The following is a 144,179-nucleotide window of genomic DNA, read 5'->3' as shown; positions in this document are numbered from 1 at the left end:
TAACAACTTGTAAAAGCAAAAAACAAGACCACTGTAGTCTGTTTGGAAGCTTCTAGAACTTCAGCAGGATACAGGGCTAAGAATAGACTTTTTCTTTTTTTTTCCAAAAAAATCCCCCTCAAAAAATCATATTCTGAATTCTTAAAAACTGACATTGACTATCACAATGGCAGTGATGAGTTGTGAAAGTTTAGCTTCATTTAAATGTTAAAGCTGGAACTGAGGGATTTTCCTCTCAATCCTTTCCAGCTGTTATGCATGAACATAGGTGTAAGCAATTTTGAAAATCTGGACACTTCTGAAAAACTAGAATCAAGACAGGATTTGGGGGCTGCATTAGATGCCTCTCTGAAATTAATTTTCTAAGGAAGGACTATTGATAAGGAAAAAATGACCATATCTGAATCTACAAATCTATTTCCATCTTCAGCCCAACTGATTTGTCAAAGGCTCTTTGACATTGGCTCTGTGGTTCTCAAGGTTTCCCCAGTTACAGTTTTGTGCAGTGTAAAGCAGTAACTGCTTGTTTACAGCTCTTTTGGAGGGAATTTACATTTTGAATAGTGGAACGATAGCTCTCGATCTACACTTAATTAACACTGACATTGCTCACATTTATTCAAATGGAGTTAACACAGAGATGTGTAATTTTTGTGCCAATTATTCTGGTCAAGTGAGGTTAGTGAATGAAAGACTGTAACTCATAAAGGAATGGGTGTTTGTTTATTTGTAAAAGAAAAAGCTTCACACAGTTCCAGCCCCTTTGTATTTGTAATACAATACTGATTACAAACACAGAGCTCAAACAGTAGTTGATTTTTACATATCTGGGATCTTGGGAGAATCGGGGATAAGGCAACAAACCTGCCTTAAAAATTAATTGGAGCAGGTTTTTTAATGGCTTGTGGCTAGCCAGCTTTGTATTACTGGGAATATGGAACAGGTGAAGTTGTCCATTTTGACTGTAAGCTGAGGAAAACAAAAGAACACTGAACGGTGGGAGAGGCTTGGATGTTCAGAGTGGCTATGTCAGTGTTTTGTTGTGAGACATTGCCTGAGATATAGCTGTTCAGAATCTCTGCCCCCAGGAATTGCTTAGAATCTGAAATGTGGAGACTCATCATCCATGGGAAAGCAAAGGACTTCGCATTCTGGATATTTGAAGTTGGAGTCAAATAAGTTTGGCCTGTGCTATTTGTCAAATTCTATACATACGTAAACGAAGGCAGAGAACTGGTCCAGCTGTTGTTACATAAATTGCTAGAGAAATCCATCTCTGTGTGAGTGGGACTCAAGCCCATGAATGGCAAGTCCTGTCAGTAATATTTTACAGATTATCTGTGTGCAGTCTGGTCTCTTCAGTCTATATACAGGCAGCAGGAGAATTTATGTTCACATTTTTTGAGCTTTGATTTTTAATTGAGGAATATTCATTTTGTTGAAGTTGGACTTTTCTTTCATATCTGCATTAAAACAATACTTCTGGCTTTTGAGATTTAGAAGGTACATTGGACACCTAAAAGGATTGCCTCCACGGCCTTACTATAGTTCAGAGACAAAATTAGAAAATACTAAATCTTAAATAAAAATAGAATAAAAATCTCTGTTCCTTGCACACCACCTGCTGCTCAGTATCCAGAAACACAAACTTGCTCTGAGGGTGTCTGTACCAGGCTGGAAATGGTGCTGCTAAGTGAGCAAACGGAGCCACTGGCTGTTGCCTGGAGCTGGCTGCACCGAGCAGCGTTTGCCAACCGACGCCACTGTTTTGGGCTGAAGTATTAAATGTCAGAAGATTTCAGCTTTTCAGTGGAAGACGCCTCCCTGATCCTCTTTCAGCTGTCTGCTCAGGCTCAAAACTTGAAAAGGGTCTGAGTAGGCCTGAGGGAGGATAAGCAAAAGTCAGGAGAAGAAGTGTAATAATGGTTCTGTTTGCACGGAGTTTAAAGGCTGCACAGCTGCACAAAGGGAGGGTAGTTGGAGGCTTTGCTGATCTGTGTGTGCCAGTTTGGTTAAACAAATGTCCTGCGAATAAATGAGAAACCCTAGAGAGCCTTTGCTAAACTTGGTCCTCCTGTGAACTCTCTTGGTAGCTGCTCAGAGCATAACTATCACTGTCTGTGCAGCTGATGGGGCTTGGCTGATAATCCATGGATTCCTACCATAAAGGAAAGTGGGCAAATATTGGCATCTGGAAGCAATAATTGAATTTTGAGCTATCAGCAGTGACTTTCACTTTGATTAAATAATTTCTGTATTTAAGTAGCTTGTGCTGTATAATTTTGATCCTACTTAATTAATGCAGTTTAAGAAAAATACTATACATGAGGTATGACCAGTAATGTAACACACTTCACACCTCTTAGTGTCATTAAACTGTGGAATTATATGCAACATTGATTTGGAATTTGATTTGAAGTTTCAGATAATTACAGTGGTCAAATTTCTTACTCAACTACATTAATTTCAATTAGTTCTGAATTTTGAGGCAGTGCTCTTGCCATGCAGAGTAGTTGCTGTGCCACTCCATTTTCACTAGCTTCATATAGGTTTTCTGGCAGTTTTAACATATGGAGGGTGGCTAAAAAGCTAAAAAGCAATACTTTTCTTTTTTTCTTTATACTGACTTTGCTCCACTGTGCATTTGATTTTACAGTTGTGTCAGGTATCTCCAGCTGTATTGTACCACACACAAAAATGAGAGGAGGCAGGCACGTTTTAGTTATAGCACACTGGCACTAGTGAGAGTAGTCATTTAGTATTGCTGTGATAGGCTTCATGAATAATTACATGCCATAATTCATTTTAGTACTTTTATCAGAAAACAAACTGAAACCTCAAAGTACATCCTGTGTCTTTCATTAAAGTTGTTTCAAGTGCTTGCCAGATCTGATTGTCTCTACAGCTGCTGAAATGAAAGGATATAAATTGTAGCTGAGAGACAAAGAGGTAACCTTTAAAAAGGCGAAAATGCAAGGTAGTAAAGTCAGATTAGTACCAATTATTTTTAAATAACCATAACCATGCACTTTAACTTCTGTAATACAGTATTTTCATTAACATTTTCCTACTTTTCTGCACCCAAATACTTAGAGAACCTACTGGGGGAAAAAAGGACCTGCTCTTCCAGTGTCTAAGTATTAACATTTTGGGAATCATTACAATTCTAAAGAAAAACCTTTATTTTTATATGTATACTAGAAGAATCCTAGAACTGTTTTCTCTGTATTTCATTTGATGTTCTTTAAATATATTTTCTACTTGACTTGGACAGCCTTTAGGAGAGTTCAGTGACTCAGTGTTTTGGGGTGTCAGGAATATGTCTCAGAAATCGTGGGGAAAAGTCTGTTATAGGGAAAAGTAATGCATGCACAGTGCCTTTAATACTACTATCACTTTTTAATAGAATTTGAAGTGTCTGTATAAACTGGAGTCTTGCTGCCATATTTACAGGTAGGTCTTAACAAGGCATAACCCATTATCTTTTCAAGTGAAGTAAATTTTGTTTGTTTCAGTTCCTGTTTTCTCACACACCTGGAGAAGACAACTCAGCTATAATTTAAGGAGAAAAAACCTCTGATATAATTATTGGAAAATCACCTTTTGTTCATTTTAACTGTAATAGCTCTGTTGAGGAAAGAAAAGTGACTAATCTAAGTAAAAGGCTGCTTAAGATGAAGCAATACAAAAGCTTATCAACAACAGAATTTAACAATAGACCCCAGGGCATTTTCCAGGCTATTAGAACTGCCTGTGGAGACTACTGAGCTGCAGTAGCTAGAAAAACATTTTTCACAGTTTGATGTGAAGTCTTGTGTTTTCCTGGCCTCCCTTCTTGCTTTAAGGACATACCATGTAGTTATTAAAAGGCAATAAACAGTGCATTTAATGTGAATTTAAAAACTAAATATATGTAGTAGCAACACTAACAATCAAATAGTGATGCTACTAAAGTGAATTTGTTTCTCTGATTTCATTTTTAGTAGATATTTGAATTTTAAACATGAATAGAAGTAAGACTGAGTTGAAGAAGGCTAAGATGGAAAAAATGATTATTACATGTTAGGGTCTTACTATGATTTGAATTTTTTGCAGTCTGAAACAGTATTTAAGAACAAAAATCCCCCAAAACTGAACACACACACCCCCAGCTGAGGCACTAACCTGAGATTGTACAATGATGATAAGACAATAGTAACACACTTCTACTTATTATGAAGAAAACCATTCTAATTCCTTTTATGAAATGAAGCACACTGAGATTCATTTTTTCTCATGCATTCCAAAAAATTGTTATGGTTATGCATCCTAAACACCCAGAGTTTGTTTTTCTTAATTTTTGTTGAATTTTTTACCAGCACACAAAGAAAGTAATCAGATTTGATATATGCTATGTTTAAAAATTGGCAAAATGAGATTGAATTTCATGGTGTTAAATTCTTTTGAAGGTCTGTGGTGGAAATCAGTAGCATTCCTGTGACTAAATATAAAAAGCCCCAGGATTGTTGCAGCTTGTGTAGCATGGTAACACTGATGGAAAAACTGTTTTATCACTGTGTTGAGTGGGTTATCAGCCTAGAGTATCTGCAATCAGCAAAATTTTAAGGCAGCATTGCCTATCAAAATTAGGGCAAAAATGAAATAAAGAATGTTCAACTGTATTTGTCTTGCTGATTGATAGAGTTGTCTTTTTTTCATAAGCATGAATTACAGTGACACCTTGCACAGAGGAGTCTGCATGAGACAGCAGTGGAGATCTGCTGGTTTTCATTCCCCTTAGCTCTTGGATAGCTTTCAGAAAAGAGCCTGAAACAATAGAAAGGCAATGTACTAACTATCTGCCAGTAAAACCCCTGGCTGTAAACCACAGCTGATAATTTGTTAATGACACTGTCTCATGCAGGTGATTTGAACTGAAATGTGATGTGTGCACAGTGACAGCTCTCTGCTTATTTGTGCTGTATAATTTTGTCTGAATGTCGCAAGAATGCAGAACTCTGTATGTTTTGGCTTCTGCTTTGATTTTCCTTATCAGATGAGTTCTGCTTTCAATTTAGAGAAAATTTAAGTTTTAAAATACCCTGTACCCTCAGAAACCTACAAGAAGTTCGTCCCTGTATTTCCTGAGCAGAGTGACAATTTTATGTAGGTTTGGCATGTAGAGAGTTAGGACAGCCTTACGACTTACAGTTTTAACACATCTATCTTAGGATGCCTTCAAAAACCTGTTTGAGGGAGTAGCTACTAGCACTTGAATTGGTTCCCTTCAGGTTATCTCAGGTCAGTTGAAAACTCTGTCTGCACTTGCTACTTCTGTGTCTCCTTTGTCCCCACATCCCCCTGAAGCTTTTAGCATAGAAAAATGTTACTAATGCCTTTTTTGTACTCATAATCTCCTGTCATGTTTCAATACTCATAATGCACTAACACCAAAATAATGCAAGATTTTTACCCTTGCAAAATCTCTCTTAGATTATTTTGTGTCTTTTCATTAGTGCTGTTTTGAGAATATTGAAGTGTGGTAAAACATACAAGAAAAACAATGAAAATGCTTTAATAGGTATTGTCAGAAGGGGAGAGACACTTGAAGAATAGCAGCACACCTAATCAAGAATACACTCTTCAAAACAGGACACCTGTGTTCTCTGGAGTGATGATGGAATGGGAGAAAATATCTTTGAATTTTCTAAATTCTTGCATTGCTGGGTGCTCTCTACCATTTGCCACAGCAGTGAATTTCCAGCCACTTCAGTCTGCCACCTCTTCTAACCCGGCCTATTTCTGGATCTTTGTGGATGGCTGCAGGACTCCAGGTGAACAGGCAGTAGTGCTGGACACCAACCTCTGTAATCACATTCTGCACACATGAAGAGACTTAACTACCTTCAGAAAAAAATGGTTTAACCAGAGCCCTTTATACAAAAAGCAGAGAATAATTGACAGCTTGCCAGGCTGAATGTGCTCACTATATAAGATGATTCTACAGGTCTCAGCTTCTGATAAGCCTTTACAAAAGAATTGAAGATTCAGGCTAAAAATCAAAAGCATGCACAGTAAATTTCTGAAGGTCAAAGAAAAAGGACAATTCAAACCCCTAAAAATATCTTGAAGGAATAGTACATCAACTTACTTAAACAGAATAAAAAAAACCCCAAACCAGTATCTGTGATAGCAACTGCAATTAGCAGAAAAAGAAAAACAAGAGCTATTTTGACTAGAATAAAAAAGATTTCACAGTGCTGCAAAAAAATCTCAGATTGAGATGGAAGGCTCACATCCAATTCATGTGTATTATTAGCAGAAATGGTTCATTAGGCTGCCAGTGGGAATTGTATCAGAGAAACTCATTGGATTCTGTAAAATCTGTGGATAATGGGAAAGAACAGAATCAGATGGTAGAGTTTGAAAAATTACAGGAGAAGCAAACAATTTTATTACAGCTTTTACAATATCAGCATTTATAAAGCACCATATGTAAGTAATGCTTTTGAAAGGAAAATAAATTTCTTTAAGTCTGAAAGTCTTCCTGTTGTTTTCATAAGTAAGGAAAAAAAAAAGAAAAGCATGAGTCAGGATATCAAGGATTTGATGATTTCATAGCAAAATCTACTACTCCACTTAGCTCTATGCCTTGTACACAAATAGCAGCAACATAAGGGAAAGCAGATTAGAGAGGCTGTTACAGACTTAGGTTACACAGAGTGATAGCTTCACTGAGATACCTTGTTAGAGACTTTTAGACATTTTATGAAGATTAGCTTCATAAAATGAGTAACTGAGTAAGAGCTTTTATAGGTAGTACTTTTTGTATTATAATAGAAAACCTGATGTAAAAGGCTGAAATTCTTATAACTGCTTCAGGTATCTATAATGTAGATGTCTGCAGCCAAGCCTGTTCTCTAAGCTGTCTTTACAGTCAGTAGTTCCATGTTTCAGGCATTTCATCTCAGGGTGGGACAAATCTCAGGTTGCTGGTTTTCTCCTTCAATTGTTAAGGAAGTCTGGATAAACATTAAATAGATATTTTCTACTAACTGTAAAGAACAACGTAGCTGCTTTACCTCCTAAAATAAATTATCGAGTAACATAAAAGGAATCTTTAATGTTGCCTTTAGAAAAAATAAACCCTTTAATGATACTTAGTATGATCATACTAAGTAAGTTCATATAATGACCCTTTAATGATACTTAGTATGATCATACTAAGTATCACCATACTCCTTCCATAGACTAGGAGAAAAAAGTACTTCCCAGCACAACAGTTTTTGTTATCCAAAATGCTGTAGTTTTCCTTTAAAGAACACAGAAACAGAACATGATTTCAGTCTTCACTGACACAATGATAGACAATAGTGGACATAGATTGGGGGGGCTGAAATAGAAGACACCTTTTTTACACTGCTTTTATTTTCTTTAAATTGGAAGATGGGTCTGAGGAAGACTGGTATATAAAGCAATTTTAGGACGTCTTTCATAGTAGATCCTTCTACTCTATGTTGTAAATGCATTGGATCTATAGGTTTTATACAAGTCTCTCATGTCACACAGATACCATATTTTTATTGCACTGAGTTATGAGACATTTCTAATAATTTTGATAGTGCTTAGTTTCACCATATAAAACCTGCATTTTGACCCAAATCACACTCTTTTCTTTAAATATCTAACTTTTCATTTGATGTAACTGTTATTTTTTCTTCAGACTTTTAGTTTAGGTTTCTGGATAGCTTTGAAATTTCTAGCGTTTCCTCCCCTAAACAGGGTGAAGTTTTTTCACACGCCACATACATTTAAGTTACAGAGGATATTTCTCTTGAGTTTTTAAAGGTATATTTCAGTTCTATGTTATTGCAACCAGGTTCAGATGGCTGTGATGTATGTCTTGTTGCTACACCTCTTCCTCTAGAAATAATATCTTTAGTTTCATGTGCCCCCTATGCATTTGTCAAGTTACATAGAATCGTGGAATAGTTTAGGGTTGGAAGGGATCTTTAAAGCTCATCTAGTCCAGCCCTTCTGGAATGAGTAGGGACATCTTCAACTAGGTCAGATTGCTCAGAGCTCCACCCAACTTGACCTTGAATGTTTCAAGGGATGAGGCATCTACCACCTCCCTGGACAACCTGTGCCAGTGTTCTACAATCCTCATTATAAAAAAAAAATCTTCCTTACATTTATTCTCCTTTAGTTTGATACCATTGCCCCATGTCCTGTGGCAACAGGTAATGCTAAAATGTCTGTTCCCATCTTTCTTATAGGCCCCCTTCAAGTCCTGCAAGACCAGGGTAAAGTCTCCCTGGAGCCTTCTCTTCTCCAGGCCCTAGTTTTCTCAATTCTTCCCCATAGGAGAGGTGTTCCATCCCTCAGAACTTTTTTTGACCCTGTTCTGGACCAGTTCCAACAGGCCCATGACTCCCTTGTGCTAAGGAGCCAGGAGCTGGATGAAGTGCTCCAGGTGGTTTACAGGAGCTGCAATACAAAATCCTTGTAGAACTAGATGTGGTTGTTTTTGTGCTAATGTCAGCCAATATTAAACGTATTTTAGCACAATAACCACGTAAAAGTGCCTTTGTATTAGTTATTACACAGGAACTTTTTGTCAAATGTACTTACTCATACAGAGAGTCTTTGCTAAATGCTGCTGTATGGTAAGTACTCCTTCCATTTGGTAGCAGTCATTGACTGACTAACAAATTATAATAAATTATATGTACTTACTTAGAATGATGAGGAGGTCTGCATACAGAACTGCATTGATACTCCATTTTCCCCCTTCTCATCCTTGACAAAACAAAATGTCAATAGGAAGAAATGCAAAAGCCAAATTTTGTTTCATGGAAAAATAGTTATAAATCCATTTCCCCCTATGCCTCCCCCTTTTCTATTTTTCTGAATTGAACTGGCAGGACAGAATTTTTATAGATTAAAAAGTGATTTGTCATCTTGAAATGAACCTTCAAGCTATAAAGAAAATTGCTATGGGATGATGTAATTGAGATCTGTAAAGATGAGAGCAAACTCAAGAAGATGGGTAGGAATTAGATGATCAGTGATAATTGGGATGCCCAAAAGAAAGCGTTCTGAGCCAACGGTGATGGGTTCTTTATAGCATAGGCAGTAAATCTCTAGAATTTACTGTCTGTGCTCTACATAGTTGCAAAGGCAGATTGGACAAGTTCAGGAGGAAGAAATCTAGAGATTTCATGGATTACTAAATACTCCATAAACTACAGCTAGTCAAGGAATTGCATAATATGGCCTTTAAATAGCTAAACTGAATCCCACAGCCTGCATCATTAATTGAATATTAAAATTATTTTGATCTCATAAAGACCTGTAAGGATTTTTTTTGCCATGGGAGGAGATGAAGTGGAAGTATGCTTCTGCCTTTTTATTGAAACTGTAGGAATATCAGAATCCAGGATTGTGTTGGGGCAAAAACAGGAGTCAGGTCAAGCTAGTGTACAAGTTCAAAGAAATCAGTTGTCAGCGGAGACAGACAGATTAAGCTTTTGTTTAAACTGTTCTGGAATGATCTGTGGGCAGAACACACACAGGTGATGTAGCTGCTAAATATTTGCTCTTGTTTAGAGTCCTTATGTTACCTTGCTGATCCAAGATAATTAGTTAGCTTGCCAAAAAAAAAAAAAAAAAGTTATCTTTATTTAATGATTTACCTCTCAAAACAGTTGGGCACTTGGACATTTGTACATCAGCTAATTGTTTTTTATGGACAATTCTTTTACTTTCTGAAAGACGCTTGCTCTTTGCAAACAAAGGCCATGAAAAATACTCAGAATCAAAACAAACAAAGGTGAAGCCATGTAGGTTGGTCTTTTCTTGAGATGAGACTGACAGAACTCATAAGCTCTGTTCATTTCAACAGGTGCTAAATGTGAAGTTAAAATGAGGTTTTCATGTTAATATTACCTTGTTACTGATCTTCATATAGTGGATTTGTCACAAAAATCTCTCTTCCCTTGAAAACTTAAATACTTTGTATTTACCTGCTACTCCCTCTTCTTCACTACAACAATCTGTATGTATTGTTTCTTTTCTGCTCTATTTCTAAAAGAAAAGTGGTGTCCCTCCTATACTTAGTGGCATATATTGTTTGAGGAATTGTTACTATTTTGTAAAAATATCTATATTTTATACCACAGCATTCATAAGTGAAAGAAAAAGACCACTATTTACCTCCTGTAGTTGATGCATTGCCAATTGTATTGTTTTTATTTAATTTTAATTTTTATTTAAGGGCTGCTTTTATGCCTTGTTCCAAAATAAGCTTTCCAACATGTGGCCAGGAATGGGGGGGCCTTGGAGTGCCAAACGCCACCTCCAAACTGACATCAGGAAACTGGGAGGCTGAGTTTTGTTTCCTATGGAAAAGGGCCAGCATATCCTTCTGGCAGCTACATTTCCAGCCAAGGAAGAGATAAGACCTTTCTCAGCACAGGTCAGGTCAGGGAATAACTGATCTATTATAACCTGGCATATAGATGTCTATTCTTGTGCAGTTTGGAAGTGGGTCATTCTCATTCCAAGTTTTTTGCAAGAGAAGGATGATATCTTAAGGGGAACAAAGTAGCTGTGTACCAGGGTGCTCTGATTGTATCACTTTTGTGACTGATCACATTAGCATTTGCTCTGATTATTAGGAACAGCTATATAATTTGCAATGCATGCCTCTAGAGTATCTGGATTAGTTTAATCAGTCATAGTATAATTTGTCATTTGCATTTTGAATCCCGTAATGCAGATCAGGGATTAGTCACTTTAAAAAAAATTATGCCTAATTTCAAAACATTTGGGAATGTTTGCTCTTAAATGCATGATGAGAGAAAAAAAGGCAATATTCTGTACTTAATTCACCATTTGGAAATAACTGACTGTAACATTCAGTAACAGATGCTTAGCAGCTATAATATCATATTGCTTCATTCACTTCAGTCCACCCCAGCTGAGACACTGGCCCTTGTTAATGGACTATAAATGACTCTCAGGCAGTCACCACACTGAAATGGCAGAAGGGAATACAATCATTCTCCTGAGCCTGTTAACGAGAGTTTTCTTTATGAAAATCCTCAGTGAACCTCTCTCTATTTCATTGTTTTACCAGCTTGATTTCCTAATCTGACAGGATGTGATGTAACTTTATTAGCAGGAGTAGAAGAAAAATAATAAAAGAGTAAAGTAAAACATAGAGCTCTTTAAAAGCAGTAGTACCTCGAAAAGGTGTAGATGCTGCATAGTTTATTTGAGGTTATTAGAGGCAAATCCACCACTATAAGGAAAGTATATCCCAAAGACGATTGAGCTTAGGAGAGCGCATGGGTACAACAAAGGGCATGTTGAGTCCTTAGGCCTCCTGCCATGGAAGGACTCTGACAGGCTACACACCATCATGTCCAAAACAGACTTGGGTGCAACTGAATATGTGCTGCTCTGCAGAATTTTTAAAGAAACTTTAAGTGTATAAAAGAAATCCTGAGACACAAAGTAGGTGACTGTATTTAAAGCCTTTTCTTCTTAGGGTTAATTTTATTAATAAATTTGCTACAATAAGATTGCTCCTACAATACAATTTTGGGTTCTCTTCACTTAAAAAGTTATAAGCAATTTAAAACCTAGTCTTTTTTATTCTTTCTCCCTTTTTCTTAATACCACTATAATTGCTTGCATTTTGGTATGAATTGTAATACTTATTTCATTTGTAGCTCCATGAGGAAGAATTTCCGTACTTAACTCCAGGCTGCATATAGACCACATAATTGTATCTGAAAGTAAGAGTTCAGTATTTCTTATTTTTCACCATCTGTAAAATTTCATGCATTTTTGTTAATTGTAGTATGTGTGCTCTGAACCATACAGATACATGACTAAAATTCAGTCCTGCATCTTGCTTTTATGTGTTCTTTGTAAAATTGCAGCTGTTTCCTACTGTGAGACCTGTGGTATTCTCTATAGTTTTAAAATTATAGATTTGTATGAGAAGAAATAAATTGTTACACTTTCTAGCTTACATTTTAGACAAGAAGCACTCTTTGAAATTTTGAGCACTTAAAAACCAACAAGTTACTGACTTGACATTAGCTTTTGCTTAGTATATACAATGCACAGGATTTGATTCCTGTAATAGGCCAGTTTACCTTGACAATGGGGTTACAGATTTATCAAGTGAATTATTTGCCCTTTTCATCCCATTTTCAAACACTGTTACCCTTGCAAGTTATCTTAAGCCAACCTGGGCATGGTAGCCAGTTCTACATTTCCAGTAAGACTGTTTCTCCTTATCTATCAGCATTTCAAGATTGATGGTTATTAGGGAAATTGGAGTGAGTTTAGAAAACTGCATGAAAAGTTACTTGGAGAGTAAGGGACTAATTTATGAGAAAAGATTGAGTTAAATATGTGTGACTTAAAGAAACACTTGAGTTTTTCCTAAAGGTCTAGATATCTTTAACAGCAAAGAGGTTGTGAGTAGAATTAGTAAGGGACTGTCAGTCACTTGACTAGAATAAGGAAAAGAAGCAGGTCTGGGGTTTTTGCAAGTGTCTGAAAATCAGAGAGAAAATAATGGTACAAAAATTTAAATGTTCGGCCAGCACGTGTGACATTTAGCATGCTCCAAGATCAGAGTCACAAAATTAAAAGTCTCTGAAGAATCATGTGATCTTGAGACTGTTTATCATTTCATTGTCTGTCATGGTTGTTAAAACAGAGTCTGGATTTTAAAATGGTTGGAACTATGAGTATGATGAGTTTGGAACATTTGAACTGGATGTAAATCAAGTACTAGATAACAGGGAAAAACATGAAAAAGCATTAGCAAAACTGAGATCGATGTTTTGGCTTGATTTTCTTTTTAGGTTTTGTTTGGTTTCATTTTTGTTAGGAACAAAACTGTAACACGATTGTAAAAAGCACCCAGTGATTTAGGAAAACAAAATTCAGAGGAATGGAACTGTGAAAAGAAATCTGTAGTGCCTGAATCTCCAGATCTATTACAGAGGACTTTTGTTCCACTGGGATGGAGCAAAAAATACTACTCTCTTGAGATAATTTCTGATGTTTTGTTCTCTTTGCCTTTTATCATGAGAGAGACCTCAGAAGAAGAATGTATAAAGATCCTTCTTTATAAAATATTTCAGAAAATACATTAATTCATCTTGTTTCTGTGAACTGATATTGGAAAAAACCCCAAAATTACAATTGTGTTCACTATTTGAATCACAATTCTATGTCTTAGGTGGTTGTTTCAAAAGCTGTTTCCCAATAGTACATTGTAATCAATTTAATGTATGTTAAAATCTCATTCTTTATTTGGGTACACTTATCAGTTAATGAAATTCCTGCTCATTGAAATTCAATTGTGAATTTAGCCATCTTCATCTGTAATCAAGCTGTAAAAGTCTTGTTAAAATATTTCCTTAATACTAAAATATCTGACAAATAATGAACATAAACAAAGATAATTGAACATGAGTGTTACAAAGTAGAAATGTTACAAACCGCGTGCCACACTTTTAAAAGTGGTATTTGTGATACCTCTTTTTATGCTTATTTTTCCAAGAATATACACTCCCAGTTTAATTCCTGAATATTCATTTGTTCCTGTGACTTCTATTACATTTTACTTTCTTACATTACACTGTTGCTCACTAAGAAACAGTCGAGCTTCCCTTTTTATAATCATTGCTGTATGCAAGTGAAGGTACGTGAGGAAAAAGCTTTAAAAATAAAAAAAGTTTGTTTATTTTAAGAGCTGCATGCTAATAACTGCTTGATTGGGAATATGCATATATATTTATATATTTATAAAATATATTACATATTCCTAAGAGATATGTGTGCATATACATATATATATATGCTTCTAAAACCTACAGAAGTAGAACTACTGCAATATGAAGTGATTTTTTTCACAATAAGTTCTGCTGTATGTTCTGGAATTTTCTTGGGATTTTATCCTGCATCTTAGGAGTTGTTAGAGACAGCAGTAATAGGAGCACTAAAAGGTGCTTCCAAGACTCTCACGGTAGGTGGATGGCTGATTTCATGTGCTCTGTGCCTTGCCTGCTGTGGGGGTGCAGAGTCAGGTACAACGGCCATGGCCAGGGCTCTGCCGTTGGGCTCCATGGCCAGTGACATCACGGAGGGCAAACCATGGAACGCTGTCACCGGGCACCCCAGGAGCACAGGGCCGGTAGGGTTGACACCTCAGTGCGTCTCGAGGCAGCAGCGAGTGCAGCAGGTAGGAGGAAGGCTCTGCTGGACAAGGGCTGGGGCAGAAGGACCGGCTGCTGTGGGGGGTTGGGGCTGGGGTGAGGGTGCAGGGGCTGTGGGCCCACCTAGGGCAGAGCAGGTGCCACCCCAGGGCTGCAGGCATGTGGCCTCATTCCTGCAGTGCTCACTGACCTGCACCTTGAGCTCCCTCTCCCACCCGTTCCCAGGGCCCTGCATGTCCTGCCCCACTACCCCAGGAGCCATCTCCCACCCAGCCCTGCTGAGCCCCTTCTGTCTCTCCTCTTCCAGACCATGGGTGGAACTTTCACCCAAATCCTGGTGGTGCTGGGTGTTCTCCAGTTTGCACTGCGGGCGGATGACCAGACCGCAGAGGTCCCCAAGGAGCTCCTGCACCAGCACAAGGAGCAGCACAGCCAGGAGATGGCCTGGCTGCTGGAGATGGAGCAGAGGAGCCAGGAGTTGCCTGGAATCACCCAGGGGAGCCTGTTGTTCTCGGCCTGCCAGCACTGGTGGTTCTGGGCCTTTGCAGAGATGCTGCTTGTGTGCTTTGGCTTCTACTGGCTGCCCAGGCAGGGCAGCTCCAGCTATGACAGCTCAGCCTGTGGAGAAACTGCAGAGCCTAGTAGGAAGAGGAGGAGGAGGAGGAGGAGGAGGAGGAGGAAGAGGATGCATGGCATAGCAGACTACTGTGACAAGCTGGATCAAATCAAGCCTCTGGATCAATGTCATGAGTGGAAGGACATGCAGAATTTAGAGGAGGACGGGATGAAAGGCATGATCAATGCATCTGCCGAGCCCTTCCCACAAAAAACTTCTGGACAGAGCTGCATCCAGGGAATACATTAGTATTCGTTCTTAGACTGTATGTTTTTACCTTCCTAAAAGTTGATTGTATTTTAGATATTTAAGAATTTTTCATTTTAAGTATAGAGTATAATAATATTTATAAAATTTTTCATAAATAGGAAGTAGAGCTATTAAAGCAACAAATGTAATGCTAACTAAATATACGCAGGGCCGCATCTAGGGAATAGAGTAGTATTCATTCTTAGACTGTATATTTTACCTTTCCAAAACCAGATTGTATTTCAGATGTTTAAGAATTTTTCATTTTAAGTATAGAATATAAGAATGTTAGTAAAATTGTTCATAAATAGAAAGTAGAGCTGTTAAAGTAGCAGAAGTAATGCTAACTAAATGTGCTATGAAATCCACTAAAAGTCTTGTTCTTTGTAATGTCCATACTACTTTGCTCAATTAAACCTTTGTTTTGGTTCAGTGTTTGCAAGCTGTACTTTTCAAATATGTTAGAATCTGTAAGTAAACACATTTCCCTTGTTTCAAAAGTGAAATACGTGATGGATTTTTTTTCCAATACCCAAATGGTATTTATTTCCTCCACTTCTGTAGGAAACAAATTAAGAAATAAAATTCATTTCTTGTACTGTCAACCAGTTTATTTGAAGACATCTTTAGAAGTAACATACAGAGCAGATTTTCACAGAGCCACATATCACAAAATGAATTTATTATGCTCTTTAAGGCCCTGAGGGTGCGCTCTCCCACTTTTCCCTTGTGCCGGCAGAGCTGGGGCAGCACAAGGCACACACTTCTCCTGCTTCTCTCTCAGAGGGGCTTGGTTTGGACAGGTTTTGAGTGGCAACAGCAGCAACCCGAGAAGCTGCATTTCCCAATCCAAGCTGTTTCAGGGGGAATTTCACAAGGCCTGTAGCCAGTGTGGGGCCATAACCAGCTGGGGCTGTTTTCAGTGCTTGGGGAGACCATTTCTTCCCCCCTCAACACCCCAGTGGCTCAGGAACGTCCGCACCAACAGCAGTGGAGTCAGTGCATGGCAGAAGGAGGCAGCAAGTGTCAGCTCTGACCCCACGCACTCTGACTCCACCATGGGCACTGAGGGGATGCAGGGAGGCTCACACCGAGGGGCCGCAGCTCCCAGGCAATACCAGCAATTCCCATCTGCTGCCAGAGCTGCTTCACAAGTGCCTGCCTTCCCGGTTTTGTGTTCCAGGGAAAGGTTGAGCCCAGTGGGGTTTGTCCGCCATTTTCCCTCTCTCTCCCCACACATGGGCGCCATCTTGGGGAGGACTTTTCCCGCCATTTTTGTTCCTCCTTGATTCTGGGGAGTCCAGCAGATTTCAGAAACTTTATAACTACTTATTATGAGTTATTTCTTGCCTGTTGCTGTTCTGTTTCGTTTTTTTTTTTTTTTTTTTAGTTAACAGTTATTTTTCACTTATATCTACTCACATTCATCTCTCCGTATTGGTGAAAAGGGAGTGGATAAGACTAAAAGGGGATCTAGCCTATTCTGGAGTGTCTGCCTCTTAAATTGTCTTAACCCAAGACGGTAGGTGAAATAATTTATTTTTTTTCCCCAAGCCTGAGAGTGAAGTCACAGAGTGCTAATACTGAAATGAATGTCTGCTTCTAGCGCTAGAAACAGCTTTGGACTTGATACTATAAAATTCTGAGCATCTGACCCTGCAGTGCTACGAACATGAATTTAAGGTTATAAATAAATATTACAGTATTCCTAAGTATTCATGCCAATCATGAGCAGGACTTTTGGATCAGATTCAGGTTGCACAAAAAACATTTGCAGCTTCTGATGGATTTTAGTTAGGACCATATGCTATTTGGCTGGTGAGACATGCAAATTGATGAGTGTGGAGTGGAATTTTTCAGAGCCTTTTTCATTATAGGTAGAGACTAGATCTTATTGTATAGTATTTGAGGAGGATTGAAGCAAACCTTTTTTACTTTTATGTTTGTTTCTCTTTTTCTGTACAATATTATACACAACTTCTACTTATCCTTTATGTGTTAAATACATTATGTTCTTCCCATCTCTTTTTTATTTTCTAAGAATAAGTTAGACAATGGGACCAACACAAAACTCTTGCAGCTAACAGCTATGACTATATCCTCTCATCACTAAAGGTGAAAGCCAATAATATGTAGCAGATGAGATTAATCCATTGGATTAACAGCTAACTCAAGGGAAAACAGAAGATATTATTCAGCATTCACCAAGTTCCTTTTATGGTTGTCAGACTGACCTTAAAAATGTTAACTGTAGAAATGTGTGTGTTCTGAAGCATATAAAGATATTTTGACACGTCCAGACAGGGATTAATATGCATTTTTTAGGAGCATGACAAACAGCCTGAACACACCACTGACTAATTAATGGTAAGGTAAGGTCACACTCAGGGGCTATGAACAAAGCCCTTCCTTCCAGTGGATGCTGCCTGCTCTGTTTCTGAGCCAACAGAAACTCCCCTTTTTGAAGAAAACTGGCATTTGCTACACATAACCTGTGTCCTCCTCATACTGCTGCAGAACATGGGCAGGGCATTATGACATCTGCTCCTGTTACCTTTCAACAAGGCAGAAATGCCATATTCTGTGAGTTTAACTCAGCTCAGGTTGGGACTAAACATTATCTTGGAAACACACTGATCCACTTAGAAAAAAAGCAAACTGAAGTAAGACACTATTTCATAATATTGTAGCTAATGACATTTCATCTGTTCTGTGTGTTTCTGCATTTGATTCTTCAGTTACATATGCAACTTAGTTTGCTATGGTGGGGATGGAAATCATAATTTTAAAACTAGGATCATATTTCTGATGAACAGAGCTCTTACTTACTTGTCCATCTGCCTTACATGGTGCTGAATTAGTCATTTTGTCAATATTCCATTTTCAGAGTTTCTTGTCCTTGTTCAGATTATTCTTTGGAGCAAAAATTGAAAAAACTTTATAATTAGCTTTAAAAACTTTCCAGTAACTATTTAAACCTGGTGACAAACTCCCTGGGATTTTTTCCAGTCATGACAAAATGTTATCTTTGGAGATAAATATGTAAAATGTTCCAACATAATATATACATGTGTGTGTGTATATGTTGCATCTTTGCATGTATTAGGCAATTAGAAGCCACAGTAATGGGAATGTTTATAGAGAGCCAATAAATAAGACCAATTTCAAAGCAACATTTTATTACATTGATATCCACTAACAATAGAATACACAGGGCCAGTGGTTAGTCCTTAATTGCTGTCAGTCGTTATCAACACATGTTCAAAGTATGACTCCTTAAGTTTCCTATAAAATACCAGTGTAAGAAAGCCCATGGCCCGATCCCATATGGTCAGCACTGATAGTCCTCAGTGCTCTCACTTGCAGAAATCAGGGTGCTCAGAGGTGAGAGCTCTTCAGCAAGAAAAGCTGGAACTGAAGGCTGCTGTTTTCCCCCCCTACTGTTCCTCTTTCCTTAGTGCTTTATGCTTCCCACACCATCTTGTCATAGTTCTTTTTACTTTGTTGTCTTCGAATTCTGTTTTTTTGCCAGGCATATTTCTTGCTTATTCTGCAGGATCGCTTCGGTTTTATGAGACACTTTCTGCTTTTTCTGCAGGATAAATTTGGTTTCCCTGGACATCTTTCCTGCCTGCTCTACATGCTTTGTCTTTTGTGCAGATTTTACTGCTTACAGATGTTTTCCTCTACACCATTTGTGCAGTTGTACCATAAATCTCTATATGCCCATTTTGCAGTACATGTGTACATACTTACATACATATATATGTATGTATATATATGTATATTAGCTGTGTTACATAAATGGTTGCTTGCTTGGTATTGTTATTCCTATTGTTACTGTGTTACAAGATCCTTATTCACTCCCAGTGGTTAGGTTGTTTTAGTTTTCTGAGGTCTAGGTTGAGAACAAACAAGTATTACTTATATTTTAGTCTGGTTTTGTTCTAGGCACTCATCAGGCCTCTGCCTGAAGTCTGAAAATTCTGAGAAGTCTGGTTTTTGTTTCTTCCATGTTTAGTCAATCTTTACATTTTGTTATTTGATACTTAATGGGCAAAAAAAAAAAAGTTACATCCTTTTTTGTCTTACTGCTCAGTTAGGATGTCCTTATTTCTTGTCTCTCTTATCTTTCTGTGTTTTGCACCACCCATACCATGCCTAAAAGCATCCCTTCAGTATCTGGATTGTGTAGATTCTAACTGGAATCAGTGAGATTTTTTTCCCAGTAGTGCTTTGGAATTAAGCCCCCAGTCTTTTTATTTGGCTTATATTACCTCATTTAATAAGGCAGAATTCTCTGCTCAAGAGTCTCTAAACTGTAATTAGGGCCAGCTTGTGCCACAGCTGTATTTCAACAGTTAAATTGAGTATGCATATAGGTATGTAGGTGTGTGTATATGTATACAAACAGGGAGTTCATAATGATCTACGTGTACACACACCTAGATTTACAAACACTGCAGAAATCCCACTGTTCCATAACTGGTTCCTGGTGCTTCCCTGTCACCATAATTCTGTTGCATCAAGTGCCATATCCTTTTCCTCCACAGAGTTTTAGATCACCTGCATATTTGATCAAGGCACAATACAACTCTTTCCAGTCTTCATAAATATTAATTATGTTAATTAAATATTAAATCAAATAGTAAATCATAACTAAAATTAAAATATTAAATATTTATTGAAGGAGATCTAGTGTTGGTGACTCAGAGCACATATCCAGACATTACCTCCTAGTTAATATTGTGCCATTTATAATTGTTATGGTAATGGTCTAGCAGCCAATTGTGTGTGTCAGACTGCTGTATTCATGTTCAAGTCACATCATTCTTTCTCCTTGAAAGAGATTTGTTGAGCTATATTGAAACCACTGATAACATTTCTGCAGCAAATTTCTGGTTTGGAGATGGCGATTATAGCACAAGACCTGAGAATTATTCTGCTCAAAGCTCAGCTTACTGCCCAGTGCAAAGGCTGCTGGCCCTGGAACTTGGTCCTTGAGTAGTTTAGAGCATATTGAAGGAATGTTATACTTTAAACCTTATCATCACTGGGAAGGGAAAAAACCCCTACCTGATTATACTTTCTACTCTTGGAATTCTCACAATGGAAGGGACAATTTGTGCTGGACATTCATCATTTTACTCGACTAGTGGATATTTTCTGAGCTTTACAACTCTTACTCTAAACCGCATTTAGTGTTGTAAAAAGGACTGATGGTCTTTGTTTCCTACTGAAAAAATCCTGAAGGAGTATCACCTGGCCTTGTATGTTCAGTTAAATTGCCAGTATCCTCACAGTTCTGTTTTCTTATTAAATCATTAAAGCTAAACTTGTAGCATGGATTAACATGAATTTAAAATACAACTTCACAACTTTAAAAAAAAATCAGTGAAATGCTACAGCTAGCAGCATTCCTTGCATTTGCTCTGTGTTTTCTGTAACAGTATTTTCTGTCTCTTTTCTGTGAAATGCTGAGTGCTGGGGGAATTTGAGCTGTAAACAAGCAGGGACAGAAGAAATTCCGGTTTCCAAGTCGTTTCTGACTTCCAGCCTTCCACCCTCTCATAACTGTGAGTCTGTTTTTTCTGCAGGGATATTTTGTTCATCATTTCAGGGAGGAAAAATAGCTGCTAACTGGGAGATGGGAGAGCATTCAATACGCCACAGATTTTTATCTTGCTCACCTTGATTTCATGTCACAGGAAGGTTTTATTAGGAAGATTGGCTCTGATAGGAGAGCTCCTATTGGCTCAAGGGAAGTGACCCTTCCCCTCTACTCGGCACTGGTGGGAGCACATCTGGAGTTCTGTGTCCTAGTTCTGGAGTCAGTGGTACAAGGCAGGCATGGACATATGGACTGAGTCTGGCAAAGGGACTCAAGGTTGTTAAAGGGTTTGGAGCACCTCACACAAGAGGAGAGGCACTGGAAAAGAGAAGGCTTGGGGAGATGTTATTAATATGTATAACACTTTATACGACAATACAAGGAAGAAGATATGTGAAAGGAGGAGAGGCAGCAGGCAAAACTGAAAAAAGCAGACATTCTTTTTAAGCAGAAGGAAAAAAGAAAAAACCAACTGTGGGTTGATCAAACACTGGACTAGTTTGTACAGAGAGGTTGCAGAGTCTCCATCCTTGGAGATATTCAAACCCCAAATGGATGCTGCATCCTCCTCTATCTGACCCTGCTTTGAGCTGGAGGTTTGGACTAGATGGTTCCAGGAAGCCCTTCCAAACTCAGCTATTCTGTGGTTATATGTTTCATACCACCTATGGCACTGGAGTTGGTATTTTTATTGCAAAATTGACTTTAATTTACATTAGAACATGTAAATGATGGTAGGATAGGAAAAAGGTTATTAATGCCTGTATTGTTTACTTTTTCTCTATTTATGCTGTTTATTTTGAAGTGTTATAATTTTCACATAATTAACAGATTTTCAAATATTCAAGAAACCTGTCTTAGATTATTGTCACTAAATCACCATTCCAAAGAAAAGTGTAAAGAACTCTCACAATTCTAGCATTAGAAACATAACGACAGACAAGAAATTCTGCCTCTTATCTTTTTCTTCCAAGTTTTATGTGATAAAGTGCACCTGAAACCTAGAAATCCAGCATTTCTGAAACCATTTATTTTTCATGGGACATCAGAAGCACATTTGAGCAAAGCCCTTGATGCAACAGGTGGAATACTGAGTATGCAATAAATAAATGTGAGGTCTTTATTGGTGAGACAGGTTCTGATGCCAAAAGATATTTGAATACCCTAAGACCTCAATTTCCCAAATAAAACAGGAAAAGTCTGGTTTCTTTTTCTTTTTCTTTCTTTCTTTTTTTCTTTTTCTTTCTTTTTTTTTTTTTTTTTTCTGTTCATGTTCATAGGACCTGGTTTTATTAGTTTTTATTTCTGGCCTCATTTTTGTTGCCATGTGAAGATTCTATTCCACTTGAAATCATGGAGGCTGAGATTATAATCATCAGCCTAGCACAGCTACCTATTTGAAATAGCTGATCTAACAAAAAATGAGGCTAGAAAGAATCAAAACATGTAGGTTCTGTTAATTTTTAAATTATGCATTTGTAATGTATCTACTGTCACCATGTTTTGCCAGATAATTGTATATAACCTAGTATTTCCTGAAAAGCTTGCTTGCTGTTTCTTCTGTTCTTCTTAAATGTGGCAATTTAGAACTAAAAATAATTATCCCCTTAAATTATGTCAAGTATTTGCTTTTCACCAATTGTGCTGTAAATGTTTTTAAACCCACTGTGGGATTAAATGAGAAAGAAAGATGGTGAAATACTCACACTGCACATAATACATGTGCCACCTACTGTTGGACATTTTGATTCATATTAGAACTATATTTATTAATCTAGTACAGGTATTATTTATAAATATTTATGTTGAAACAGATGAGGCTAAAGAGAATACTCCCTGCATTTGCAATAAAGCAGTCAGGCTTTCCATCTGTTTCTATGTGGAAACTACTTCTAAAATATTCAAATATAAATTCTAAACATTTTGTAAAAAAACCCCCAACCAACAAACAAGAGTTAGTTAGCAAAAAGAGATATTAATCTGTGTCTAAGTTAAAAGAAAGATAACCAGAAGTCCATTATTAGACATTTTTATTTAGCAATGGAGTCTTGGTTATCAGTAGCCAGTCAGTGTGTGGCAGCTGCAGAGCAGGCAGTGCTGGGTGAGAGTTTTCACTGCTCTTCCTCTTGCAGCTGTGGCACAGATTCCTCTGGAATGTGCATGGCACAGCCATTTAACCTGCTCTGGGCTTTCTAGAATGCAACTGACAGAAAATGTGCTCCTGCCTTCCTAAATAGCACATAAACAAACATGAAAAACCCAGCATTTTTATTTCTCCTGTTCTGCATTTCCATAATTTAGGGAAAAATTCCTTATGTGAAAAGGAATGCTTGACATGTTTTCACACTCTCAGTATTAATGTTTTCCAGAGGTGACTACCTAAATCAGTAGAGATTGTTTCTCTCTGGTGAAAGAGGCCATGAAAGTAAATGACTGTGAGAACGAAGTGGAGTAAAATGTTAAGATTTATGCAGAGGTGTGGGGAAATGAAGGTTGTTTCTTCATCTCTTAATTTGTAGTCCATTTTGACATGCATTCAGGATTGTGTTTTTTTCTTCATATCCTGGAGAAATAATCCCAAAATGAGTGATTGAATGATAGACAGCAGTAATTTTGGTAACATGTCTTGTTGTCTTGGATGGTACCAGAGAAACTGCTAATTAAATGGAAGGCTCTTTACCAAGCCCAGTTCTGAAGTGTCCTGTACTCTTCATGCTTCATCATGAAGCTGCAATGTCTGTCCATCTTAAGAAGATTATGCACGACAGTGACTTAGTAAATCTCATATTTTATAAATCACAAAACATTCTCAGCTATTTAATATCTACTTTATAATGTCTAAGAGTCCTGTCTTTCTTTTCTGTGTGTTTCTATTCACAGCAGATTTTTGGCAAGACTCCCAGGAATTTTTGAAACTGATATTCATTTTTGTTTTTATAAAGCATACTGAAAATAAGTTTGTACACATGAAAGTTTTACAAAGAGTCAATAGGTAAAAATAAGTGTACCTATATCTGCCATGTTTTGTATTTTCTCTATCACGATATTCTACCACAGGGCCAACGGGGAAAAGATGTAAAATTGTGGATGCTGTTGTGCTTAGCTAATACAATAATTTCTATGAAAAATAAGGTGGGTTTAACTCATGTACATTAGAGGAATCAGCATGAAGTAGCAGTGTTGTTGCCATGTACACATGATATGTTTCTGCTGTGGAGATTTCAGAATTTCAGACAATGAGGTGAGTGGCTACATGACCTGAATTTCCACAACAATATTAGAGAGGAAATTGGTTCTAGTATATAATTTCCTGGAACATCCTCAGGGAGTACACAGTTATGATTACTCCGTGGCTTTAGATCAATGCAGTGGCAAGAACAATATTTGGCAACTTAAAAATATTTTCAAAGATTAAATTATGGACAGCATTTTGGCCAATGACTCCATTCAGTTTATATTGTGGTCAAAACTGGCACTGAAGGGTTGGGTGTCTGTGTAGCACAGCCAAATGGCAAAGTGCAGATACAACAGCAAAGAATGAGAAGGATTATTTTGCTAATTCAGAGATAGGTAACTGCTCCTATTAACTTTAATTTTTAAGGGATTTGCTTCTGAACAATTGAATAAAGTTGATAAAATTTGGTTGAATAACTGAAAGCAGAATAGGTCATGCTTCATATAAGGAATCATTATCCTGCAGATTTGAAAGGGATCAGGTAGAAAAACATTCTTGAGTTGATTGACCTACAGTGTGCAGTTAATATCCTCTCAAACTGCTGAAAACAGAGAAGAGTGACTAAATGCAGACCAGGCAGTCTATCCAGCTGCTAAGAATAAAAAGCAAAACCCCTGTTCATTCCCAAATTTTACTGCACTTATGTCTGTGTAATAATTCTGGGCTCTGTCCCATGGTCTGTGTGGACTTTCTGTAAGGTCAAACCCTAAAATTACTCCAGAACATTTGCATGCAATTTTTAGGTGGCAGTCAGCAAATTTCATTTGAACAATGGGAAAGAAAATGCTCACTTGGGTAAAGGAACATAAAAATGTGATTCTGAAACTCCTTCAAACTGTTGCTTCACTAAAATATTGACTACAAATATGACTGAGTTTGACTTGAAAGAGTATTTATTTCAGTAAGCTGTGGCAATAACTCCGCTATTTTCCACATCTCTCTTCTTTGGTGGCAATGTTCTTGTTTTCAGGAGAAAATCTACTTCCCTTAGTTACAATCCAAATTTCTTCCACTTTATGAGGTTAAATAAAATAGGTTAAGCTTACAAAACTTTACCAAAAATATATTAACCTCAAATGCAGCCTTTTCAGCTCTTTCATTCAGTTGCCTTATACTAAGGAAACATATTTTTATCTCTTACAAGCAGTTCTCTAAAAAGGCTGATTTGGCACTATGTAGATTAAAGAAAAAAAAGAGAAAAAAATTATTCCAGATAGGATGCTGCACACAGGTATTGGGTGCAGCAAAACTAAGTTTGAGTGAAATTCTCTTTCAATTCCTTCAGCAGCAAAGCTTGACTGACGGCATTTCTTTAATTTCCCCTGGATATTTCCTGTCCTGCAGAAGTTCCTCTGAATCCTTATTTTTTTGTGTATGGATGCATCTGGTGTGAAAGTCCTGTCTGGTTAGGCAAGGCAGGTGAGAACTCTCTCTGGTCCATGCTATTCTAGCTCAAATTTCAAATTTTAACAGTAAATTTGAATTTCTTTTCCTGTGTACCTCTTCCTGTCCCTTCCTTGGAGTTCACTCACACTTTTGAATAAAAGATTAAGCCTTTAAATTCAGCTGCTCTGGTGAAGTCTGTTAGCACTTACTCCTAAAATGCATTTTACAGTTCCCATAAGGAATCCTACACAGAGCTTCAGAAATGTCTGAAAGGTCTCTCACTCTGTTAGTCAGTAATGTGCTGCCAGCAGCTCCTGGCATGTGTTCCATGTGCTGTTCTTACATAACCAACTGGGAGCTTTTTAATCAATCAGGATCTGATAAAAACCAAATTCTTTGTGTGAAGAAAGAATGACTGAGGATACAAATGATAACAAAACTACATTAAAAACCAGATTTTTAAATTTCCACTTCAACCTTACAGTGAGTAGAAAAAGTGGACATTAAAATAAATGCACTTTAAAATGCAGTTCAGTTATATTATGACATCCTTTCAATAGCTTTACATAAACCTTCTTCCAAATGGTGGTATTTTAAAGATTTTTGAGGTATTTGTGATGCATGCCAAGATGGTAGGGAGCATCTGGGTTGGAAGAAGTATTATTGAGGAAAATAATCGAATGAACAGACAAGTTATGAAGTCCATCTGTGCACAGACAATGCATACATATAATCTCTCACCTCAGAAGACACAAAATGTATGTTTTATCATCACATGCATTGCAAAATCCTGACAGTTCATTCTTTATATTGCACCAGGCTTGTATATTCCTTATTGGATGTCTCATATTAACTGATGTGTAGAAACAGAGTCAATTCAAAGCATCTTTTCAAAGCATCTTTAAGAATAAGTGATTTTTTGGATTTGGAGCCAGATTATGTAATTGTTAAGAGAAGCTCTTAAATTTTCACACAGTAGAGAGAGAATTTGAAAAGAAAATGGCAGAACTTTTTTCTCTTTCATTTATAGACATAGCAATTGAGACTGGAGAGAAACAGTTCCTAAAGAACATCACTGCATCAAACAATCTGTAAGTACAAAACAGGATCGGTATGAGAAAGTCTGATTGAGAGTCTTGTTTTATAAAATAGCTGCAGAGGGCTTGAGAGCTTTAGAGAGTGCCAGTGAGGGTGCAGAAGAGAAGTAGGTGCACATCTTAGGGGAAAATTACTGAGCTTTAATCTCAAACATATTAACCTCAAGTCTTCATTGTGATGTAGCTTGGTCTCGGTTTTTGGAAATACTGAACTCTCTCACGTTTGTGTAAACAGAAGAAATAGTGCAAAGGTGAGGGGAGAGGAAAAAGTTACGAGTTTTACAGGAATAAAATACAGATATCTGTGAATTGCAATACTTTTTAAAGAAATAGGTCTTGAGAAGATCATTACTGCAAAATCATTAGTACGATCTTCCAAGGAGCTCAGAAAGAGCCTGGCTATTCTGTCAGTCTCTGAAGCACATGAAATGAATAGCATTCATTACATGCTTAACTGGGACCTAAAACATTCTATCAATGAAAATTCTGTGAGGTCCAGTTGTTGTGTTGGTCCAGCTTCAGAGAGTGGAAGCAGGGGACTGTGCAGGGCACAGATTTACCAAATGGGGAGCACAGGTGCACTACAGCATCTGGTAGAATGTTCCCTGTCTTTACCACATTGTGCTGACACCCATCTCCTTCAGCCAGGCTTGTGCTACACCCAGACCAAAGCAGGAGTACCTGAGCTGTGTGAAGTGATGCTGTACCCAAACAAACTTCACACTCGATTTCATAGGAAGGTGGAAACACAAAGAGGGTATTAGTCTCTTTATATGACATTTGGAAGACGAGTACTGGAGTTATAGGCTACCCACATTTAAGAAGGATGAGATTTTATTTAAAAAATTAGAAAGATGGCTAACAGAGAAGCTCAAAGTTAAGCTGTGACTCAATCATGGAGCACTGGTCATGTTCACTGAGGAATAATTTTTATTCTAGTAGGCAACTCTTCAGTCTGTTGGATACAACAGAAGCCAGTCTCTGGAAGCTGAGAGTACAAGTAAGCAAGGTGTAAATTTTAACCATGTAATCAACTACTGAACAGCACACCCATAGAGATGGTAGATGCTCTCTTGCAGTCACTTCAAACCAAGGTTGAATGCCTTTGAGATACAGTGTAAGTCAAAAACTGCGGACTTGATGCAGAAGTTGCTGGTGAGAGGTAGAGGAGGTCAGACCATGTGGCAATTGTCCCTTTTCATCTTAAATTCTGTGTGCTGGAGGCACATCTTAATACTAACTGCTAGACAGCTTCTCTGGGTGTCAAGAAATATTCAGCTAGTCTAGAAAAACATTCTGAAAGGCTGTTGCTCAAATGTGATCTGTTTGTATTTAAGCAAAATACAATTTGGGGGATCACCTACTACCTAGCCATCATAATCAGGATGTGATCCTGTTGTATGGCTTAGTGCACACAGTTAAATACTGTGGTTTTAAGAGTTGTTCAAGAGGAACTGAAAGGAATTTTAAAACAATCATTGAGATTTTTTCGTACAGCTCCAGAATTAATTAAGAAAGTATTGTTAATGACCACAGGTACTAGTCACGCCTGAAGGAAGTAGAAATAGTAGTCTGCAAAATAAACATTATACCATTCATAGATTCTTTTTAATCAAAATACTCAAACTGAGAAAATTAATCAATAGACATGATGAGCAAATATTTAACCTTTAGGTTTGGTTTGTGTTCACATTCCAAACAAATATAGTTGGAGATGCCTACGCATTTTTAAGTGTTGAACATATGTTTACAAAGTAATTATATTTAACATTGGGAAATTCACAAAACACTTTCTACATGTATTATGTGCCCTTTTATATTAATGTTTTCTAAATGTCATGTTGAATAGTATATTAAATTCCAGCTTCTTTCTAAGGTACCTGAAGTGGTAGCTTTAAGAGATACTTTTCTCAGGTGTAATAACTTCTTGCATTTAAATATATTGTTGGTATTTCCATATATCCTATTACCTAGCATTTTCCAGTAAACCAACAGATTAGGGTTTTCATAAACCAGATGATTAAGCAAGGTTTTTACTGCAGCTATCCTTTTGCATTTCAAATTGTCAGTTTGTTGCTACTGTGATTTCCCCTCTGTACAAAGGATTACCTTTGTTCAACAGGAATCGTGCAAGTCAGTGATTAACAAGAGATTGGCTAACACAGTTCACTGCATTATGCAATTTTGATATTGCACTAATTTCACCAATGGGAAAAAAAGAAATAAAACCGAAAGTTTCTAAAAGCCACTTTTTCATCTGAGCTCTCCACTTTTTCATCTGAACTCTCCATAGGGCCTCGGTGCTTGGAGCCCTTTCACCTGGGCAGGCTGTTTTGGCTCATTGCCCTAGTGAGCTGTGCCCTGGCTGGTGCCTCTAGGGCTGCTGAACATCACTATGGAAGTGGAATTCCCATGCTGTGAGCGAGGCCTCCCCAGGCAGCCAGGCTGGGAATGGGCTGGGAATGGGGAGCACCAGCCGGGCTTTTCTCCTCCCTGCCTTTCGGGGCCACGCAGAGAGATGTCTGGTTCTCCATCTCCTCCCTCCGCTTTGGGGCTGCCAGGAGCACGTGGAACGACACCTGTGCTCACCCGCGCTTCCTCAACAGGAGGAACAACTGCTTCCCATGGTGGGTGGCAGAGCCCTGGAGCAGCTGCCCAGGGAGGCCGCGGAGTCTCCCTCTCTGGAGACATCCCAAACCCACCTGGGCGCGTGCTTGTGTCACCTGCGCCAGGTGTCCGTCCCTGCCTTGGCAGCGGGTGGGACTGGGTGATCTCCAGAGCTCCTTCCAACCCGAACGATTCTGTGATTCTGTGAAACAGGATGCTGAGCCCTTTGACCCGGAGCACGGATGCAGGAGAGCGGATTTGTGTAAAAACCAACAAAAAATTTGATTTCATTTCGTAACCGTCCCATTTAACAAACGATAAGATTTGTTACGCTCTCCCTCTCCAATGTCGGAGCACTCGTTCAACAGCTCATAGCACGCACCCATTGCCAGTGCCAGCCTGACACCTGCCGGCGGCCGAGCGGCCTCCGGGGGACTGAAGAGGAACCGGCCCGGGCTCGGTGTTTGCAAGGAGACCGGACCCGAGAGGCCCCGGGAGCGGCGGCGGTAGCGATTCGGGAGCGGCGGTGGCGATTCGGGAGCGGCGGCGGTGGCGATTCGGGAGCGGCGGTGGCGATTCGGGAGCGGTGGCGGCGGCGATTCCTGGCCGGGGGCGGCGATTCGGGAGCGGCGGTGGCGATTCGGGAGCGGCGGCGGTGGCGATTCGGGAGCGGCGGCGGTGGCGATTCGGGAGCGGCGGCGGCGGCGATTCGTGGCCGGGGGCGGGCCCCGGCCCGGGTCGGGGGCAGCGCTGCGGCCGCCGCCAGGGGGCGCGGCGGGGCGCGCGCGGCCGGTCCCTGTCGGGCGCCCGTAGGGGGCGGGGCCGTCGCGCGTGAGGGCCGGGCTGCCGTGGCGGCGGGGCCGTCGTGAGGGGCGCGGGGCAGTGCGAGGGTCACGGGCAGCCATGGCGGCGGGCAGCGCTATCCAGATCCCCAGCCGGCTGCCGCTGCTGCTCACACACGAGAGCGTGCTGCTGCCCGGCTCCACCATGCGCACCAGCGTGGACTCTCCGCGCAACATGCAGCTGGTGCGCAGCCGGCTGCTGAAGGGCACCTCGCTGCGGAGCACCATCATCGGCGTCATCCCCAACACCAGCGACCCCACCTCCGACTGCGACGACCTGCCCAACCTGCACAGGTGCGGCCCGGTCCGGCTCTCCCTGCCGCTCTCGCGGCCTGCTGGCCCCCCGGAACCCGGCCCGGCCTCCCCGGCCAGGGCTTCCCGTGGGGTCAGACGCGGGGCCGTCGGGCTCCGCTGCCCTCGGGAAACGCCTCTGCCCTCCGGGAACCCTGGTTGCGCCACCGGCCCAGCGGGCGAGGTGCCGGGGACGGGCTGGCCGGCGGCCGGAGGGGAAGTTTGAAAAGAGACCAAGGTGGACGAGCAAGATAAGACGAAAGAACGCAGCTCTAGGGCTGCGTTAGCTGTTAACCATAGCATTTTCCACCTAATAGGTAACACGGATATTGGCTTAGTTCACATAAAACAAATTGTACTTCTGTGTGGTGAAACTAATATGCTGTAACCCTTACTCTCCGAACTTTATCATATCAGTGGACTTAGTAAGATGTTGCAAGAAAATAACTTCTGTTGTAAATCTGCTTAAGTAGGTACAGTAATCTAAAACGTTGGTTCAGCACAAGACTGGGAATTTCAGTGAAAGACCGTAATTTATAAACACTCGCATTTCCCAGGCCATATTGTTTAAGCAGAAATGTCAGTGTGCCTGTCCACAGCGAGATCCATTATTATGAAGAAAGTACATGTGTTTCTAAATTGAATGATTGTATTACAGTATCTTAGTTGATTTTTCAGTTAACTCATTCGTGTTCAGGTTTTAGGGTTTGGCTTTGTAATATGTGTTACAAAGGAAATTGGGTAATTTGATTTCATTTCACGATAGGAACTATGACCCAGCAGGGTCTTGCAACCTATACCTTGATTGCTTCTGATAAGGAGCACACAAAATGTTCTGTGGAAGGTGACAAATAATACAGGGATTTGATCTGTTTTTAGGATTGGCACTGCTGCCTTGGCAGTTCAGGTGGTTGGTAGCAACTGGCCCAAGCCCCATTACACGTTGCTGGTGACAGGCCTCTGCCGATTCCAGATCCTGCAGCTGCTGAAGGAGAAGCCGTATCCCGTTGCTGAGGTGCAGCAGTTAGATCGACTTGAGCAGTTCACTAATGGCCATAAATCTGAGGAGGAGCTTGGAGAGCTGTCAGAACAATTCTACAAGTACGCAGTACAGGTAATTTGTTTTATTCCTGTGTGTCATATAACCTGTGTGTACAGTTAGGCTCTTTATTTGTTTCCTATCTGCTCTTTCTCCAGGTCCTGTATTTTTCAGCAACTAGTAGAGTTTCAGTATTTCTGTTACAAAATAAATGTTATTGTTACAGCTTAAGGTTTCTGTGCCAAGTTCCAGGGTGTCTATACAGCTCGTTGCGGCCGAGTCTAACTGCTTGTGTTAGTGCTATGATAAGTTGGTGTTTCATATATAGTAATACTGTAAATACATTCGAGTAAAATAATTGATTAATTTTTCTGGAATTTTATAGCTGTGTAAGAAAATGCATACATTGGAAGTATAATGAATTGGAATTTAAAGGATGTATAGAAAAGAGTCATGGGGAAGTTTTTAATCTGGGCCTGTGAGGGAAATAAGAGATGTATGTGTTGAAAAAAATGCTGCAAATAATAATGATATTTTTGAACTTCTCAAACAAGCAGGAAGCTCAAAGTCTTGGTGCTCTATGCTGAGTTAGTGTCTCATCTGTGAACTTTTTGTGAACTTATTTCAGTGGCTTTATGGCAAACTACCTAGACATGTTTCACACTGAAAGATACAATCCTGTTTAGGTCAGAGAGCCACTGAGATAATTCCAAAAGAAAACCAGCAGCCATTAATGTTGTTCCTTGTGTGTTGTAGCTGGTTGAGATGCTGGATATGTCAGTGCCTGCAGTCGCAAAGCTCCGGCGTCTCCTGGACAATCTGCCAAGAGAAGCTCTGCCAGATATACTGACCTCTATCATCAGAACAACCAACCAAGAGAAGCTGCAGGTATCGTGTTCTTCAGCTTTTTCAGTGGTAGTTAGGTGTTGCTATCTTTTAAGAGTAAAGCACTTTTCGATAATTTTGGGATTGCTTACATTTGTGACTGTACAGTGGTAACATTATGCCAGCAGGGATTTGTGTTACAACTGAGCATAAATGCTTGTAAAATAGTTTTACAGTGTTGTTTAAAGTGTTTATATATGCATATGTCAGAACTCACCTTAGGTAAATAGATCTAGTTGGGAAATCTTGGAAATGGTTCATTTTATTAAAAAGTAAGTAGAGCATGGACTTCCCATAGTAAAGACAATAAATCTTTCTTCAGACTGTGTTGAAACTTTGCTTACTTATCACAACTGACTGATCATTTTACATATCTTAATACTAATAACTTCAGAATAATTTTTTTAAAATGCTTCTAAAAACATCTTGAAGTCTGGGTTTCTTTAAATACTGAGACAATGATTATATTTCTGTCATATGTCATGGCAAATCTATGTAAAAATGATCTTTATGGCTTGGTGCTTATTAGTCTGATTTCTGTATTTGCTTACTGTGTTTGGAAGTTTTGCTGCTTATGCTGCACCTGGAATTGAAAGCATGTTAGGTTCTTTCAAAGCACCACAAGTAGAAATTAATGCAGTAATTTGAAGGGGAGGTGTGTACTATAGCTGAATATCCTGCTGGAGGAAGGTACGTTACTTATTAGTGTGTCACTTTTTGTTTTATTAGAAGTTTAAAGAAAAGAGCAACTGGTGGAAGTTGTGGAATTACAGAGGAGCAGAATTCTACCTATTTCCACATATTAACTTCGTTTAATATGAAAATGGAGTTGTGTGTAAAATTTTAAAAAGACAAAATAAAAAAAAAGCTAAACAAAAATGTTAAGGCACAAGGTGATTTTTTTTTTCCTGGGTTATCCAAGGAGATGATGCTGTAACTTTCTTAACAGGGCCATCTCTTTCCTGAGGCCCAGTAGTTGAAAAATAGAATGTTGATAGGTGGTTGCCACAGAAAATGCAACTGAAATACTAAGATGCTTTAAAACTAGACAGGATAAGAGACTTTCTCTAGTTTGAAGTGTAGTTCAGGCATCCAGATCCTTGAGGCTAGATTTTGTGTACTGTATTCTCCTTGCTTTTCTTGCTACCTCTTTTCCTAATCCACCTATTCTATGCCTCTGGTCAAAACACAGTAGCAGTACCTCCCTGTTCCTTTCCCCCAAAGTGAGGATTCATCAGTGTGAACTTGTTGGCTGCTTACAACTCCTTGCTCTTAGATTTTAGATGCTGTTAGGCTGGAAGAACGGTTCAAGATGACCATACCATTGCTTGTTAGACAGATTGAAGGCCTGAAGCTGCTTCAAAAAACAAGAAAGTCCAAACAGGATGATGATAAAAGGGTATGGAGCTTTAAATTTGGGATACTTAAACATTCTAAATAAGTACTAAGATGCACTTTTTAAACAGAATAATGAATGCATGATTTTAATCTGTGCATTTTTAATGTATAGCCATAGTGAGTGATCATAGTCTGGAGCTGCCGAGAACACCCAGCTGGCAACTTTGGACATGTAGATACACAAAAGACAAAATATTTGTTTAAAACTACTTCGGCTTTATTTTAATTTTTTTAAAATTTATTTTTTATGTTAATCTGAGCACTTTGTGACATTGAACGAATGCTCAGATTCGTCTGAAGAGTCAGTGGTATGCACACAGTGAGTTTTGGCCTGTGCTGTGAAAGTGTATTTTTTAGTGATGGCATTGCAGAAGAATGGCAGCTTTTGAAATACCTATAAAAATGTGTGTTGGAAAATGGAGCTTGTTCACCTTTGCTACATCTAACTGCACTTACATAGTTTAGTAAATGGGAAGTCATTGAGAAATGAAAAAAGATAAGAGTGATTTACCTATTTTGTAAAGATTAAGTTTATTCTGCCTAATGTGATGGGCTGCAGTGCTTGAAATACCACAAATAGCTACTTGCAATTTTGTTCTTGTTTTGTGTTGGTTGCTAGTTTAGAGTATATGATGAATTTACTTAGGACATACATAAAGAACTGTAACTATTTAAAGTAGCACCAATAACAGTTTTTGAAGTTAATTTCTGGAGTTAAAGGTGGTTTTGTAATGATTTTCATTCTAAGCCACAGTACACACCTTATTTAAAAAAACCAAGACCTGGTGCAATTCTCTGGCTCTTTCCATTGCACAGGTTGTAGCTATTCGTCCTAATAGAAGAATTAGTCATGGAAGCATTACAGAAGATGAGGAGGAAGAAGAAGATCATGATGATGTTGTCATGCTAGAAAAAAAGATTAGAACATCCAGTATGTCAGAACAAGCTCTTAAAGTTTGTCTTAAAGAAATAAAAAGGTAGGAGGCTTTTAAATGGTGGTTTCTTCCTTTAAAATTTAAAACAAGTCTTGCAGACCTTTTCCTGTTTGGTATATGTTTGTGTTGATTGTGTTTTTGAAATGATTTTAAATCTCTGTTTTGTTCAGTTGCTGTTTTGTGGTGTAGTAGAGTCTTTCTTCGCATTTAATTTCTGATTGGCCTTTTGAATTCCATACTTATATTTCCAGATTAAAGAAGATGCCTCAGTCAATGCCAGAATATGCTTTGACAAGAAATTACTTGGAACTGATGGTAGAATTGCCATGGAACAAGAGTACGAAAGGTAAACCCTTCTATTACTGGTGATTCTCTTGCACAGGCATTTTAGGACAAGTAACTATCATGTAAACGCTGTTACTTAGTGCTGTCTTGTAAAAAAATCGTTGGTATGTTACTGAAAGCCAGGTAAACCATTAGACTTCAGTGAGAGCTGTACACTGAATAACCTGTGTAATTCAGTTGTACATCTGAGAATGTGAATTTAAAACATATAAGAATAGTTTCATTAAAAAATGAAAGTGTTACTAATTATAATTTGTGCCAATATGTATCAAAAATAATAAAGAAATGAGAATCTAATTATTTTTTATATGTCAAATAAAAAAACTTTTGGACATTTCTGTAACATTAATCTTCTTGAAGAAGGTTCTGGTTTATCTTAAGTTAATCAATTTTTGTAAGGAACAAAAGCACAATTGCAATTAATTTTAATAATTATAACTTGAAGTGCAGTAGAAAAACTGAGTCTCATGTCCATTTTGTACTATAGTTTTTGGAGTTGTGAGTAGAGGGTGATACTGTTAATACAGATACAATGTGCAAAAATGGAGAGCGAGGGAAGAGTAGGAAACAAAACAAGACCAACAGACATCTCCTACTGACTGACACAAGTAGGTTAAGTGGGCAGAATGCCTTTCCACAAGGTGGACTTAGCACACGTGCATGTCTGTCTCTACCCTTCTGCTGATATTTGTAGTGATGAAAATTGTTGGTGGTTTGAAATAGAGCCCTGGCTGTTTACAAATGTTGTAAATATTTTCTTTAATCATTAAATTGTAAAAAAATCTGCCTACAGATACTGTGTGAGTAAAGTGTTGCTTGCCAGTCATGTCCTAGCAGAATGGTTTTTTTGGTGGAAGTTGCTCTTGGATCTTTTAAAATTATTCCATGTCATGGGAAGTTTGATATTTTTACTTTAAGCAAAGTTTGTGAGTGTGATTCATGTGATTGCTATTTTGAACTCTAGCTACAGTGAATAAAAACACACATGAATATAGAAATAGAAAATCATGATAATTATTTTAGCCTTGGAAGTCATTATCAGTACTGTGTCATTATCCATACTATAATCTATCTTATGTCTAATTTCCTTACTGCAGAAGAATTGTAATACCTTTGTTTTAGAAAAGCATTGTCTGAAATGTGTGTGTGTTGGGGGATTGCCCTGATGAAGGTGTTTGTTTGTACTGTGGAATTGTTGCCATTTTTAAGGTAAATGTGCTGATCTCTTTGCTGTTGTCGATGGCAGATCGCCTGGAAATCCGTGCAGCTCGGATTGTTTTGGATAACGACCATTATGCTATGGAGAAGTTGAAGAAGAGAGTTTTAGAGTACTTGGCTGTGCGACAGCTTAAAAACAACCTCAAGGGACCCATTCTTTGTTTTGTGGGGCCCCCAGGAGTTGGTAAAACCAGTGTTGGAAGATCAATTGCAAAGACCTTGGGTCGAGAATTCCACAGAATTGCTTTAGGAGGAGTCTGTGATCAGTCTGATATTCGAGGCCACAGGTAATTACTTCTTCCTTTCTTAATCGCAGTTCTTAATCTGCAGAATGTATTGATTATTTTCACTGTTCAGGCAACACAGGCAAATTTTGCTTCTTTGAAACAATGTTAGGTATTTACTGATTTTTCCTTGGCATTCAGTGGTGTTACTTGGGAGAGAATTTTAATGGGAATGGATGTTTAGTGTTGAGGTACAGCCTTTATTCTTTCCTTCTGCTGCTGCCCGTTATTGTCATAGGGAATGGATTTCATCATCAGTCATTTTAGCACTTTGAAGTAAAATTCAGTAGAAAGTCTAATGCAAACTCCTGATTTTTCTGCTTTTTAAGAGGGGTGTAAAGATTTAGTTATAGAATATAACCTGTGGTAGCAATACATTCCTTCATAACCATGTTTGCTGCTGAAACAGGAGGAGAAACTTGGAATGATGTATGAAAGTTGCTGGAGGATGGCAGTAGACTTGTTTGTGCACTGTTTTCCCATTTCAAAAGGAGCTTTATGCAAGAATACCTAAGGTTGCAGGTTTAAAAAGAGAGTTTTGTATGACATTCCTTAGGACTGTTTTTAATGTTGTGTCCCTTTCTGTATCTACTTCTTTTAAACCATTGGTTTGTATTAATCCATTCCTCAATCCTTGCAACTGGAAGTATAATGAATGGGTAGTAAAGATAAGTAACTGCCAAGCATCAGTGCAGCATTTTTGCTTCATTAAACGTATTTTATGCTTATTGCATGCAGTGTAGGAAATTTGGAATAATGAATTTTAGTCAGGTTTTCTTTTAAGTCATATTATTGAATAAAATTTCTCCTTACAACAGTAGGTGGATATTGTGAATTAAAGCTATCAGTTATTTTTTTGATGCCATCTAGCAGTTAATTTTGCCCAGTGGCTATGCAACTACTCTCAATAGAATACACCTGAAATAGAATGTCCTAAAAACAACTTAAAATGTGACTCAACAGGTGCTATTCGAAGTGAAGCCACTAGAGGCTGTGGAATACTCAGCGTTGTGGACGCGAGTAACTTCTTCAGAGCAGAGCAGGATTCGAGCCTTTGTTACAGGGAAATCACGTCTTGAACTTGATATTATAAACAAAAGTCAAACTTTCTATCGTGTGCTTCGACCTCATAAAGAGTACAGACAGGTAGAGTCATGTGAGAGAGCCTCTAAAAAGCTTTTAAATTTGGGTGTTTGTGGCTGTCACACATTTTTGAGGGCATTATTTAGTTAGTGATTCATCTTAGAGGCTAACCATTACAAATTATATACTAAAATGTATTTGAAATTAAATGATGAGAAATATTTGATAAGAGAGTTTATTTTTCACTAGCAAAGGAAAATGTAATCTAGAATTAGCAAGAATATTGTGTGGTTACTCTTTAGCAAGCAAGTGTATAGTTTAAAAATTAACTTAGAGCAGTTGGTACCAGGAGTCCCTTGTAACCAACTGCTTTTTCAAGTTTTTTGTAGCTAAAATCAAACCCACCTGTTGCCTACTGGATTTTAAAGTCTACTTTGGTTTGTTTTCCTGCTTCTCAGAATAAGATTTAATCAGATTAGAACTACAGCTTTTCTGTAGAACTCTGTATTGTCCTTTTGTGTGAATAGCTCCTTCAAGTTATTCCCAGTCAGGTGGGATGTTGTGCATCTGGTGGCAGTCAGAGGGCGGTGGTCTAGAAGTGGAGGAGACACAGACCGTTGTTTTCTGAGTTTCACTGTTGAGTAGGCTGATTTTCTAATATTACACCTTAGAAGACATTCTTTTTCTCCTAAAAGCTCCTTATTAGGCTTTGGGGCTTAAGTTAAGCATGCCATTAACATTGCAGAAGAACAGTACTATATGTACCTACTGATGTACTGACCATGTAGAAAAATGTACTAAATGTACTAGAACGTTCAAAAGGAACTGTTTCAGTTTGACTTGCAAGCAAACAGTGCCTGAAATAGCATTCTCTTGGGCCACTTCAGTGAAGGATGCAGACTGAGAGATTAAGCAGACAAATCTCTTGGAGAGCAGCAGGGTGGGGCGTGGTGTTTCAGTAATTGTGTTGTCCCACCTGACGTGCAAATGGGGCAATTGGAAACGCCCAGGTTTGGCCATTTCACTGGGGATCTGCACCTGGGGTTTGGGAATCCTTTATTAATTGGGTGAAGAGTAGCAAATACTGTTCTGCACTCCCAAAACAAAATCATCCTCTTGGTACAAAATCAGAACTCTTTTATCAGACATCCTTCAGCTGTTGTCTGCATTTACCGCTCATATGTTGTCTGCATATACCATATGTTAAAGTATGCTGGTTTACATTTGTTGTTTACTTGAATTAAAAAAAACAAAAAAACAAAAAAAAAAGCTCTCACAAACCATTCTGAAGGATGACTTAAAACTTTTTTCCAAGAAGCTCATTGCATTTAAAATCTTGTCAGTATTGATATTTTGTGTCACACAGGAACTACATGATCTTCTATGTTGTGTGTTTTTCCATTTCTGAAAGGGAAAGATGTAATTGTGCCATTTATTTATAGTGGTGCTGGTGAGGTAAGTGTGAAGCTCTTCTTTCTCACCTTCATGTGAAGCACTCCCTCCTCTGTTGTCATTGCTTTGCAGTTTCAAAAGCTGGGACAGTTCACTTCTGGCTTCAGCCTTTCCTGAAGACTTGTTTAGGTGCACCTGTTTGAGGAGAGGTGAGATTCCTTGCCAGGACAGCTGTGCTGGCAGAACCTCCCTGCACTGGCCTTGTTGCACCAGAAAAAAACAAACTGCAGGCAGCTTTACCCACGAGAGGAATGAGCTTTGTTACGCAAGTACAAAGCAGAGATAGATTTGTAAAGCCCTTGAGTGGATGCAACCTCTGGCCTTGCAAAAAAAAAAAAAAAAAAAAAAAAAAAAAAAAAAAACAAAAACAACCAAAAAGAACCAAAAAAACCAAAACTGTGACCTTATGCAAGCAAGTTCAGAGACAGTGGCCTTAACTTTGTTATCCTTTTCTACCCCTGCAGTTAAAAATGATTTAAAACTATTTGTCTTGAGATCACTATGAAGAAAGTGAGTCCTGTTTCTTTCTTTCAGTAATACTAGCACTGCTTTAAGGGTTCCAGTTCCTATGCTTTCCCAGTTTACCTTGGGAGAAGCAAGAAGGTTAGATTTCCCAGCTGGTTTTCTTGCATGTTCGAGGATACATAGTGCCTGATGACATACTGTACAACTCTAGCGTTTTGTTTAAAGGTACTTTTTTACTGATCTAAAACTAGATACAAAGATTACTAAGTTGCAGACCTTCTCTCTCTGGTGCTCTCAAGGGTTTAGGGTTTTTTAAGTGTTGCTACACAAGTGAGATAACCAGGAAACTTGCTCTGTACTTCCTGTTTTGAGTGGGGAACAGCTGTCTGTCCTCTGGTTTTAATGCAGGGAAAGAAACTGCATCAGAAAATGAACAAAGCAATGTGGGATATTGTTTTACCTCCTTTCAACTCTAGCAAAAATAATGAAATAAACATCACATTCAGTGATAGTGTTCTCAAACAGTAGTATTTAGTTTCACTAGTTAAAAGGCAAAGATTAACAGCCAGACAGATAGATGGCCATATCTGCTTGTAATTTTAATATATTCTAGTTGGTTTTATATTTAAATACCTGCAGGGCCTGTCTTACCAAGGATTCTTTTGTTGAGATGTGATCTGTAATAACTTTGGAGATCTCGAGTATTTGATTAATAGTATAATAAAATAGGTATTGGTCCATCTGTAATAAATGAAGAGGTATCAAGGATTTAGACTGTTGCATCTGTTTGCCTTCATTTAGTTTATAAACCAGCCTCTTTCTTAAAACTAGATGGAATGTGGATAGCTCAAATTTTTATAGGATTTGAAAGGATCAAGTAAAACTTTGTGTATCTAAAAACACAAACAGGCATTTAAAAAGTATAATGTCTTTAAGCATGCACTTGAGAATAATGTGCAAAGCAAGAACAAAGAATGTTTAATGTTTACCTAATTATGTTATCCTATTACTGGCATAAACTGAATATTGAAACAGTTGGGCTGCATTGTCTCTGACGCATATAAACTTATTCTCTAGTGCAGTGAGCACCTTGTGGTAAAAACAACCCAGAGGAGAACAAAACTACCACCATAAAACAAAACCCAAAACCACAAAAAGAAAAAAACCCAAACCCATACCTGAAAAAAGCCCAAATCGCCCCAAAAAACAAAGAAATGCCCAAGTTGCTACACTGATAAATTTGGTTGCACTGGTAAATTATTCACTTCTGTGAACTTCATCTCTGATTCAGTCTCCTAATTCTCTGATTGCATTTTATAGAATGCTTTGCCTCTCTTGGCAAGGCCGTGGGTGTGCAGATGGAGAAGGAGGAGGCAAGCTGGCTGTGTAATACCTCGCCATGCAGAGTCCTGATCTGTAATGAATGTTACACAGCACAGCCCTCAGTGAGAGCAATCCGCTCCCTTGCTGCAGATTAAGACTATACAAAAGCAGTGAAGTGAGAAACTATTGCCTGCTGGCTGCTTCAGTCTTTAGCAGCTGCCTGAGGAAGGTGGTAACAGGCAAACTGAATTTCTCTTGCATTGTTGGCTGTTTAGAAGATCTTAAAACCTTTTAGTTTTTCTCAGATCTAGAATTAAATACAGTTACTGCAATTTGTTTCCTCAGTGGTTAAATGTTACATGGAACTGACGTCACTGCTGTGTGGTTCGGGTTCTGCTTTTGTTGTTTTCTGGGTTTTTTAAATATATTTAAAGTCATCTCTAGTATCTTTGGAAATTAGTCCCGTGGTATTTTTGGTTGCATCTTTGTAAATGTCATCCTGTTTATTTTGGACAGTAGGAAACCAGATCATATGGCAAAGCAGGCCTGTTCTGCTTATCTGCTTTGTAAGGGTCATGAGCTAGGTACTGTAATTCAGCACTTAATGTATCTCTTTCTTCTTGGAATTTCATGCTCTTATGGCACAAGCAGAAAAGACTGTGATAAATGGAGTAAACAAGGGTTATATACACCTGTGAAATGTAGTTGTGCTCTGTGTGTGTTGTGGAAAAAAGATTTTACTGATTTTGCTGAATAAATTCAAACTCGTCATTTTTTCTTTTGTTGCAGTGTTCAATTTTTCATTTTATGTTGAAACGACATAGTAAATACAATTATTTTTGGTGGGTGTTTATTAAAGCATGCTGTCCTGGGGACATTGACAGTTCAGCATAATTGGAATTTTGGTCTCTTTTGTAACATGCTGTGTGAACTCTGTTGTGATGACAAAATCCCAGCATTGTAATTATGAAAATGTTTTTATTAATGAGGTTCCCAAATCTGCTTCTGCTTGTTCATACAGTACAAGGATGCTGGTACTGGCACATGTAAGACGTCCACAAGCTGTAACGTTTGGATACACTTTAATGCAAATTCTTATCTTTGACGACCTACTAGTTCACCATGGAACTCAAATTTTCATCTGCTGCTATCATTGCTTGTATTAGCTCAGCTGTATATTCCATATTTCTATCAGCTAGTTCCACAAATTTTTGTAAAAAAAGCAAGGACTGTTGCAATGCTCCTTGTTCTTGTGTTTTGCCTGGAGTTTTATTTGTGATATTTTGGATGTTCCTCTCCCTGTTCACCGAGTCACCACCCTCTTTCCCCGTACCCATTCCTTTCCAGGCGTACTTACGTGGGCAGCATGCCTGGCAGGATCATCAATGGGCTTAAGACTGTCGGGGTGAACAATCCCGTTTTCCTCTTGGATGAGGTGGATAAACTGGCAAAGAGCTTGCAGGGGGATCCTGCAGCAGCCTTGCTTGAGGTAAGAGGTGTTTCATTTGTATTTTAAAATAATTAAACTGGACTCGGAAGATTCACTGGACAAAAGAAAACCTGACAGTGCTGGCTTTGGGTGGGTTTCTGTCAATTGCTTGGGCACAATGCAGATGCTGTCACATATTGTGCTAAATAACATATAAGTCTCAGGGAGCTGTATTTGAACACAAGGATAGATTTTGGGCTGTTTTCTATATTTAAATACTGTTCAAGCCCTAAACGTAACTTATTTGGGGGACTTCAAGACGTTGATTTTTAATGATCATATGTTGTTAGCTAAGAAAGAACTGTAGAGGATCTAAACAGTAACTCGACTTCTTCAAGTTTTCCCTTTTTTTCTTGGAACAACTTTAGTGTATTTTTGAAGCTCTTGATGGTACCAACTTGCATTGGAGCTAAGCCTTTTACCTAGTGCATAATATGGACTAGCTGCATGTTCTTTTAGGAGCATTTCTTTAATTAGTGTTGTAAGTAACTTTCTGAACTTAGATTTTTCATGTAAGTCACAGATCCCCACTCCTTGACTGATTATGGTATGATGAGTGTTTGGCTGATTATGGTGTGATGAGTGTTAGCTTTCCATGAGAGTCAGGTTTTCCATGAGTGCTTTTTTTCTGAAATTCTGGCACTCAGACTAAGATATAAATGAATCTAATTTTGAAACACATATTACAGTTACTTTATCACAAAGGTTTTAGAGTTGTCAAAGTTGATTTGCTTAAAGACACAAGTAAAATTCAGGAGATACAATTGAGGACTTTGGTGAATGAGATACTCTTGGAGTATTTTATAAATCTCAGGAGGTGTTGAGATGTTATTAACTAGGCTAGTTGGGCTTTTAGGAGGCTAAAACTGAAGTGATCATGAAGAAGATGACCTGGGCCTTGCAAGCTTCTTGTATCATGTAGAAGACAGCAGTGATGAGTTGTCAGAACCTTCTTCCCCGCTTCTGTTTTCTGGAGTGTGACATGATATCCCAGAACAATTCCTTCTTTCACTGGCTTGTGCATATTCAGTGCTTTTATTCTAGCAGTTTCGTGGAGAGAGGAAGGAGCACCTCCTGAGGTGTGGGGAAGAGACAGAGCATTGCCCTGCCCTGGGTAGAAGGCTGTGTCCATCTTCCTGTGCCAGCACAGATGGCAAAGGAGAGAATGAGGGAGGTGCTGGCACGGCTGGGCCAGGCTGAAGTGTTGAGGCGGCCAGGGCAGATATAGCGCTAATGCACTTAATGGTTTTAGTATTCCTTGTACAGCTGTAGTTTTACACTCTGCCTTCTCTTTTGTGTTGTATCTGGCAGTAGGGACTGCCATGCTCCCACTGTTGAAGCTGCACTTCTTCTGTCATGGTTCTGTACCTGTTCCAGTCAAAAGAAAGGGCATTAGTAAAAAATACTCACATTTTTTGAGCTAGCCTGGCTCACTGTCACAGAAGTGACTTAGGGCGTAATCCTGGAAGCATCGCAGTTATCAGACTTGAGGTCTGGTAACTTTGATAGGTGGGGGTGAAAGTGGTTCTGATAGTATTTGCATACAGAGTCATTCTAATGACTCTCTTGACTGACAGTGCTTAATGCAGCGATTTAAATATGAAAAATGCTACTTAAATTAAGGTGTCATGAGCTCATCTGGATGCTGTATGACATTCTGCAAATAAAGCGTCAATTGACTTTCTACAAACGTCATTATTTTCTTCCTGCTAGATAGTGGAAAATTACTGTTTTGACAAGGGCAACGAGTTCTTTTAAAATCACTGTATGAACAGGCTGTGGTTTGAAAGCTCTGTTTTGATCTTTGCATGTTAACATGAACTAGTAGTAATTTAAATGTGCTAGAAAATAGCATGGCTTCACTTCTTTAGCTTTTAAAAGTGACAGTTATGGTCCTCTACCTGTGCATTTCTCAAGTGTATAGGACACTTTTCTAGAGTGCATGAAAAGCCTCAAAGTGTAAAGAAAACAAGCAGGGTGTGTAATAAATACAAGCATTTTCCTTGTATTATTCACCTGTGGGGTTTTAATTACACTTTGGTGAAAATGTAATGCTCTGTTTCTGAGTTTTCTGATACCTCTCCTGTCATTTGTCTTTTAGATATTTGAATTAAGCTGTTCTAATTCTAGTCAATGCATGGGTAAAAATACCTGAAAATCAAAATTTTCTACTTAGCTGTCTGTTGTTTGCTACGCAGAGTCAATGATTTCGCATTTCTTGGAAAGAGCGTTCTGATCATGAATCTAGATCTATATATTAATACTGGTAATGTTATTCAACCTTTGCTGGTTTTTATAATTTTTTTATAATTTTTTTGTATACTGTCCTGCAGTACAGAACAACAGTATTCTTCTATCACATCAAGTTTGCAAGGGCAAACAAATTTAATTAATACTTGTTTAATTAGTTGTGTTTGAATTCTGGATACTTTGTTGCTGCTTTGAGATGTTTCTGTTTTCCATCTTTTAAAACCACATTCTCAGTGATACTCAGCTCTGCTCCTGCCATGGATTTTTCCAGCTGAGGCTCATAAGGTTCACTTCCCACTGCCTGCCTGGGCTGCAGGCTTTATGTAAGCCCTGCTAATTGACCATTAGTTGCATCTGGAGAAGTAATTGCTCTATTAACCATGGCTGGGCTGCTCCCCTGCGAGATCTCTATATCCCTTTACTGCTGGCTAAACATCCTGAAGCAGGTGCTTTACCTCTTCTAATGGACAGCTCATGTCTGGACATAATACCTTAATTTTCATCTGCTTCTCGTGGTTTACACTGTTGGAAAGTCCATCTGGAATGAGCAAAAGTGGCTGTTATGTTGGAGAGCAAACAATAGTCAGTGGTCACCTAACTGGTACATTTGCTGTTCACACTGCTGCTTGCCTGGTAGGTGCCATCATTAAGTATGAAAGGCACATCCTTTTTTTCCTTAATGTGTAGGTGTGTTAAATTCTTGCTGTCTACAGCAGGGCATATTCAGGAAGAAAATGGCCATCCCTGTGAGCTTGGGAGCAAAGCTTGGTGCTTTATAATTGCTGGATACGTGTTTAGTTCCAATGCTTCTGCAGAGCTGTTGCTTCAGCAAGACAGAATGTCTTCCTATTTCCAGTTACTGTTCATTAACAAAGGAATATTTTAGTCTAAATTTAGATGACCTCTGTTAAAACCAGAAGAAAACAGAAATGGATCCAAGTGCCTGATAGTGACTATTTGTATGCAGGGAAATTAGACCAGGAGCATAGCCAGGCAATGAAATGTTCATGGACTTTATTCTGGATTTTGTGGTAATAAAAAGCTGTTACAGAGAAGCCTTTGTATGCATGTGAGCTATCTGTCATAAATTAGCCAAGATACTTTGTGCACTGAATGTTCTTTTTGTACTTCATATTTTTATGTTAGTTGAATATCTTGGAAAACTTTTGAACTTGAACTTCAGCACTGATACCTAACTGAAGAACAGTTCTATTTGCTTTGGAAAGTCTATTTGAAATACATAGGCAGGACACTAGTTTGTACCTTACTCTAAAAAATAGTTACCGTGACAAAGAATTTTAAGTCCGGAGGAACTCCAGCCCTTGTAAAAAATCTCAGATAATTCACATTTAGATATAATCTGAGTTGGTTTGGATTACAGTTTCCATTATCTTTATTGGCTAGTATTTTTTGCATATGAGTACAGCATCAATATTTTGTGTACCTTTGTAAATCATATTCTAATCACCAGCTTGGCACTGAGTAGGATTCAGAAGGATTTCTAGTTGCAGACTAGAAGGAGAAAGAAACATGCATGTAAATAAATGTGACAAAATGCCAATTTGGTCTATCAGAATACATTGTTTTTCAGCAGCTTTGGAATTAGTTGCAAACACTTCAGCTTATAGACTGGAATTCTGTGGAAATATTGTTATCAGTATAAAAAAAGGGGGGGGGGGAGTAAGTTGAATTAGTATTAGCTGTTTAAATAACTTTTGAAAAATTTGCCAGAGTAGGCCTTGAATGGGAGACTAATATTTGGTATAAACCTACTTGTTTTGAAGACAGTTTGTAGATGCTGTGCTTGCTTTCCCTGTCTGTTGTTGTGTCTCCCTATAGTTTAGGGCTAGACTGTGGGGCTGGCTGAGGTAAGGCACATCTCTAACTGTTTGAATTATTCATCAGTGGACTTGGCTTGTCAGGGTACTTCAAGGCCTTTGCCTTCATTGGTAAGGAAGGGAGTAAATGACAGCAGCTGCTTGCTGAAAAGGGTAAGAAAGCTTTTGAATAGCTTAGAGCCAGTGCACAATGGCATTCACGGAGTTCCAGCCCTAGGTTCAGAATTGAAGCATATGTTTCAGTATGTTTTAAGGTTTCACTGTTAAAGGGAATGTGTAACTGGTATTTTATTGCAGCTGCAATACATTTCTAAATATTGCTCTTAAATCTGTGCAGTACTTCAAAATAAAATTAGAATTTATTCTGGTTTTTGGGGAAATCTGCTGTGTTTCTGGCATTCTGTAAAAAAAAAAAAATTTTCCTAGTTTGTTCTGATCATAATTTTGTCCTAAAGATTTTTTCACTTTTCAAAGCCTGAAGAGAATTTAAGAGTAATGAAAATTCAGAATTGTTTCTTTTATAACTTTCTAAGAAGTTCTCAAATTCCTTTTTTTTTTTATTTATCAACACTGTTCTTGGCTATAGTTCAGGTTGTGCGCATTCATTTGGGTGTAGGCAGATAAATTATTTTGACAGTGGTGCGCTGTTTCTCAGGAGATGCGTGGGTCCCATTATTTGTGACATGAGAATTATTCATGTTGGTGTAGCATTGATCATTCATCATTTGGGAGGGAAAAGTGTGGCGTTACTTTAATGGGATGTGAAGCAGAGGTGGTTCACAGGTGATATGGAAGCCAAGAGTACATTGCTATAGACCGTGAACTTCCCATTTGTGGCAGTGTTAAAAAATCTACAAGACAGTATCTCAGTACCCTCATGTTCCATATGTATATTGAATATTTGTCACCTTATCTTAAATACAGACAAGTGTTGCATTAGCACGCATAAGTAGTACTAAAAGCATTAGGAAGACAACACAAATATTTAAGCCCTAGTTCTACTTGTTCAGTACATTGTTGAGGTTGGTCAGACTGTGTGTTTTTGTTCTACAGTGCTTGTTCAATTTCATCTCTGTTGTTTTGGGACAAAAAAAAAATGATTGTGTTGGGAAAGCCAGGGCTCACCAAGGGTCAGAGCTTGCCTGGGGTGTCATGGGCAATAAGAATTTTTACTCCTTCATCAGTAGTAACAGCTGGACAAAGCAGAAGAAGTGGAGCATGTGATTTAGTGACAGCAGATAAGGCTGGGATTGTGTTCTTCCCCTTGGTCTCACAGAGAGATCTCACATGTTGTTGTGAGAGTAAGAAGTAAGCTTAGAGTAAGAAGAGTGGCCAGCAACAGGTGAGGATTGGAGTCAGGGATTACTTGGGAGAATTCTCCTTGTTTGGAGTCAGGGATTACTTGGGAGAATTCTCCTTGTTCCATGGGACCACATGGGCTGCTTTTCCAAGGTTGCTCTGAGTCCTTGAAGGGTCATTCTAGCATCTGTAAAAGGTCATGGGGATACAGCTTAGGGGAGGTACTTGATGGCTGGAGAAATGCTGCAGCCACCTCTAGAAAAGGTCAGGAACAGCTCATGGGGAAATGACTTTTTGAACTGTACATGTGGTGTGAAATGTAGTCACAGAATCATCCAGCCAAGGCCAGGATTTAGTGATATCCTTAATGTATTTTATCACTGTAAAGTCGGATTTGACAGATCCAAATGGAATATAATAAAGATGTGCATATTTTACTTAACTTGTGGTTGAACAACTGCATGACTTTTGTGTTTACTTCTCTTAAGGTGTTGGATCCAGAACAAAATCACAGTTTCACTGATCACTACCTAAACGTAGCCTTTGACCTGTCCCAAGTGCTTTTCATAGCTACAGCCAACACTACAGCTACAATCCCACCCGCTCTGCTGGACAGAATGGAAGTTATCCAGGTGCCAGGTAACACTGCAGTACTTTCATTACAGTGGCTATTGCTGGTCCTTAAACAAGTTTGGGGTGTTTTTGCTGAAATGAAAGGCAGCTCCTTAAAGAAAGCCTGCCAGGAATCTGGAGTGCGTGGCCAGAATCATTAAAAGGGACAAGGCAGGACGCCTCTGTTGTGCCTCTGTCATGAATAGTATTTATATATGTAAATATTAAATATTTATATTTAATTATATATAGAATATTATAAATTATATAAGAATAATAAATTATATAATATTTGAATAGTATAATAAATTATATAATAATATTTAAATATTCCGTATATTTAGCCTTGCTCTCAGGAAAATTTAGTTTCAGGTCTGTGGTGATACGTGGATACATTCTGTAATGATATTTTCCTTCACTGATTTTTTTGTATTCTAACTGTCTGTTGGCTGATGCATCCTTTTAAGATTTCAATGGAGAAAGGGATCTTTGAAACGCTAAAATTCTGTTCTTGTTTGCGTGAAGTTGTGAATAATCACAAAGGATCATACCAACAGCCTTGTAAATTATAGCTGGGGGAGGGTTTTTGTTAAATTCAATCAGGTAGAATTGTAAAAGGTAAGAAATCTGATTATATTGTAGTGTCAAAGCAAAAAGATTGTTAATAAATACATGTTTGGTTTTTTTTTTTTTTGGAAGGATACACACAAGAAGAAAAAATTGAAATTGCACATAGACACTTGATTCCCAAACAGCTTGAACAACATGGTCTGACTCCACAGCAAATACAGATTCCCCAAGTAACCACTTTGGGCATAATTACCAGGTAAATCTGTTCAGTGCTTTCAGTTTAAATAACTTCTTTTTTGCAACTAGTAAATCAGTTTATAATGTGATAGCACAAACATGTCTTAGTATTGTCCTTAATAGCTTCAGCAGTTCAACCATTGGTAGTTTATAGAATTGCTCTTTCCTTAGCTCTTGTCTTCTCTACAGAATATCCTTTCTGTAGAGAATTCCTTGCTCCTGCACTCCAGGTGTGGCTCCTACTCAGTTGTGCTGACACAATTGCCAAGGCCCTGTGAATAAACAGGAACACCTGAGGCTCCTGTGGCTTCAGTGTGTGAAGCCGTGGCCTTGGCAGCAGACAACATTTAGTTTAAAGAACCGAGTTATATTTCAATCATTTTCATACAAAAAATGGAAATTACCTTTCCTTTTTTTTTTTTTTGTGACTTGATGGGTGCATTTGTCTAAAATTTGGAATTAGGTTTAAAAAATTAAAATATGGGGTTTTTTAATAGCTTCTCTTCATTAGAACTAGGGTTTTTGTTCAACATGACAGCAAAAATATTGATCAGAACATCATTTGAACTTTAAACTAGCTCATTTCCAATGGAAAAAGTGTATTGTGTTTCAATGAATTGAAGTATTTTATGACCAGTGTTTTGGCTATTTTGTATAGTGTTAACTGCCTGGTGCTTCTTTTTAGTTCATAGACTAAAACAAAAAATTCTTTTACAGACAGTTCCTCAACTTCCGGTGAACTATATATTTTAAGTTTTAAAATAGTTCTTCCTTCTAATTTTTATGCATCCAAGAAGAGCTCAGAGCTATTGGACATTGTTTAGCATTTCATGAAAGTTTGGCACCAGGTGTTAGTCATGTCTTCCCACTCAGTAGTCTGTCTACAATTTTTTCAGCAACCACAATTATTTTGATGAAAACAAATTATTGTATTCCTATTTATTAGAGTAGTCCAAGGTTTCAATGCCTTTCCCATCCCATTTTATTTGGCTGTGTGTTTAGTAGGAAAGTGTGTTTCTGTTGAAAAGAACTCCCTGTTGAAAAGGACAGCCCAGCATAGCCATTGTCTCTCACAGGTACACGAGGGAGGCAGGAGTCCGTGCCCTGGATCGGAAGCTGGGAGCCATTTGCAGAGCAGTGGCTGTGAAAGTGGCAGAAGGGCAGCACAAAGAAGCAAAGCCAGATCGTGCTGAAGTGGGGGAAGGAGAAGGTGTGTATCTTTGGCATGTTTTGTTAAAAAGGGAACTTCTAATGTAGTCACTAGGAAGGTAATTTAGCAACTTTTTCTCCTGTTTTATTCTTCATTAAGGGCTCTGTTTTCAAAAGCATGGCAGATAGCGTGACATTATTCTTATGTGCAGTTTTAGTGCTGAATTATGACTTAGGACATAAGTTGAGTAGTTTCAGCCTGCTGACTTGGTAATTGAGACGTTCAGTGCATCTGTTTCATATCTTAGGGATGCAGTTATGATTTGTGTATGTCTTCCTAGGCTATTTAATGCAAATCTTTCACTTCTTGTCTTTAATAAAAAACTAAGCATGGCTGTAGTTCCTGTGAGCTCAGAACACAATCTGGTTATTTTGTTGTACACTAAAAAATTGTCTGCTTGAAGAGCTCTGAAATTAGAATTATTTTTATGTGCCTTTTAAGACTATACTTATTCAAAGTCTCTCAGAGCTTTGGTGACTTCTCAGCCTCAGTCTGGTCTTGTTTACCATGTGCACAGACAATATTTTATCATTCCCAGTCATCCAACAGACTGAAAGAAAGCTAAACACAAAATTCTCAAACAGCAAAACTACTCAGGTAACTGCTTCACCAGTAAGGTAGGTCTCTTTCTAGTCTTGAAATAGAAGAGGGAAGGATGAAGTCAGGCCTATATCCAGGTCATGTGCATCATACAGCAGGTGACTGCTCCCTTTTTCATCCCCCCATGAGTGTTCTCTCTAATAAAAATGAACATTCCCACTGTGTTTGCTGAAAGATATGATGGAGGGTGTAGATGGCTGTGCTTTTGTTCCAGCCAGATGCTGATGGAGGTTGTTCCTGTACACAGCAATTTCCTGTTGGAGCTCCACAGTGCTCATTGCAGCACTGGATGTCTGCAGGAGCCCTCAGTGTAAGGTAGGTTAGAAATGTGAAAGGACAAACCCCAAACCTCAGGTTGAACTTCTGGAATGTGGATAGCCCTTAATCTAATAAAATCTAGCAAGCAGGGTGTTGGGTGTTTCATTAGTTTGTTTTTTAAAGACTGAAATGAGTTCAGGTAACAAGAAATTCTGCCAGTCTGTCAGAGAACAACTGGGTGTCAGAGGATCCTGGAAACTGACAACTGCAGAATGGCTGCTTGCTTTTGCTGCAGGATACTCGCAGACTTAAAATACTGAACAGGGCCCTGTTGGTTTGATGTTCTGAAATATTCCCCAATTGAGTTGATGTGGAAAAATCCTTTAGGTTCTAACATCTGTACATCTGGAATAGGTCTGGTCTGGATTGGAGGAGGACAAATGAGGAGACTCATTATCTGTTCCTTTAAAACAAGGCAGCAAACAGGTCTGAACAGTGCCTGCCCCTTTCAGAGAGTAAATCCCAGGGGAGGAAATATAAGGGATATTTTTACAAGTAGTGGCAATGATTAGAAGGGTGTTTGAAGAAGAGTTTTACTCACAGTAAAAGCTTACATAATTTGTCTCTGAGAATCTGTTTCTTGACAGTCTTTCAGCTTTACCTTGCCTTTTTTCCCTAGCTCAGTATTTCCTTTCTGAAAATTAAATCTTCTTTTACCTTGTTGAGTTTTCTAAGATCACCATAATGTCTGTGGAAACTGCAATATCAGAAGGTTGAATTTGGCTGTGTTTGCTTAAGCAGGCTCAGCTTGGTTTTCTCTGAATGTTTGGCGTAAAGGCAGTGAGTTCTCACAGTAGCAGTGACTGAATCCGTGAACGGTCCTGCAATTTAAATCATCCCATTTACATTAAAAGGCAGAGGTTTTAAGATTTATTTACCAATGCTTTCCTTTTACATCATGTGTGTGTTCTCTACCTTCTCTGCTCTGATGGACTTTGTGAAGTCAAACACTGACTTGTTGATGCTTCTGTGGTCTCTTTGTGAATGCAACCGCTGAGCCTTTGGGCTGTGCTGGCCCAGCTCACCAGCACCAGGCAGTATCGGGTGTCCTGGCTACTGCACCTTTTGGCTAGTAATTTTGACAAGTCATATTTTCAAAGTAGGTAGCTGTGTCTAAAATGTTTAAGATGTCTAATGCAATTGCTGAATAAAAAGAGATGTCATTCTGCTCTTCAAGCATTGACAAACGAGAGGTGGGTTCAGAGCACAACTCATGGCACTGTAAGAAGAAACACTATTATTAAGGCAAGTAACAAAAAGGAGCTGTATTAGACATCTCAGTCCACTAAGAGAGTTATTTACCATGTTAAAATTAGCGCTGTGCTTGCAACTTAGGTATTTACGCTGTTAAAATTATACACTGTTAAAATTAGTACTGGACTTGCAACTTACCAAAGCTAAGTGAAAATAGCCAAGTGCTTCAAAAGGGGGAAAATGCTGGCATTAACCTGTTTGCAGTAAGAAAGACATGTGCTGTAAAGAGTTGCCTTTGTACTTCTGGTGTGAAAACTGTCCATAAGAAAAAGCTGTATTAATAAAAGGGAGTCTGAGGGACAGGTGTCTCTACAGTTAAATTTTGCTGTTATGAAGACTTGGGACGGAATGGTGCGGTCTGCAAAGTGTATTTTATTTTGTACTAATACTGTGCTTGCACCCTGGTGTGTTTTTAGCAGAGTGTGTCATTTGCTGGGAGTGTATGAGAAGTCGGAGCCTTTTAAAAGACATTTTTATTTTCATTCTGTCTGTCGAAAACAACTAAGTGTTCAAAACAAAGCTTATAAATATCTCCAGACACTTGCAAGTTGATGCAAATAATGGGATTTGTAGCCTAAATTGATTTCTTCGGCATTTTTTTTTCCTGTTCATTAGTGGATGTTTGTGCAGTTGTGCATCATGATGATGAATTTTTATTTCATATAATGAATGACTTTGGAAGATTAGTTAATCAAGTTGTCATCCCTTAATAGTTTCACTTAGTATTATTTCTTGAATTTATTTTTCTTTATCTATCAAAAATACCTGGAATTCATTTTTGCTTTCTACATTTGTGGTGCTGATGTGAGATTGAGACTCTACAGTTAGTGCATTGGTATGCCTTGAGTTGTGTAGGAGAGGGCAGACTGCAGGCTTGCCTTGCTTGCTAAAACATAATTTATACCTGATTCATAGTATAGCCAAACAGTACCTTGGTGTCTGTTGTGTTTATTCAGCTGAATGCTTTCTGGCTGGTGGGTTGTAGTAAAAGTTAAGGACGCTAGGTGGTAGAATCACAGAATTGCCACCATTACATTGATTAAATCAGATTATTAACTCCAAGGCGAGCACCTGTTTTCAAGGCTTTGTAAAGATCAGGCTTCTGACACTGTTTGGCAGTGGGCTCTAGGAAGGGAGGGTACTGCCTTAGCAGAGCTGGAGATTCTCTCTCAGCCTGGGTTTAGCACTTCCCAGAAATGCACCACTGAAATGCACTGGCAGCTTTGTGGTGCCTTCCTTGCTCCTCTGCCTCCTGAGCTTTCTGGAGAAGTTGGTGAGTGCAGGAGTGTTAGTTTGTGTCAGTTTTTCACTTCGCACAGGGAACTTCAGCAGAAGCAAATGCAGTCATTTTTCAGAGCTCTCTGGGGAGTCATCCCTGTGTACAGTAATGCTATCTGATATTTCACTGAAACACTATCTAAGATTTATGAGACACTCCTCAAGTCTTTTGACAATTAGAAGAAATTCTAGGAGTCACAAAAATATGTGAAACTCTCCTTCCTATTTTAGTGCAACTGCCTTGAGAATACAATGCAACAACTGTGCACTAAGGCATCGTATCATGGTACAACAGTTGAAACCCAGAGTGAAAAACAGTTTCTCTAATTCAGGCCCGAAGGAAGATTTAGGACAGGTAATATTTCATAACTAAAAGTGATGAAATGAGGATTGGATTTATGTTGAAACCAAGGCTTTGAACATACTTAAATATTTCCATACCCAGCAACACAGTGCATGAATTGTGGAAGAAACACTTGGTTTTAAATGAAATGCAAGTTTGACTGCAGTTGTCAATGTGAGCTGACACATGAAATGTGATGACCATCAGTCCCAGGGTGGTGTGACTGCAGGTACTCAGCTCTGAGCTCAGCTCTGCTGACCTTAGAGAGCTTCCCAGCTCTCCAGGCTGCAGTGTGGGCTCTGTCTGAAAATTGCTTGGAATGACTTCTCTGTAGGAGGTCAAAAAGGCATAAATGTTCAGAGAGGTTGGGTTAATATACAAATTAATTTTAAAGTGTTATTTTTTTTCCATGTTAATTTATCTAAATATTCCTGCAAGAACACCTCAAATTCAAGTGCTTCAAGTACACATTGTTTTTTGTTTACATGATGGAATGTAATAATTTAGTGGAAAGAGAACCTTCTGATGCTGTGGGGAGAAATGCACAGAGCATTAAATTTAAGCATATAAGTAAGCGTTAACAGGATTAGGGTCCCAGGAAATTGTTTCCTTCCTAAAGAAAATCTTGTGGAAGTAACACTTCCTAAAAATTTGGTGCATAAGATTTGACAGTGGAATGTTGTTTTTAGGGTGCAGTTTCATGTTATGACTGGCTTTGAATGTGAACTGTTGTCAGCAAGAGCAATCCCATCCTTTTCTATCTAAATGCAGTTTTGAGAGGTTTTTTAGTTTGGAGCGGCTAAAAGAATTCAGAGTCTGTTGCCTGCTGAAGGATCTGCTGCTAAGTCAGATGAGAAAGAAAGGACATGTTCTTTTCCCTTTAATTGCCCACAAACCTGAAACCTTTCCTATCATGCTGTGATGCCCTTTTTCATACTTCTTCATAGCAATTCAGCAAATAACAATGTGTTATGTTAAAAACTGCTTTAAAATGTTAGGCTTTTATTTTTCTGTCTTGGTCAGTAAGTATGGCTAGAAATCTTTGGGTTTAAGACTTGTGTTGCTAGTGGTTAATTTAAATCTGTTTTATGAGGAGATGAGAAATTGCTACATGTTGAGGAAGTTTTAGGCTTTTGTATTCTCTCATTTCCATTACACCTCTAGAAGAAAGTAGCACTCTTAATTTTTTAAATCTTTGTGCCATGGAATGTCTATTAAGATTAAATCTTTAATGATATTTAATAGTTCATTGTCGGTATGTTTATTTAGGAGTCAATTTTCTTAAAAATCCAGTATTTACATGTGAGACTTTGTATTATTTTGGGAACTTGCAAAGGCAGATTCCTGAGGAACATTGAGATCTTTGAGTAGCTGCAGATTCTGCTTGGAAAATTTTACAAACATAATCTTTTTTTGGTTGGTTGTTTTTTGAACTTATTTTTGGTTACTTGGGGAGGGCTATGTGTTGTCGTTTATTTTTAGTATTACAATTTTTAAATGTTAAAACAACTCAATACCGTGCTGCTTTTGTGTCAGCAGACGTGTAATAGAGGAGCAGCAGGTGGTTCCTCGAGGGCTGTTTGGAGCTCTGCTAAGGGCACTTTTTGACCTTTTAGTTTATTTTGCCAACTTATCTCAAACTGCTTAAGCTGCTGTCCTAACCAGAAGTTCTGTTTCTGGAAACTTGAATTTACCTGTCTTGTTTTAGATAAATGTGTCATTTAGCTTGAACTGTGGTTTAGGGCTATTAGTCTGGGGTAGGTAGAGAACACGCATTTGTCATTGTTAGTGGAAATCTTAATTACTTATGAATCTTTATAGATTCTTCATGGTCAGCACTTGTTTAAAGATGATAAACAAAGATGGCTTTTTCCTTCAAAGGAAAAGTTAGTGTTTGTAATTGCATTTTGGGACATCACTTTATGCTTTTATAGAAAATTAGATAATGCCAGAATTTAGGTTAACATTTTTAGAAAAAGTCTGGAGTTTGTTACTGTTACAGATTATAAAATGGCATCTACTCATTAGCTTAGATAAACTCAAGAGTTTCTGATTTTTTTAATAGGGCAGGTGTCCACAAATTCCCTGATTTGTATATGAGGAGTTTGTCTCTTTAGCTGTATACAGTTAGGTAAAATAAATATGTTGGTGTTTGTTAGGCAGTAAAATCTTGTAATAGAACAAAAGCAACTGGTTTTAAACTCAATTTTGTTTTGAAATATGAATTGTATCTCAGATTATCAAGTAGTGTTGAAATTGCAGTCTGAATTGCAAGAATAGCATGCATTGCAGCCTTATGTTTCCTAGACTTGCCAGTGTTTATGTCTTTGAATTTATTATGTACAAAAATAGTAGTTTAACAAAAACAGAGAGACATGCTGGAACAACAGGAGGCATCTGACTAAGGCAGTGTTTACAGTAAGGGAATGGGATTTAGCCATGGAGGAGTGAGTTGTACAATGGAAAGATTAGTGGCTGTTGGATAAGAACTATTTGACTGGAGTCCTGAATAAAAGCTGAGTTGCTGTTGTCATTTTAATAGTGATGTAGAATGTTTTCCTTGGTACTCTATTAAGGCATTAGTGAGAATTGCACTGTCACAAAATCATCTGTAAAAAGGCCTTTATGTATCAGGATTAATAATAGGATAGTTCCTCCTATTAATAATAGGAGACTTCCTCATTCATCCATTCTGAGAATTGCTATTGCACCACTGACCACCTCTTCACATTATAGTAAATAGATTAGATCAGTGATTTGTGTTTTTCTGTTTAAACTCTTGGATTTTCAGTTACTGTGCATGCATTGATGTGCAAAGGAAGATCCAGAAGTTTCTTTGTAAACTGCAGTTGGAAAGAATTCAAGGAAAGTAAGCAACCCATATTTGAGTCCAAAGCACAGTGCAGGAGTCTTGAAGCTCAGTGTACATTCCTGTATAATACAGACTTCAGATGTGTGTTAGGCTGCTGTTTGGGGTGGGAAGAAATGTCTTCACTCTGTGTGTGCCTGAGGGGCAGCCCCAGGGCAAGGAGGCACTGCCCTGAAACTGCCACAGAGCCTTAGAAACAGCTGGCTTGTCGAAGTAGTCTTCATTTCTGATACATGTTTCGCTGAAACACTGCTTAGCGCTCTTGAGAAATGCTAATAAGCCTCTTGCACCTGGGTCACATTCTGTGGGGAAATGATTCCGTTTGAATTGTCCCTCTGATCCCAGTCCCTTGGTAAAGGCACGGTTTTGGCCCCTGCAAGTGATGTGCAGGTTCTTGAGCTCAGTCATGCAAACAGCAGGCTGGGTTTGAGAGTTCGACATTGACATGATTCCCATTATAGTTCAGTTTTGTACAGAAAGAGAAAACAGAAATTTGAAGGCAATTCTGCTAAGGAAGCCATTGAACAGGTAAAAAATCCAATCATGCTGTAAGTGAAGGAAGGGAAGAGCCCACTTCTGAACCTGTAACTATTGCTTTAATTGTGTGGTCCCTCCTAGGTGACGCTTGAGTATATTGCATTCAAAAGTGTCAGGCTGCTGGGGGTTTATAGCCCTTCCTGAAGAGTGTATCATGCCTGTAGGTATCTCTGAAAATGCCTGATAATTGGACCTTGGAGGAATTTTTTCTGCTACTGGCTATTGAGTGTGACACCTTAGCAATATCTCACTCAACAAAGAACAGAGCCCTCTGTGTGTGTGGTATTTAAAGACAAAAGCCACAGATCGTTACACTGAAATTGTTTGAGGTTTTTCCACTGAACAAGGCCTGTAGGTGTTGTGTTCTGAGCTGCTGTTCGACAGACAGGAGACGTCAGTTTTGTGAGTTAAGCAGCCTGAGCAGGTGGAAGGTGTCCCTGCCTGTGATGGGGGTTGGACTAGATGATTTTTAAGGGTCCCTTGCAGTCCAAACCCTTCTATGACTGAGTAAAGCCATAAAAGTCATAGGAGACAAAAAGCAACATGAAAAGTGTCACATCAGAGTCTGTGCTGCAGGGCCTGCACTGGAGGTGGTCTCTGTGCTGGGGCACAGTTGTAAACACACATAAAAAGAACAGGAGTTACTGCACTGTCAGAATTGCTCTGTTCAGCTCCACGTTCTCTATTAACACTACATTGCACAGGATTCCTCCTGCAGGAATAAATCTTTCCCTGTGAGGATGGGGAGGCCCTGGCACAGGTTCCCAGAGAAGCTGCCCCGTCCCTTAAGAGTGTTCAAGACCAGGTTGGATGGGGCCTGGAGCAACCTGGGAAGGTGTCCCTGCAAGACCTTGAAGCAAGATCAGTTTTAAGGTCCTTTACAGCCCAAACCATTCTGATTCTATGAAATACTGGTTTTCTGCACAAATCTGGTGAAAAATGCAAAGTCTTAAATGAGCCTAATGTGTTTTGCTATTTGAATTAGTTTAAAATGCACTTAAGCTGATAAGTTGCATCTCTGTCAGTGCTCTAGATTTAATTTTATCTTTGATGAACAGTTAGAACATATTTAGGCTTAATAATTAAATTTCATGCCATATTATCTTTAATTTGACAAGATTTTTGTGAAAGATGGTTTGAGCACATTTTCCTGAACTTTCTGAGCATTTCTTTGCATATTTTATTTTTCTCTGTCACGATTTTTTAAAAATTCCTCTGTCTAGGAAAGACTGTTACAAATCCTAAATTAGATTTTCTTCCCTTAGATTGCAAAGAACACGTCACAGAAGATGCCAAACCAGAATCCATCAGTGACACAGCTGACCTGGCTCTGCCACCTGAAATGCCAATTTTAATTGATTTCCATGCTCTGAAAGACATCCTGGGGCCACCCATGTATGACATGGAGGTAACACCCTCATTTGTTTCTGCTTGACCGCTGTTTCTGGCTGCCATGATTATTGCTGTTGACTGAGTCTGTACTATGTTAACAACTTTAAAAAATATTAATAACAGCACTGTGTTCCTTCGTGTTCCACAAAGTGTGTTTTCACCTAAAGAAGTTTTTATTTCCTTTTAATTCAGGGTACATAAATAACAAAGTGCCCTGACTTTTCTGTTAGGAAAGGTTCCTGCAGCAGTGCTTAAGAATGTGGTGGTGTTTTTTCAGTTTGAAACAACTTTGCTTTTGTTTGGGGAATGTTTGGTGGTCTTGGGAAAGTAGCCAAAAGTAGAACCCAGGAATCCTGTTTCTGCAGCAGCTGTGCTAGGGACTGTCCCACATACCTCCTTAAAGCCAGGCAGCGTTTTTGGGTATTAAAATCACTTCAGTTTGCATCAGAAGTTCTCAGACATTCTTTAGGTTAATGTGACTCTTGGCTATTAAAATGCTTTATGATCAGTCAGGCACCTCCAGCTCTGTTCATCAAGTAGGCATATTTCAGATTTTTTGCTTTCCCCCATCTGTATTTTGCTCCATTCTATGGAAATGCCATCAGTTAAAGTAGTTGTTAGTTTGGGATTCTCATTTCACCAGTGACATTGCAGCTGTGCTCTGTTTCTGAGAACTTTCCTCTTACAGTTCTTTTCTCCTAAATCAGAGGACCAGCCTTCCAGTGGGATTTGGAGAACAAAAAGGGGACAAGATGTATGGGGGAAGCAGGAGAAAATGGATGATTGTTAAGGAATGAGTCAGTTTCTAGACCTGAACTGAGGCATTTGGATATGAAGATTTTATCATGGAAGAGATTCTTAAAGAAGAGACAGAAATGAGGAAACAAACTGAAAGGAGACAGTGTCATTGATTGTGACAGAGGATGGTGATGGGAACAGTGGGTGGGGGAATGGGAAGCAAGGAAGATAAATGACCAACAGGCCAGTGCCTGGTGACTGGGCTGAATTTATTCACATGGGTTCTTTGGTGATTTATTTCTTTTTACTTTCAGAAATTCGAAGAGTTTTCTCTTTAGGCAAATGACTTAATTGTCAGCAACTTTTTCCAGCTCTTAGAAGCCACTATACCCAACAGTAAGATCACACAAATTTAAAAGTTCAGTGCTAATATGGGACTTTTCTTAGGTGTTCTGCCTGGTTTCGATTTTGTTTCTGGAGTTGATTATTCATTTAAATTTGGTAATGTGGCTGCGTTGGAAAATAATTTCTGCTATTTTGTCTTTTTTCTACAGATTAAGTAGTACAAGTCAAATTTTTAAAGTGTGATTCTTAATTTCAAGTATAAAAATACAGGAGTGCTGGGGTGGGGATTTTCATTTGTGGGGTCCACAATAGATGCCATAAATTTGCAGGTAAGCATTTCCTGGATCTGCTGGCCTGTGTAAACAGCAATAAGACTGATTGAAGCTTGTGACTTCTGCATCAAAAGGTTTTCTTAACATTTCTGTGTTTAGAAGGCAAATTTAGTGCATAAATAGAAGTAGAGATGAATCCACACAGATCAATTCCCCAAGCAGCCCAGGATTTATTTTCATGTACTATTTTCATGTACTATTTTCATGTACTATTTTCATGTACTATTTTCATGTACTATTTTCATGTACTATTTTCATGTACTATATTATTACTATTAATAAGTGAATATTTTTCAGTACACACTTTGTTTTTTTCCATGCAAATTGCTCAGGTAACAACATAACTCCTGTTTTAAGGAATTTTCCCAACTAACTTGTTATTCCTTAGAATTTTCTCAAGTCCCCCCAAGATTCTTTCAAGCAGTACAGTTCCTGTGCCTGGCAGGTGTCTGAGCCTGGCTGCTGTGGGTTGCTGGTCCGTAGTCACAGGATGTGTCTCCTCTCTGTGTCTGGCCTGAGAGCTTCAGCCTGGGCCTGCATTTTGCCATTTATCAGCAGCTGAAAAAAAGACACAGAAGAGGCAGCCACTATGTCAGTACCTGCATGAGGCTGAGCAAATGGAACTGAAAACATGACATGACTTAATTGATCTGTTGTCCTTCAGGGAATTCCTTACACAGGGATTCATCTTTCACATTTCCAGTGCATTGCTTGGCTATTGTCTCCACAGGTCTCCCAGCAGGAAGACATGACAGAATAATCAGCTCCTACTTGCTGGATTAATTCATTTATCACAAATAAATAATCTTATGTGTCTCCTTACAGAACATGTTGGAATAAATCACATAGTGAGGCTTTGAAAGAATAATCTCGACAGTTTAAAGTGTAAAAGATTTAATGAAATATTTCAGCCCAGCACACTTTTAGGGAAAAGGGTTTCTATCATATCCGGTGGGTTTATAACGAACTATTTGTATTTTAGTTTGGGTTTTGGGGGGTTTTTTAGCTTTTTTTTTTTCTGTCAACCCTTAGTTCTGCTCAAGTAACAAAACATTATTGGCACCACAAGAAGGCCCATCAGGATTAGTTTATATCCTCATAGCTTGAGTGAAGTTGAAGGGACAGAAGCTGTAGGTCAGTGAAATTGCCTATTCTAGGAAATAAAAGTACAGATGCCATAAAAGAATGGCTCTGTTTCATGGGACATGCACAAGTCTAATTAGGGGAAAAAATTAGGGTGTCTTTTGGAAGCAAAACCTTTCCAAAGCACAGGTTTAGATTGGCATTTTTATCTAAGAACTGTCAGTCTTGTGGTGATATTTCTGGGAAATCCTCCACCCTCAGAGGGAAGCCACTGTTAGTGTGCTTTGTCAGCAGTGATTTGCCAGGGAATGAATCAGAAGAGTAGAAAAAAAGGTTTGTACAGTCAGGCTGGGAGAACCTGTGGAAGGAAAACAAGCATGCTAAAGGCCAGCAAGTGATTGAACTGGTTCTCATCTTCCCATTGTCAATCAGGGACTTAACAGCTCTTTGTCCATCACACTGGTTTAGTGTAGCTCCAAAACTGCAGATGATAACCTGAAATATTTTAAAATAAGTGACTGTGCTGAATGTAAAGACTTCAATTTTGCAGTGTCCAGACAGCTAAAATGCATCTGACAGGATGTTCATGTACTCAGGGTACAGCTAAATCCCAGCTGGGTCGGTCTCATCTACAAAAATTTTCAAACCCCAAGACTCCATGTAGGTCAGTGACACCTTCATCATCTAACAGACATGACCAGTCATCACCTGATTCGAATGGTCATTTTTAATTGAAGTTGTTTAGAAAATGCAAGAAAGGATTTTTTTCTAATTTAAATTCATAAGAGTTTTGGTTAGAAGAAATTATTCAGAGGTGTCAGGAGCGATTCAGTCTTGTGGAGTTCCCTGTAACACTTTGTGGGTGTCCAAAATGTAATACAATGTGCTTTCCTCTGAGTGTTGGGGGTTGTGTGGCTCTGGGTGTGTTTAGGGATTTTCAAGGGGATTTTCTGTAGCCAGATCTCAAAGCTGCCAGGGCATTTGCCATGTTTGACTGTCACCAGGCCTCAGTACAGGCTCAGCTGAGGAGGTTGCAGCAGGGGTGATCCAGTCTCTCTCCAGGACAGCAGGAGAGGTTGCTTGGCTTTGGAGGTACCAGTTAATGCAGGGAACAATGGTCCAAAGGTGATCAACATCTACTGCACATCCAGGTTCTCTTACCAGATCTCAACTGACTTGTGAAGGGAGGAGGAGGTACCTGCTTAGTCTGAGCATAGAGGAGGGAGCTTGTGCTAAGTGATGTGTCTTTAGAACCATTTGGGTTTTGATTTGTTGTCCCATTTGCTGTTTTCTGCCCGTGAGCTCTCAAACAGTCTCTAAACTGTTTTCAACTGATTCAGAGTCCAGTCCACAAAAACTGAAACAAAACCCCCAAACCAACAAACCTTGTTGATGGCTGCTTAGGGCTGAGAGAGGGTGTGGGCAGTTAATTTTGTTCATTATACCTGAAGTGTTTGAAACCATGGTGGTTTGCCAAAACACCATTGTCTCCAGTGCAAAGGGGAATGTTCCAGTGTTGTTGGATTTCAGTGTGACCAGGATGAACTGACTTTGTTGACCTGAGTTACTAAGCAGTTACTAAAATAATCAGAGTAAATCACTGTAACTAATAACACACAGGGAATGAATATAGAAACTGATGTTAGCAAAACTGAAAATGCTTGATGAAGTATTTTGATACCTTAAAAGTGAAACACACTATTCTGTGCAATTTTCTTAAATGCTAGAGAAAGAAAGAGCCTTTTTCGCTAAATCCTGCTAATGAAAGCAAATGGCAGGATGTTGATGCCAGTGCACAGGTAAGGGAGAGCCCCAAGAGAACCAGGAGAAAGGGCTGTGTGGCTGCCTTGGCTTCAGCTGCCAGTGTCCCCTCTGCCTGGCCTGGGAACACATTTGTGTTTCTGCTATTCCAAAGTGTTCGTAAATGTCTGCAGGGAGCAACATTGGGGGCTTGTCTGGCCACAGCTCAGGCAGTGCCACCACCTTTAAAAAGGCTTTTAGGGAACACTGGGGAGCAGAACTGGCTTTGTCACCAGAGCTACGGTCAGGGCAAACACACTGCAGCAGATGGGTTAAGTCACATAAACATTCAGTCAGAAATGAGTGAATACTTGGTCCTTTGAGGAAAACGATTCTTACAGTGCGTTTGGGGGCAGGGAAGATTTCAAGAATGACATGCCCAGGTGTTTGCCATGGCCTTAAGCTAAGCTGCCACAGACAGCTCCTGTTGTGTAATTAGTGTTTACACATATCCAGAACTACTGCTGCATTAAATAATAAATTAAAAAATAAGAGATTAGACACTTGGCTTAACTTTTGTGGTGTTTTAATGGGTACAGTTGTTTTAAAGCCAACTATTGAATTGTTTTTGCGATGTCTTTTTTATGGCGGTTTCCTAAACTGAGTCCTGTGTTTCCCTTCAGGTGTCTGAGCGCCTCAATCAGCCAGGAGTGGCCATAGGCCTGGCCTGGACCCCCCTGGGAGGCGAGATCATGTTTGTGGAAGCGAGCCGGATGGACGGGGAGGGCCAGCTCACCCTGACGGGGCAGCTGGGGGACGTCATGAAGGAGTCGGCTCACCTGGCCATCAGCTGGCTGCGCAGCAATGCCAAGAGATACCAGCTCACCAACGGTGGGGCAGCAGGGCCGCTGCAGGGCAGCTACAGCCCTGCAGCAGGGTGGGAGCAGTTCAGCACATTGTAACACTGCTGAGTAACGCTGTGAGTTACTCGCTGTGGAATTAAGTATCGCATTAACAGAGAAAGGGTTTCAGCCATCAGTGCTACGGTGAGGATGAGATCAGCTCCAGAGTGCCTTTGTGTAGTTCTTTCCCAGTTGATGCCAAGCCAAGGTGGTTGTGGCCTGGCAGAACACGAGTTGTGTCTCCCTGCCGTAGCCTGGAAGGTTGTGGACAGCTTCAGTGCCAAGGTGCTTCTCCTTGGTTGTGGCAGACACTGCCTCTGACTCATTGTTACACTCAAGCTTTCCAGCAGTACTTTTGTGATGGAGACAGATAGGAAAGTCTGTAGTTTTTCCTAATAGGTTCTGTTAAAAGGTTTTTGTAATAATGCTTAGTATTTTGAGGATGTTGGGTTTGTATGGCAGCTGTGGAACTGCAGTGCAATAGGACTCTGGACAAGAACATTTTAACTCTTTTTTGTTTGAACCTCCCAGGACTTGAGGAAATGTGCTTTCTAGATTGATCATCTGCTGATCAGGCGAACAACTGACCAGTATCTGTCACTGTTTCTGGAAGTTTAGATAGGTTTAAAACCACAATGGAATTAATGTATGAAATGCTGCAGGCATTACCTGTGTGCATCTTTACCTCTCCGGTTTACACTCCATGTACTCCATTACAGGTGAAAGGACATAAATGGAAGTTTCATTTTATTATAATTGTGGGTTTCTTTGGAGTGTTCTCTGAGCATTGACACTGGTGGTTTGGGATATAAAAATTCTATGTAGAAATTCCTTGGTTTCTACATTAATCCCTGCTCTGAATTTCCCAACACATGCAAATGCCAAGCTTATTGGTTATCATGTTACCATTTTTTTCTAGGAATATATATGTAGGAAAGCTTGTTGGGTGTTTTTTGTTGTTTTTTCCTTGGGCCTCTGCAATATTGTGTTGTTTTTTTCAGTCTACTGTTAATAAATAGTGCCAAGGCTTTTAGTTCCTGGTGGGCTTTTAGAATAAAGACGGGGAACAAAATGGGTTTAGATTTTTAACATTCAAACCATTCTTTTTTTCCTTAAGCTTCTGGAAGTTTTGATCTCCTTGACAACACTGACATCCATCTGCACTTCCCAGCTGGAGCTGTCACAAAAGATGGACCATCTGCTGGTGTTACCATAGTAACCTGTCTTGCTTCACTCTTCAGTGGGCGGCTGGTGTGCTCAGATGTAGCCATGACAGGAGAAATTACACTAAGAGGCCTTGTTCTTCCAGTAAGCATCGTTTGAGAAGAAAGCTAAATTGTATTAATTCTCCCTATTTTGGATATAATATCTGTTAATAGCCACTTAGAAAACCAGAGTCTTGCTGGATCATTCCTTAGTAGGAATGCAGTCTGCTGCTGCTGCAGTTGGAAGAGGCCAGTGGAGGCCAGGCTGCTGCAGGACTGCCCCACTGCTCTGCTTTGGTTTTCAAGCTAAAGCCAGCCTTGATGTGGCTTTTTGGGAAAATACATGAAAATGTCTAGTTGGAAAGGAAAGCTCAAAGTCTTAAAATGCAAGATGGCTCTAAAGTCTGTACTGCAATTTCTAAATGTGCTTCCTCAGACTGTTGGTACAGAACTACCCTCTGGTGTCTTTGAAAAGTTGTGTGTTAAAGCTCTCCAGTAACTGCACACAGGTTATTCCTAAATCCATGGATCTACTGTTAGGTTTCTCTTAAATGTTCTTTGTATATAGCTCAGCCAAATGGGGTTTCCATAAAGCTTTGTCAAAGCATGAGGGCAAAGAAGGTTTTCAGGCAGTTTAATTTAAAGTGTCAGTGGAGCCTGGCCCAGGTGCTGAAGCTGATATGGGAGTTACCATCTCATACCAAACGATGACAGAAGGAAGATGAAGATGGAAATCAGGGACAGGATTTTGTTTCCTGCAGAGGAGACAGAACCAGAGGTGCCATGGTAAGGAGTGGCCTAAGAGGCTCTGGGGCCAGTGAGCCTGACACGACAGGCCATTGTCCAGGGTTGTAGAGCACCCTGCAGTAACTCTGGTGCAAGCCAGCTTAGCCCTGCAGCTAGGCTGTCCTTACTGCCCCAGGCAGTGACCACACTGTGCCTGCTGCTGAAGGTGCATGCAGAGATAAGGTACCTATAAATATTAAACCACATTCTCCTCCTTCCCCAAGGTAGTCTGGAATCGTGCTGTTATCAGTCACTGAATTCCCAGGAGCATGCCAGGGGCTGGCCCTGCAGCTGAGTGCACAGCACTGCCCAGACCCATGGGGTCACCCTGAGGATCAAAGTGCACTCCTGCCCTGTGTTACAGCAGCCTGAGGTTTGCCCTTTGTGCTGTAATACAGGGCCTTCCTCTCCTCTAAAGCAGTGTAAAATTAAAAGTTTCTGCTCTGAGATAGTCCTTAGGAATAGAAAGGAGTTTGGGGGAAGAAGCTACAGCTGTAAGAAAAACTTAACCCCCCTGTTTACATCTCATTAGCAACTCCACCAGGAGGCTCAGTGGAGCAGTGGCTGGTGTAGCACAAAGCATCTCTCCACTGCTGGAACACAGGTTTGCTTTGCTGTACATTTTCTGTAGTACAGCTCAAGTTTTTATGGGACATTGCTTCCTTAGGACTCTTTTCCCCCAAAATCTAACACTGCCTTTATCTGAAAAATCTTCTGTTCTAGTGCAGGTGCAGGATTTCAGCACATCATATAAAAAAAAATGGAGTGAAGGCCACTTTTGTTAAAAAAATTCCGGAAAAGCAATGACTTTTCCACTATTGATTCTCTTGTACCTGCACTCCTAGATTTATTTTTCTCTTATTAGCTGTTACAGAAAGAATACTGTAGTATATGAACATATTTCCCTCATTAAGCACATAATGAGCTACAGCTGACTGCATTTTTAATTGCTTTCCTAAATGACTGAGGGAGGCAGAACCTTTCATCAGAATTTAACTCCTGATGTGATGTTACAATAATTACTTTATTCAATTAGTTCATTGTTTTTATATAAGTATTTCTTCTCCTTCTTAGGTTGGGGGAATTAAAGACAAAGTGCTGGCAGCACACCGAGCTGGACTGAAGAGAATTATCATTCCTCAAAGAAATGAGAAAGATCTTGAAGAGATTGCAGTGCACGTGCGGCAGGACCTGACCTTCGTGCTGGCCGGGTGCCTGGAAGAGGTGCTGAACGCAGCCTTCGATGGCGGCTTTGCAGTTAAGGCCAGGCTTGAGCATCTGAATAGCAAACTTTAGGCAGACAGGCCAAGGTTACCTCTCTCTCAAATCCTGTAGTTCTTGATCTCTTTCAGCTACAGTTAGGTATCAGGTACCACTATGAGCTAAATAGGATTGTTTAAATGGGGTGTTAGTGCCATCAAAAGGAAGGTATTGCTGCAGCAGTTACCAACCTGAAACTGCATTTTACGGGCCTTTGCTGCTTTTTATCAGTAAAGAATCTTGAATCTCAAGTCAAGCATGAGAAAGAATTCCTTAGCCTGTCTGTTATCAATGTATGTACATGGCAGCAGCTGGTCACAGCCTTAAAGAGGGAATAACATGCAGCAGTAGAGGCTCATAGGTGGGGTTGTTATAAAAAGCAAATTGATTTAGTGCAAGTTTACTTATTTACAAAATATCTGTAATAATAATGAATAACAATGTGCTAAGGAACAGCAGTATCAGGGAAAATAAGGTTTTTGAAATCTAAAAAAATACTCTTAAGGGATCTGAAGAGAAGCACTGTGGTCTAAATGAAGTTACTAAGTTCTTTCAGCACTTGGTTCTAGTTTGTAGCAAGGCCACTGCAGGCACCATTTTTCAAACCCAGGAAGCAATGCCAGAAGAACTGAAATGTAAGAAGTGTTGTGTACGAAGGGCAAGAACACATCAGTTCACACCTGCACAGCTGTCCCTGCAGCAGCAGGGGGGGATGGAGCATGGTTGAAGCCTTAATGAAAAAACCCAGTAATATTTGGAGGGACAAAGTACACGTCCTTCATTCTTACCCACTACAAACTGACTTGATTCCTATGCTTGGATGCCTGTGCTTGGAGGTTCACCTATGGAAATTAAATCCATTTAAACAATGCCAAGAAACTTCTGAATCATTATTCGCTGTGAATAAGGTTCAGGAAGTCTGGCAGCCTCCCTGTCCTTTGATAGCCTTGTCTCTTATCTCCCCTTGAACCTCAGTGGGAACTGCACTTCAGTGTGTGATCTGGGCTTTTGGCATTGTTTATTCTAGGGTTGTTGTTACATCCTTCTCTTGTTCAACATTTCCAAAGTGCTTATGAAAAACAAACTGTACCAGTGACAACAGCCTGTTCTAGAAGCTGCCTATAAATCAAAGTAAGAGTTTGCTTTGCTTTCGTTTCCATTGATAACAACGCTGATTTACCTGGAACATAACAGCACTGCTGGTAATCAATTCAGTGGGAATTTCAACACCTGTTTTATAAAAGACTTTACAACTTTGACAAAAGACTTAATCTAATAAAATGATAAAAATAAAACTGGCTTCTGTGTCAGTATTGTAAGAGCTCTACTCTTAGTCACTCACAAGCCAAGTTCTGAGACTATGGACAACACCCCCAGTCTCCAAACATGTTCTGCTTCACGAGAAACATGCAGGGAAGAAGTGCAAAGAAACTTCCCCCTGGGTAAAACCCCAGCCTGGTAACTCTGTGCTGCTGCTTTGCTTTTGATCAAACCAAGAGGGAAAAATTGTTTTCCAAACAGCTGGAGAAACAATCCTGCACTGCCCTGCACTGTGAGAGCACTGATATGCTCGGAATTCCAGCACCGTCTGTTTACACATGGACAAAACAAATCTGCGTTTTTTTTAAAGAGAATGAAGACAACTAAAAAAAAGTTTCCACCACAGCAAAAGAGGGAGCTGCTCCCCAGAAAAGTTAAAGGATGACTTTCTGTCTGACACATCACTCCAATTCCTAAGCCTTGTCTCCATGGTCTCCACCTGAAAGTGAGGGGGTGTAATGCCATTCTGAAGATAATACCAGGCATTTACTGCCAGCCTTTCCTGTCCCTGCTGCCAGAGCTGAAGATGTTCTGTTACTGTGTTGAGATTTTTTTTGAAGAAAACATAAGCATTATCCATTACAGCAGACACTACAGCCACATGTTGGTGCCTTTTGTTTTGCTTTCACTGAGCAGACTAATCCTGTGCAGCAGTGAGCCAGAGCAGTACAGAACTTCTGAAGGGATGGCAATACACTGGGGATCATCTGCTTAGGAACATTCGAACAGTTACATGGACCTGAGGTTAAATTGTGTCCCTCAGAAAAATACCCCAAGATAGCCAAAGCTTATCAAAGGTAAAGCAGTGGGTAGCTCCTTTCCATCAACACTCTAAACTGCTACAGAGAGTAACTATCCCACATGTGCAATTCCTGCTTTAATCACAGCAGCTTGGAACAGATTGGATAAAACAACAGGACAGGCAGCAATACAAAACCATTCACCTGCTTTAATTTTAAAGCACTACTGCAAACAAGAGCTAGCAGGAACTGTCACAACAGAACCAAAATATTTACATCCACGTTTGTCAAACATTTTAAGGCTTTTTTTTTTTTTTTTTTAAAGGGCAATGAAAAACCACAGAGGTAGTGCTAGCAGACAAATGCAAAATCTACTGCTTTTCATCTTTTCGAGACAAATTGAATACTCCTTTCCCAATACAGCAAAGTAAAACAACACTTTCTAAAATAAATAGCTAATGTTAAGACAATACCAGGCTTTAATACAGCGTTTATTTTAGATAAGGTAGTAAACTGTACAGATTTCTAGCATGGTTTCTTTTTTCACATATAACAGTGTAGTTGACTTACCAGATCCTCACACTCTTTAGAGGAGATCCACTGAATTAGGCTTCTAATACTTTTGAGGATCTGGGCCGAAGGGTAATTTCATCATTCCATCTGATGATGGATAGCAAAGGTTTTATACAATTATTTAACACCAAATGGAGCAATACTAATTTACATTACAGTAAGTCAGCATACAGTAGTTATGCTACAGATCTTGTCCTCTGTGAAACATGAACCAACCTGTCTGAGCACACCAGGCAGCTTTCTACAGCTCACTGCAAAGGCCCTTCCTGAAGGCCCCTTCCAGAGCACAGCCCTGACCTTCAGCCCACTGCACCTCAGTCGAATCACTGCAGCTCAGCACAAGGGTTCAAGGGAGACAGTGCTCCTGGGGACATGGCCCAAGCTGAACCCTCCCAAACAGAAGCAGCAGCAGTGACCAGCCCCACACAGCCCCAGCCTCTCAGGGCAGGGTCAGAGGCTCCACACAGCTTCTCCACTATGTTCCCTAAACAAAACCAGAGCTGGAATAGCCCAGCCAGCCAGGCACCAGCGAGCAAGGGAGATGTGAGCTCCTCTAAAAAGGGTATTTAGCCAACTTTCTGTTAAAGACAAACTAGAGGTAAATGCAGACAAGCTTAATTAGGTGAGAATAATTACTGAATTTAGAAAACTGCAAACAGTTGGCTGTATATTCAAAAGGAAAAAAATGCTAGATTGCAACGAGTTTCGGAAGCATTTATCTACTGCCACAAGGTACCAGTACATCTTTTAAATTACATCTGTGCACAGTTCAAACAGCCTAAGTATCAAATTTTAAGAGTGAAACTTTTATTACATGAAGCTATTTCTGTAGTATAATAATCCAGCCCAATGGATTTTATGTTCCTTACCTGTAGAACTACTTACCTCATCATGCATCAAAAATAAGAACTAGAGTTGTCTTAACAGATCAACTTCTGATAAGAAGGTTAAGACAGTGCACAGGAAATAAACTGTATTTTAATGTGTTACAAAAGTAGTTAATAGCCAGACCAACTCCCCAACACATCCACTACCACTCGGTTTGACAAAGATCTCCTTCCAACAGCTCAAGATGGAACAGCTTTGCCCCTGCTCGTCTGTGTCTGTTTTGTAACACAAATCCCGTTTACATTCATGGTTCAGGTTTGCACATACAGCCCAGTATCCTTCCAAAGCCTTTAGGGCTGGTCAGTCACACCTGGAAGAGATTTATTTATCTGCATTGTCATGTGGATCATGTCACCAAAATGATATACAAAAGTCAGTTCCAGACAGTTACTTTAGTAACAACCAAAAGACATGAAGACAAGAAACTGAGCAAGAGCATCAATGTGTCAAACTTTGAGCTAAAGCAAAAAGCAGAAGTTGGCTGTTTTTTTTCATTTGCCAGGTAATCTTTTAATGACAAATATAAAAAGACTGAAAACATCTCACTCTGACTGCCTTTTTTTTTTTAAACAAATGGTCTGCTTTTATAATTACAAATACTGTGTAATACAAGACTTTCTTTGTACTGCAAACCAACAAATACAAGGATGCAATCAAATTTCTAAGCATCTCTAAATTTGAAATGTGAATTTTTTTTTTTTAATTCGGAAAGTTCTTAATAATTGTTCACTTTTGTTAGAAGATAACTCAAAGTACAACAACATCTAGACCTGTTTTTAAAGGAGCTGTCTTTCCTGACATCTTTGAACATAAGCACTCCTTTCGAGTTCAGTACATTCACAAATAGCTCAATTAAGAACAGTATCACCAATGAATTGACTACTGGAAAGAGACAAAATTTACCAAACATACAGAAATATAAGTTTTACCATAGCAATTATGCATATCAAAAGATGACACCTGTAATTAATTTTAAAAAGATACAAAAAAGAGAAAAACCTGAATTACAGAAAAGAAAGTCATATTTATTTAATGAAAAACTAGAAGTTAATAAAAATTAGCAAATACACAAAAAATATACACAAACAGCAGCAATACTATGTAGTGACTTACAAAGGGGGGGTGGGGAGGAGGAAGGGAAGCAGCGGCCAGAGACCAGACCGCTCAACATGGCTTGTCAGTCAAAAGGGGAGGAAAAAAACACAAACAAAAACACGAAACAGTATCCTTTTCAACAGTACAATCAATCTACAAACAAGTTTTTAGAATTATTTTACAACATTTCCTGTAGAATCAATTCTTAATACAAAAGATGCCCATTTTGGGTGTATATATATATTCAGTGGTTTACTGTTGACTTATTTTAAATATATTAGTTACTACATGCAACTGCTTCCTGTAATTTAACAGCCTTTCCTTTTATTTACCTTCATTTATGTCTACCCTCCATCTACCAAATAATTTGTCTGACAGTCAAAGATGGTTACCCTATTTCTGCTAAATTAAATGCAACGGTTTTAAACACTGGCCTGAAGAGGTTTGATTGCCATTTCAACACATGGATATAGTTACGTTGATGCCTAAATTGCCATTTTCTGCAAAGAGCTGTGCAATGCTGGTGTCAAAGACTAGACAGTCACTATTCATAATGGCTGTTGCAATTCCCTCATGAATGGATCGAGGAGTTGCTTCCCAAGTCAATCGCCGCCTATGCCCATTTAGCTCGAGTCGATAAGCAAAGTTTTCTGCTTGCTTGCGTGTTCCTATCAGCTGTACAATTGCAAAGAACTGCTGGTGACCATCATATTTTTCCTGTTTCTCCAACACTAGCATGAAATGAAAGCCAAAACAAGACTGCATCATAACCCAGTCAACAGCACCAGGAAGATTAATGTCCGTGGCCAGGAACACTATATCTTCTCCCTGCAGCGTTGTAATTGACTTATGCTGATGCATCAGGTGTGGCATTACAGCATCCAGAGAGCCTTGCCATTTACATGAAGCACCGGGACAGGGACAGGAGTAAGGCCTAAACTCACACAGCTCCTCATGGTCTGCTTTTTCTGTGTGTGGCAAAGTTATCTCGCAGCCAGAAGAGGCATATTTACATGGGAAGAGTACGGAATTGGCAACTTTCTCCATAGCCAGGTTACGGATGGAGCCCAGCGGGCCTCGGCAAGTGGGGCAGCACGTGAGTTTGGGGCGACAGTTGCTACAGACCAGATGGCCACTCTGACATTGCAGAATCGGTGGCAGCACATAGTCAAAGCACACAGGACACTCAAAGAGACTGGCCAAGTCATTGTTGGAAGCTGTGGTGCCCGTCAGCGCAGGCACCCTCTGTGATGGCGTGCACTTGGAAGTACCCGTGGGTAGTGCTGTAGCGGTCTGACGGCTCATTTCTGCAACAGAACAGAGGAAAAACAATTCAGATCTAACCATGTTTCATTGCCTCTGCACACAGGATTTCTTGACTTACAAAGAAGCTTCAAGAGAAAATAAGATACAAATGAAAGCAAAAAAACCCCCCATGTAATACAAACTGCATATATCTTATGAGTAGATCAGCTGTATGCATATGTACACTTGCACGACATGGAAACTGAACAAGTGAGGAAGTTCTGCTCATTGTTCTGAAGTGGAATTTACCTACTGGAAGCTGCAAGGGAGAGGAGTAAAGAAAGACTAAAAATAGTAAGTTTTTTATTGCTGGTTTGTTTTTTTGAAATTGCAGTTATGAAATGCTTCATGCAGATCACTTCTGTGTATCAACTCTGTGTATAGAACAATTCTAAGCTGCTGTGTATGAGAAACGAGGCATTTTTGATGAAAAAAACTATCTTCTGGATAATGACGTTCTCAGTAATCATGTTTACAGTATAATTTTTTTTTTAAAAGCTGAAAAACACAGACAATTACTATACCCTGCTTTTTTCCCAGGATAGGACAGTGACTCTTCATTTTCATTACTCTGCTACTGAGGCCCACAGCTCGTAAAGCACATCCACTACTTCAGCTTTCTGAACCAAAACCGTTTGTGAGGTTACCAGAAAAAAACCCCAAAGCAATTATTTTATTTAATTTCCCAAATAAGACTAAAAATTCAAACTTCACTTGTTGAATTTGAGAATTCATTTTACCACGGAAATACTGAGGCATTTACAGTCTCTTGGAAAGGCTCTCTTGATGAAGTTCTATGTTCAGTGGAGCTCCCACTGAAGTTCTGTCCTTTCCAATGTCCCCAGACAAAGGTGACAGCTGTCCGACCAAACAGCTTACTCAAAGCATTCCACAAATGTGGAACAAGTACCATATTTCTTAACATGTTATGTTTTCCTGCACTCCTAACTGTCCTCCTTCTTGTGCAGAAGGAATTACGAGCACTATCTGAAAAAATAAACACAGTTTTGAAAAAATAAACCATACCTTTGTAGGTAAAGGGCAGTTAAATAAAATGCTATCCAAAATTGGCTTCTGTTACACAGTACAATTCTCAGCCACCCTAAGTGCCTCTCTGCAAGTACAACCAGCTCTGGAACTGTCACGTACGTATAAAGCTCTCAAAATAAACCTCATCTTTAATCTCCTTGCTATTTGACATGGGAATATTAGGCAATAGGCAAGCTTCCCATATTTAGCATCATTTCACCCACAAACTTACTCATACTTGGACCAGACAGCTCAGAGCAGCATACTGTGCATGCTTTTGCAAGACATGCACTGTTCAGGGCACAAAGCAGAGGAACTACGAGATTCCAACTTCCAAAATGACTTAGTCCTTGACATTCAAAAAGTAATGACAGACACGTCCAAATTCCTCTACAGAAGTACCTCTCCCCAGAGCTAGAAAAGCATGAGTGTCTAAGATTTGATATTCAGTCACTGATTTTATGAATCTCACAAGCCCACTGACAGCATTTTCTCAGCCCACCAAACGGTCTTACTCCATCACAGGCTTGGTGGTCTAGAAATACCCAATTCCCATCCTTGGGAAAAAGCCCCACGCAGCAGTTTTCAGTGCTGGGCCATAACTGATACCGTAGAGATATGACAAGAATGTTTGTGTCTTTTGGCTGCATCTTCCCACTGTGAGGCATTCCAGCTTAGATGAGAAGTTTAGGGTGTCTGTGACAAATCAAGCATGTGTCCTGGGGAAGTGATGCTGCACCACTGAGGGGATTCGAGCAGCAAGGCCTCTGCCAACTGCACTGCTCTGTGTCCCCAGCACCTGCACATGGGGGGCACCCTCCAGTTCTGTGCTCCAGAACAAACCATCGGACAGGAGAACCAATGCTGATCACACTGTTCACTCGGGAAAAGCTTGGCAATCACAAGAATATTTATATGTAAAATTCTGAAAGTGTTTCCCTTTAAATATTGCAAACACACACGTTTCAAAAAAGTCTGTGTGTGCTTCCTCTTGCCTGACCCTATGCATCCTGATCCAGGGATCCCCTGTAACCTGCAGATAACGCTGGTGAAAACCACTGCGTCAGACCAGTTCCCTGGGCAGCCTGACGAGCTGGGTGAGCTCTGCTGTCTTTAATTACACCTCACTGAGCCCGTGCAACAGTTAAATGAAGCAACCTACAAACTCTGTGAAAGACCTTGCACACAGATGCCACTTCCCACTTGAGCTTTCTAAGCTATGGAAGCACTGGAGAACAGAACTGTGTTACCAGCACTCCTGTGTGAGCAGCCTTCACACACACCTTCCACAACACTCACAGGAGCAGGGAATGAAAACGAGCAGGAATCTCTGAACCAGACCACTGAGATCAGCATGCAAGAAAGAAACTGGATAAGGCTACAAACTGTAATTTACCAAGCCTAAACGTGCCCAAAGCCTACATTTTCATCACTCTTGTTAACACAAAGATGAATAATACATCTTTCGTGGCTATCACAAAAGTTACAAGTTAATCACAAGTAAAGGTTTTAACAGTGGAATACATGTAAACCACCAAACTATAAAAACTATACAATTACAAACCAAGGAACACCAGCTACAGAACTGGAAATAAAGTTTAAAGATATTTTTAGTTACAAACCCCTTACTACAGGTAAAACCCCCTATATGCAATATTTGCTATTACATTGTCTTTATTTGCACACACTAGGAACAAGTCTCTAAGCAACAGCGACAAACTAAGGAACGCTAAGGTGTCATTTTCAAGTTCCTTTAACTCCAATTATCAAAAAGACTGTACGTATTTGAAAAAATTTAACCAACAGGAACAGTGAAAAGAGGAAAACGCATCTTAAGACTTCCTAGTTCTAAATCAAGGAAAACTGTTCTTGGTAACATCAGAACGCAGCGACCTGTTGCTAAAAGCATTCTCGACACTGTTCTGGGGAAGGTGACACGCACAGGCTACCGAGATCTCTCGCGGGACACGACTTAACAGCTCCTACAAGCCCAGCTTTAACTACTGTGCATAAAGCAATTTAAACGGCGCTACCTTTCCCCTTGCAGGTTTTACTCCCCGGCAAGCACGCAGACCAGACGCCCTTCCAGGAATACGGCCCGCTGGAGGCAGATCTGCCCGTCATGGGGCGCGGAGGAGCTCATGGCGTGTCCGCGCAGCACAGACGGGCTCTGGGTGCGAGGGGCACAGGCCGGGCAGTGACCACGCTGGAAGCCCCCGCGACCCACGGCGGGCCCCGCGCCGCGCCCGGATGTCACCGCCTCGGGCGGGGCCCACCGCCCCCATGTGCGGCCGCGCTCCGGCCCCGCGCCCCAAAATGGTTCCCCGAGCTTCCCCCGCCACTGCCGGTCCGGGACGGCCCCGCCCCGCCCGCCTCCGGGGGAGGGGCCGACCCGGCCCCGCCCGTGGAACCGGGAACCGGCCCTGCCCTTCCCGCGGAACCGGGATGCGGCCCCGCCCCACCATGGAACCGGGATCCGGCCCCTCCCGCCGGCAGCGCCCCGGCCCGGCACGGCCGGCCCCCGCACACGCAGCTCCCGCCGCATGCCCGCAATCCGGAGGAGCAGCCGGCCGTGCCTCACACGTGCGCACGGGGAAAGCGCCCCGCTTCCCCCGAAATAACTGCTTTTAAAAAGCTATAGATTCCATTCAAAACTCTCCTGATACATGAAAATCACTTCCTCCTATTTCAAGGATATTCCTCAGATGAGCTTTTTTCACTGTGGATCTATAAAGTCCTATTCAACGGGAATTTTCTCCATTTGTATAAAGATTATTCAATTAAGCAAAAGCATAATCTCAAGGAAAAGAAATGAACAACAGAACTAGAACAATGTGGCATATTTGATTACCTACTTGGACTATTAAAAAAGAATTAGGACAGTTAAAAGATAAAGCAGTTGGAAACCAAGTCAACACATTTAGCTCAGAAAAGCTTAGACATTAAGGAACGCTGATGTAATGACGATCATGGAAGTAAGTACAAGTTTCAGTGGAGGCAAAAGAACACCACACTGAGATAAACTGTTGTGGTAACATAAAAAGTAAGGCTACAGCATCTGTAAAGAAAATTATTTAAAAAAAATGCTTTCCTACTATTTGAAACCCAAGTCCTTTTCAAGGAAGACTTGTATCAGCACTGTAACACGTGCAAATAATGCCCGATCACTATGAACAAAAACTGCCCATTCGATACAAGCCTTCCTTCAGTCTCACCCCCAAACGTGCAAATATACAGCATCCCACCAGGTAAGAGTCAAGAAAACTTTCAAGCAGAACAGAAAAGCTGAAGAAAAACTGCACAGAAACAGCTTCTGAGAAACTAGGAGTGTGTTCTGAGGTGTGTGAAACATGCCCTAGGCTGCCCCTCCCGTGGCAGTGTCCCCAAAGCACACCCACGGGCCATTGGACAGGTTACCGCTACTACTGCACGTGTGCTTTGCTGCGCTGAGGAGACCTCAGGGACAAAGCCTTTGGGACCCGGACACAGAACCAAAATACTGTGAGAATGGGAAGGCACAACCAATCCACTGTTTAAAAAGCTCTGCTGAGGCACGGGCATATGGAAAGCAGTTTCCAGAAGTTGAAAAAGATGGTGTACCTCATGTGCCAGAGAATTAACAACAGTAAGTAGGACTAGACTGATACTGTTTCAGCTTCTCACCTTACCGAGGTGTTAGCTCCAGACACATTCTAGAAATCACATTTGCGCTTCACTGGAATACAGGGCACCTTTGACAAATTCAACCTAGCACCATCCACTTTTCTCGTATCAAATATCACATCTTCTCTCACATCTTCACCCATATCAAATAGATTAGACTTGAGTTTAACATTTTAGTTAGCTTTTGAAAGGGTAACTGAATATTAGTTTGGGGGAAAAAACCCACATAAAAGTTCCGTACAGTCATCTTAATGGCTGGAAGGGAAAAAGTCTCATAAGAGAGCAAGAAAAGGACAGAAAAAAATTTATTTATCCCCATTGTCTGTATGTGATGCAATAAAGTGTTTTTTCTATAACATTTCAAAACTAACTGAGTTCAGGGACTTCCATTCAAAATGCACTCTTGATGTATAACAGACACCAACAAAGAATAGAAAATCTTTCAATTTTTTTCAACTGTACAATCGTATTTGAGAATAAGGCTTTTTTACACACAGGACTGTTAGAGAACACTGGAAATGAGAACAGGATGAAGTTGTGAAAAACACTGACAAGTTAACTTTTTTCAAGGTGTGATGCAAGCCAAAGAATGTCAAAACCCAAAAGCTAAATGAAAGGTTGAAAATACTCATTAAACATAAAATATATCAGAAAAAATTACCCATATTTTTAAAGAAACTAGTATTTTTTATTTCTATTTCATTTAAAAGGCATTTTAGGGCCCAAGGTTTTTTGCCTTTTGCAGTCTTTCAGTTCCTCTTTCCCAGTTCTTGGGAGATGTTGCATCCCAAGGGCCTGGCATAGTTAGGATCAAATGCAGGCCTGGACAGACATGAGCACCCCTGCTCAGACACAGCCTCTGGACCTGTTGGCCTACTTCAGAAGTTTTAGAAGACAGTTCATGACATAAATTATTAATCAACTATATAATACAACTTAGTCTCTATACACTCTGTTTTTGACTAATGAATTACGATTTTTTCCAACCCTTCCAGACACTGTTTTCTTTGGTGCCCTTAACTATGCTATGTTATTTCAGACACCTCAAGGCTTCTCTTTTCCTGCATAACAAGCAAAAGCTAGATCAATCCAATGTAATAAAATATTATAAAATGAGACCAAAATAAATACACAAAATTGAGGCAAGACACATGATGATTTCCTTTGCCAAAATGTGATCTGTCCAGTTCATCTCTTTTTCATACACAATTAGAGCATTTCCCACTACCTTGCAGTGACCCACTCTTCCTGAAACTGCAGGTAACTTTTTTCTTGCACCTCAAGACATTCCCTACCAACCCCACTTCCCAATCATGAGTGAAATCTCAATGTACTTGTATAACCATAGAATTGTCTTTGTGGCCACCACTGCAGTGAGACCCCAGTCCTTGATGCCCCATGTTTCTGATGCGTCTCACATGTGGTTCCCTCATACCCCACACAATCACCAATGGAGCCATGGCAGTGCCCATCCAGACCTTCTCCGAGTTCAGCACACAATGTGTGGCACATGCACGCACAAATACAACCATGTAAACACCATCAATACTGTTACACCCACCAAACTAGAGCGACCTATTTCTAACTGATCGCAAAACCTTGAGTCTGGCCAGTGCTGTTTGACTTCTGCCTCATCACTACCACTCACCATTTCTCCTGTCAAGATATGCTGGAACACTTAACATCAACCCAGGAGAGGTTTGTTTCCTAGCTATTCAAGATTTTCTTTCCAACAACTTTATGATGTAAAATTAAGAAGGAACAGTGTCCTATAGAAGACATACAATGACCACATCAAAATCACATTAGTAACCAACTACTGTGACTGAAGCGTTCAATTTTAAATGCAACAAAGAACTTCATCAATTCCAACAAGTGAATAACCTGTACTCCAGTCAGTGATTCAACATCCAACTTTGCACAGAATACTGGAGACCATGTGCTACGGTACGCCAACCTCGTGAAGAAAGACACACTGAGGAGCAAAGCTCTAAGAAAATACCTGATAAACCCCCAAATTCTGTTCCAAAGGAAAACTAAAAATGTCTGATCAATAGCCAAAACATGAGTTTGGACCACTTACTCTGTACTCTATAGTTGGAGAACATGCCAGCTTTCACATCTTATATGCAGAATTAAATTAGAAAGCAGGTTTCCTTGTAAATTTAGACCACATACAAATTATAAACCAAAACAGGACATTTATCTCTCCCTGTCTTTTGAGCTTGGAAGGAAAAGGAAGGAGGACAGAAAGCAAAAGCTACAGGAACTATCAAGGAAATTCCTGAAAATGTAAGCTATATTAAAACCAACTAATCAAATGCCACTGTGAAAAAAGAAAATGTAGTAATACATTAAATAAATTGGTATAAGCAACAAAATAAAAATTATTGGTATTTGGTAATCTAATGTAATAAAAGGGAATAAAGCCACAAACTAGCTAGTGAAACTATACACAGCTAAACAAAAATACAGAGAAAAATCACTCTTTAAATACAAATCAAAACCAAACACTTGCATTAAAAAGATCATGGACCACTTCCAAATTGGACGTGACCATTTTTTTCCTTTTTAAAAACAAGCAAGTAACTTATCTTGCTGTGACACTGCCAAATCCCACCTAGCAGAAAGGTGTGAAGATGGTGACAGAGAAACACTGCTCCAGGTTGTATCCTTCACACTCCTGCACTGCACCTGGTGGTGCTGTCTGACAAGAGCCTTCTCTTCCCTTCGTTCCCCAGCTCTGTATCCCCAGTGGCAGGATCAGCAGGCAGCCAATTGCCAGAGCCCTCCTTACCACAGGACACCCAGACCTGCCCTCACCCTGCAGCACCATAAACCATGGGATGGACCCAAACCAGCACCTATACCCCAGGAGCCTTCTAAGGTACCAAATGGAGCATGCCTGTCTGCAGCCTGCTGTGGTCTGGGCACAGGTCTCGAAATTACAATGGCAGAAACCACAGAATCTAAGAAAATAAAAAAAACCTTCATATGAAAATACAGATAACTCTATGCAAACTAAGTAACAGGGAAAATATTTTTATTTTTAGTAATAGCTAGTTTCTGTACACTGCGCACAGTGCACACTGAACTGAGCTGCATCAGAATCATCCTCCAACAATTCAACCCAGTAATATCTACAGACACAGGGAGACAACTACGTTTTTTAAAGTTCTAGACATACAAAGCTGGAACAAAAAGTAAAGCAGGCATACAGAAGGATCAGCTACAGAGTGAATTAGTAACAGCAGCAGCAGCAAAGAGAAAAGCAAGTTATTTTTCATGCTCTAACACATACTGCCATTCAGAAGTATCTAAACAGGAAACACTCAATTGTTCTGCAAGGCATCATAGATGGGCTCTATATACAGTTACACTCCATTAGTATTTAAAAAAAAAGGAAAAAGGAAAAAAAATAACCAACCCCCTCTGTAAACATTAACAGCAAATCCTACCACGTGAGACAATTTGGGGGCTGTGTCTTTCCTCAGTCTGATTTTGCAAACCCTATACTCTTCAGTGCATGCTGTAATTGCCACGCAATATTGCATCACCATTCCTGTGTCTGTGGCAGACACGGGGAGGAGGGTGTGGCATGGAAGCACCTACCTTAATTCAGTCAGGCTTAACCAAAAGAAGTACCTGTACTTTGATGTGTCTTCACTTACAAAGTCTTTCTGTGATACCTATTCCAATTCAAATTCAAGACCTATTTTATGTTAAATATTTTCCTGCATAACTTAACAGTAGTAGGGAGCAGACCATCAAAATAACCAGACCTAATCAAGGAGACCTACAAATAAAGACTGCCCTACAGGAGACGACTGGGACACAGAAAGCCCCTCTGTAGGAAGTCAGGACAGGATGACATCCATTGACTACTTTTATAAAGATATTTGCATCTTGTTCATTGCTTAGGTTCATATGTATTTCCATTTTAAATAATCATTTGTTCTTGGGATTCTTCATTTGTTCTGTATTCCTGTACGCAGTCTTGATGACAGTAGAGCCTCTGTAAAGTATGGCAATCTAAACTCAGGAGAGCAAATATGTAGGGGAGGGCTTGGAGAATCAAGATACTTATTCCAGAGTACAGACCTTGGTGCCACAAGGTATGTCAGGTATGGATCCTACACATAAATACCTCCAGCATCACATAACACGTTAGTGGCACTGGAAGCCTAACTCTTAACTCCTCAGAAATTATTAATTTTTCAGAACTTCTAGTACTAAACTACACAGAATCTCTAATCAATCTGAGTGAGTTTTTACAAATCCGGAGGTTTTTTAAAAATTATTTTAATCTTCGAAAACAAGAACATTTAGAAGAATGTCTAGTAAAGAGAATGTCTTTATCACAGACACACACCACAAGGAGAATAAAACACACAACATTTAAAAGTAAAAGATCGAGTCTGCATTTTTAAAATGGAAATTTCTGCATTTTGGAAGTAAATTTTTCCTACTATGCATACTAATTCAAAAGGAAAGCTGTGGAAATCTGAGGTGGGCCACAGGTTTTTGTATTTTGTTGATATACCACAGATAGAAATCAGAAAGCACTAAACTTAGACTCTAAGCAGTGTAAGACCTTAGTAAAAGAAGTACAAAATTACAATGGGATTTGCATTTCTGATGGTTTCACACTTTTCAGTACTTCAATTCCTTAAACTCACATTTTCTGCATACCTTTTGTTTCTAGAACCTATTCTTTGAAGCCCGTGTGCCTTCGTTAAAACCTATTCTGTTTTATTTCAGTGACTTAACTTTTCCCCACTCATCAATTCTGAATCAACTACTTCTGTAATACTGTTGCATGAGGATTCAATTGCCACAATAATAAATATTTTTAAATCATTATTAAAATGTTAATCAAATTCTCAAATGCGGCTACTGAAAACTCTGCAGCCAAGCGTGGTTACACTGCTGCAGAGAGCAACAGTTCCACAGCTTCTCATCAAACCCTCAGGTTTAAAATGTAGCTTTAGCTCACAAACAAGAGCAGTCTCCAAGTGTTCAACCTGAGCAGACACCAGAAATGGGTGGAGCTGCTGACATCACAGACCACCATGTTGCATGAAAAGACTGAGCATTCCTTGAAACCTTAAAAAAAAAAAAAGCCACCCAAACCCACGATTAGTGGTGCTAGAGCAAAAGTCTGGGGCAGGGGGGACCTGGGGTTAGTTCCTGTTTTGTCATGAGCTTCTGAGTCATAAAAGGCAAGTACTTCCCTGCCTTTTACAGGTTTTAAACTACCACAAGTAGCTGTGAGTCTCACACATTAATGCAAAATGGAATGAAATGACTTGATAAGGATACGAAGTTAACCCTGTGAGGCCCTATTCAAATTTACTTCAGGTTAGTAATAACTAAGTATCATTAAACACTAAAAGACACTGTTAAATTATTTAACATCTCAGTTTTTATAGTCAGCAATCATCAGACTTCAATCACTGTTTACATTAAAACTCCTGCTCACATATGGATAACTGCCCTTTACTCGTCCCAGTATTTTGTACACAGGAGACAAATTATGGAGACATTGGCAACAACCTTCTCACTACTTCTATTGTATCTCATCTGAAGGTCTTCCCAACTTTATGAAAAGTCAAGTCACCTTTCTTTAGAGGGATCCTTGTATTACCAAAAAAAAAATCTCTCAGCCTTCTTTGTGAAGCTCCAAGTACCCAGATTTTCAAGCAAGTGATTTAAGTTCAGCAGAAAAAGAAAGCTCTTGGGCAAGAGGACTACATGTTCTTTTATTGCCATTAAATTCTGATCAGGTACATCTCAAATGCCAAGTAAAATGCACGCACTATTTCACTTATTTGTATTGCTTGGGAATTGCTTCATGGCATACAAAATTAAAATTCTATCATAATCACTCTGAAGACAGACCTGAGTCTACAGCAGAAATTAAAACACAAGATACTATAAATGGTTTGGAAATGACAGGAGTAGACATATCTTTCTGCTACTTCATGTTCTCTTTATCTGCACTTTCTAAATTCAAGACCTATCACTTTCTCTGCAAAATATTGTCCTCTCTTCTGTTACGTATTCAAAATCAAAACTTGAGTCTCTTGCAGTGCTGAATCTCAAACATCAAATCTTAGCCATGAATCACTGTCTAAAGCACAGCTGTAAAATTCAGTACTTTTTAACCTTTTTCTTTTACATGAGTATTACAAAAATAGAATAGGTTGGAGAATCGAGCATTCAAAAAACAGGAAATAAAAAATTTAATGTTTCATAGGCAACCTTAAGCCTACTTCTTCATATGCACATTAAAGAACAGCCTCCAATGACATCATCTTTTTCCCTACACTCAACTCCATTAGTAGATGAGCACGTGTACGTCTATGGAAGAATTATTATTGTAGAAGGAAGAACAACTTTTGCTTAAACAGAACACCTTATTTTAAAACGAAACTGTTATAGGTTAGCAGCTGGTTTTAATAGACACAAAAGCGCTCTTAAAATTACTGCTTTACAGGTGCTGTTTTGGAAGAATGTCCATCTCAGCTTCTATTATGGAATGCTTATTTTTTATCTGTAAAATTTCCTTTCTAATAATTAGACGTGACCCCGCACAAAGCCACACTAAAATTCCACAGTACACCATCAACATCTGCCAGCCAAATGATTCCCCAGTCACACCTGTGCAACTAGTCTCCAAATTACATCCTTAATGCACTTGTGCAATCACACAGATATCAGCCACAGAGAGATGAACCCTACACTAACTCCCAACTGTGTTGATGCCTTCATGACAAAAAGGGGGAAAATTCCTGTGAATGAAAGTCATTTTGTGACTCTAAAGACTTTTATATAAATACATGTGCATATACATTTAAAAATAAACATTCAGAAACAAAAATATTCGTTGAGCAGAGCATTTTCACAACTTTTACAAGACAACTGTACATGCACCTTGTGAAACAGAAAGGAGCAACACTTAAGGCTCAAATATAGGCCAAGATCCACTTTAGAGGAATTTATAAACTAGCTTTAGTTAAACATGAGAAGTTTCTGTTTTATACCTTAAAGTGGAGTCATATACGTATCAACACAAAAATGCATATCAAAGCATGTTTAACACATGATTCCCAAAACAACATTAGGTAATTTAGGAAGATTAAAATACAAAACTGTAGCAGACCCATGTTGATTTAAAAAAAAAAAAAAAAAAGACAGAAGGTAATGAGGTTTCCAAAAAAAAAAAAAAAATCAGAGTCCATTTTTACAGAAACAAGTTAAGGTCATTACCTTTAAAAGTACTAACATGCCATGTTTTAAAGGTTCTTAAATATTTTAATAGCATTTCTAAGAAAACTGCTCAGCTACAGTATTTCTTAAGAGCTTTCACATACCACTACAAGAAAATGGTTTATCTATAGCACGAAGAATGACCCACCAGATACAGGCTCCATGACACCAGGCACACACACAGAGGATGCTGGAGTGTGATTCCACCATTTCTGCAACAAACAAAAGCAGGCTGCCACCAAAATGAGTGGTTGTGCTGTCTGCTTTTTACCCACTGGTTTTCTTTCTCTTTCAGGTAATGTATTCAACAAGACCAGTCTTGCACAAGTACCTAGCACTTCCCCTGGCACCCCAGGAAGCCACCAAACCCAAGAGGCAATGGAGGGCCTTGGCCATCCTTTTTTAGCTCTAAGCCTGCCCTAACATCACCCACAGTGATGGAGGTGACACCTCCTGCAGCAGTGCTGAACCTCCCGGTTCCATGCTGCAAGCTGCCCTGGGAAGGGAACCGGGGAAGTTACCCTCTCCTCACAGGTGGGGAGTTTTCAACTGAACGTGGGACTGAAACTGCTCCGTTTCACATTCACGCTGGTGGCAACAACACTGCAACACTGGCAGCCCAACAGACACTGTACCTTGGATGTGCCACAGCCTGTGCAGTGCTACATCTTCTATTATTTCTCCTTTCCTAACACTGACGTGTTAACAACAACTAACCACATATTTTCAGAATAACGCTGACTTTTAAAAGAATCATAGGAAAAAAATAACTTTTAAACCCCACTTCAAATTAATACCTACATCACATTTCAGCATGAAGCAACTTGTACCAAGATTTACAAAACAACTTAGGAACCTTGTATTGCAGTTGTCCCCCCCTTGTAAAATATAGAAGACATGTAACTTTCCCTTATGAAAGATCTGCAACACAGAGCAAACAAAAACAACAAGGATAAACCTTTCAACTCATGTACATTTCTAAGCTAGACACCACGTCTAGACATTTTTAAGCAATTTATTTTCAAGCTTTCCTTCCTCCTGTTTAACACCAAATTGTTTTAAAATACTCCTACTCCAGTTAAAACCTTTGGACAATCCACATATCAGCCAACTTTAACAAACAATTTTACTTTGACATACTTCATTTGAACATGTATTTGAAAGTAACTCTTAAAAGTGTGGCATTTTAAATGCTCCTCCTTGACTAAAAAAATAAACCTTGAAAAGTGACTGTGGTCTTTCTTTAAAGACTAAATTACTTTTTGCTCTGTTCAGTACCCTGTGCAAGAATTCTAGAAAAGAACCTTAAAATACTTAAAGACTTCATGCCACTGTGCTGGTTTTGCTTTGGGTAGAGTTCATTTTCTTTGCAGTGGCTGGGACAGGGCTGTGTTTTGGGCTTGTGCTGGAAGCAGTGTTGATAAATAGAGATGGTTTTGCTATTGCTGAGCAGCACTTGCACAGAGTCATGGCCTTTCCTGCTTCTCACACCACGCCAGCAGTGGGGAGGCTGGGGGTAAATAACACACTGGGAGGGGACACAGCCGGGACAGGTGCCCCCAGCTGACCAAAGGGATATTCTAGACCATCTGGCATCATGCTCAGCATGTAAAGCTGGGGGGATGTTTGGAGTGATGGCATTTGTCTCCCCAAGTAACCACCAAGCAGGATGGAGGCCTGCTTTGCTGGGGATGGCTGAACACCCATGGGAAGTGGTGAAAGAATTCCTTGGTTTGCTTTGCTTGTGCGTCCAGCTCTTTGTTTACCTATTACACTGTCTTTATCTCAATCCACAAGTTTTTTTCACTTTTACTCTTGCAATTCTATCCTTGATCCCGCAGGTGGGGAAATGAGAGAGATGCTGCATGGTACTGAGCTGCCAGTTGGGCTTAAACCGCCCCAGCCACACAAACCACACTTTAAAGAACTTCTCTTTCACTTTTAAGGAGTGGATGAGTAATTTTTTAAGCAGCCAAAGTTATCATTACGCTCTCCTTGTTTTTCTTCATGTCCAGCAAAGTCATCAATTGTTACAAAAAAAGATCAAAATGTGTTTCTGGATAAGGCAAACCAAAAAGGAAAAGGTCAGCAACTGTCTGTAGAGCAATTTACTGCTCTTCTTATATCAACTGCCCTAGAATATATCCATTGTAATTTTATAATTCGTTTCCAGGTGCAAGAGAACAAATACAGATTTTATCATTTAGGTAACATTTTACTTCCTCCCTGAAAACACAGCCAACCTCACTTTTCATATTCAGCTTCTATAAAGAAAAACAAGTCAAAATCAGAAATGGACCATTTGGTTAGCTGTAATTATCTACCACTTTATCTGATTAAAGTACTGTGGAATTAGTAACCAAATCTCTCATTATTCCTATGATAACACAAAGAATCACCATTTTATACAGTCACTCAGGCATATATTTTTAATAGTTGTCCTGGGCATTACAGAAACGTGGAATGCAGTTTGGATCAGAATTAGAATCTCTCTCTCTAGTGCCATAAAACTTAAAGACTATTAAATGGGGCATTAATGCTGGGGTTTGTCTTCCTTTACTCCCTTGTACAATTAACAGCTGAACATACCCTGGCATGATATCAAACAACCCCAAGTCACTAACTTAGGAAGATCTTTGCTTACATGCATTTAAGTGCTAACAGCGAAATCTCAGATAAACCTGAAGTAACAGCTCATGGTAACAACACAGTATCTACGTGTATCTCCCAATTTCTAGTCCACAATGTGATACTGTACACAGAAAACACACATCAAAATTGCATTTTTATCATGACATGGAACGTTTAGGAAGGGAACAGTACGTACACTTTGAAAAAGAATAATCCACTTACAACAAATTTTTCTTATTAATGAAACGTTCTTGTTACTGAAAACATTTTATTAAGGCAACAATACGTCTCTGTTGTGTATTTTGTCAAAGTAAAAAAAAAACCAACCAAACAAAAACCTCTTACTATTTTTTCAATCACAATTAGTTTTCACTTTTAAAGCTGATTTCCCTTCAAAAATCAAAGCAACAGAAAAGCAAAAAAATCCAGAAAAAAAAAATCTGCATCTACAATGTTCATGACGTTTAAGACTGTAAACTTTGGAGCTGAGATCCTAAGCTTCAGACACCACGTGATGGTGGAGATGAACTAGAGCCTGGCAGCATCCTCATTTCACTGCTGCTGCTTTCTGCAGTAGGTAGCACCAACAGCACTGACCAGGACTTCAGGTAACCAGTCAGCAGCTGCAAACACAGTGCACACTTTGGCTTTCTGCAGACTGGCTACATGCGCTACAACTGCAGAACTGAGTTCTTGATATGTCAGGAGTTCAAAATATAATTGATTTACCTTGACTACTCTGCTTTAGTTTAGCTCCTAAAAATAAGATAATTGCTAAAGCAAAAAAGACACTAATAATCCATTTGGCAAAACTCAGTCCAGCTTTTAAAGATGACAATTGCAAGACTACAAGCACTATTACAGAAGAAAAATAAAGCAAAGTGATTCTAACTTAAAGTTAAGAACATCATATTTCTAATAGCACTTGCACACATAGTCTTCCAGAACGTTTCCTCTGAAGACCATCGTTCATAAACCTGTCCTACTTGATTTCTTTGAATTTTCAGACCAAAGAGTTGCTTTTCACATGAACATGCTCATGCTCCCCTTTTTCACATTAGAAGCAGGTGTCTGACACTTAAGTAGGATTTCTTTCTCAATTCACACTAAGCAAAGAGCAGCAACTCTACTCAAACCTAACTATGAAAAGTACTCATGTTATTTAAAGTATTTACTTTCCTTAGTTCACACCTACTTAGCTGGAGCCACTGAATTTCTGAGCTAGCTCCTCTACTACAGTCTAATTAGACTACAGCATTAAAACCTTATCAATAGAAATGACATAGTAACAGTTAAGCTACTTCATCTGGACATGCATTTTCAGGTCAAAAATGCCCTTTGTTCCATCAGGTTCAGAATTCTTGGGTCACAACAGATTTCTAAAACTGTATCACTGATGGAGAGGTCTTATCATTGTGCTTTTCTCTATGATTTTTCACTGCAGTGAAAAGGGCTAAAGCTATTTAAGAACATCAGTTTCCACCGAAATTACCATAATTTTTAGCACTCAATTTTTACTTTAGGTATACTCCCCAAAGTTATTTTCTGCAACTAATTACTAGTCCAGAGAGCCATGCTTTATCCTAAAACCCTCTGTATTAGTGTACCTATACTCCAATACCTCAAGTCATCATGCAGACCAGCTTGATTAAACGAGGGTTGAGAAGAGTCCCTTCCATTTTCCCTCCCCCTCTGGAATGCACCGTGCTAGTCTCAGTTTAGAAGGGAGATAAACAGACAACTGAAACTATGTCCCGAGCGTGGAATATCCCACGTCCTTCATGACCTAGTCCAATTAGCTATGAGCTTCCTAAAAGACACTCGTCTGCCACGTTAAACAAATTAAATCACTTTATCTATTTATTTGCACTATGAGTAGACTGCTCATTACAGAGACAAGGCAATATTCACCCACGCTGGTTGAAAAAGAGGGTGCAAAGAGAATATTGGAGAAATATTGTATTAATATGAGCATAAAAGTGCCACCAGCTCGCCACCGGAAAAGAAACTTGGTTCTTCTCCTGAAGAAATACTTAGGATGCTTTGCCTTTCACTACAAACGCTGTTGTCTCCCGTCCTTTTAAACCGTGGAGAAGGGGAAAGCATGATGGTCTTCAGCCTTTCAATTTTTACGGGGAAGCCGTAGCATGAGCAAGAATCTCCCTCCCTCTTTGCTCTCACGGGATTAGGTAAGAGACAGCAGCCCTCCCGGGAACGTCAGCGAGGGGCACCCAGCGGCCCATTTACCCCGGCGGCCCGTTCCTGCAGCGGCCGGGCCCACCGGGAGCTCGCAGGGGCCAGGCCGCCTCCTCGGGCCGCGCCGAGCCCGCGGCGCTCCCCGAGCACAAAGCGCGGCGGGGCCGAGGCCGAGCCCACAAAGGGGCAGCCCCGGGCCGGGCGGCGCAGACCCGGGCCGGGCCACCGCCTCCGCCTGCACACAATAGCCCGGCGGAAGGGCTCGGGGCCGCCGCTCCCCGCAGGCCCCGCCGCGCCCCGCTCCCCCGAGCCGCGGCCGCCACACAACACCGCCTGCCCGGGCCGCGCTTAGGCCGCGCCGGGGCCTTGTCCCGAGGCCGCCCCGCGGCCGCGCCGGGGCCTCCCGCGGGCGGCGGCGGGGCCCGGGCGGGGGCTGAGGGCCGCGCCGGACGAGCCGCTCCCGCTGCCCCTCGCGCTCCCCACAGCGCTCACCTGTGGGCGCCGGGCAGGGCGGGACCCGCTGAGGCGGCCTTGGCTCCCCCGATGGCGGCTCCGTGCGGGCCGACTGCGCTGCACCGCTCCGGCCGAGACGCTCCGTGCGCGGCCCGAGCCCACCGCGCGCTCCCTCCCTCGCTCGCTCGCTCCCTGAGCCGCGGGCACGCGCCGGCTGCTCCCGAGCGATCCTGCCGCCGCCTCCGCGCGCGCGCGCTCCACGGGCGCGCTCCCGCCAGCGCCCCCCTCCCGCGCACGCGCACCCGCGGGCCGCGCTCTGCCCCGCGCCCGGCCGGGAACAAAGGCCGCGCTTCCCTTCCGCGGCTCCCCCGGGATCGCTCTCGTGCCCCGGCCCCGCTCCCGTGCCCCGGCCCGGCAGAGCCGCCTCTCACCTGAGCCGCCGCAGGGCCGCACGGGCCTCTCTGAGCTGGAGAGCCCCGGGCGCTGCCGCGGCCCCGCGGTCGTGGCGGCCCCTCCGTGCCCGGGCGGCGGGAGCGCCCCTGCGCTGGCAGCGAGGATCGGGCACCGCGGCATCCGCAGGCTCCGCGCCGGCGGGGCCGCGCGGGGGCTGTCACAAGGGCTCGGAATTGTGTTTTAAAAAATGAAAGAGCCCGCAAAGTGGCCTCTCGCAGAGAGGCCGGGAACGTCCAGCACGGGGGCATTCTGGTGGTTTTAATGGACTGCTAAAAACAAACCCCTCCTCCAGTCTCTGCTCAAAGACTTTGCATAATTCAGGTTAGGTCCCCATCCAGCAATGCCCTAAATACAAATGTAACTTTCAGCACATAAACTGGATGAAATAAATGTAATTACCATTGTGCTTACATATGCTTTGTTGGATTAGGACCATGCTCATCTACTGAAGTTATTCAGAGGTTTGCCAGAGGAGAGATACTGTTTATTTTATTTTCAGTAAAATATTTAAAAATATGTATTTGTGATCTTATTTCCATTTTTTGAATGACTGAAGCATTTTCTTGGCCAGTTTAACTGATTATCCAGATGGTTCTCAATATCCTCCTCATTCTTTTTGATGACCAGTAAAGCACTTCTTTTTGTATAACATTCCTATGTTGAATCTGCCAAGTCTGCTCCTATTCAGAGAACTTTGTGATTAATTTTAAGGCAGATTCTCAGAAATACATCACTGTAGTGATGCAGTGCAATATGTACCAAATGCACTCTTTAAGAATCCTCCCAAGTATAGATAATATCAATTATTTGTTGTCAGAGGATGACCAGCTACAGGAGTTTAACTTCTTTGCACATAATTTCTCCCTGCACCGTGTAGCTATGCAGTGGTTATTAAGCCTTTTGCTTTAAGTATTCATGAGGAGTGATACACATGGCAGCGACTGCCAACTCATAGTTGGGCTGACTTACTGCATACTTAAAGAGATATGATAAAGTATTATTTTTATCCTGGATAGAAATGACACGATCCTGAAACAACATATTTCCAATAATACATTTTTTTCCCTACCTTCGATTTTAGTTCAGAGTAGGGCTAATCATTTGATGTATTTTTAAACACGTGGAGGTCTATTCAGCAGTGGTAACTTCCGGAAAAGGTGCTATCCTATAGAGAACAAGGAAAAAAGCAGCTGTAATGGTAGCAGTTAGTATTTTTAGAGATGAGAACCGCAGTGCTTATCAGTTCCGGTAATCTGTGTGGTTTTGTACAAAGTATCTCTGTGGTTAACACTTTGATCCTGGAAACACACACTTTTGCTAAAAAAAGACAAGTTGACAGTCTCACAGTCCTGTACCAGATCAATGCATTGCTGGGTGGTCAGTATCAAACAACTGAGTGTAAACAAGCCCTTGCTTTTCCCTGAGTGAAACTAGTTTTTTGAGTAGTGAAAGTAATTAACCTACAGGCTTTTCTTCTCTGACCTTGGCACAGGAACCTCCCAATTCATTCCCATGGTCCTGCTACCCCCTGCAATGCCTCCAGCTTGCCCACCTGCCTTAACCCCAGTGGCATCACAGCTCACTCATGCCTGTGACTGGAGGTGCTCCAGGTGGAACATCCCACGCAGCTGCTGTGCTTATACCACTGCTCCTTCACGCAGCTCCCATCTTCCTGCTCTTCCAACACGCCAGTCACCATCAGCACCACCACTTAGCTCAGTTTTCCTCCACTGTTCATCAGTAGAATTTGCAAGGAGTCACAGGAACTTCAGAGTCTTTGAGTCTTGTTCCTCCCTCAAACTGGGTTGTCACTAGCCCACAGGGTGAAGAGTTAGTAGTGAGGGCTGGCTGGAACAGACCCCATGGCCGTGTGGCACAGGCTTCATCACTGTAGGAAATGAGGGCTAAAAGGGCTCAAAGATGCATCATCTACTCCATGCTCCTGCTCCAAGGTAGGATCAGCTATGCCTTTGTTGTTCCTACCAGATGTTTGTTTAAACAGCTCATAAAAGTCCTCCTACGGCAGAAATGTTTAAACCTCTTTTGATGTTTGCCTGTCTTTACCATTACATTGGTTCTCCACATGATATTTATTTAATCTAAATCTCCCATTATAATTCCAGCTCATTCTTAAAACACTTCTGTGAACACTGAAATATTTTTTTTTCACTCTCCTGGTTTTGAATGCTTTCCTCTTCAGTACGTTGCATAAATTCCTTTCCATCTATAGATCAACACTGCAAGGCCTCTGATTATTCTTGGTTTTGCTGTCTGCATACTCTGTAACTGCTTCTTTCATTGTTTTTGACTATAGCTCTGGCAACTGGGCACAACACTCCATCTGAGGCCCTTTTAAATGTTGAGTAATAAAGGCTGATTCTATGGAAAACCATTAATTTAGCAGTATCTGTTAATATAATAATTTCAAACTGAATTCAGTAGTTTTAACATCAAGTTTTACTAATTATTTATTAATTGACATTACTTTTGTATGCATTTTTTACTAGAAAAAGTACCTACTGTCAGTGTGGAAATGTGTGATACCTCCTGTCCTTGAAGTTATATGGGTATGAAGGCCTTTAGTTTAATGGTATGTTTCCTTGCTTGACAATAACATCTGTAAGCCTTTAGTTTCATTTTATGTAATAAAATTCTATTTTTCTCCTTTAAATTTTAGACAGTATCCTCATTCTTAAAAGTCCTATTATTTCACATTCATTTAGTAAAAGGGATAAACTGGTTCACACTGCTTATACAAGTTACCGTAGCATTTTACTAAGTTCATACATTATTATAGTATACATTAATTTTTATGTGAAAAGTCATTGGTGATTATTTTATGCTTCTGTAAAACCCATTTTTGTTTCATGAATGAAGAAAGTATGAGCAACACATAGCAGCATTCTCTTGAGATGAAAAATGATTATCAGTGAATAAATTGGCTGCTCAAATTTTGTATCTGGATTTGATTTCTTAGACAGAAACACTGCTTCTGATCAGTCAGAGTAACACTCAATCCTGGGAGCTAAATGCCTATGCCCTAAGCAGAGCACCCAAACAAACTCATTTCTAAGCTTGTCTGTAACACTGAAGTGAGGAAAAATACACATGCTTAAGTGATTTTTCTACTACAGCTTTTCAAAGTCTCTTAGAGTAATGAACTCATTTTTACCCAGTATCCTATTCTAACTACTTTTTTATTATATATCAAAATGAGAACATTGAAGCCATTAAGAAAACTGAGTACAGTGTGTCCAACAAAACACACTTATTTTTGAGACTTGCCTAATTGAAGTACCCAAAGGTAACAGTACACTAATTAAAAATTAGTTATTACACATATTACAAAAGGACATCTAAGATCTCTAATGATCTCTTCATTCTGCAGTGGGATGACTTTGGGGTTTTTAATTTATATTATTCACTGCCCTGGCTGCAAAGCATCACTATTCCCAAACAGTTTATTTAGGGACCTTCTGACAGCAAGAAAGTGAAAGAATAGCATGACTACTTAAAGGAATTCATTAAAAAAGAAACTTATTTTTTCAGAAAAACATTGATAGCTCTTTCATATGTGTGCTTGAACTGCATATTTTGCATAGTAATAAAATTCTGAGCTAACAAGAACTCCACCAAAAAGCAATTTTGGATATTCTGAATACATTCTTGTATAAACTGTTGAACTAAACCTAGTTTGTAAGAAGGTAATGTAACAAACTTCTATGAAACATGTGCGATATCCCACTCTCACAGGATTGTTGTCTCCATTGATTTTATTGATAAATACTTCACGTGACAAAAGTCTTGAGGATTTTTTCCTGCAATGCTGCCTCTAACATCTGCAGTATTCAAGCAATTCCCTCAAATTTGGTTTCCACTAAAATCAGTGAACAAGCAAAACTTTCAAAGGTAAGAGCTAAAGTTTCAGAAGGCAAATAGAATCCCAGTCTTAGTATTTTAAATAATAAATGTTTCATTTTGAAGCTCATGTTTTGTTAGACTGGTTGGGTTTGATGGTCCTGATGTATCAGCTGAGGTTATTGAGCTCCACCGAAATATTTGTGATCAACTTATTTCTAGGCAACTATTACCTTGGAGTTTTAGGAGGGAAGCAAGTGACTGTGTGCCAGTATGGGTGACATAATTAATATAAATTCTGTTTTAAAACATGCTCTGATTTTTCAAGGCAGCAGGAGTACGCTCTTAGCCACAGAAAGAGCCAGCCACAGTATTGTCCTCCTGAGGATCAGTAATGAATCCAAGGAGAGGCTTAGGACCATCAAGTTATTTTGCAAAAAATCTATAACTAGTCACTAGACAAAATAAAATTTCAATCAGCCCTGATCTATTTTTTAGATTCCAGATAACTAAATTTAAAAGCCTTTAAAACCAATTGAAATCTCCCAAATCATCTGGGTCTTACTATGTAAATATGCAGTCTTCATGTAAATTCTTCTGAGTGAAAAATGAGATGTGTAATTACATAGCATTATATAGCGTTGGAGAAATTCTGTGGTCACGTAGCACATGATAATGTGTAGAAATTGGTTCATAACTACATGTCAATTCATTAAGCCAACTACGGGATGGAAAACTGATTTTAAAATAGTGTGAAACATGTATAATAACTTTTCCAGTTTTGAAATTTTAATGTCTGTAAGGTTGAACAAGGGTTTTTGAGGATTTTCTTTTGGTAAGCTTCTTGGGAGGTTATGGCTGGGTGGAAGAAATTAGTCTTGCACCATGCCATGAAGAACAATACTGGCAAGTCATATGTAATTAGAAACAATAGAAAGTAGTAAGTCATCCATTAAACAGGTTGGTTTTTTGGTGGATTTTTTTTGTTGTTGTTTTAAGTCTGGGACTGTTACCAGATGTGAATTACTTTGACAGATGATCTCTATATACAAATAATCAGGTGCCAGCTAAAGCCTAAACATTATATAAAAAGTCCTGTACCAGACTCAGTACATCTTTCATTTAATACAGAAACAAACAGCAAACAGTGTATGGAAACACCTGTAGCTGGCACAAATGAGTTAGTTTGCTGAGGTATAGTCCTATACCAAGCACATTAAAGGTAGTTTTTCTCTAAATTCTTACACGTTGTTTCATTATACTGTTACTCATTGTTCAGGCAAAGAGCCAACATTTTGAGCCTTCCTAAAATGAGAGACCCATATAGGATTTAGGTATGTCTTTGTCATAAGCCTATTTATGAAATATGCCATGAACATACTGGAGAGAAAAAGGAAGTGTCATGGCTTTCCTTGCTTACAAATCCCATTTTTGCTTTTGTGAAATACCTCTGACAGAGGCCAATGGCTCCTCTTCAAGTTTTCTGATGAGAAAACATGCACTAATCCCCCTTTTCTGTACTTGCAACGAATCTCCCAAGGCACATGATTAACACCTTGCTCAGATCCTGCCACGTCTACCAGCTCCTACTGGTTCTAGTTCTCTCAGTACACATAAATGTTTCATTGTTCTCCTGTTCAGCCTTTCCTTACTGACTGTACTCAGGCCCGTGACTGAGCACAGGCACAAACATTTGCCAGAAAAGGAGCATTTTGAGAACACCTCCAAAGAAAATGGTCATGCTTCCACTCTTTCTCGTCTTTTCTTCCTCTCTCCCTACAAACAGAGACAAAAAGTCTCCTGGTTTTCATTTTCTGCATGAATCAGTAAGAATGGGAGCACTACCATGGGGAGGCCTGGACAAAGAAGAAAGGTTTGCATTCAGCTTTCATTGAAGGGTGATTGGAGAGTTTTGAATTTTCCTGTTAGTAATTTTTCAGCAAAGTTCTCATGGTCACCAAGATACAAATGCAGCAAGATCATACAGTACAGTAAGGGTCAACTTTATTCCCATTCCTATTTCTGTTTAAAATAGGTCTTAAAAGCATTATCAATGTCAAAGACTTGTCACCAGAAATATATCAGCAAATTATGTACTGGATAAATATAACACCTTACATTAGGTGTTTTGGGAACAGTGCAAAATAAGGATATTTATTGTCAGGTATCCTTTGCCATTCAACATTCCTGTTAATTTTACTGGGAGATAGTCCCAGCAGACACCACAGAGCATAATGAGGATTATAAAATCAGAGTGGGTGAAGCACTGAAGAAGCTGTCAGCCTCAAAGAAATCTGATTACATGCATTATCCCTGACACTTCTGATTTACCAGAGAAGGGGGAAAATTACAAGAGATAACATTCTGGTTTTCACACCTGAGTACAGAGAAAGCTCGAGGCATTATAATGTTCTTTGATACAAATGCCTAATTCATTCTGCACGCATATTTTTTCCTTCCTACTGTCATATCTTTACCATTGTGGCACCTCTGTTTCCAGCCTCCCTATAGATTGCTGGTGCTACACAGGAAAGCTTTTGAGGTACAGGCTTCTTTTTATTCAGTAAGGATGTTTTAACAGTGTTGTAAGAAAAAGGGAAAAATTAATTAAAACAGTCTGGTTTGCAACAGCATGATTTAAAAAAATGTAATATGACAAGAAAAGGTTCACCATCCTAATTAGAATGGTGACACTAACCATCAATAATGTCACCATAGTTTTCCCTACTGAAAATACTGGGGTTTTAACTCCTGTTATTTCTTGTTGGTTTGGGTTTTGGGGATGAGTTTTTTTTCTCTCAGTTGTCTGGAGAGGACAGCTCCCTGGCCAAGGTGAAAGGCTTTTGTAACATTATTAGACATGATTCATTAAAGATTAGTCATTTACACCAAAGTAAGCCCAAAACTGAATGTAAAATCTCTGAGGTAGTTATAAATAAATCCATACTTCTTTTGATTATTTTGCACATTTGCTTAAAATGAAAAGCTCTTGGGAAGATCACACATTTGCAGAGCTGCCTGAGAGAAAATTTATAGCTTGTCAGCTGCATAAAGATATCATCTTCCAAAGTATTTTTGGGTGACATGGTAACAACATTCAATAAGATATTAAACAGAAATCCTTTGCAAGCTGTGCCTGTGTTCACTGTGATACTGCTAAAAAGTTTATTTCTCTCTAAATGGAAGAAAGCAAGTACATCATTTGAACATCTGCACAGTGAAACACACATCCTTTTTCATAATTATGGAGCAGATTCTGTCCTGGCTGGCCCAGCAGGGATAAGGTGAAGCACTGCACAGTGCATTTGTTACCGCAGGGATCCTGCAGACAGGATTGGATTCCAACAGGCACACCCCAGGGAGGCACTTTAAGACATGATAAAATACTACAGCCCTGTCTGCCTGTTTGGCCTTATATACAGTGCCAGGGAAACCTGCAGTAATGCCATCTTCTTTCTTTGACTAATGTGCCACTGAAGCTATCATATCAAGTGGAGATCTGCAGTCTCAATCTTCCTATTTCTTAATATATTGTTTTAACACATGCTTCCTTAAAAATTCTGAAAAGAGTGCTAATGCAAAAATCCCTGGTTTGTTTAGAAGAGCTTAAGCTCCAGGACATGGGAATTTCTTGCTGCAGAGCTATTCTTGCTGTTGGCCATCCTACACATTCAGAAAGTTTGAATGGGTGGCAGGGAAATCTACTGCCATGGCAATAAAATCAATCCTCTCTGTATATATTCTAAACTACACTATTCAGGGACAATTCTCAAACAAAGTGACTCCAATAGTTTCAACAAACACGTCCCTTTAGTCATCACATCATAGATAATAATTTTCACAATCAATAAATTTCATCCATGAGCTTCCAATAAATGGTCCTTAGAAGAGTATTACAATGAGGAGGTCTGGAATGTGACTATCCTGGTAACTAACCAAAGCAGAATCTTCCCCAGCTGCACATCGAAGCAGCTGTAAAACTGCTTTTAGCAAGGAATTAGAGCTAATTCAGAAAATACAACTATGACCCTATCAATTTTCTCCTCATTGTTGACTGTACAGTTCCTACAGGGCTGCATCCAAAATTTTGGGGTTTTGTTGTGGAGGGTTTTTTTTTTGAGGCAGAGATAAATTTTAGCATATTCCTGGAAAACAGGAATTAACTTCTTGATTCCTATTACTAAATCTGCCACCTCTCCTCCTTTCCAATTTCATTTTGACAACAATGGCTGCTCTCTTTTCAACTGTTTTATTCCACTATTCAGGTTCAGATTTTTGAATTGGGCATTGTGCTTTTCACAGTTGCAAATCTTCCTTTTTCTTTTTAGTTGTGAAGTCCATTAAGAAACTACTTTAAGCCATGTCCACTCTTCACCTTTTTCCTCCTTTTTTAACCGGTGTTTACCATAAGCTCTCAGTTTTATTGTCACCTTCCTGATTGCTGTCTACCAATTAGACATTGAAAAGCAAAAGGGTGTCTGGAGTTTCCATCAAGGAGAAGGTACCCCCTGGGAATGAAAAACAACCCCTGGCTGCTGCATCTGCTGAATTCTAATGGAAATGAATTTAATCTGGTTAGAGGATAGACACTGGGGCTTATTAGTGCCAGAGGCCCTCTGAACTGTGTATATGCTTATCATAAATCCTCACGAACTATTTTAAATTTCATTTATCTTTGGAGCTTTCTAGTTCTATAACTTTGTTATAACGTGGTGCTTAATGAAACCATAACCCTTCTTACTATGCAAGACCTCTTTCAACATGATTTTATTAGAGTATAAACTAAAACCAACACAAGTAGGAACAGGGTGGTGGGGAGGTACCTGTTTATGTCAGTACCACTAAATACATGGTCCCAGCAGCCTAAGCTTGTATCTGTCAAGCCCATAACCATGTTTAAAATACTGTCCCCAAAACCCACTTACCCCAAAGAGGGTGGTGACAGGACTGTATCCTAGGAAGGAGATAAATCTCTACACATTACCAATACAAATTAAGCAGGGAGGTTATCAATCACATCTCTTGTGCTGATGGAGGAAAAAGCAACCAATTCTTGGTGTGAGACCCTTTTCTAAGCCATTCCAAATTTTTCACATTTTTACTTTGAGTTTTGAACTGCAGTTGCAGTGATGTCAAGATGTAAAGATGTGATCTGACTTAACACACTTAAAACACTAAGCAACTAACTAATTTCAGCCAGTAGGCAAAGAAATTCTGGTTTCTCTGTCTTTCAAATTAGTTGCTGTATGATGGGGTTTTTTTGGTTCACCCGCAGACACTAGCTTAGACCAAGTGCTGTAATACATATTATTACTTGTATAGACAAGTTACAAGGCTAATCTAAAAAAAATATCATTTGCTGTTTTGGAGATCTGACATGTTATTTCCTAGATCAAAAAGATTATGTTATCTACAACAAACTATGAGTTATGTATGCATTACACTCTTTTAGCAGTCTACCAAGTTTCAACTAGACAAGTGTAACCTGGGAATGCTCTGATACATCTTTTGCACATATTTAATAAAACATTACCTGTCTTCCATATTCTAGGATACCCCAAATTCAGACAATTAACAAGAAAAGCAAAATAGGGCCTGAGATCCTATGTCTCTATTTCCATTAGCAGATTCCGTGTGGCCTGGAGGAAGTTGGAATAGCCACTGCAGTTCCCAATTGTAATTTTTGTCTCCGTGTGTGTGTTAAAATAAAGACTGATATGTTTGATTTGCTCTCCTTGCAGTACCTACAAAAGGACTATGAAAAATCTAACTCTTCATGACCATAATTCATGGAATAACGCTTCTGAACAGCCAGGACATTAGAATATTGATGGACACTTATCCTTCTGATGTCACAGAAGTTACCTACAAAAAACCCCCCTGACTAAGATGTACATACTCAGCCCACACAGCCCTCAGCTTTTGTGATGGAAGACTGAATTTAGTTCTTTCTACTATACAGACTGCTACTGGATACTTCTTCAAATTACAAAACCCTAAAATGTATTAGGTAAAAATATGTGGTTGGATTTTCAGATGCCTTTGATCATAGACACCTTTAGGTAGCATTAACAGTATCAATTCCAGTTTTGCACCAGCCTAAATTAGATAGGCAATGCTTTGTTTATTAAATGCACCACGCCTATGGATCCTAATCACGTGCCTGGGCTTCAGTGTGCCAGTTGTTCAATGAATATAAAGTTAGGAGGACACTTCATGTCCTACATATACTTTCATATAAGATGGGAGAGTGAAAAGAGAATACAGAAGAAAGTGGCAGGACCAAAAAAGCAAGCAATATAGGAAGTAGTACAGTATATGACATCCTGATATTTATCTTTTGTTTTCTAGGCGTGACAAAAAAAAAAAACAAACCAAACAAAAAAGGACAAAAGGTTTGCTGGGATTTGAATGAAACCAACAGTTTTGCAGGTTTGCAAACCCTCATTCGAAGCATGAGGAGGTGCATAAGAAAAACATAAACATTTGAATTGAGTAACTAAAAAGGCATCGATCCTACTGTGTTGAGGTTATTGGAAAAAGGATTTAACCATTCAGTACCACTGAGAGTTGACAGACATTAACGGAGGGGCTGTGAATGGATCTAAGAAGGAGCGTGGTTTGTTTGCTTGGTGCAATATGCAGAACAGAAGCATATGATCTCAGAAAGGGACTATGTTCTCAAAGTCCCTGTCTGGGAAGAAAATCCCAACTTTAGCAAGACAGGCGTCAGCAGAGAGAAGTATCAGAATGTTCATATATAAACATTTACTATGTTCATTCATGTTAATTTACTATGAAGCACAGATATAGAATCTTAGAAATACAGCGGGTTTTTTTTCTTCCTGACCTACCGTATTTGTTGAGAAGTCCTGAATTACAGTACAAAGAATCAATCCTCAGTGCAGTTTTGGAAAACATTTCACATTTGACAGCTACAAGTTCAAACAGAGGAATCCCCTGGCATCACCACTGGCTTACACACTCTCCATTTTTCATGAGGTACCCACATCAGCCACATAACATCAGTTACAGAGAAACCTTACTGGGTCTTCTCCACTGTTTTTCACTAAGATAAGGCTTCTGTTTCCTCTGGGTTCTACCATTTCCTCTTCGTTACTTTCTATTCAGAGACACAGAAGAATATCTGCTGCCTTCATTGCATTCCTGGGCTGGCTGGAAGGAGTAATTTTCACGCTTGGTGTATGAAAGACCTTCCTTAAGAGAGACCCATTTTAGCAGGAAGATCTCTCTCCGTTTTGGGAAAAGATTAGGATATTTCTTCTGGTGTATCTCTGGCCTCATGAAGAAACTGTGAGACCTTGCCCATTTCCTGAAAGTCTTAGCCCGAGTTTTGTCTTTTAGGAAGCAGACCTTCATATGCCTCAGGCTTCTGTATAAACAGAATTACATACATGAAGAATGTGTGTAACTTATAAAAGCTTGTAAAACTTGTAATAGGCCCCCAAATTCCCATGCTATTAGAATTATGTGAATGGCAGGAAAGATTTGCACTGTTTGTGCTGTGGGAGCACAAGACAGCCCTTTACTGTCTACACACCAGACAAGCAGAAAGATTTGGGGATTGAACATGAAGAGCTGAGCTATAGCCAGCTGGATCTCCCAGGCTAATTCATTCAATGCATTTAAAATTAATGGTTATGTCCCTCTGATAGGAGTGCCTTGGTAGAGAAAAAGCTGCATGGATACTCTGCATGAATTTACAATTTCATGGAGGGAGTGGAAACTATTGCCATAATTCTTTTGTACGTATCTTCCAGCATTCTGAGCTAATATTCATGAAAAATCTCCCATAGGTTTCAATAGTTGGTAGAGGAGGGCTGAAAGTGTTAAGCTATTTTACAATTTTTCTCAGTAGTTTTGGGCATTGACCCTGTTTGTCCTCCATCAACATAGGTGCAATTTGTCAGGCATCAGATCTTCAAGGAACTCCCCTGGTACTTGTTGACAGTTCTCAGGAAAAACTGTATTGTATTATATTCCTTTAGTGAAACATGGGCAAGGTGACTGCTTCAAACCTTTTCCATTTTCTGAAAAATTTCTAACAAAGCCTGTGTTAGAATCTCCATAGCTTTAGTGATTTGAGCCTAACTGGCAGACTAATTGCTCAAGCCTTTGAATTTCTCAACTGGAAAGAGATTGCTACCTGTAATTTAATTGATTAACTGTGCACATACCCTTAATTCTCTACAGGAATGAAATAAATGATAAGAAATGGAATAATATAATTTAAAGCCATACATTTAAGTGGCTATGAATTAATTTGCTCAGTTACTGCATAATCCATCATATTTTTCTTCTCTTCCTCAGCATTTTACTGACGAGCCTGACTAAATAAAAGTGAAACAAGGAGAACTTGTGAAGAAATAGAAAGGACAATTGACACATATAGCTGGATATCACAGCAGGAACTGAACATCATCAAGAACATCCAGGCATTCACTTTATCTGACTAATCTTATATGGCAAGTTCCAGTTTGGAGACTTGTGAATGAGAATCTACACAGTCAGAAGGGACTTTCTAAACTGAAGCAGGACATGCTACAGGACAGAATGGAGAGAGTGCCTGGTCTAAGACCTCTGTTCAAGGTGATGCAAATCTGCATTAGGTTCATCTCTTGAGGAACGGAGAGCAGTGAGAGCATCTGCACCTCTTGCCTAGAGCATAACTTAAATGGGAAAGTAGTACCTTTAAAAACACAATTGAAGAACTTACAAATGATTAAATAATAAGGTTTTGGACTTCATATAACCTGAATGTGGTCTCCTTTCCAGTGACCCCAATCTAATTTCATCCACAATAAGATCTGAAATAATGTCATTATTAGACACGTAAATTACATTGCACATCTGCAAATTAATCGTGGGGGACGGAGGGAATGTTTTATATAGCTCACACAGGAAGATGAGATTATGGTAAATGTAATCACTTCCCACTCTAGTGAACAGATTCTCCATTTTAACTGATCCAGGGCTTTCTGATTCCGCTGTGGAACAATGGGACAGCTCACAATACAAACGAGTAACTTCTTGGATAACAACTCAGTGATGTTTCAAAGAACATGTCTGTCATACCAACAAATTCGTCCTGTACACTACAGCCATAACATAAATCTTCAAATATAAGTCAGAGATTTCCCATACAGGAACAAAAGACATCCTCTCTTAAGCCTTCAAGGGAGCATGGGGGCAGCATCTATCCTGACAAAGACTTTGTGAGCATTATATTCCTTGCTATCCTCTTTGTCCGCATCGATTTGTTATAATCAACATCCTTCTCTCTCTCTCAGTAGTCAAGTGATATGTGAACATCTCATATCCTGTGATTAATATATCGCTCTATAGTAGAAATTTGTAAGATTGCCAACGCTTTTATTACAACCCAGAGTACAAAAAATGCCTACAAGTCAACTTGCTCTGCCCACTTCTCATCAAAATCTCTGAATCACTTCTCATAGTTCTGATTTTCCCCCAAAATACAACTTGTACGTCTCCTGTATTTTTCCAGCATTCTTTTCTCAAGGGGCAGGGAGTGTCAAGGGTTCAAACTGTAAGCCAGGATAGATCCAAGTCTGCCATGCAGGAACACCTAATCTCCCATCATCGTACAAAGCAGAAATATTCAGCTGTGTTATGATACAGATAACCTTTCCCATTGTTTCCCACAGAAAGTAAAAGTGTTTGTTTAACCCAAATATTAAAATATCAGAAGCTTTTTTCTATGCTTTACATGTTAGACTGAAGAATATCAAAATAATAACAATAAAAATGTTCAAGGTAAAAGGTAATTGAATTTTAAAATGTATTTCATGTACTTTGACATGATCTGGGAAATTAACCATAATAAAAGAACTAAATAGGTTTATTTACACAGCGATACGCTGCCAACAAGTATTGGATATGAAGGCCAGAAGTCAAGTTCCAATCTTCTGAGTCAAATCCACAATGGAAAACAATGTCACCACTTCACATTTTCTGGAAACATTGTCTGTCATTTTTGCAACCCATTTGTCAGCACTCCATCAAGCTCCTGCCACACCATAATGAACTACTAGCTACCTTGGATTATTCGCTATTATTTTTGTAAGATCTTGCACTATTCATCTAGGTATTTTTGAAGCCTCATTAGCAAAGATTACATCATTAGTGAAGATTTAGCCCTGGAAAGGCTAGGTCCATTAAGAAAGAAGGGCTGAGCTGTTACACTGTGTAGTAACTTGCAAGTTATATTAGCTATACTTCTACACTTAGTACAAATAAGATTGGATATTTCAGTGGTATGACAAGAAAATTGATTACCAACAAACATGCACTCTATGAGCAGTGAAACCAATCAAGTCCAGCCTCTGGACTGGATTGGAATTTAAGCATTTGTGCCATCATTTCACTTACTGTCACAAATACAATAAGAAAAAATCCTACCTTCACCACTTCGCTAGAAACTGGACAGTGTGAGAAAGCTGACAACTTGAGCAGCAGGTGAAAGAGGGCAGGATCTTATAAAACTCATTTAACTGGAAAGAGAAGCAGAGTAAATACCAAGTCCTAATGTAGGTTATTACACCATCAAGATATTGTATTGTGAATCAGGATTTAAGAAGAGCAATGATATTTATCAACCTGGATATTAAATACTTTCTAGCAAGTATGAAAACAATAGAAGCTAAAAGTTGATGAGATTGAACATGTTAACATAAAATGCTTCATAAGTAAATATATTCAATACATTCTGCTTGTATCACCAACTGCAGACAGCTGTATAATGTGATACACACAGGATAAAAATGAGAACGATGAGAATGCCTGCTATCTTTAACACCCTCTGCTTCTACAGGCTACTGCAGAGGAAGCTTAAAACCTAGAGTTTAATTAGATTTATTTTTCAGAGATTTTAGGATTTCCAGATGTTGCCAGAGCACCTTTAATTTCTCTTGAAATATGTATGCCAACTGTGCGTCCGTTGCTGCGTTATGGTTTCCACCATTCTTCCCCTGCTGGCATTGTACTCCCCTCAGAGAACCTGAGCTTAGCATGCTGCAGCCATTAAACTTATTTTGACCCATTGCATGGGCCAGAAAAGCTGAATACACAGGCTACTTTAATTTCTTTATGCTCAGCTTGTGTAAAAGGTCAGTATGCAGAGTATGGGTGGGTCAAAGCCCACTGACACGGACAGAAATGTTATGCAGGTGCACAGGGATGGGAGTTTGCGCAGGAAGTTGCAATTCCAGTTTATGTATCAGGGAAAGGTCACACACAGCAGAAGTCCCTACCATTGGTTTGGTTGACCCTAAGGGATAGATTGGTTAAAAGATGGTAGAACCACACCTACTTTCTTCCTCCACTTTGCTTTCAAGAGCAACATGGTGTAGGAACAGAGACAACCTGGGCATTGGGATCACCTATCAGCATGGCCACACACACCATGCTGCATTTTGCTTTAAGCTGAATTCCATCCCAAATCACAGCAAAGCTCTGTCCATCCCACTCACCATCTTGTCTGAGTGGATCCTACTCTATATGTACATCCTACTCTATACATTTTACCTTCAGAAGTTTAAAATTTATTTCAGCCACATTCCTTCTCCTCGGCATTTGGTCCAGGGAACATCAGTACTGTTTGCTTAAAAGAAGGGTTATTTATATGGTGCCTAATAAATGATATATAACATTAGGGTTCTTCCCAATACATTCCTTCTCAGGAACTGATAGATCTCCCTTTATTTCTCATTTTGAAGAACTGCAGAATAGGTCCTGCCCTCTCTAGTATATGCATTTATTAATATTTCCTTTTGAACTCACATACTCAGGAGGGAGTTTGCCAAAAGAAGGCCTTTCAAATAGTGTTCCATGTCAACTTATGACCCTGAAGCAAACCAGTTGACATGACAGTATCTTCCAAGGGTGACATATCTATTCCCCTGATATATGAGCACCTTGAACTCAATGTCATGTAGTCCAAATTGCAGAGGTAACTAGATCATGATGCAGTTCTGCTGATTTACTGGGATTGCATAGAAGGGTATTTGGTTTATGGAACTCAGTGATGTTTTAATCTCTATTTTGAAAGTGGATTGAAGAAAGACAACACCCCAAAGACTGTCTGATTAGTTCCATGTCTTTTTCCCCCACTGCCAGTACTCTGAGAGATGTTAGATTTAAAAACAAAAACATGCAGCATGTCATGTAGATACTACCCCTTCAAAGGGATATGTTTCTTAAACTCTCGTTTGTAATACTACTGCCATCTTCTAAATACCTGCTTTACTCTGAAATGATAACCCTTTCCTCCTCCTCCTGATTTTACCTCAAACTGACTTCCTAAGTTACATAGATAAGGACAGAATACAATTACAGTACAGGTGTTACAATCTAGCCTTTTATATATACAGCACTAATGGATAACATCAATATTCAGTAATATCATCTCCTGAGGAATTCAGTAGCACACTTGCAGACCCGCCAAAGTCAGTGAACATGTAGGAAAACAGCGTTTGTCCCACAGCAGAAATGTCCCCACTATGCACAATCAAACATTCTTCCAAGAGCCACTCAGCTTTCTTCAAATAAACTTTAGTAGGATTTACTGGTTCTCCAGAAGACTTACAGGTACTGTACAAAACTTTCCCTACTGCCAAGTGGTAGAAAAGGTAAAGAAAATGCTTATATCAGAGAAGAATTAAAAGGAGTGCTTTATAGGAAGGAAGGAGGAGCCATTAATGTTTCATTTCAGAAAGCAAAAGATATAATGGTATAGACTTGCAAAAATTTTTCCCCACTAGCATGAATTGTAAACATAAAGCAGTCAGTGGGGAAGGACCATCAGTATCCCAGCTTTGCTGTCACAGCAATAGAGGAAATAACTGATTTTGACTGGTGAGTGATAAAACTAAGAGCACGAGGATCAGAATGTAGAATTTAATTTCCTCTGTATTCACTTGAATTTTTTGAATTAAGTCTCTGCTGCAGCAACAGTTAAAAACTTGGTTGAGATTAAATTTAGGAAGAGAAGTGTGTATGTGCATATTTATATTTCTGAGCAATTTTCATGGGGTAATATAAAACAGCTGAAAGTGGGAATTTCTGTGTGAGGCACACATTCCTATCATTGGTGGTTAAAAACCCAAATCTCATTGGGGCTTTCCTCTGCTGAATTCAAAACACTGTCACTGATGACCCCACTGTTCCTCACCATGGACCAAAAGTCACACACAAATAGGGTTTTAACACGCTCTGCTGGCCAGGTCAAACCCTTTGCAAAAGCATTATGGTATTAGTCTGTCAATTGTTCCTGTATTATTTGTCCAATTTCTGTTAATGCTGCAAGAGTACAGAGAAGGGAGAGGACAAGGAAGTGTGACCAGAGCTGGTGCATCTGGAGCCCCCCATTTTCACAGAAACTCTGAAAATATTTAAGCTTTTGTATGAAAGACATGCTGCCTTATTCTTGTGATAAAACCAGCACCAAATGCAGCAGCTTTGCTGAGTCACAGAAACAGAAGAACTTGGGTCCAATCCCCTGCTCAATTTGATCTGGTGGAACTGGTCTTTACCCGGTCCAGTTCTCCAAGGACAAAGACCCCATGACTTCTCAAGTAATCTGTTCCAGTGTTTGAGCACCCTCACAGTGAAAACATTTCCTATGTAACTATACTTTCCTATTAAACAGATGAAGAGAGCAATAAGACTTCCCCTTCCCCAGGCTCAAATAACCAAGTTCTCTCAGCCTCTCCTTGTGTACTGTGTACTTCAATCCCCTGGTTATCTTAGTGGTCTTTTGCTGAATTAACTCCAATATGAAAATGTCTTTCTGGTGCTAGAGAGCCACTAAGAACTGCTCATGTACCAGACAGATTCATCTCAGTTAAACGATTGTAAAGGTTTGAAACTCTTTCAAAAGTAACCATAAACTGTTTTACAAGTGGATCATAAACTGTCATTCTTTTGCATTTCATCTCCTCCATACTGCACAAAGCTTTTACACATTACGATATACATGATTTAATATATATCAATACCAGAAGCTGTCAAACTTCTGTTTCCTAAAGTTTTTCTGCTGGAATTAGGAATTGGAAACTAGGACACTTCCTGCGTAAGCTTTACCTTCACTCGGAGCACAAAGAAATATTAACAAGGACATTGGGACTTTGAAGAGTGTCACAGCTTCACTGTCCTAGATTTGAAAAGGAAATAGCAATGCAGTGTCTGCTACATCGAGACTGACTCCTGGGAGCCAGAGGGAAAGCAGATGAAAAGCAACTTCTTTTTTTTTTTTTTTTTTAATGACAGCACAGGTTTCTAAATTTAAACCTCCAAACAGCGAGATCTTGCAAAGATCTTAAAGTGATACCTTAACCCACTTTTAGAAACGATTTTTTTCAAAGTGCTGCTCTTATATAAAAAAACAACAGCATTAGGGATTACATCACCTCAAAAATACTTAAGAGGATAGAGGATAATCAAGGATTCTGTGTTTCAAAAAGAAAGTTGGTGCAAAGATGGGCCTTCTCTAAGTTAATATTGACAAAAGCCAAATGAACGAACTTTCTCCTGCTCCCAGCAAACCCGGCAAAGCACAATTCCAAAGGGGCACCTGCCAACAGAGGGAGAGAGGCTTCACCAGCCTCACGAGAGCCAGTGGCTGGAGCAAACACTGCTTCATCCCGAGAAAACACTGCACAGATCCCTGTGTAGTCCTGCATCTGCCTGAAACTAGCAGAATGCCTGACATTTTCTCCAGCTGATTTCCTGCAGCACTCAGAGTATCTCCATAGCTCCAGCAGCCAGCCAGGTCACACACAGTAAGTAAATCAGGAGTCTGCTAAAATGTGCACTCAGCCAGAAATAGAGCTTTCAAACAGTTTTGTGGGTTTCTTTGTTTTGGTTTTTTTTAAAACCAATGGATACCTGGAGGCAACTTGGGGACTGAAGACCTCTCCTAAATCCCTTATCAAATTGATGACTAGATTCCTCAGATGTATTAGCCTGCATTGTACACAAGCCACACAGTCTTTGACCTCATTTAAGCTACTGAAAAAGCAGAGACACAAAAATGGCAGTGAAAAACGTATTTAAAATTAGACACTGAGCTACTCAGACATCATGTACTAAATACTGTTTTATTCACTGTCAGGGAGGGAGTGCTGGAATCAGGAAGTTCCATAAGACCTGAAAATGACAGTGGCTTGTGTAGTGAGAAGGAAGCGAGAACTAATCCAGTGAGCTCCTCAGTTTGTCGATGGGCAACAAAATTCTTTATGTTTGGTTTTTTGCAAGATTCTGCTCAGAGTTTGAACTCACATGTAAGATTCCCAGCCCCTGGCAGAGCACCAAGGCTACAGTTTACAGTGACAAGACTCACAGAACTCCAGCAAACTCCTTGTATGAAAAAGCTACAGCTTGGGTAGAAGCATCTGACCTTTGTTGAAAGTCAAAGCAATGTAAACAGAAGTGTTGTCTTTCCATAACAAGTACTTGCATGACTCGGGCAATCCCCTGAACTGAGGAATTCAAGTACCTTTGCAAAATACAGGGAAGCAAGACTATAGCTGGAAATGACTTGACTTGCAAAGAATCTCTGGCTGTTGGTTCTTTTTCCATTTGTACTTAAGGAAACAATCAGAAAGGCTGTAATTTACACCATTTTGTGCAGTGGTTCAAAAACAACCAGCTCTCCTGATTTTCTTTGTTACCAATAATGTTGTAGAGTTTTCTGCCATGGTATTGCCAGGCAGCTGTCACATTCAAATCTCACTATTGTAGCAGTTGGTGTTGGTTTTTTTAGCTTATATTTAGTTCTTGTTTGCATTTTCTTTTTCTACCCTTAACTTTTGGGAAATAATATGTTAGTAGCATATGTAGTATTCCAGACTTTTGCTATGCTGATCAATATGATTGGTGGAGCTTCTATACCATATAATGGGAAAATTAGTGAAAAAAGGGGTACACTACTTTGGAAACTTAGCCCATTATACCTCTGAATAACCTGAAAAAGGCTTAGAAATAAAAATACTGAAATGAATTCATAGGAGGAAATGGGCAGGGAAGAATCTGTTCCTTTTCAATACAACATTTAGGAAGAGACAAAATAAATACAGCACAATCTCAGTCATTTAGATGCCAAGAAAAAGGACCAACTATGTTTAAAATAAGTGATTTATTATGGTTTATATAGGGCATGTATGCACCCACATGCCCCCCCAGGACCGGGATACCAAAGTTTCATGGACCTTCACCTACTACAAACTGGGAAGCAGGCCAAGAACAACCTTTCTTGCTTGCTTTGATGGCTGTTTTTTCTATCAAGCCATGGAAAATTGCAGAGGAAAAGTCAAAAAGTCAATGTATTTCTATGCTTCAAAAATCTGGACTGATTATTTTTGTAAACAAAATCTCAAGGAAAACCCCTCATAAGATCCATGGCAAGGGATATTCATACAGTTGGTGCACATGGAATGGGTATCGTATCCATGTTCTGCACACCCATATTGCTGTACCATAAAATCTTTAAAGATATTGTAAAAAAACCCAATATGAAGCTCTTTGGATTAATATTTAGTGTTTGATTTCTGAGCATTTTTATATTTTCTCTTTCTTGCCAGTTAGAAAATGTTCTACAATTCCCCCTAATGCTGGAACTTTTGAAGTGAAAGTGAGACAGCACACCTGAGCAAGAGTGTTAGAGGTTGGCCTGATCTACCAGCTGGCTCTGAAGGATCCCTCTGGCCTTCTGAGATAGTTCAGGCATAGGGTCTTAGGACCACACCTATAGCATTTAGTATTTAGAAAGATTTTGAAACATATACTGCTTCAGATTATTATAAATTTTATGTAGATTTAACAGAGAACACGGAGTATCTGTGCCTGATGAATGGGAAGCCAGAGTAGAAGTGAAATATCTTAAATCATCACAATGACAACGGGCATTTATGTTTTGACAACTGACTAATGCCAAATATGCAGTTCCAAACCCCAGGGGAAGTAGGTGAGAGCATTCAGGATTTGAGCCCCAAGCCTAAGCAGCTGCACTGTACGAACTGCGCACCTTCCAAGGATGTAACTGTGCTTAATCAAACCTGCAGTAACCCTTTCTGCAACTGGAAAATTTACAGAGTTAATCTTTATAACCTGTAAGATATTGGCATGTGGTAATTTTACAAATTGAAATGCAAAATTGCAAGGAATCAGGATAGAAAATTTATGCTCAAAGCCAGAGAAGGTGAATGCAGGCTGGAGTGCATGTGCTCAGTTAGAGCTCTCCCCACCCACCTCCTTGCTCCCCCCAAAGGCTTTTATTACACATGGGAACAGTTTCCCATGTTGTTTATAAATTGCAAAATAAATCTGACTTGACCATGTAACTTAAATTCAATCAAGAAGGCCCATCACTTTGAAGTTACACCTATATCTCAGGAATTAAATTTGTTCACTAACTTATCAACAATATTGATGTCCTTCAGGGTTACTAATGCTTATAGACAGAACCATAAATATTTTAATTATCAAGGGATTTTTTTTTTCATGGATTCATGACTGTGTTGCTGTTTGATGTAGAATTTGGTACCTCAAAAGGAGATGCTTGGTACTTCTTTGGTTTGGTTGTAAAGGTCCAAATTAATTTACTCTTGAAGAAAATAAATCAGACATTTTTGAAAGGCTAGCAAAGCAGCTTAACATATTTCTGTTATTATATCAAATGGCAAAACCCAAAAATCAATTCAGAGTGAAAACTTCCACTACTCTGAATTAGAAATTATTTTACTGCCATATCTTTGCAAAGTGATTCCTGAAAAGGTTTTGTACACCTCTCTTGCAAATCCTATGATTATTACACTGCAGCAGCATTCTGCACGTGAACTTGAATTTAATTTTCGATTTTTTTTTATGATTCTTAGCATTAAAGGGCACTTACTGGGTCTCAATTAGTTGGATTGATGGTAATTTTTATCTCATAAGAGTAATGCAAATGAAGTATTCAAACCTCCAGACACCTATTGCAGTGCATTGGAGAGAGGCCAGCTTTCACTCACAGGGTTCTTTGACTAAATTGAATCCATATGTTTACGTGGAATAAAATATTACAAATGTCTCCCAGGGGCAGCCAATCATTATTGAGTGCTTTAATAACCTAAACCAAAAATTCTTTAAGGTGACAACTAACCTTTAGCCAGAAAGATACTTTTGTTTATTTTACTTTTTAAAAATTTTTTTAAAATAATGCAGGGTGTATTATCCTAATTTAATTCCAACTTGTCATCAACAAAATACTTATCTGGGATAATTCTGAGAAAGCTGTACAACAAACTTTGTGAAAGCAGTAATAATTTAGTTCTAAACATATGGTTCCAATTTTGTTTTTCCTTTCCCCCCCCATAAATGTAACTTGGTTGTTGTAGTTTTACTTTTGCAACACATAAATCTGATATCTTTGAGAGAGAGATCTAGACATAAAAGAAAAGCTATGTTTACATTTTAAAACAGCTTCAGTTGCCCACCATTTTGTTCCCATAACAATATAGCCCTATTCAACAGGGTACCAGCTCTTGAAGTTTAAATTCATAGAGAGGCTACTATTTAACAGGAAATTCCTGGAAAGACATTTCATCTTTACATTTCTTGGGAAAATTACTTGACACTGTCTAAACAGAGTTTGCTTGTGTCTGCAGCTTGTACACATAAAAATCTAAATTCTAGATTTCATAGAAGTCAGTGTGAGGTTCACCTGTGAGAACTCAACAGCGGGTCAAGAAACTAATATTAATTTTCAATATATTCAAACATACAGCAATGTAGTGTGAGATTCCCACTTGGATTTCAGCTTCCTTCTTGATTTACTTTCTTAGGAACTTGCAGCATGCAGGAAGTAAACTTATCGTTCATTTTGGTACTAGAAAGTATTTTGATGATTAAAAATGTATGTTAAATATTCTTACAGGTTTTATTTTTATTTCCATTTCTTAAATGCACTTACCAACTTGTATCTACCCTGGTCCAAATACAGGCCAGGTTCCTGTCCTTGAAGGCTGAGAATGCCCATTCCTCTCCTATGCAGAAGTCTATCCTGAAGTGCCACTGGGTGTTTAGTCAGGAAAACTCCTTTATTACTAAGATTCTATGCACGAATTTCTTTCTTCCTCAAAACTTCTCTCTGACAAAGCTCATCCCCCTTCTCCGTCTCAGCCTTTGCAACCATTTTGCATGCAAGGAATCTCCTGCCTCCCAGTTTACCAGGCATATTTACCACATAAAAGTGATGAAATGTGGCTTTATCTTAGAGTAGAAGCATATCCCAGAGACTTCAAGAGAAAGTAGTTTTGTAACCAGGAAAACTGTTTACATTACATGTCTGTTAAAATGCAACATATAGATAGAAAAGCTGAAATTCTACGTAAGGCACAGACATTTCTGGAGCATCTTTGTCCAAAAATGCTGTGAGGAGCTATGTTCAAAGAATGCTCAATGACATCAGATAGACTGGAGAGTTTTACCATTCTGTTTTATACTTCCCTAAAACAAGAGATGGAAATATCTGGGACTTGTTAAAGGCTTTCAGTGCAGTTGTTATGTGAAGAGACAATGGAACATACAAAAATGCCCCAGCTAAGGCTCTTAAAAACTATCCAGAGAGAAATACTTGTGAGACTAACCCACCAGACATGCGACGAGCAAGCCAACACAAACACAGATGGTGAAGCCCTTTTCAGACCCTATCTGGTGTCAAAGGCAGGAGAAGGTATCAAATTAATTTTGCAACCTAAAAGTACGTGAGGAATCCAAATTCCCCGATCTCCTCTGCAACAGCATTTAAGCACACTAAAACAGACAATGATGAAAGAGGCAGACTTTCTAGTCTCACTTTTGGGTTTGCTAGCAAGGACTTCTCTCAGAACCCTCCCAGGGTAAGAGGCTGACAAACCTGCTGGCCCACAGTCACACACATGGCTGTGCTCCCTCCTCTTCTACTTGAATTTCGTATCAGTTACTGAAATGAGATACTGAGCATGTCAACACAAAAATGTCCAGTGTTATACTAACATATGGAAGAGATGTCGCAGAGAGGATTCTTCCCTCCTCTACGCTGACGGGTGGTGTCACCCAAAGTATTCCACGTTTATACCATTTGGAGACAAGATGTAGGCCTACATTTTATTTTGAAGCCAGACTTGTGACTCTTACTGGCTGACGGAAAAGCAGCAGGAAGGTATTCTGGCACTACAGAGAGACCTGCAGTACACAAATCTATAAAAACTGGATTACAGTTCACTCCTTCCAGGCCCCTCGCCTCCCTTGAGGATCCTAGCCCATTAGTTTAAGGGGGTTATGCACTCAGGTTCCCAATGTATTTCCATGGAAGCTTCTAGTTATTTTAGACCTGTTGCAAAACTGTAGTCAGAGAGAGATAGTACCACTCCTTTTAAATTGCAGCTAATGCTTGCTTCCAAATTATCTAATCTGGTTTCAAATGCCATATCTTTTAAATAAAGTAACTGTCCTATCATTTTTTTCCCCAATAGTTTCACATTGTAAAGCAATCACAGGAAGGGTGCTTAAAGCATGAGGCATCCATGCCAAACCTTGGTGTTTAATTAATTTTCATTCATATTTAGTTCCAGAGACTAGTTTATAGCATCTTTGAAGTGTTTCACTTTGGGACTTAGATAATGGACAGTTGCAAAGGAATAAGGTACTGACTATACTTAGGGTCTGCAAGTGCTACAGAATAAAAGTAACAGGATTGTAGCACACACATACCTGCACTTCTACATGTGAAAAATTTTTACAGCTACTCACAACTGAACTGAAAATATGTAATAAATTGTAAAAAGGGAAAAGCAGACAATTTCTGACTTTGCTAGTAATGACATTCCTCTATATGACAGACAAAAAGTAGTTGGAATTAAAGTATTCACCTACGATCTGACATCTGTGCTTTTGCTGATTCACATCATATAACACTTATATTTTCTGTTTATTCTGGATTTGTCTATATCTATGCAGGTGCTTTAGTAGGAAAAAGAGCTTAATCTTTTTAGACCAAAATATCTTATCCTGACCATTAATTCTTGATACCTTTAATCCTGAGGGAGACAAGAAAAGAGAGCTTAGTTTAGCTTTTCAGTATAGATAAGCACTTGCAGCCTGTAAAAAAAACAAGAACAGTAAATGACCCAATAATTTAAAAGTAATCTTTAAGGAACAGACATTAAACAAAATTCCTGATAACTTCAGAGGTTCTTGGTCTGTCCAAGTAGGAAAAGAGGAATTCCCAGCCATCCCTTCACTGTGGGCTCAGGCCACAACAATTAACCAGCAAGGATGACCAAGGGCCAGTCCCTGAATCTGTGGCCTGGCCTGCCTTAGTTTGCTTGGACGGACCAAAACCCAGTCTATTTTCTTTCCCCCTATAGCCTATATTTTCTTTTACATATTTTAGGACATTTTCAGTCAGCTCAGACATCCTCCTCCTGCCATGGAAATTTACTTCACAAAAAAAGCAACAGTTGGTAGCCTCCTCCTTAGATTTTACTTGAAAACATTCTTGTAGCTGTAAACTTCTGCATTCCTTTTAGCTGGAGCTCTTTTGGGGTTATTGTTATGCCTAGTACTTCTTGGAGAGCATATTTTCCAGCTGTCACTAAGGAAAAAATATCTAGAGGTTAGACCAGCTAGCAGTGTTTTCATTACCACACTGAAACTAGGGGGAAAAAGCAAAGAATTTATTTAAAAAAAAAAAAAGAAGATGGCAGATTTGGGCACACACTTGCATGCAAATTAAATATGAAAATGCTGATACCACCAGAAAATCAGCTTTACCACTAGGACCCTTAGGCTTAGATAAAATTTAAGAATATCAGATTGATTTGGCTGTAAAACCCAAAGTTCTGATTTCCAGAATGGTTTGCAATCTTTGCAGGGTCAGATCCTGAAACAGCCGAACAGCTGTGATTTTCTTAGGACCCCTCTGAGCATATTTGCTCTGCGTTTATCTACCATGAAAGTGTCTGAATCTTTTCTATGTTAGAATTAGTAAAGACCAAAGCATATCCCATACAAATCTTTGCCATGTCTCTGTCTTGAGAAACCAAATGTTTGAGACACCTTTACTTTAAAAATATAATTTTTTTCCCCTCAAAATAATTATTTGGTGCTGTCTGGGTTTTCTTGGGCTGAAGCTGGTATCCAGATGTAATTACAACAGTAAGAGGAGTTTTTCCATGAAGATAATTTGCAGAAGTTCCCAAAGATGTTCAGTGCCTGGGTTTAATCTGCCCTGGAAGCATGTTTCTAAGCCAGAACCAGTTAAATGAAAACATTTTATCCAGGACTTTGTGATCTACATTGTCCCATGGGATTGCAGCTGTTGTCTTAGCATTTCAGAGACTGAAATTCCATCCTCAGTGTAGCTGTGGTTTGATCTATTAACTACTGTGCCTTGTCACCAAATTAATGAAAAAACCTTGGAAGACAGTATGTTATGTAAATTTAATCCATGTAAGAGCAACACTATTTAGCCAAGCATTACCACTGGAGAAATCCATATTTCACTAAGTGTGGCTGCCACAATATATGGAGTTCTGAACTTGGCTCAGAAACAATCCGAGCAGCCCCATCAGTTATATAAGACACGATAAAGAACAATTCAAGCACAGGACTGATGACAGAAAACACATCTAGAGAATATGTTTAGTGTGTACAGTCCTCTTGAGAAGGAACTCATGCTGGTGAATAACAACCACACAAGAGGCAAACTTCCTGTTGGTAAAGAGATCCCACAAGGGAGGAATCAATGTCACAGTCAGTTTGAACTTAAAATAACAAAGTGTGTTAAAAAGAAGAGGAAACAAGTTCAGATGCAAATACCCCTACTCAGTGAGTGCTTCACGGCCTTAACAAAGAACACTGCTTTAAGGTTCCTACAAGTCTCTAATCAAATCACTGGAACTTATCTTCAAAGTTCTCCCAGATGGGAGATGGGCTTGGCAGCCCAGTAGCTGCCGCAGTGACAGGAGCGATAAGGCTCAGTCACTGTGTTAAGATAACTGGGCAGCTAAGGGAGCATGTCACCGGTTGGGAATTCCCTGCAGGATTTCCGTGAGCCAGTTAAACGTCAGATACTATCAGTGTACAAAAGGGGCCAGCGCACCCTCTTACAGATGTGCTGGGATGGGCGTAGGGGCTTCCTGGGAGACACAGGAAATGGAAGTCCTCCCAGAACCCCAAACAAAGGAGAAGCAGGTAGTTATAGAAAAAGAATTTTCAGAATATGCATATTTATTAGTGGTCCTTTATATAAAGCCTCATGAACAGAAACAGAGACTCATTCAGTGTGAGAATAGCTCAAGGAAAATACACTCTACATCCACTCCGTTCAGAGAGGAAGCAAAAAATCCCCCTAAACTCAGGCCAATAATTTACACCCTATTTCCCTAAGCTAAGCACTTGAAATGGCTATTAAAAGTTTCTATGCATCATTTTTTAGTGAGGAAAGACCTCTGACTTTGCTCAAAACCTCCTCTTCTGCCTGGTACCACTTCTCACAGCATTGATTTTGTGTTAACTCACAGGCTCCTTTAAGGCATGTTCTGTTCCTATCACACACTGTTTAGCTCCCAGTAGGCTGCTATGGATAAACGTTGGCACACTCCTGAAACACCCCAAAATCTGATTCCCATAGTGATCACATGAGGATTTCCTAAACATGAACAGACTGTTATAAACTTTTTCCAACCATTTGATAAGAATCTGAGAGTAAAATCCAAATGAATATTGGCTTTTACAGAATTTCATGGAGACGGAATTATGCAATTTTAAAGTTTCATTCTAATGAGGTAGTGATTACTCAAATGAGGAAATGGTGTAAACGCATATTGAGGGAAAAGTAGTTTCTAATACCAAGATTGTGTGGTAGAAAGAAAATCTCCAGAACTTTCATCTATCAAAGTCAAAATATTTAGAAATATCATAATTAACATCTTGTATTTCCTACTACCACATCATTTAATATGTTGTATTTTGAATTTCAAAATTTAGAGCTAAACTGAAGCATTAAAACCAAAACTGAATTTACCCAAGTCAAAGTCTTAGAATTTAACCCACGAAGAATCATCTTTATGTATGAAAATTCTGTGAAGACTTACTTGCTTGGTAGCATAAGGGGAAAAAAATTCCCAGTAAATTTAATACATTTTGGAAAAATTCTTTCGAAGGCTTCCTAATTGAATTTGCTTTGGCTCACAAGTATTTTTTTTTAATGGCATGCAAACATTTGAAAGCCAATAGGAACAAGGTGTCTCTGTACATTTTACTTCTTCAGCATCAGCAACAATACCTATTGAAAAGACAGTTTTGTTTCTGATTTAGAAGTAGCGCCTTTTAAAATAGTACTCTTACAAAAGCAAACCAAAACACAAGTTGATTTCTTGTTCAACCACTTTCAGAAAGCCTGCAGAGCCCACATAGAAAAGGTTCTAAGTCTTAGAGAAGGTGTTTTTAATCCTTTTAATGAGGCAGCAGTAATTGCCTTCGGGGTTCTCTTCAAATCAGCAATATGCTAACACGCTTGCTGCTCTGCTGGGAAGCTGTGAAGTGTATCCTTCCTTCTTCCAGGCCCTTAATTATTGCTTCCTCTGGTGGCCACAGCCCATTCTGATTTTCATTAGAGAGCGTTACAGGGTGGGATCCTCTTCCACACACAGTGCCCTGTGCAGCTGAAGTGCCAACACTGTGTTGGGAGAGGTCTTTGGTGATTGGAGAGGTCTACAGTGGGCGCTTGAAACGGCGAGATAACGACTGCTGCTGCCCACAAAAGCTTAATCACCTGTAAATTCAGCAACGGTTTTACACATCCAAAGCTAAACAATGAGTAACTATTCAGAGAACACAAAGGCTGTAAATCCATGCTAGAACTGTAAATTCCCTGATGTCTTCTCTGCCCTGGCTCCAAAAGCCCAGAATTAGAAAGACAGGAGGTCAGTTTTGAGTGAGTCAACGCAGCTTTTTCTCACTCAAAACTAGGCCATCTACTTGCGCTGGATGAAAATTTTTTAAATAAGCCCACTCCTGTGCAACTTACTCTAGACACTTCTGTTAAGTCCCAGACGTTTCTAAGCAGTAAGAACTGCATACCAAATCCTGTTTCAAAATAAATCAGATCAGCCCTGTACTGACAATGCTGTGCACAGTGTTAACTGGATCTGAACTTTCCTAGAACAGAGAGATCTTTGAAATCACTTTTGGCATTTGTCTCAGAAATGAGAATATTTGCACGAACAATCATTTTGGAGCTGCCACTGCAATGTATTAACTGGAGAAACTACTCTTACCATATCCAACTCTGCAACCCTACACACTGACCTTTCCAGCAAAGAAAGAATACAGAAAGTATAAAACCAGACTGAGCTGGCCAAGAATTGCACAGAAGTGTTTTCAGAAACTCACAGCTTTTGTCATCTCTGACAACCAAGTACTGTGCAAGTTAGCTGAGCAGATTCAAAACCTAGTGGACTTGTGCAGTCCAGCCCTCTCAGGGAGTTTTCTCCTTCCTCGGGCTAGGAATGTGACTTTAAACAAAACTACATAGCTGAGTTGTGCTCCCGCATCACCATTTAAAAATAAACTTATAACTGACTTCTGGTAAACTGGTTTTCAAAACTTTTCTGTTGATTTGTATGTATTAATCCCTCAGATAAATACTGTTCTCAGATTATAACCATTTACATAATTATTCATAATTAGCAGGGCTATCTGTGTACTACTTGTTATCTAGGACTTTCTGTTGATTACATGTACGCTACAAAGTGGATCTCAAAAATAGAAGCTTCCATTTAATCTCCTCTGCATTACACAGAAATATTTGGCACTTGTTCATAATACATTAGCTTCTAAGTAACATAATAATAGAGCTAGCTGTCTGACTCAGGGCTATTTCTGAAGCTGCTAATTTGATTTTTTTCCAATAAACAGAAAATTTTCCCCATTATGTTGCTTTTCTGCTTGCAATGAATTATCCCAGATTGCTACATAAGTAGATAACCTGATCAGACAAATTTTGTTTGTTTCACATAATCTTCATTCAAAGCATCCAATACATACCACGATGAATGTAAAGTGATTTTTTAATAAACATACTTTATACTTTTGACTGATTTATACAGCAGTAATACATCTTAGGTAGCAAAGGAGGAGGTGTGTATGTGCAGGGGGCTGCACTAACACAAATCTACAGCCAGGGCATGCTGGCAGCTGGGCAGCTGAACGCTCAGGGACATGTTCATGTGAGCTCATTGTACGGCTGTAGCTGTTCTAGATTAATATTACTTTTACAGATATATTTACTCAGTCTACAGAAAGACTTTTACCCCATAGCTAAGGAAAAAAATTCCAATTTCGTAGTCATCAATATCGGTGTCCATAAAAAAATGCTGGTACAGCATATAAATATTCTAATATAAATAATGTGTTTCTAGCTTAATTCACAGCTGTAAGATAATTCTAGAGCTACACACATTCTGTTCCCTTCTGGCCTTGCTCCTGAGCTCAATGGAACAGTTTCATGGAGAGATGAACGGAAATTTTTTTGGTTTATGCTTAAAGAGCCAGACAAACAGAAATGAAGGCTTTTAAAGGAGTAAAACTGAAAGTTCTCTTGTTCAGTAAGTCTTGTCCATGGAAACTTATTTGACATTTCACAATTTCAAATATAGGTTTTGGTTTCATCATTAGCCTTTCCAGAGTCTTTCAGAACATGAAAGGCTGATTTTAAAATTGAATTCATATAACTTTACTTATTTTTACTATAAGAACTGGACTAGCAATCATACACAATTTAGTGAATGTGTTGCTATACAACAGACTCGACCCCACACTTCTCTCAGTTAAAAACTCTGAAATTAATGTGGATTTTGCCAGTGAGAATGCAACTTTACCTCCCATCCCCACCCCTAAACTGTCAAAGATCAAATAACTCTAGAGTTAGTAGTTCATTAAATAACATAGATCGCATAAACAGAATGTTTGATTGGTTCCAGTTTCTCACAGATGAAACTCCAGGGCTCCTTAGTGGAGACCAGCCAGATTGTGTGCAGAGACTCATATTTTGCCTTTTAGGTGGCCCCAAATTATAAATGTGCAGTTCCTCATAAAATATTTAATTGTTATTAATAATCTCGAAACATACTTCCTGATTTATATTCAGCTGATATTATGAATGCATTTCAATAATAAAATTAAAAATAATCTGAGAATTTACTTCAATTTGCCTATCCCACATCTCAGGGGTTTTTTTTGCTACAATGAAACTGACTTTCAAAATATGAACGTGAACAATTCCTGCTGGAGGTTTAATGTTATTTTTGTCAGCCCCTTAGGGAGTTGAGAGAAGTGGATTCTGAAAGATAGTTTTCCTGCCATTCACATCCAAACTGAACATACTTAGTGAATCCAAGAGACATAAATTAAAATATTCTAGTATTGTGATTGATCCAATAATCATCACTTTGGGTGTCAGAGAATCCACTAGGCAAAAACAGCAGCCTGTCTGATTACCACCTCATTGGGCATAATCCAGATATTGGGAAAGGAGTAAAAAAATGTTCCATGGTTTGTGTAATAAAACAGCAGAATAATTGTGACAATGGTAGTGGCAGCAGAGAAACAATGGAGAGAATAAGACTTGAAAAAGAGTTTTCCTGCCGTGAACACTTTCCAATAAAAGCCTTTCCCTGTTAATATTGCTGGCAGAGTCCAGTTCCTGAGGACGGTGGGTTAAAAATGCATAAATATATGGCAGCTCATATTTGTGAAACAGTTACGAAGCTTTCAGTTCTGCTGTCCATACTGCTCCTTTTGTGAATGAACTTCAGCAATCAGATTTAGAATTCTTAGTAATTTACTCCAAAAACTTAAACTAGCAGTATTTAAATAAACACCTTTCTTAGTTTTACCTTTCATATCTGATTTCTTAGAAGGAAAGCAAGTAATGACTGCTACAGACGTCTTAGCAGCAGATTTCATGTGATTTTACGTAAGTCATTCTGATTGCTGTTGTCTGAAATAGTAGTATCACATCTTCATCCCCAAAGTTATTTTCAGAAAGACCAATCATCTGCAATTACAACTGACAATGATGTGAGATGCATATGTAACTTCAGCTCTTTCCAAGTCACCAGTTCATAACTGATGAGTACCCAGAGAACCTCCACGTTTGTAACAAGCTGAGAACATTTTTCTTGCTGGGCATGAGGATTCAGTGGGGCACTTCAGTGACAGGAGGGAAAGAGTATTAGATTGCCCACTTCCAGTTCCCAAAGACTTCATTTACACATTTTTTTCCTAAATTTCTGATTTTTGTCCTAGAAACTGCAAGATAAGGTAGTAATATAGACATTTATGTCAGCTTATGCTGCATGAGTCCTCATCCTGACCCTGAGGACCCTACATATAAATTTCCCCAGACAGGCCACAAAGCAGGGGAGGACCCGGATTGCAACACACAAATACCACCCATCAGCTGCCCCGGAATTCTCACCAGGCTAACAGGGAGATCCATACATTTCTGTGAGGACAGAAACATGCACACAGCAATCAAGCATCTGGATACGGGTAGCATATGTAATGAAGGGAGGAGAAGAATAATAGATGGAAGTTTCTTGTTAGAGCAAGAAGAATGTGTGCCCCTAGGCTGCAATAAAGGACAAGACATCCCAATTCCCATTGTCCTTAAGTAACCACTGCAGCCATCTCCACAGACAACATCTTTGTGGCATTAATGTCATGCTACGCAGACCTCCCTCTCCCAGCTACACATGCTAAACCTTCTAGCTGCAGGTTTGGTCACCTATGATTTCATATATAGGTCATGTAAGAAAAATGAAGCTCTCAGAAACCAGCCTATTTGTGTTCAGACCTCCAAGAAATGCTTAGTTGGCATAATTAAATTTCTTCAGTGTTGTATCAACAAGAATTCTGCTAATAAAATACAAAGTAGCCTTCATGGTATTAAAAAAAGGGAACTTATAAGTGATTCATTATTTTTCTCAAAGTGCCTATATACAGAAAGGTCAGGTCCAAAAAAATCTCTTGTAGAATGTTGGGGTTTTTTTGGTTTTTTTTTTGGGTTTTTTTTTTTTTTTAAGAGTCAGGGTACCATTATTTCAGCAGTTGTGTAGAAATCTGGAAGCAGTTTTTTGTTGTAGAAAATGCCTTATAAAAAAAGTCTTTTCAGGCTGGGAAGGGAGTGCTGGATTACAAGCCATGTTATGCAAGCCTGCTGCTCCAGAAGCCAAAACCCTGCCCCATTAATTGCATAACCAGCTCCAAGGGAGATCTTTACGGAGGAGCCTCGATGGAAATTCAGCAAGTTACCAGCCTTCCACAGGCAATAAACAAGGCATTTACTGTCTCTTGGCATTTACTGGAACCAGTTGTGCACAATTTGATTTTTTTCCCCCTTCTCATTTCACAGCGTAAACAAAGAAACAACTCACAAAAAACCTGACACTGGGCAGACTGTCTCCTGTTGACACCATTCTGATCTGGGAATCATATTGCCCCTTTGAAATGCTGAACAAGCCTGTAGGCTGCTGGTACAATTCTGAAAGGAAGTGGGAGAGGCAAAAGCAAAACAAGATGCTCTGCAATGGAATGCACTAAAGAAAACCAAATATTCCAACCAATATTTAAATTCCTCAAATGTGGGACAAAACCAACTGATCTCACTCCTAGCAACTGAAGCCACTACAAAAAAAACCCCACTAGGGCTGATCTATGTAGACATGAAAAAATGTCGTGCTCCCCTACAGATCAAGGGACACCTCACACATTCACTTACCATGTTTCTGCTGTACTATGGTATTCTCCTTAGATTGTAGCTCTCAGCCCTGTTACCAGGCATGCCATACTTTTGCCAGGTTTATACAGAGTAATAGAGCTGAAAAAACAGCACAACTTCCATTTCCCGCATAAACCTGCTCTGTCTTGGGTATTTTATTTTTCTTCCTCATTGTCAGTACTGCACTCCCAGAGCCTTCTGCACATGTACTGTTCTCATCTTTACTGGTCTGTGCACTGCTTTAACATGCAGGATGCTTCACTGTTGCTTTTCCTTATAGTAAAAGGCAAAAGGAGAAAGAAAGATCCAAAGTCTAAGTCTTGAGAGCCCATTGGGCAAGTCTGGTCAAGGGATTACATTTCCCATAGCCAAAACCACACAAAGGACACGTATGAATATTGTAGTTTCTAAACACTTCCCCTTCTTCCTTATTTCTTTTTCATTTGTCCTTTTAGTATCATTCAGCTTGGAAGGATGACTGGAGGTTTCACTCAGACCTCAGGCTGCGGTTATTCTTAAGAAATACAGTTTTGTCAATAATTTTCCTGCAAATCGTTCAGCAGAGCTGAAACACCTGAAAAAAGACACAAGTTACACTTCCTTTACAAAAACACTAAGGTATAGGAAAACTCATACCCATGTCTGAAGAAAGCAGCTGCAGTCATCCAAAAGAAAGATTTACTCACCATTCTCACACCATTACGTGTCACATTTGACATGACAAAATCAGCCACCGTGCAAAAGACCCTACCCAAATACTTCCAAGTCTCTGTAAGCAATTAACCGCGAAATGCAAAGCAATGTTGCAGTTTGTAGTACAGAACTCAGAAATCAAAGACCTTTGCTCTAACAGGAAAAGCTCAAAAAAGGGCCTTTATGTTTTTGGTTTCTAGGATTCCCTATATTCATAACATTAAAACTGATGAAGTTCACAATCAGCACAAATTCCTCTTTCTCCCTTCAATCGGATTGCACAACACAAATTATCAAGCAACCTGTCCTAGACACCTTTAAGATTCCTTCAATTATCCTGGTCATGGCTCAAGGTATACTTTATTATAAACAACAAGATAACCAAATACAAAGATAAAAAATATGAGATTAATGATGAATTAAAAGAAGCAGTATTACACGTGGTACACAAGGCACAAGCCAACTACAAGAACTGTCATGTCTGAGTATCTATGATGCAAATAAACTCAGAACTTTTTCCCCTTCACAATTAATTTTCCTATTAAATTAATAAACATTAGTCAGAGCATCATGATCTTACCTTGGGCACACACAGACCTCCCTTTACTTCGCAATTTTGTTGACTACTCTCATTTCTTCCCAGTTGCTTAAAATCCAGCTGCTTTGTTTTGAGATGTTAAAATTCCCCCTGAAAGACCATTTTGACCATACATGTTCCCATAGCATTCACAAAGCCTGTTTAAACACTGACAAAATTAAGTAATGCATGGTGGACCTTAGCAAAGTAAGGCCAATTTAGCCATCACCTTGGCCCTCACATTGTTTTCTAATTAGTGACTGTTTGAACCTGTGCCAAACAACACACCCTTAGCTAAGCATCCGTTAAAGCAGTAAATTAGTCAAGTTGTGTAATCCCTTTTAACTCTGTCAAGCCAAATAAATACTGCCTTGACATTATGGAGACACTTTGGGTAACCACACTGAAATGTGCTCATAATATACAACATGAACTGTTTTCAATTAATAACAAAAACTTCTGGCAGAGGGGTGGTGGTCCACAAGCACTTGTTTTCCTTTGACATCAATAGGAAGGAGCCAATTAGGCACTTCTGAAAATTCCATTAGGTATGTATCTGAATATTCAGTTACCAGAAATGTATTTATAGCCAGAATTTTCAATGAACTTGAGTGGTCTGGATAAATTGCATATTTACAATCCACTGTGGTAGCTAATGCTGTGGATTACACTTTTAGGAAGAGACATGCATCTTCTGAAGCAAAGGATACCCAGATGTATTCTCTGTATGACTTTTAAAAAAGTCAGTAGAGATTGTCTTAGTGTAACATATAAATTACTCATGTTTTTGATAAAAAACATTGTATTCCCAGGAAAAAGAAGACATCAGGGCACATATATATACAGATAGAGCACAGTCAGGCTACACCATAAATAAGGAACCTGTGGATCTTATTTTTAATCTGCAATATGACTTTCAACCTAATTATCTCCACAAGCTCAACTACATCAGATGAGTTTATTTTCCATCCAGGAACTTCCAGTGAAACAAAATAAGTTACAGCTGCATCTACTTACAGACAGGATTTGCTTAATGGTTACAGCCCAAGTCAACTCCTCAAGATTTAGTTATTTATTATTAAATAGATATTAATGAATGATTGCAAATATAGGGTTTTTTTAAGCTTAAATATGTTTTTAATGAACTCTGGCAGTGATTAAGGAGCTGTTTGAATTAGATAGATTAATCATAGTTACAAGCTCCTAAGAGTAGATAGCAGGGAAAATTTGTGAGAGAACATTGTGTGCTTGTCACCAGCTACTACTTATTTTGATGCCAGTGCTGCTAGTCTTCACAAAACCCCGACAGTGTCAGTTTTCCATTCAGGTATAAAGATTAGACTATGAGAAATAAGTTTGTGTAATTTATAGGGGACAATAGCAGTGGTTAAGGCAACTGTATTTTACCCCACGTGTACAAGAGCATTTCATTTATTATATATACAAATACATATGTCATATATACAGTCTATATATATAACATACTCTGTTTGGAATAAGGGCACTACTGTTAAATACTAATAAAAGGACTGAAAGCAGGCCAACAATAGATTTTTAAACATAACTCCCAACACCTGCAGGTTACCAGGTGATCCATTCTTGGATCATGCCATTTATACTTGTGTAGGCAATCAAAACGGTTGTGCAAAATCTTTACTGTCAGTGACTTCGTGGGATGGCAAGTTACAATAATGATGTTAAACACAAGGTTCCATGATCATATTGAATATTCATAACACTGACTGCATTACAAGATATATAGGAAAGAAGAAGGAAGGACACAAAAATGTATGGTTAAGATGGAAGCCATCCTGAAAAGCAGCAATTCACAGGAAGACCTGAGGGTCATTGCAATTAACACAGTTCAGCTCTTTGTGCAGCCTTGTAATACAAAGGGTCTGCAATACCCACATTAATAATTTTATTACTTCAGCAGTTCTTTACAATGGATTTTTGCATATTTGTAAACAAGAATATCAAGTAGAAACATAACACTCGATATCTGCAAATGTTTGGAAAGACAGCTACTCTCAACTACAAAAATATTTTGGAAAGCTTGCAGCACAACAGTGACACGGCAGGAAGAAGGTTAACAAACCTCAGTTTCGTCAAAGAAAATGTTGATAGGTGACAATTTCTAGGCATAGGTATTTACACATTAGAAAAAATGCTTTTCAGTTCTGCTGAAAAACAGAAACAGATGCAAGAAGAAATCAGTATTTCCTGCCAGTGAGGTTCCACTGGTTTTGATAACATTTTTATCAGCATGGTGGCAGAAGGGTCCCTCACCTAGCCACTTACTCATCATTAGATGGGTCATCATGGCATTCTCTCTCCTAATTCTCTATCTGTAGCATTTAATCTCCCAGCACGCAAAAAGCTGAACCCCAGGACAACCAACCACATCATTAGGTGAACTACAATTGCCTGCCATCCACATGTCAGGCTGTACGATCTACTGGCTGCTTGGCTATAAACTCTATGAAAGTGCAATATAATTCTATTTATTCACTACACAACAGCATGAGACTAATTATGAACACAGCAGAATGCTCGTGGCTTCTGCAGAAGCAGATGCAGAGGTTCCTTGAATAGCAAACATTAAGTATTTAAAAAGGTATTACTTATTTACAATTAAGTGCACATAATGAAGAAGCCAGAGTCAAAAATAGAAGTCAGAAATTTGCTTGGTATTCAGTAATAGCAATTAACTTGTTATATCAAGGCATTATTTTGCCTCAGGATATATATGAAATAATAGTACTTATACACACAATAGCAATATACATCCTAAACCAACTTACAACATATGGACCCAATGAATATAAATATTACATCCTTTCCTTCTCCATATTCATTAGGCATGTAGTACTATGTCCATGACTTTGCCAAGAAAATCTTCTGTATTTAATGGTAAAGAATACACACTGAATAAGGTCTAATAAATGAATACCAATATCTCTACCAGGTTCAGACAGAATTCACCAAGAAGTTATGAAACTACTTATTTGCAGTTCTTGTTTCACTTGCAGTTTCAAAGCTGCAAAATTCAAGCCCATTCATGCTTTCAGTGGGTTTATTTACATTTCTTAACATGATCTACATAGAAAGGCTAGTGTGATCAAGATTGATCTGTTAAATTTAATATTTTGCATAAGGAAATGCATGGCATACCATTTCCTATAAATCCCAAATGTGGAGAACTATAGATATAATAGGTTAAGATTTGTTGACATCACCTGCAAAATAAGGATATTTCCAAGATGTATTTGTCTTAAATTCTCTTTGTTTAGACCAACAGTAGCACATTCAAGCACAATTTTTTAATAAAGCAACTCATTATATTATTAAACTGCCAGACCAGACTTTCAGCAGATGGAGTTAATTAACAAATGTAGTGCACTTCGACAGGCAAAGAATGTCTAAAAAAGTCAGAGTTAAAAGCAAAATGGTAATACATGGAACATTGATCAATTCCACACCATTTGCTAATTCTGTTAGTGTTAAGCAGATCTTGTCTTCCCCAGATTTACTTTGATGACTAAACAAGCGTATAATCTGTGAAATTTATACTCACTGTGCTAAGAAACCCCAATGGCTTTCTGTTGGAAGCCTTTTCATGGGCTATTTCCTGTTGACTTGTTCTGCTTAGGTATCTAGCTAGTTTTCCTTGGCAGGATTTTCTGTTGCCAAAAGACTGGAACGCTGAGGCTTTTACACTGACACTCAGGTTTTCTATGTGTGTGATCTCCCCGTTTTACACATCCTGGCTGTTCTGAAAATGCCAAATGAAATTGAAATGCTGCAGAGGAAGATTATTTCCTTTCCACAAAATGTATGAGAGACGCTTTGTGTCTGCAACTGTGTGTACCAACTAATGTACCCACAGAAAAACAACATGCAAAGACGATCTTACCAAAACCTGCTGTGGTTTAATTGTTCCTTCACAGAAACATGTCACACTTCTCAACCCAAGTTTTGCTCCACTAACTTTAACTTCCTTAAAGAGTTTCAGAAAGCATTTCCACGATCACATCCAAACATGCAGTTCCATAGACTAAAATCATAATGAGAAAGCTCTTCAGTATTTTCAAATTTATTAGAAGCTTAGCTTAAAAAATTTTAACTTGACTTCCCCCCCCCCCCCAGATTTGCAGCTTAGTTGTGTGTCTAAACTGGGGGTAACCAGTCAAGAGACTTACATTCATCCAGAGGGACTTAAGACAGGCTGGTGGCTTGAGTCAGCAGGAAACTTCTGAAATTCAGCAAGGACGAGAGCAGGGTCCTGCATGTGGGATGGAACAACCCTGTGGAAGAGCACAAAGTGAGGAGCTGTGAGCAGCTGTGCTGGGAAGGAGCTGGATCCTGGTCCCCAACAAGCCAAACACAAACCCACAGTGTGCTCCAGCAGCCAGGATGGCCCCAGCACCCTTAGCTGTGCTGACAGGAACAGGCCTGTAGATCTGGGGAGGGGATTGTCCTCCCTGAACCTGGCACTAATTAAACCAGAGGAAAGAGCCCTGACACAGGTGGGAGAAGCAAGGCCTTTGGGAAGATTGAGTAGCAATTCCCTAGCACTTACAGGGAACTTATCGAGGAGACAGGAACAGGCTCCTCACAGCAATGTGTGGTGCAAGGATGAGAGATAAAAGACAAATTGAATCAAGAGAGAGGCAGATTGATTCAAGGACAGAAATCTTTGGGTCATGAGCACAGCCAGGCAGTGGAACAAGGGACCTCATCTCAGTTCTTGGAGGTTTTCAAGAGCTGGCAGGGTAAGGCTCTGAGCAGGCTCATCACTTAGCTGACCCTGCTTTCAATAAGAGCCTGGACTAGGTGATGTCTTGAGGTACTTTCTGACTCAAATTAATCTGGGATTATATTGCCTTAGTAAGCAAAATTGGGCCCTATCTTGCACTAATTGTTAACCAAATGCAACAGCAGGGACAATAAAAGAAATTTAAGATCTTTCATTAAACATGCTTAGAATTCACAAAAGGATTCGCTACAGAGCATGTAAGGAACACGAGTACTGATAAAGCCAAAGCAAATGAAAAAAACCCCCACTAATATTTCTTTTTTTTTTTTAAAGGAGGAATGAGCATAGTAGGTGCTGACTTTGCTACTTTGAAAAGAGGAGCATTTAGACATGATAATATGATACTCATGGAAACAAGAATCTTCATATCAGAATTCTTGTGTCTATAAATGAGGAATTACTTTTCTCCTATCCCTCTTATCAAAAGAATATTCTGGAAAATTATCTTGGGGTCTGCAAGACAAGCTTGGAGTCCTGTTTTTGCTTCAATAACAGTAGATTTTCACAGTTACTGTGTCTATGGGGAATCCTGAATCTTAATTTTCACATATACAGCTACAAAATCTACCAATATAGAAGGATCTCTAAGGCCACGCTGCATTTTATTTACATAGATACATCACTATTCAAGGACTCTGCATAAGCATTTGAAGTTAAGAAATGTAAGTTACAGTAGATGGGGACAAGAAATATCTGAGTAATTTTTCTTTTATGCTTAGAACTTTACAAGCACTGCAAACCCATGGATCTTTAGATGGCTGCCTTGGTTCTACAAATGAAATTCTATTCTATTTTCTAATTCAAAACCTTATGTTTGCCATTGAGTAGGCAAACAGTGAGACAAACAGAACTAATGTACAGAATCACAGCAAACATCATCAGCCTCTTCAATAATACATTTAGTGGAAAAAGTTCAGCCATAGAGACAATTTTCTCCCAACTTTAAAAAACCAAACAAACATGTAGTCCTATTAAAGTCAGCTGAATAACATCTGTGGAACTGGAAAGATGGTCTATGATATTCAAGTATAATTTTAGAGTATTTAATGGATATTGTTAATGAAATTCATAAGTCTATAAGCTTCCTAAACAGCAATTTCACTGTCATATGTATTATTTCCAAAGACTTTCTTTGTGCCAGCATTTTTCTTTAATTCCCGAGCTATTTTTTGAGGGAAAACAGTTCCAGTAAATAGAATACAATGGGAACTGAGCATCATGGCTCAAATAATGAAATTTGATACTAACTCCCCAGGTAACGTGCAGTTTTCCCCAATGAACCCTTCACTTTACCCCATAGACAAAGCACCTGGGAAGGTTCTGGGGCACTACAATGAATGACTGCTTCCAGACCATATGCTCCTTGCAAGACCATATGCCCTTTATGACAGTCCCAGATTAACCCAGTTTGTGGGAATTCAAACCCCACACATGGCACCTTTGTAGGCAATAGGAATAACAAAGAGTCCCCTTCTCTCTCAAAGAAAAAAAAACCCCCATGATAACAAACCCCCCCCCCAAAAACCCTCAAACCTACCCGCTCCAAAATGCACCTGCCACCAAAAAATAAGACATACCCACCCAAAAAGTAACCTCACACAAAACTTTTATTTTTTTTTTTAAAGTATAACATACTTTCATTGCAAAGAGAAGGTAAGACATTTACTTTTTTTTTTGTCCAGGTGAAGCAGAGTCAAGAGTGGATTTTCTAGAAGGATTTGCTTTATTAGACTAGCTAAAACATAGACCCCCAGATTAGGACATTTACAAATTAAACCCAAACTGTAGACGAGTTATGATGCCTCAAGAAACCAGTTATGATGCCCATCTGCAAGTCTTTTCATCTTCAGATCCACAAGCAATTTTGTTCCATGAATGAAATAAGTGGTATGTTCAATATTCCATTTGTGAGTGCATTGGCTCTTGCAACTTTAATTAAATGCCTCACTAACTTCACACACCCAAACATTTCTGTATGGCTACCTCATATTAAACAACTCACAAGAAACAGAAAATATCACAAAACACTTCTGTAATCAGATATGGCATTGTACTATAAATTATTCTCATGTTATAGAATCTGTGCTAATAAATATAGAGGCAGCTGGTAGAGAAGCCTTTATGGTTAAATGGACCATCATCTCTTTATCACTGGTTAAGCAGAGGGGAATTCCTAAGGAGACAAACACTTGAAAGGAGCTTACCTCCCAACTGACAGGCCAAGCAGATTAACAGCATTGTCGGTCACACCAAATCACCATGACTGTTCCCTCACTTTTATGCAAGCATTCCGTTGCTTGCTACTTCTGTATTTTAAACCCACAACGGCTTATTCTAGTGGAAGGAGTTCCCATCCACGGCAGGGGGCTGGAGGTGGATGATCTTTGTGGCCCTTCCAACCCTAACCCTTCTATGATATATTTACAAAAAAAAAAACAACAACAACAAAAAAGCCTCATCAAAAAAACCCCCAACAACAAAACCCCTCACCAAAAAACCTGCTTGCATACAAATGTTTCAAGTAAGCAACATAAACATTTATTATGCTAACTTTTGTATTGAACAGCAGGTGCAAGAGTTATGGTGGAGGATGAACTATGAGCCTGGAAACCACCAGCAAAAGAAAAGCTCATGAGGGAGAGGGAGATAGAGCTTCTTGATGAGCTCCCTTTCAGGCCAAGGGGATTCTGACTTCACATTAATGTGTGATCAAAGCATCAATACATTTAATGTGCCAAAGACATTCGGAATGGCTCTGGCATACTTCAGATGGAAATGCTCTTTCTGCTTTGGAAAAGTATCATCCTGTGCCAGGTTTGGACAAAAACAGACACTTAGATGCACACTGAAGTTCCTATGAAAGCATTTCAAGGTCGGCCTCTGTAACAAGATCCTGAACCCACCACCTTTAATGCCAGCAAGTGACAACTACTGGTCCTGATGCTCGGTATCTCAGGACTCACAACTTTCTTAGGGGCTCATTTATTTAAGCACCAAACACATGATGAACCCTCTAAACACAATCTCTGCCTGCACCAACAATTGTAATGAGACCAGTGCAGCCTTCCCCACATACTCCAAAATTCTGAGTGCTCGTTCCCATGCAGCTGCTTCAGTGCAACAGCTTCATGTTTATACCTCCAGCTTTGAGCTTCTCTCCTGAGATCTTTTCCATCTTCATGGAAGCAGTTTAACAGTGATCAGAACTGGAACTGCACCCAGCTTAGCAAGTCCACAGTTTCACGGTTTTCCCCACTCTCAGAGTTCCATAGATCTTGGAACAAACTGTAGCCACCTTTGGGGCAGTTTACGTGGAAATGCTGCACAGCACGTGGCTGCAGTTGTGCATTTCCTGTGGCATATGACACACTGCTCCAGATGGTGCTAATGGCATGGGACCTAAAATACCTTTACCTCCCACTGCAAATCTACATCTGATTTCCTTTCTGGCGGTATCACATTTTAGTGATATTCTATGAAGACAAAATATGGGCTTTTCAAAAATGTAAGTGCTTAAGTGCTGAAGCCACACTTTACCTGAAGCACTGTGGTCTTTCAGAAGTATTTATGTACCTATGCATTTCTGAAAATGCCACAGAGCTCCTTTCTGTATCTTTAGGCCCCTAAGTGCCTTGTAAAGCTCTGAGTATCTTCTTGAACAAAACCTGCTCTGTTAAACCAAGAAAAAAGCCCAAAACATGACTCTCTTTCACTCTGGATTTGCAGATCATGTGGCATAGCAGAAGCTTAATTCAGGTGGGTCTGTCAGGTGTTTCCATAATATCAGTTACCCATCATTCCAGTATATATTCTGTTCACCTGGGAGCTGAACGACCTTGTCCTGCAGAGCCTTGCTTTGAGAGTCCACGGGGAGTGGGGTATCACAGATGTCTTCAATATAGCAACCTGGTTGAAAGGGGAACACAGGAGAACACACTGCAGCCATGACAGTGTGTGCCATATACACACACACATGTATATATACATATATCTTATTTCCTCCAAGATACACCTAACAGAAAATGTGCACCTATTTCCAAGACTGTTCAGTAGCCTAGAGTGTCAAATCACTTAGTAGAATACAGAACTCTCAGAAAGGCTCTTAATTCAGATCGAATGTTAGAAAGTGTAAAATTTTAAGTCTGTTGAACTTCTACTTTACAGTAGGATATGACTCAATACCCAGCCCTTTCCACAATTGGAGTCTGCACAGAGTGATGCAGTAACACTGCCTGTGGTACTTTAGTAAGTTGTTATAACTCACAGAGTCTTTTTTGAAATATAAACACAGTTTTCAAATAGACTGTCAGTTTTTTACTCATGATATTGAACTTGCTCCCTACACCCACCCAGTGTGTTTCAGAGGCTCTGAATGTAGCTGATCATATTCCGTACCCTTCTACACACCGATATCTGATCAGCCCTCCTGCATTCACTAACCGTGAGATAGCCTGAAACAAGATTCTAATGGACAGATTTGTGCTTGTTTCACCCAGCAAGAAACTGGAAACCAATGTCCATAACTTCTATTTTTCATACTTAGAAAGAACCCCACTTTCATAGCAGGGTGCAGGACCATTGACTTTATTGTGTCAGAACAGCACGCAGCCTCTCCTGTTTGATACCAAACAAGGCTGCTTCTTGCCCACCAGCCTGCCCTCTTTAATTTAGGGAAATTCATCTTGCCTGTGTTTCTGTATGTTTACAGCATTAGGGGAGATCATGCTAATGAAACTTTTTCAAAGTAAAGCTACTCCTTACTTTATAGGAGGAAGACAATATGTGCATGCAGCACTAGTATTTAATCCATAACCACCACAGCTAAACAGGAGCCCTAGTAACAAGAAGGTGTCACATATACTTTAGATAGGGGAAAAAAGAACACACTCTATTTCTGTCTCCACTCCTGCAGCACTGATTAACCAGTGGACAGATATTCACAATTTAAGGCAGACTCCCATTAAATCCTTTTCACTATGCATCACTCACCATTGGTGCATTATGAGACAAATAAAAGACAAGCAAGAGCCCATCAGTGAGGAAAGAAAGAAAAGGTTATAATATTTTTACAGAAACATTACAAAGTTATTTAAGCTGCTTTATTATTTGTATATAATTAAATATTATATTAAAAGAAATTATAAGCTCCCTTCTCAAATAGCTCCTCAAGCAGCAATTACATTCACCTCCTACCAGAAACATTTGAATAATGTCTCTGAAAGGCCCTGAGACTAAACCCACCAGATGGGATAGATGAGATATCCTGGGCTTTTGCATGAATTATTTCAATCCATCATCATTTGGAAGACTCATAGCTGCTGTAATATTGGAAAGCTTAATTTGATTTCCATTTACAAAGTAGGGCTTTGATGGATGCTATAAAACAAAGGATAACAATCCAGCTACTATATCTTTATCTTCTCTGCATTTTTGTTGACAGCAGAGAACTGAGGGCTCAGACTCGTGACCTACAAGAGTTTAAACCACTGTGCCAGCTGTGACAACAGAGAAACCAGCACAGAGCATCCAGCAAGGGCAGCTGCAATGAATCTCCTGCAATCACCCCCAATAACATTTTAGGCCACTACAACGTCTACTGCTTATGAATCAGAGCCCTAAATAATTTTTAGTCAAAATTAATGCATTGAATGGTTTAAACAAAAATAATCATGTGCACACAGTGAATTGATATAGACTCTGCAAATTAATTTCATGATCAGCCTAGCATTGTCTTAAACTGTTTCATTTCTAGTGCTACCTCCTTATTCATTTACCCAAAAGTCTGTTCCTGGCTCAAGTCTGGAAGGAAAACAAGTTTGAACATTGGGAAGCTGTGTGTTGATACTATATGTTTCACAATAAGTTACATTCAGCTCAGGAAATTTCTCTTTAGATTAGGTATGAGCAGCTGATAGACTTACAGGCCAAGAGCATAAAAATTTGGTTAAAAGTTAAAATATGGCAAGTTCTTCTTTTCCTAATGTAGAGAATCCTTGGATAGCTACAACTGTGACAGAAAACATTAATTTATTCCCAATGAATGCCAAATATTACTATTTTAATGCCCCTTCACTTCAGAATGTCAAGAATGCCCTTATCCATATTCTTGGTGTTCCGCCAGTAGATCTGGCAAAAGACTCTGATGTGCCTCTTTTAATTCAAGGCCCTCTGCTGTGAAGATCTCCCACACAAAGTATTTATAAATCACAATGTACCTCCTCCTTCTCCTCACAGAAAATATTCCCAGACATTCATGCTCTGCCTTTTAGATATTCCCAACTTCCTTCTCTGCAAAACACACCATTGAGCTGGGTGTGTTTGGATTCAGGTTGCAGAAATGCTCCTCACAGAAAAGGAGTCACCCTGCGAGTGGTTTCAGTATCGTTCAGTGCTGTGTGCTCCCAGGTCACTGCCCCAGTGAAAGGGCTGGTCCTGCCTCTGTCCTTGCATCCTGCTTTGCCCCTCACCAAGTGCTCGGCAGCCAGCTCTGCCCTCATGCACTGATGGGAGGCTCTGTGATGCCTTCTCTGATTTTTAATAAAACCTCTGAACATCCGAATTTATCTTATTTATTTGTTTTTAGAACATAATTTCTCGTGCGCCGATATCTTAACTCCTGGAGATCAGAACTGTTCACTCCTGGAGATCAGAATTGTTCACACAGCAGACTTTCAGCCGCAGTTCTGAATTCAAGGAACTCATATCAAGGGTAAATATATTACCACCAATTGCACTTGCCGATCAAACATAAACTGCCAGCAAACCAACGGAAAGTCCCTGAGCCGGGAAGCAAACGGAACCTACCACACAGCAGTGAGGACACCAATAAAACAGCGGGAGGACAAACCCGAGCGAAGCTGTGCCCTCAGCCAGGGCCGGAGCACGCTCGGGCCGGGCCCATCGCGCACCCGGGCGGGGCGCGGCCGGCGGCGCCACCTCCTGTCACCGCGGGGACCCTGCCCGGACCTGGACCATCCACACAATCCCAAAAAATTAGACAACCGAAGCGCAAACCGAGTTTGGATTCACCTTTAACGTTCTTTCTAAGAAGGGAGAGTGTGTGTGTTTGTATATCAAACACATGCAAGCCAGCCTTTTATTTTTGATGAATAGACTCTTAATATTTAGCTCAGCAAAGTTTTATCTTAAAATTAACAATACTAAGACTCAATATCTTGAATATCACATGCTCATTCAACAACCAGGGAGAAAAATCATACATGACTTCGGATTTGAATCAAAATTATTCCTATATTTAGTGACAAATGATAATGAAATAAAAATTGATATATTTCAGCAGAACTCTGATGTCTTTGGACTGTTGTTTCCATTTAATTAAAAATATGTAATATTTTAGTTCTCTTATGTACTCTTAAAATATAATTCCTGAAACAGTTAAAAATACTTAAGTGGAGACTGAAAAGGGGATCCAATGCATTCAAACCCAATTTCTTAAAAAATGCTTCCTTTGAATTAGCCATTTAAAATTATATAATGTAATCTGACAGAACTTAGCAAGCCACAAGGCAGACAGCAAAAACTTGGGATTGTCATACACAGTTCAGCGGAGTTTGAACAGTACAATGGAATCACATTCTAAACAAATGCATAAAATACACAGGTAAAAAATGTACAAATCTAAAATCCATCTGATTTTTAAAAGTCATCAATTGTCTACACCATCTTCTTGAGCACTGCCGTATTTCCACTGTATTCCCAGAGCTACAAACCAACATATACAAAATTGGTAGATTTATGTACAAAATTGAGCACAAACAGTAGCAGTCAGGGACACTCGGAATAGTCTGAACACCATGAATTACACTGTTGTAAGGCACTTGGGTTTCCATTCTGTGATAAAAAAGAAACTGAACACATCAGAGAAACACCTACTTATATAACCAGACTCCTCCAAATATCAGACAGCAGATTAGGTCTTGGAATCTGCAAAGTCATTATTATTCTAAACTGCATTTATGAAAATAACAGGTCTTATACATGAATTATAGCAGAGATACAACCTTCCCAATAAAACAGAGCCATCTCGAATATAAACCAGGCCCAGATCTAAAAATAGCATTTGATACAGCTACACAAAATTCTAGCAAGAAAGGCATTCATATCAAACACAGCCTGCAAGCTTGCAAAACAGAAGGAAACACTGCCAGCATTAGAAAGACGCTGTGTGAGTCATTGTTTGCCATGGAACTTTCACAGGCACTCTCTCTGGTTCAGAAATGCTCTTCCAAAACACAAGCTACCCTAATATGGCACTGAAACAGGAAGGAAAACAGCAGCACTAGCACCGACTACTGGGACTCATCTGAGCTTTGCTTGTTTACAACTGCAATAACACTGTTTACATTAAATGCCCTCAAAATGTAAGAGAAAAACTCCTTTCAACAGTTAACTGTTGCATTCGTCACAGATATCCTGCACTTGGCCTCACACCAGGAATCAGTCTGAGGACTTTACCCCTTTAAAGGGAAGGCGAGGGGAATGCCAAATCACTCACACATAAGGGAAAGTCCCTGTTATTTTCCACTCAAAACACTGCTTCTAGGCCTGTTTTTCAGCAACCAAAGGTTGAATAGCACGAGACATGCTTCAGAAACAGACTCTGGAGAATGAAATAGAGAAAGAAGAAAGAGTACCAATCTCTTTGCTCTTGTGACAGGACTTGAGACTTGAAGCTGAGTTGGGGGGATTCAGGTTAGTTCAGGAAAAGGTTCTTCACCCAGAGGGTGGTTGGGCACCGAACAGCCTCCCCAGGGAAGTGGGCCCAGCCCCAAGCCTGACAGAGCTCGAGAAGTGTTTGGACAATACTCTCAGAGATGGGGTGGGATTGTTGAAGTGTTCTGTGCAGAGCCAGGAATTGGACTTGATGATCCTTGTGGATCCCTTCCGACTCAGCACTTTCTATGATCCTATGAAACAAAGATTACAATATATTTATACCCCACATAAGCACCTAAAAAGTGAAAACAACATATGCAACTAGGGATATACCTAAGGAAGACAAGTTCTTCAAGGCCCATGTTCACACATGCACACAGGCCCCAGGCAGTGCGAGGGAGCTGGTGATTTTTTCTCTTACTATTTATTAAAATGATACCAACTGCAGTTGGGGATAACAGGCTTTAGGAGCCTGCCTAAGTTTTTATGGGGTTGGAACTTGGAGATTACATAACATTGCATAGGTAAGAACCACTTCTTGGCAAACATGTGCTGGTCAGAAGGACTCTGCCCCCCCACTAGCAAATTTCCCACACAGTTATACAGAATAAAAAATAATTAAGATTTGTCTGTTTGAATGTAGAAACATATTAAAAGGCTTTTTGTTCTTGCTACAATTCTCTTTCAGGTTACTTGTGTTAAGGGAAGAGCAAGACTTTTCCTTCTGTTTCTGACTTCATAAAACATGTGAAAGGACCATGCAAAAAGACAGTCTTTCAAAAACCCCAGTTCCTCAGCATATTTCAGCTCTTTTGCATTTAAGCAAAGAGTGATTTCAGAGCCCATGGAACTGGAGAGAAAGCCATTCATGCTTTAGGGTAAGGCTCAGTATATTAGAAGTTGAACCCACATTTTTTTTACAGTCCAATTTGATTTCACTCATGTGAACACTTGGCACCAGAGACTGGTTAAAAAGGAAGGAATAACAGACTTAAGTATGTACAGAGATACAGAAAAACAGCACTCTTAACTTTGCTCTGCTCTTGAAAGTGGTCCTATTGGTCAGCTTTCATAAATTATCTTCCTTTTCTCACCCCTCACTTTTGGGGTAGATCCCAGAACAGATCTAAAGGGGTAGAGCTGACTGCAGCTGTATCTCTGCACAAACCAGCCATTTCTATAGACAGCATCACATTCTGTTAACACCACACCATTCACACTTAGAACAGGCAAGGCAAAGACAAAAACAGGTGTCAGTGCAATTGTTAAAGATATTAAAACTATTCTGAAGGAGTACTGATGGTCAAGATAATTTCCAATTTAAACACCAGTGTAGGTTTCAGATCTTTTAAAGCATTCAAAACACTTTCTCCCGATGAGAGCTGTGAATTTATACTTTCTCTTCTAACTACTCTGCACAGCATTTGCAGCCTAAAAGAGCAAATGGATTTTCACGCCCTTCCAGGGGATTCTCACGGGCCCATGGCCGCCACCTGCTGGCAGCTGCTCCCACACACGGGTCTCCAACTGACAGGAATTCTGCCTTCCAGGAAAAGGGTTTTGTAAACAGTACTAACACACTACTCAAAAGGGAGTACTGCTACTGCTTTAATAAGCAATTCAAGTTAAGCAGAAGATTTGGTTTTGTTTTTTTTCATAGAAAATATTACTACAAATCTTTAGTAGCAGTAGTTTTTAATTTACCAAAACCTGGCATCTATTAGCAACAGAATATACACAAAAATATCTTTGTTTATACAAATAAAATTGGGGTTTTAATATTCATAAAGTAACATAAAAGAGCAACATTTTTCTTCACATTGATAATCATTAGTCAGAGCAGTTGTGATATAAAAGCTGTGTATAGCATTCAGTCAAGCACCATGGCAGACAGTGCATTAAGATCTCTCATGAATGGATGATTAGCTAGTATTTGATCAATCTTCTGTCTTTGATCATAGTCAGGAAAAATTTTAATCAGGGCTTCTCTTAGCTGGACTGTTTCTGAGGCAGATCTCTGTGGTGGAATTGCTGGACGAGGCTCTGTGTTTTCTTCCCATGGAAGCCATGGGGATGAATCGTGCACTTTGCCTCCAGGCTGTTGACTGCTACTGGTCTCAGAAGAATATTGTCCACTGCTCTGTAAAGCCTTTTGTGTTGACCAAGAATCTCTGTGGAACAAAATAAAACTTTTTATTAAATTAAGCTAAAGGAGATGCTAGCTGTAGCTCTCTCTGTACAAGAGAGAGAGAAGAAAAATGTGTATAACTTAAACTTCCCTGGTGCTCAGCTGGTTACTGACTCGAATCAAATGATGAGCATTCTTTCAAAGTGAAACAAAACCAGAGGTGTAACAGTTCTCAGTCTGAATCTGGAATAACTAACAACATTAATATCATTCAGGAATAGCCTCAATATGCTGTGAGTACTTTACTTGGCAGATTACAGCCACAGTCAAAGCCTATTTTATGAAGGTACAGATAAAAAAATACATTGAACACATGTACACTGACATGGAACATGTGAAAATACTGACAGACCAAAGGGGCTTCCAAGATTGCTTCACAAGACTAGTCCTCATCTACTTTTGCTCTTGAGTGAGCTCTGCTCCTATTGAGACCAGGACCTTGTTTCCTTTGTATGATATCCTTAATAGGGCAATGAAGTTGTTTTAGCAGTCTCAGGATTGGAATACTTTTCCATAAATATTGAGATTTCATTTCAGACTTTAAAAAATTGTTGCTACTCTATACAGTGCTAGCACTACAAAATTTAAAGCTCAGTCTACTTCAGATGCCAGCAGATACCAGAGAAATGTGAAGTGGAACTCATGTTACAGTCTAGTTTCCCCTACCACCAAGGGAAACAGTATCTAAATTACAGAGCTCTATTTTAAAAGCATTTGAGTTATGACACCTCCCATTACTCAGCGTGGAAAGGTTTTGTAATTGCTGAAGATCCTTCATGTTTCTGATCTTGCTCCTGGTGCCAATTATGCTTTCTGCATTATTTAACTCATGTAGAAAAGTCACAGTGAAGAAACAAAATAACTCTTTGCACTGGCAGTTTTTCTCTGTCTTACCACACCACCCCCCACCGCCAAAAAAACCCCCAAACCCAAACCAAACACCAAAGCCTAATTCCAGTTCCAAGTTTACAGATAAGAAACCAAACTCTTCTGTGGTCTTCTCGAAAGACTCTCTCCACTTCTACAATCACACTCACCTACCTCTCAGAACACTCTGTTTTCATTATATTTATCTCAGACACAGGCAGGTAAAACACAGTGTTCCAAATAACATCTCAAAGGTTTTGTACTAGAGCTTGAATACTTAGCATTTCCTTCTGGAGTTCTAGCACTGCACTTGCTTTTTTAATGTCAACACACTTATTTTCAAAGCAGCTTGTAATCTGTGGTATATAAATGTTCCACTTTCCTCAAATGTTTCCAATAGATGAGATTCTTGCTTAGTCTTTGTATTAATCCTTAAGTATAGCTTGCCTTTTCTATTGCAAATTTTTAAGTTACCTCACTTGTTTTTGAAAGCCCTCTGAATACTCCTCAGAATTATTAGCCTTTCTAATTCCTAAACTGGTGAAAGAACAGCAGATTGTGCAAAAGAGCAAACTAATTCTCAAATCTTGGCAATTCATGCAAATTCATACTTTGAATATGTGCACATTTAAAAAGTACATTAATCTTAAATGAACAATATATGTTTATTAATATTTACAACTATTACTCAAATACGAATGGATTTCATTACAATGCCTCAAAAATTGTTCTGACAACAGTAAGGTACCCTCAGCCATGAAGTGAAGTGTCTCCCCTTCAACAAAAAAACCTGAGTGCAGTGTTTGTAGCACCTATTGTCCCACTATGATAAGTGACCAGCCAAGGTGTCTTAGACAACATCAGTGTAATTAACAACACATACCCACATCTCTGGCACCTCTGGGTGCTGTTAGCACACCCGTGCATGAAAGCCACCACAGTCAAATCTCAGAAGAAGCTTTTGTCTTACTTATCTTAGTTCTCAGAGATCTTGATTAGAGGCAGATGTTACCAGCAGTTTCTGAATGAACTGAAGTAACAGGAGAAACAGGTTTTTTGTTAAACTGCTTCATGCTACAGTGTTCCTACTTTACTGTGCTTTACAGGCGTATGAGTGGACCAGGAGAACAGTTTATTTCAAATGTGAAATAACTGCGTCAAACAAAAGGGAAAACAGTGTTTATACCTAGAACAGCCTTCACTTCGAAGGAAGTCATCTAATCTGGGTCCATTTCTTCCCAAAGGATCATCAGGAACCATAAATATGTCACCAGCAAAAGTGTACTGGAGCAACCTGCAAGAGAGTTCTTTTAAATAACAAGGTATTACACCCTTGCTGTCCTTCACCTTTGTAGCACAGGATGAATTTCCTTAGAGCAGACACCACATCAGGAGTCCCTGAAGATTAATTAGTAAACCCAACTGAGATACAACCAGCATTTCTTGTCAAAATAATTCAATAGGAGCTGTGAACTCTTCCTATTACACTGCAGAACAGGAAGCTTTGCTCTTTTTTTTTTTTTTTTTGACAGCAACTCTTTTACGACAGAAATTTTGCAACCAGACCACAGTGGAATTTTCTGGGTGATTAGAGATTTTTTTTGGTTGTTCTAACTCCCCCTCCTTGCAAGGATCTTCAGTCATGTAGCTCAAATGCCTGTTAGCAGAAAGCTACACAACTAGCAAATACAGCATTAAATGTTTACAGTTAAGACACAAAGCTTTTTTTCTGGAATTGTTTTGGGACAGGTAGAAATCTGCATTGAAAAAAAAAACGGTTCAACTGAAATTTGTCTGCCAGGAATAGATTTGGTACAGAAGTAAAACTAATAGCAGATGTTAACACAAGCTCTTAAAAAAACCACAGACTAGAGATTACATGCCAAGTATTCTTGCTAAAATTCTGGAGAACAGAACCTCACTTGGGTAGAATTCATTCAAGAAATAATGTAAAGC

General features: G+C 39.4%; 3 protein-coding genes across 7 annotated transcripts in view; 1 reads left to right on the top strand and 2 right to left on the bottom strand.

The window, feature by feature from the left end:
• Window positions 1-29,834: 29,834 nt before the first annotated feature.
• Window positions 29,835-68,374, top strand: LONP2 (lon peptidase 2, peroxisomal). The gene is made up of 15 exons (XM_032122273.1): window positions 29,835-30,168; window positions 31,045-31,279; window positions 31,961-32,092; window positions 33,366-33,488; window positions 34,304-34,464; window positions 34,674-34,768; window positions 36,014-36,272; window positions 41,940-42,081; window positions 47,957-48,107; window positions 48,780-48,906; window positions 49,964-50,097; window positions 58,562-58,704; window positions 63,610-63,817; window positions 64,946-65,136; window positions 66,894-68,374. The coding sequence occupies exons 1-15, from the start codon at window positions 29,936-29,938 to the stop codon at window positions 67,113-67,115; spliced, it is 2,556 nt and encodes an 851-aa protein (XP_031978164.1). The 5' UTR covers window positions 29,835-29,935; the 3' UTR covers window positions 67,116-68,374.
• Window positions 68,375-69,328: 954 nt separating this feature from the next.
• Window positions 69,329-90,783, bottom strand: SIAH1 (siah E3 ubiquitin protein ligase 1). 4 transcript variants are annotated; one of them, XM_032122274.1, is made up of 2 exons: window positions 90,676-90,783; window positions 69,329-73,002 (listed from the first exon to the last, which is right to left on the bottom strand). In XM_032122274.1, the coding sequence occupies exon 2, from the start codon at window positions 72,998-73,000 to the stop codon at window positions 72,152-72,154; it is 849 nt and encodes a 282-aa protein (XP_031978165.1). In that variant the 5' UTR covers window positions 73,001-73,002; window positions 90,676-90,783; the 3' UTR covers window positions 69,329-72,151. The 4 variants fall into 4 exon arrangements, with proteins under 4 accessions (XP_031978165.1, XP_031978168.1, XP_031978169.1 ...); XM_032122277.1 differs by lacking the exon at window positions 90,676-90,783 and adding an exon at window positions 90,284-90,477; XM_032122278.1 differs by lacking the exon at window positions 90,676-90,783 and adding an exon at window positions 77,693-77,716.
• A 46,724-nt stretch (window positions 90,784-137,507) lies between these two features.
• N4BP1 (NEDD4 binding protein 1) overlaps window positions 137,508-144,179 on the bottom strand; it is an 18,496-nt gene continuing 11,824 nt past the window's right edge. Inside the window, exons 6-7 of one of the 2 annotated variants that reach the window (XM_032121731.1) lie at window positions 143,410-143,517; window positions 137,508-141,339 (exon numbers count right to left, since the gene is read on the bottom strand). In XM_032121731.1, the coding sequence (XP_031977622.1) occupies window positions 141,039-141,339; window positions 143,410-143,517 (409 nt within the window). In that variant the 3' untranslated portion in view covers window positions 137,508-141,038. The other variant, XM_032121732.1, reaches the window with a different exon arrangement.

This window comes from Corvus moneduloides, chromosome 12 (genome assembly GCF_009650955.1).
Source record: "Corvus moneduloides isolate bCorMon1 chromosome 12, bCorMon1.pri, whole genome shotgun sequence".
NCBI classification, from domain to species: domain Eukaryota; kingdom Metazoa; phylum Chordata; class Aves; order Passeriformes; family Corvidae; genus Corvus; species Corvus moneduloides.
This window is presented reverse-complemented; position numbering and strand designations above follow the sequence as displayed.

Bases quoted from the DNA above. Each gene is read 5' to 3' on its own strand.
- LONP2 (XM_032122273.1), top strand. From the start codon at position 29,936: ATGGCGGCGGGCAGCGCTATCCAGATCCCCAGCCGGCTGCCGCTGCTG. The intron at 31,280-31,960 runs GTAATTTGTTTT...TGTGTGTTGTAG, and splicing joins TCTACAAGTACGCAGTACAG to CTGGTTGAGATGCTGGATAT. The intron at 48,108-48,779 runs GTAACACTGCAG...TTTTTTTGGAAG, and splicing joins GGAAGTTATCCAGGTGCCAG to GATACACACAAGAAGAAAAA.
- SIAH1 (XM_032122276.1), bottom strand. From the start codon at position 76,153: ATGACGGGCAGATCTGCCTCCAGCGGGCCGTATTCCTGGAAGGGCGTC. The intron at 73,003-76,062 runs GTAGCGCCGTTT...GTTCTGTTGCAG, and splicing joins TAAAACCTGCAAGGGGAAAG to AAATGAGCCGTCAGACCGCT.